Source organism: Apus apus, chromosome 3, assembly GCF_020740795.1.
Source record: "Apus apus isolate bApuApu2 chromosome 3, bApuApu2.pri.cur, whole genome shotgun sequence".
NCBI classification, from domain to species: Eukaryota; Metazoa; Chordata; class Aves; order Apodiformes; family Apodidae; genus Apus; species Apus apus.
The window spans coordinates 44257961-44389982 of NC_067284.1; the positions used below are offsets into that span (position 1 = coordinate 44257961).

At 45.3% G+C, this 132022-nt stretch overlaps 10 protein-coding genes across 14 annotated transcripts; 6 read left to right on the forward strand and 4 right to left on the reverse strand.

The window, feature by feature from the left end:
* Positions 1-289: 289 nt before the first annotated feature.
* Positions 290-13285, reverse strand: BCL2L11 (BCL2 like 11). The gene is made up of 4 exons (XM_051614812.1): positions 13230-13285; positions 12637-13006; positions 7735-7847; positions 290-3882 (listed from the first exon to the last, which is right to left on the reverse strand). The coding sequence occupies exons 2-4, from the start codon at positions 12995-12997 to the stop codon at positions 3793-3795; spliced, it is 564 nt and encodes a 187-aa protein (XP_051470772.1). The 5' UTR covers positions 12998-13006; positions 13230-13285; the 3' UTR covers positions 290-3792.
* A 7757-nt stretch (positions 13286-21042) lies between these two features.
* On the reverse strand, positions 21043-51128 carry BUB1 (BUB1 mitotic checkpoint serine/threonine kinase). The gene is made up of 41 exons (XM_051614805.1): positions 51085-51128; positions 50718-50800; positions 48772-48886; positions 48002-48130; positions 47639-47755; positions 46482-46600; positions 46198-46299; positions 45070-45196; positions 44073-44274; positions 43275-43419; positions 41469-41654; positions 40941-41005; positions 40580-40667; positions 40185-40254; positions 39411-39630; positions 39097-39187; positions 38702-38815; positions 36166-36225; positions 35940-36084; positions 35370-35566; positions 34540-34580; positions 34182-34288; positions 33075-33127; positions 32774-32964; positions 32184-32344; positions 31505-31839; positions 30644-30696; positions 30000-30137; positions 28911-29000; positions 28142-28232; positions 27674-27755; positions 26837-27017; positions 26186-26264; positions 25469-25677; positions 24861-25001; positions 24145-24260; positions 22635-22796; positions 22283-22440; positions 22013-22190; positions 21667-21773; positions 21043-21239 (listed from the first exon to the last, which is right to left on the reverse strand). Exons 1-41 carry the CDS (start codon positions 51103-51105, stop codon positions 21044-21046), a joined length of 5265 nt encoding a protein of 1754 aa, XP_051470765.1. The 5' UTR covers positions 51106-51128; the 3' UTR covers position 21043.
* A 58-nt stretch (positions 51129-51186) lies between these two features.
* On the forward strand, positions 51187-52182 carry MTLN (mitoregulin). The gene has a single exon (XM_051614817.1). It carries the CDS (start codon positions 51212-51214, stop codon positions 51386-51388), a length of 177 nt encoding a protein of 58 aa, XP_051470777.1. The 5' UTR covers positions 51187-51211; the 3' UTR covers positions 51389-52182.
* Positions 52183-52850: 668 nt separating this feature from the next.
* NPHP1 (nephrocystin 1) lies at positions 52851-72059 on the forward strand. Its single transcript, XM_051614806.1, has 20 exons — positions 52851-52929; positions 53017-53081; positions 55040-55100; positions 55532-55668; positions 56104-56305; positions 56625-56726; positions 57440-57531; positions 57973-58015; positions 58243-58327; positions 58939-59033; positions 59658-59786; positions 60868-60942; positions 61460-61570; positions 63267-63349; positions 64673-64749; positions 65259-65355; positions 65607-65719; positions 69071-69144; positions 69949-69993; positions 71728-72059. The coding sequence occupies exons 1-20, from the start codon at positions 52861-52863 to the stop codon at positions 72004-72006; spliced, it is 2034 nt and encodes a 677-aa protein (XP_051470766.1). The 5' UTR covers positions 52851-52860; the 3' UTR covers positions 72007-72059.
* Positions 72060-73938: 1879 nt separating this feature from the next.
* On the forward strand, positions 73939-76435 carry MALL (mal, T cell differentiation protein like). Of its 2 annotated transcripts, XM_051614815.1 has the most exons (4): positions 73939-74091; positions 75160-75327; positions 75673-75801; positions 76130-76435. In XM_051614815.1, the coding sequence occupies exons 1-4, from the start codon at positions 73990-73992 to the stop codon at positions 76190-76192; spliced, it is 462 nt and encodes a 153-aa protein (XP_051470775.1). In that variant the 5' UTR covers positions 73939-73989; the 3' UTR covers positions 76193-76435. The 2 variants fall into 2 exon arrangements, with proteins under 2 accessions (XP_051470775.1, XP_051470776.1); XM_051614816.1 differs by lacking the exon at positions 75673-75801 and having other exon boundaries at positions 73990-74091.
* A 64-nt stretch (positions 76436-76499) lies between these two features.
* Positions 76500-103927, reverse strand: ASB3 (ankyrin repeat and SOCS box containing 3). 3 transcript variants are annotated; one of them, XM_051614807.1, is made up of 10 exons: positions 103458-103927; positions 89497-89720; positions 88933-89091; positions 87321-87433; positions 86591-86726; positions 85625-85802; positions 84467-84664; positions 81086-81337; positions 78827-78960; positions 76500-77225 (listed from the first exon to the last, which is right to left on the reverse strand). In XM_051614807.1, the coding sequence occupies exons 2-10, from the start codon at positions 89690-89692 to the stop codon at positions 76957-76959; spliced, it is 1635 nt and encodes a 544-aa protein (XP_051470767.1). In that variant the 5' UTR covers positions 89693-89720; positions 103458-103927; the 3' UTR covers positions 76500-76956. The 3 variants fall into 3 exon arrangements, with proteins under 3 accessions (XP_051470767.1, XP_051470768.1, XP_051470769.1); XM_051614808.1 differs by lacking the exon at positions 103458-103927 and adding an exon at positions 103342-103448; XM_051614809.1 differs by lacking the exons at positions 81086-81337; positions 103458-103927 and having other exon boundaries at positions 89497-89959.
* On the forward strand, positions 90244-99977 carry CHAC2 (ChaC glutathione specific gamma-glutamylcyclotransferase 2). Of its 2 annotated transcripts, XM_051614813.1 has the most exons (3): positions 90244-90392; positions 93856-93891; positions 97006-99977. In XM_051614813.1, the coding sequence occupies exons 1-3, from the start codon at positions 90258-90260 to the stop codon at positions 97387-97389; spliced, it is 555 nt and encodes a 184-aa protein (XP_051470773.1). In that variant the 5' UTR covers positions 90244-90257; the 3' UTR covers positions 97390-99977. The 2 variants fall into 2 exon arrangements, with proteins under 2 accessions (XP_051470773.1, XP_051470774.1); XM_051614814.1 differs by lacking the exon at positions 93856-93891.
* A 54-nt stretch (positions 103928-103981) lies between the features above and the next one.
* ERLEC1 (endoplasmic reticulum lectin 1) lies at positions 103982-117763 on the forward strand. Its single transcript, XM_051614811.1, has 14 exons — positions 103982-104193; positions 105235-105339; positions 106253-106333; positions 107224-107301; positions 107449-107512; positions 109509-109549; positions 111039-111262; positions 113569-113698; positions 114828-114989; positions 115664-115723; positions 116209-116333; positions 116742-116819; positions 117010-117085; positions 117466-117763. The coding sequence occupies exons 1-14, from the start codon at positions 104050-104052 to the stop codon at positions 117535-117537; spliced, it is 1440 nt and encodes a 479-aa protein (XP_051470771.1). The 5' UTR covers positions 103982-104049; the 3' UTR covers positions 117538-117763.
* A 4429-nt stretch (positions 117764-122192) lies between these two features.
* Positions 122193-124820, forward strand: LOC127382189 (toll-like receptor 2). Its single transcript, XM_051613448.1, has one exon. It carries the CDS (start codon positions 122193-122195, stop codon positions 124818-124820), a length of 2628 nt encoding a protein of 875 aa, XP_051469408.1.
* A 1895-nt stretch (positions 124821-126715) lies between these two features.
* On the reverse strand, positions 126716-130054 carry GPR75 (G protein-coupled receptor 75). Its single transcript, XM_051613450.1, has one exon. It carries the CDS (start codon positions 130052-130054, stop codon positions 128432-128434), a length of 1623 nt encoding a protein of 540 aa, XP_051469410.1. The 3' UTR covers positions 126716-128431.
* Positions 130055-132022: the final 1968 nt, after the last annotated feature.

The following is a 132022-nucleotide window of genomic DNA, read 5'->3' on the forward strand; positions in this document are numbered from 1 at the left end:
GCAGAGCCCCATAAACGTGGGGAAACTTTAAAAACCCGCCCAAAACCCAAAGCAGTCTGTGTTGGGGTAGCAGAGGTGTCTCTTGTGGGGTTGGAACATCTCAAGGCAGCATCTTCCACATCAGCTTCATTTTAGTGTCCCAGGAACTTCCGAGCACCTCAGCACAGAGGGAAACACCAGGTATGCACCCACATCCTGCATGTGGAGTGATAAATGGGGAGAAGTGGCGATAAAGTAGCAAGTAACCCCCAGGCCAGGAGATCCTTAGGGAAAAACAGCACACGGGCCAAATAGTTGAAAGTTTTTATTCATATAAAACTCATATTAAGAACATAAAAGATTGCATTTTGAAAACAAAACAAAAACAAACGAAAGAACAACAACAACAAAAAGATCTGCAATTATTTACAGCAGTATTGCACAAGTAAAGTGGCAATTACCCTGTCCAAAATTCATCAGTGCAAAACACAAGGAAGCCAGGGAAATTGCAGTAAAAATGCTACATATGCTGGGTCCTGTGAAAGGAGTTTGTGATTCATCAGCAAAGCCCTGTGCACCGGGGTGGATGTACCTGATGGTTGAGCTGGGCCAGGGAAAAAGTGGCTGAGATGGAGGAAAACATAGCTTGAAAAGAGGGGTGGGCAAAAAGCCAAATTCCCACTGATTTTCACTAATGCTGAAGTCTTTGAGGTGCCTAAATCACTACTGGGAAGTGGGGACTTAGGCACTTGGAGAAAAAAAAGCACTAATAAATGTCATTATCCAAAGCACGGTGGTTGCACCGCCAGGAGAAGACAGCGCTTTGGGAGGTGATCCATCACCTATTACAGGGGCAGGGAGGAGAGAAGGAGGGGAAAAAAAACCCCAAACATCTTTACAGGAACTTAAATAAGCGGAAAATAAATATACAACATTTCTACAAGTTACAGCATTATGGAACAGTAGAGTGCATTAATTACACTGGAGGGGGGAAAAAAAGATCTACATTATTTACCAAGTTCAACTCTAAAAAAGTTTAGGAAAAAAGTGATTTTTTTCTTTTTTCTTTTTTTTTTTTACTTATTTATAAGCTGTACAAAACTTACATGATAGAAAGGAAAGGAAATACATTGCACGCAGATATTTGGCTCAGATGATGAAAATAATATGGTGCCCTATTCTAATAAATATTCGGGTATTTACAGTTATGGAAAAGAGAAGCCGTAACACGTCTTGTGATATCGCCCAGGAATAAATCAGGTTTCCCTGCAACCAAGGAAAACGCTTCATCACATCCTTTTGGCAGAACAGAGACCACAGGTTAGGCTTAAAATATGACCCAGAACAGTCAGCCAACAGGCTAAAATGAGCATCATCCCTATTTAAAACCATCATTCTTTTGCTTGGAGATTTTTGGGGCTTCTTTTTCTCCCCTACTCACAGCTCTACAGGGGTCAATTTGGGGGGTTTTGGGAGCTAATTTTCCTATGCCTACCTTTCAGCCAGGAACACCTCCTGTGGAGAAGTCCCAGGCAGATGGTGCCAATACCTCTTTTTATTTTTCCTCTTAAAATTCATATAATTTTTGTCTCCATGGCTGGCTGGCACGGCCCAGCGGGGAGGACGGGGTAAAGTGCTCGGCATTTCTTTGGTGTACTCCAAGGGACACATTCTGGTGGCGTGGTGCTGTGAGACCCAAAAGCTCCATTTCATCCACCCACCACGGATGAAACTCAACCAGGGAAGGGTAAAAAAAAAAGAAAAAAAGAAAAGCAAACTCATTGAGTTTCCCCCTCTGCTACCAAGTTTATATATATTTTTTATTTTATTTTTTCCTTTGAGTTTTATCAAGTCCATGTAAGGTTCCCATGGGAAACCTGAGGCTATGGTGAGCCAAAGCCAAGGGGACAAGGAGCAGGAACCTGCCCCAACCAAGCACACCAGGTATTTTAACCTCTGGCTCTCCACCAGGACAGAAGTTCCTCCTGCCCCCTCTCCAAAACACCTTTTTTCCAAACCATCCCCTGCTCCTGCAGCTGAGGCCAACTGCTGGAACCAATGCCCATCTTGCAGGTCTGAGAAAAACAGTAAAAAGAGATGGAAAAATTTAAAACAAAAGTTAAAAATGGCTCTGCAGCCCACCAGAAGAGTGCAGTAGGAGGCTGGCAGCCCTCTCTACCCTTGCCTCCCTGGTAGGCACAGGCAGCCAGTGCATAGAGGTCAGGTTGTAGTTTGTCCATTGTTAAAAACCCTAATCATCCATGGCACTCAACAGCCTCTCCCTGCATACCTACTGCAGGAAAAACTGCTACGGTGGGCTTGGGTTTGGTTATATCTCTTCCCCCCCATCCCCTCCTCTTTTTTCTTCCTGTGGTGCTCGTGAAATCAGCAACAAACCCATGGCGTCTGGAACAAGGGAAGCTCCAGTAGCAGAAGGAGGAGACGCGTTTGTGCATAGATACAGGGGTGGCCAGAGCAGCTGGATGACCACAAGGGAATCAGAGATGACAGACCTTCTCCTTCCAACGAGCCCTTGGGGCTACTCCGGCAAGGTCTCCAGGTGGATGGGGAGATGCCCTGGGATGGCATCCAGCACCCAGTTGGGTTTTCCCAAGGGAAGGAAGGCAGTTTAGGAGGAGAGGTGGCAGTTGGTGGGGAGTGGATGCCAGGCAAGTCCTTGGGTGGATCCATACCCAGTCGGCATCACCTCTTCCAGCAGCATCCCTGCGCGCCAGCATCCAGAGGCTTCACGCTGCTGGTCCCATCCTGCTCATCCCCCTGCTCCAGGCTGTCCTCGTCTGAACACAGAGAGGATCCCAGAAAAAAAAAAAAAAAAACACAACAAAAAACCATTTAAAAATCCAGCACTTTAAAAACCCCTCCTGGGTTCAACAGCAGTTCCTGAAATCTGGCAGCAGGAGCTGTTGTCTCTGGGTGCAAAGCTGCGCTGTGCTGGAAAAGGGATTTACCTGCCTCTGAGGAAGTCTTATTGCTGAACTACTCAGTCACCAACATTATATATTATATATAATATTATACAATACGTAAGCGTTTTCACACGTTTTATAGAAATAATTTCTTAAAAAAAGGCAACCTGGTGGATTGTTTGTTTTTGTTGTTGTTGTTTGGTTGGTTGTGATATTTTGGACCCTGGGAGTCTGACAACAGTTAAGTCTGGAAATGCAGAGTCTAAAACAAAACAAACCAAAAATATAAAAAAATAATCAGTCAGCAGGTAATAGGCTATTTGCATGACGCAAATGAAGGTGGATTTGTGGGTAGCATTAGGTATTTACAGGCAAAAGAAGTGCTGATTTAAACCCCTCTGCCATCATTGCCATCCTTTTTGGTGGGCAAACGCCCCAGAGGCGAAGGGAGAGGCGAGGGCTGGCGAGTCTCCGCGATGAAAAGGTCCTGCCAGGCAAGCTCAGGTGGCTCTGCCCCTCAGCTGGCTCAGGTTTTCCTATTTTCCCACTGCAGGGTTTATCCCAGGCAAGCCGACAGGTTTCCCGAAATGATGACCAAAAAAAAAAACAAACCGTAGTAATTCCATCGCCGTTGAGTATTTTCTCTGAGACTCTTTTGGAAAAATAAAACATAACTAAAAGAGTTAAGAGAAATGCAGTAAACACCACTCTCGGATCAAATCCTGCATCGGGGAGTCCCAGCAGGTTGGTGTGGGATGTCCAGCTTCATCCAACAGGGGAGGGGCAAGCTGGGAGCCCCGCGTCCATCCATCCATCCATCCATCCACCTTCCCGGGGCTTTCCCAAGGAGTGGCCAAGTCCCAGTGCCTCGGGATGCGCCCAGCACTCACTGCATCCTCCAGATGAGGCGGATGATGTAACGCAGGAGGCGCAGAATGACGACCTGGGGGTTTCCCGCCTGGTGATCCAAGAAACCCTAAAATGAAAAGGGAAAAAAAAAAAAAAAAGATGATAACAACAAAAGAAAAACAGGACAGTGACTTTAATTTCCATCGTGAAGCCCCTGAGCCACCAGCCCCTCATGTGGTGCCACACAGGTATTTCAGAGGAGTGAAATCACACATTTTAACGAAGAACAAAAATAAATCCCACTGTCTTTCATATTTTCCTTCAATAAAAAGCTTTACAATAATCAGAGGGTTGAAGCTGGCCACTCCCAGCCATGTTTGCCTTGAAGGTGGCCACCCCGATGGGGACATCACGTGCCAGTGTCTGCAAGTGGGCACAGGTGATGCTGTTGAAATGTGGCAAAGGGGCAGTAAAATCTGCTAGCAGGGTTAAAAAGGGGGTTAAAAACCACGGGGGAGGAATGCAGAGAGGCAAAAAAAACAGAAAGAAAATTACAATTTAAAACAAAAACCAAAACAAAATACATTTTAAAATAAAATACTTTAAAGTAAAATTTAAACTAAAATAAAAAATACTTGGTCTCTGCACAGGTGACGATGCACAGGTTTTAGTTCAGAACACCCCAGGTGAAACCACTACCTCATTCACAACCCACAGCCAGCCAGACAGGGCAGCGAAACCTCCCTCCCCGGAGCACGGGATCCCAACAGTGCACAACGAAAAGAAAAAGGAACCATCACCAAATTAGTATTTACTTTTAAGCCTTTTTCAGCCTTTGGTCAAAAGAGCAGCCCTGAGGTGCCCCTGCTCCCTCTCTGTACCATCCCCAAGCAGCCCGGCCGGGGCTATATTTAGCGCAGCGCGATCATGCCCGTGCATGCCCCGCGGAGAGAAAGGAGGCTGCTCACACCCGTATGCAAACATCCCTCCCTGCTGCCGGGGTGTCCCACACGCATCCTGCTGTCCCCATGGAGAGACAGTGCTCCAGCATCCCCTGCCCGGCTACCAAAAACCCACAACCACCTTCGAGAAGGATGCAAGAGAAACACCAAATGTAGGTTTCCTTTGACAAAAAGGTGTTGAAAAAACAACAACAAAAAATAATCAGGGAGTTGAAACAAGACATTTTCCACCCCAGCAGGCAGCTTGGGTGCGGGTAGCAAAGCTTGGGGCACAGGATGGTGGCCAAGGGACACAGCTGCTGCGGGCAAACACCTCAGCATGGAGCTGGTCTCTGTGGCTGGAGAGTCTGATGGCACCTCTGCTCCTGGCTGAACAGTCCCGTGCCCACCTCTGCTAATGAGACCCAAAGCTTTGTCAGGGCAAAGCAGGGTGGATGGCAAGTTGCCCAATTTCCCACTGTCTTGCCCAAGAGATGGTCCCCTGCAGGGGGGGTGGGGGGGTGACGTGATAGGGAATGTGTGGCTCCGACCCGTCCGACAGCTCCGACCTGCCCGGCAAGTGCAGTTTTGGCAGGGCTCTTAGTTCCCCATTTCTAACCACCCTGAAAGGGCAAAGCCCAGCGCAGGGTGTCCTGCCTACCCCTCCTGCTGCAGGGCTCCAGCTTCGCAGGGACCACCTTTTCTCCGGAGCCACCAGCCCATCTGCCAAAGGACAGGGCAGGAGGCTTTCCAGGGAATGACACCTGAGCACATCGGGGACCTTAATCTCACAGTAACTGATTAAATGAGCTGAAACGCACTCATTTCTGAGTGCAACAAACAAGAATTGCCCAGATGCTAATTATGCCAGGTACAGAGTGTTTTTAGGGTCACACATGACAGCCTCTGCTCATGTCATCTAGCAAGCAGGACTCAGCCCTCTGACTTTCAGTTCTCAGCAGGCTGGAAGCTTGGCTGTGGTGCTGGGAACCACCTTCTGCAATCCTGCAGTCCATTATGATGCTACCTTCATGCCCACCCCCTCATTAAGTTCACCCTTTCCCATTCTATTAAATTCACCCCAGCGCAACGTTCCACATGGGGCAGGGCTGAGGGAGCCAGTCCCCAGAAGATAATAAAGGGAGTACATTCCTGCTAGTCACAAAGCTCCTCCCAGAAGGTCCTCCAAGGGCTTGCCTATGCTCTGAATTTAAGGCAAAGAGATGAGATGCCGTGGCATCTCGTGCTTCTACCAGCCCTTCTGGATCAGCTTGCCACTGCCAGGCACCTCCATCTTTTGGAACACTGACAGGATTGTCTTAGTCCCTACTTTTCATAAAAAATATGTCCTTTAAAACAAACAAACAAAACAACTAAACAAAAAAGCAACCAAACAAAAAAACAACAGGTATATCACAGCCTGGATGGGGGAGGTTGGAAGATTCATGTTCTGGAGTGGAGATAAAATGCAACATATCTCCAGTTCGTTTCAGGTCAGAAAAGCCAGAGTACTCAGAAAGAAAATGGAACCAATGGAGAAGCCTCCAGCAAGGCTGTGCAGGAGTCGGACCACAGCAGCCTGGCATCTGTTTTAGGAGAGAGCCCCTGTCTCCAGGATCCACTGCACAGCCTGGGTGAGGAAAGAGGCCACAGGAATGACTCACGAGCTGAAGAGGACGGATAAAGATCCAGGCAGGCAGCATTTCGTCACCAACACTGCTGCCCAACGTGCTGCTGACTCCTCTTCCCACCAGAAACCACACGCACCAACATGCAGCGTCCATAACACAGGCAAGTCACTGGCTGAAGACACTCATCTGAAAGCTACTGTTACTTCATTTCTCTGGGTTGATTTGTTTTGGGTTGGTTCTGGGTTTTTTTTAGTGCTGCCTATTTTTTTCTTGCAACACTTTTAAGGTGAGAGAGTTTACCGTGATAAATACATGCGTTTCAAAACACTTCTGGCAGCTTCTTCATAAGAGAAGTAAGTTATCAGCCCAAGTCCATCTCTGTTTCTTATTTGCAACTACACTTCCATGCACATGATCCTCAACAGCAGGGATCTGGGAGCTGGGCCCAGAAACCAGCTGCAATTCACTCCTTGCCCATTTCCCTAAAAACCCCAGTGCGAGCACCTGAATGCAGCCAGGCACCACTTCCAAAGGCACCCCAAGAACACCCCAATGCACCCAAAACTTCCACTCAAGTTCCACAGAATCACAGAACGTTAGAGGTTGGAAGGGACCTCTGCAGATCATCTAGTCCAACCTCCCTGACAGAGCAGGTCAACCCAGAGCAGGCTGCACAGGATGGCATCCAGGCAGGTTTTGAGTGTCTCCAGAGACAAAAATGACACAACCTCCCTGGACAGCCTATCCCAGTGCTCTTTTACCCTCAGAGTATTCAGTTTTTCCTTATGTTTAGGCTGAACCTCTTGTGACCCAGTTTGTGACCATTGCCCCTCATCCTGTCACTGGACACCACTGAAAAGAGTCTGGTCCCATCCTCCTGACACCCTGTAGATATTTACAAGCATTGATGAAATCCCCCCTCAGTCTCCTCCAGGCTGAACAGACCCAGCTCTCTCAGCCTTTCCTCCTATGGCAGATGGTCCAGTCCCCCAATGATCTTAGTGGCTCTACACTGGAATCTCTCCAGTAGCTCCAGCAGAGCTCAGAATTGGACACAGCATTCCAGATGAGGCCTCACCAGGGCAAGAAGTTTCTTCCTCATTGTCAGGTCCCATCCCAATCGAGCCACACACATTTTATCAGCCCTGGGTGCTACAAAAGACACTGCGAACTTTGCACCCAGAAAGCCTCAAGTTGCAGTTTAAAGGTTATTTTTAATTGATTGAATGAGGCTGTGGCAGCAGGTAGCACAGCCCTGGGTCCAGACAAACACCACCACCCGCGCAGCCTTTTCTACATTTGAGTGAATGAAAACGTTCACCGCAGAACTAGTTTCCAGAGATGATTAAGCTTTTCCCTTTTAGAGATCGTGCGTAAAGAAATGGAAAGTAAGAAGAGGAAAGTTACCCTTCTTGGACAATAGGAGGCATTGAACTCGTCTCCGATGCGCCGCAGCTCCTGTGCAATCCAGATTTCAGGCTGTACATCTTCTGCTAGGGAGTGAGACTGCCACCGGGAAGCTGCAGGGAATGAAACCAGAGCATTTCAGACAGGTGAGCAACAAAAATAAAAATTCAAGACTCTGTTAAACTTGGCAAGATTCAAGAGACTACTACTATCTTTTTAAACTATTACTATTAGTACTTTAATTATTACTGTTTTTTTTTTTTCTTAAATAGGAGCATCTCCTCTGGCACATCCAAGCATTGGTCCCCTCTCAAATAGGGAGGAATATCAATCTCCTATTTCTTTTCCTAGCAAAACCTTCTTTTTTCCCCTCATTCTAAATACTTTTCTTGCAGGCATCGCAGCAGCTTCTTTTCTAACCTTAAAAAAAAACCAAACCTGTCTGGAGAGTTTAACTGAATTCTCACATTTCTTCCCCCACCAGTTCCAAAGTGCTCAACAAGAAAAGGAAAACGATGGGTTTTGTCATACTGAGAAGCAAGCCACAATTGGATTTGTACACCCAGAAACCACGTTTCCAGCAAGCTGAAGGACTTTCCATCTGCAGGAGGGAGCTGGGATCTCCCTGCACTGTAGCAGAAAATAAACCCAAAGCAATGCTGGCTTATAAAAAAAAAAGCAAACCCATCAATTATGCTGTACTATACATAGCTATTTTAGTCTCCATTTTAAAAGGTTATTAGACACATGATAAAGCCACCGTGCAATCCCCCAAATACCCAGGGGAGAAAGGAGCAGTCTGTGACCCAGGCAGGACCCCATGCAGTACCTGCACCACCTCTTCCCCCTCCCACAAGTGCAGGATCCAAGCAAGAATCATGGCCTTAAGGAAAAAAAAATAAACAACAACAACAACAAAAAAACCAACCCCAAACAAAATAACCCAAGCCAACTACACACAACCCCAAGAAAAACCAAAACACTGCAGAAAACAAAACAGAGAGTTTTGGCACGGCAGCTTAAAAGGGATCACAAGGGAATAGAAATAGCTTCCAATCTCAAAATATTCAAAGGATTAGTGGGGCAGTAAAAAAAAAAAAAAAAATTTAAAAAAATTAAATAAAAGCCTGGCTCCAACCTGACTGGAAAATACATTTCCGAGCCAAAGCAGCGCTGCTTGGCTCGAGGCTCTGTTTTGTTTTCACGCTGTAGTAGCGCAGAGTAGTACCCGCCGCCCGCCCGGGGACGGCCCCGGAGTATTTATTTTCCTCGCTGGTGAATGAACCGCGGCGCAGCCCTCGCGACACTCCACCCTGGCGCTCCGGGAACGCAAACAGGATTTTAGCTGGGGCGGGGCGACCGTCCGAAACCCCACCGCTGTCACCCAGAGCTGGCCCTGGGCAGCCTTCCCCAGCAAGAAGTGAGCTAGGGAATTTAAACAAAAAAAAAACAACAAAACAAAACAAAGAGGGCGATGCGACAAAAAGATGCAGAGAATGCTGCCAGGGGAAGAGGTACTGCGGCTTTTCCCCCCTCTTCCCCCCTCCTCCATCCTCCTTCCCCTCGCCCCAGCACGGCACCCCAGAGCTCACCCGCTCGAGAGGCGAAGGCTGGGGCTGGTGGCTGAGAGTGAAATCAGGCTGAGGTTTTCAGAAAGGACTTTCTGTGGTGCTGCCGAACAGCAGCGTCAAAAGGGTCCAGTCATAACTGGTCCCAAAACCTGTCAGAGGCACTTTCGGGGGGGAGGGAGGGGGAGGGGGCGCCCAGTCATACCATGAGTGGGCACCCAATGATGCCGGCGAGATGGCTGCCGTGGGGATGGGGATAAAGCCAGAGGCACCCCCAGGATGTCTGCACCCCACTCTAGCCCACGGGATGCTCCTGCCAGGGACCAGCGCAGCGATGCTGCAGGTCCTGCTTAGGAGCAACAACAACAACAAAGCAACAAAAAAACCCAAAATAACAACCCAAGAAACCACCCAAACCCAACCACAAACTGCACCTCCATCTCCCGGGCTTGGTCACCCAAACCTCCTCAGCTTCAGACGAACCATGCACAAAGCTCAGGGAGAAGACAGCAGCAGCTCCAAAACAAGAGCAACAGAACACCAGCACCAGCGTCTCAGCTGAAGGCTTCCCCCCTGAAACTCACTATCACATGCAGAGGGATTTCCTTCACAAGCCAGGAGAGGTTCACAATGCTTCACTCTCCTCTTCCACAGTGTGGGAAAACACCGGGATTAAAATAGCACCAGGAAAAACCCATTTACAGAGCACCTGCTCCAAATACATCCCAAAAACACATGTGCAAACTCTGCACTCCCACGCCTTTAGACAGAGCTGCTCCTCGAACAAAAAACCCAAGCAAAGCAAATCAGCTCCTGTAAATGGCCAAAAAGTTAAAATATTAGTCCCAGATTCACACAGCTTCACCAAAGGCTAGGTTTCTTGTCTGGGGTGACTTTATGATGAGCAATCACATGGCACACGATCCCCACGCATCATGACCTCATCTCTGCTCCTCTCCTACTCATCCCCAAAAGCATCTTCCTGAATGCTTCCCACCTCCCATCCAAGAACATTCCCTTGCTGTTTTCATCTCATTTACCCCCAAAAAATGGCTTCAGAGGCAGCCAGCTGTACCCCCTCACGTTGTCAGAGATGCACAACACCCCTCAGCATTGCCAAAGCCATCTCTTCATTCCCCAGGGCTGCCTCCACCTTTTCCATCTGGCAGGGGCACCTTCAGGGCTTACTTATTATTTGGGCTATCATCCCTGAAAACTCTAAGTTTTAGAAGATTTAGAAGCCTGAGGGTAAGAGGACGAGTTTGCTTTGCTTGACCAGCCTTGGAAACAGTCCCCACTGCCCAAGGGAGAGGCTGAGAGCACCTATCACACACAAACCCCTCCGAATTACGGGAAACGCCTGTTTATTATTATTATTATTATCATTATAGCTGCTTGCTTATGCTTCCTAGAGAAGCTCTCCAGCCCACAGCCTGTGCCTTACAAACAGACAAAAATCTGTGCAGAGAAGCATAACAACAACAACAACAAATTATACCCTTTGCTTCCTTGCAGAGGGACTGACCAGTTTCCGCGCGGAAAACTTGATGGCATGCATCCAGCGGGACACAGCCGAGGAAGAGGTGTGCAGGGCAAACCCACAGCCCTTTCTCCAGGCAAGCTGCACAGCAAGTCACAGCCTGGGAGCTTGCAGCCCCTGACCAGGGATCAAACAGCTCCATGGATCCACACTCCCAGCTTAATCATGCTTGAGAGTCGCCAAGGGTCCCATTTAAATAACTTGAGTATTTTCCATTTGCTTATAGTTGTTTAGGGTGATGCTCCTAGCAACAGCAGCAGAACAAAGTAAAACCAGTGTCTCAGCAGCTCTCCTCTGGTGATGAAAAAGCAGGAACTCAGAAAAATCCAGGAAAAAGCCAGTTTCTTCCGGGAGCACCAAAAACCTAAAGTCACTCGCTGCTAAAACATCGGCGGCCGCTCTCCCCGCCACGGAGCTCCAGCATCCTTGCCTGTCTGCACCACGTGTGTTTGCACTACACGAGGTTGTGAAACTTGCATTAAGCTGTAATTACTGCAATAATGTCAGAAAATCTTTCCTGAAGGCATATTACAGTAACCCCCTCTGCAGCTGTAACCACAGCTATTAACTAGGGAGGGGACTAAAAGACAACAAAGAAAAAAAAAAGAAAATAAGAAAACACAACAACAAAAAAAGATGTTTTGGTTGTATAAAGTTTGGAGTTAGTGTTTGGTATCCCCCGAAGAGTGTTACCAATGTGGTACCTGCCTCCCTCTCACCTTCCCCCAGTTTTGCCCGGTGGAAGTTAAAAGGTTTCCTCCAATTAAGGGGAATTAATCACGAGAGGGGAAAGGCATGGCGGGATGGCTGGAGCTGCTCCGGCAGGCATGTTTTCCCCACCACTAGAGGCTTCAGCCCAGCCTCACCTGGGAAGCCACATGTAAACACACGCCCACCCACTACCACGCCGCTTTCAAGCACCGATTTCTGGGTTTCGCCAAAAAAACAAGAGTCTGGTGAGCCTGGCACCTCTGACACCATGTGGCTTGTTCAGAAAGAAAACAGGAGGGGAAAGAAAAAAACACACACACAAGCGAGAAGACACTTACCTAGCAGCAGAGCAGAGAGTGCCGAAAAGCCAGCCCTGACTATGAAGCTGGCTTAACTTTGTCCCCTCCTCCCCAAGCAGGGATTGACCCATCCCGGAAAAGATTAAAAGAAATAATAATTTAAAAAAAAAAAAAAAAAGGGGGCAGGACGAGCGGGTGTTCCCCGGCACCGATCTTCTTGGCAGCCAGCTTGGAAAAACCCCACAGCCCCAAGCTGAGCGGGCAAGTGCCCGGCCCGAGACCAGCCGGGCCGCCCCGCTTCCCGCTGCCAGCCCCGCGTGCGCCCCGCGGCTGCCGCTGGCTCAGGCTCAAGGTCCCGGCGGGGCCTTTCGCAACCCCCGGCAGGTTCGGCGGGCGCAGCGGGGCGCCCGTGGGGCCGGCAGCGGGATGTCCGTGGGGCAGGCAGCGGGGCGCCCGTGGGGCAGGCAGCGGGATGTCCGTGGGGCAGGCAGCGGGGCGCCCGTGGGGCAGGCAGCGGGATGTCCGCGGGGCAGGCAGCGGGGCGCCCGTGGGGCAGGCAGCGGGGCGCCGTCCCGCGGGGCACGGCAGGATGCAGGAGGTGTTCCCGCAGGTGCGCGGCACCGCTGCAAGAAGCTGGATTTTGCGTTTTGTGAAAGAAAAATCCAAACACGGAGCGAGTGGGAAAGGCGGCTGCCGGACAGGGCACGAAGTGGCGGATGACGGGGGCGCAGACAGGCACAGCCCCCCGCCCCATCCCGCGTTTCCCCCGGGAAGAAGCCCTTACCCATGGCGCTAAGGCAGTGGCTGAGGGCCTGGCAGGGCGGGCTGGGGGTCTGCGTGGCCTTGTCGCAGCTGAGGGGCGCGGGGCTGCGCTCGGCGTCGAAGGAGAAGTAGCCGCTGGAGGAGCGCGACAGCAGCGGCGACCTCCGCACGAAGATGAAGAGGGGCGAGCGGGTGGCGAAGGGGCCGGGGCTGGCGGGCGGGCCCCGCGGCGGAGGCCCCGCCGTGGCGGCGGCGGAGGAGCCGGGCAGGGCGGCGGGAGCGCCGGGACGCAGCTGCGCGGCCGGGCCCGGCCCCTCCGCCGGCGGCAGCCGCCCGCCTTCGCCGTCGCGTTGAGTTTTCACCTCAGGGGGCTGCTTGGCCATCGGGGCTGCCTGCGGGGAGAAGGGGGGGGAGCGGGACGGCGTGAGGCGGGGAGCGGCGTGAGAAGCGGAGCCGCCGCCGGCCCCGGCCCGGCCCCTCCCGCCCCCCCGCCCGGCCCCATTGTTCTGCCGAAAGTGCTGAGGCGGCAGCTCCGCGCCCCGCCGCCCCCCCGGGCCCGCCGCCGTCCCGCCCGCCCCCGCCCCGCCCCCGCCGCCCCCCGGCCCCCCGGCTCACGGTGGCTCCCCGCCGGCGGCGGCGGCTGCGGCGGAGCGGGGGCGCCCGGCTGCGGGCTGGCGGCGGGGTGTGTGAGCAGCGGCGGCGGGCCCGGCCCTGCCCCTGCGCCGGCCCCGGCACCGCCTCCGCCGCCGCCACGCCCCGTGTTTACAGCGCGGAGCGACCGCCCCGCCCGGCACCGACAGCCTCACCGGCCGCCTGACGGGCTGGCAGCGCCTGCCCGGCCCGGCGGCTGACCGAGCGGCTGACCCGCGGACCGACCGACCCACCGACCGACGGACCGACCGAGCGGCCCCCGCTGCCCCTCGCCCCACGCCGCGCCGGTGCGACCGGCCCCCGCCCGCCCTGCCCCCGCGCCTGCGCCGGGCGCTCGCACCCGCACACAGCCCTGGCAGCGTGCGCTCACACCTTCACCCGCACCCACCTTGCACTCACGTCTTTACACAGCCCCTTCACGCTGGGCACTCACCCTTGCACACCGCGCCCACCCTGTGTGCACGCACACACGCCTGCTCTGCACAGGCACACCTTACGCACACCTGTGCACGCCTCGTCGCACACCCATGGCACTGTGCGCTCACACCTGCACACCATGTGCTGTGTGCACTCCCCTTCCGTCCGTGTCCTTGCTCTGCACACGCAAGCGTTGCACACACCTCGCACGCACACTGCTCCCCTGCACACGCACTCCCCGTGTGCCGCACACCCCTTGCACTGTGCACACACGTGTGCAACCCCTCCCCACCAACCCCAGCACCCTCTGCTCCCCATCCTGGCCCCCATCCTCGGGCAGGAGGGGGGCCAGCATCCCCAGCAATCAGTGTTGCCCAGTTTTACTGTGGAAATAATAATTTAAAAAAAAAGAAAAAAAAAAAAGAAGAAAAGAAAAACCCAAACCTGACCCCAGCAGCCTCTTTGCGATACGTTTTGCATGAACAATCACAATATTATTCTGCGGTGACTAACTCAAACCTGCACCCTGGCAGCCGGGAGCTGCCAACCACAGCTTCCTCTGGCCCCATCGCCCGTGCTGAGGAGCACAGCCGGGTGTCCCGCCAGCAGCCAGGGGGACCCACGGACCTCCCAGGAGCTGTGGGGGGAGGCCTGGGGGAAGCTTGGAGCTGCTGGTGGCTCCTTGGCCGGGGCTGGAGCACGGGGGACGTGGCTGGGGATGGGGCACCCTCAATCGGTTTGCAGATGACATCAAGTTGGGTGGGAGCGTGGATCTGCCTGAGGGTAGAAAAGCTCTGCAGAGGGATCTGGACAGGCTGGATCCATGGGCTGAGGCCAATTGTATGAGGTTCAACAAGGCCAAGTGCTGGGTCCTGCACTCGCATCACAACAACCCCCTGCAACGCCACAGGCTTGGGGAAGAGTAGCTGGAAAGTGCCTGGATGGAAAGGACCTGTGGGTGATGGTTGGCAGCAGCTGAATATGAGCTAGCGTGTGCCCAGGTGGCCAAGGAGGCCAACAGCATCCCAGCTTGTATCAGCAATAGCATGGCCAGCAGGACCAGGGCAGGGATTGTCCCCCTGTGGTCAGTACAGGTGAGGCTGCACTTTGAATCCTGGGGTCAGTTTTGGGCACCTCACGACAAGAAGGATGCTGAGGGGCTGGAGCATGCCCAGAGACGGGCAACAGGGTGCAGATCTTACGAGGAACAGCTGAGGGAACTGGGGGTGTTCAGCCTGGAGAAAAGGAGGCTGAGGGGGAGACCTTCTCGCTCTTCTGCAGCTCCCTGAAAGGAGGTTGGAACTAGTGGGGGTTGGTCTCTTCTCCCAAATAACAAACTGTAGAACCAGAGAAAATGACCTCAGGCTGTGCCAGGGGAGGTTTAGATTGAGTATTGGGAACAATTTCTTCCCCAAAATGGTTGTCAGGTCCTGGCACAGGCTGCCTAAGGCAGTGGTAGAGTTCTCATCCCTGGAGAGATTTAAGAGCTGTGTAGATGCGGTGCTGAGGGACACAGTTTTAGTGGCAGCCTTGGCAGTGCTGGGTTGATGGTTGATCTCAAAGGTCTTTTCCAACCAAAACAATTCCATGACTCTATGGCCAAGGCAGCACAGGGAGATGACCAGGACCATGCAGCTCCATCACCTGCCTTCTTCTGCTGGTCCGCTGTGCTGGTAGATGGCATGGGACAGGGGATGAGGCTCCAAAAGGGGGACGATGCAGGGGGAGCACCCCGGGACACCCCAGCACAACACAGGGATGGGCACTAGGGCATCCTTGGAGCAGAAGCTGCTGGAGGACAAACCCCACCCCGGTGCTGAGGAGAAGGACCCGGAGGGCTGAGCTGTGCTGTGCCAGCCGACATCTTGGCCAGCAGCCCACAGTGCCTTGGGACATCTTGTCCCCCAGCTGCCACCGTGAGGGTGTGCCTTTATCAGCTGAGGCTGGGGCTCCTCTGTGGGGCCACCGAGGCCACCGCCACCAAGGCAGGCTGCAGGGGATGGCCCCGCTGCCAACCTTCAGGGACCCAGCTCCATCCCTTCCGGCCTCAGTGGGGCTCATTAGCCCTATGCCTCCGTCTCGCTGCTGACGAGGTCATGTGTGGATGATAAATGTTCTCCTGGTTTTCAGGGTGACCTTGTGTTCTGTGATGGATGCCGCTCCGTCCGCTGGCACCTCTTTGCTGCTGATGGGAACTGGGGAGGTGTTGAGGCTGCAATGTCTCTGGATGGATGGCAAAACTGGTTCAGAGACAGATAGGAAGGTGGCCCTACTCCCAAAATCTTGCCCCAGGGTTGTAAACCATCCCTTGCAGGAGATGCCAGGGCAGAAATCCCCTTTTCCAGCTCCAAAAGCAGACCAGCATGTGGCTAACGTGATGGTCCAAAGTGCTGATCCTGCCTATTGCTGGAACATCCCTGCCGCCCTCCTGCTCCATTGGCTGCCTTTCCATTCCCATTGTGCCACTCCAATGGGATGGGAAGGAAAAGTGACCAAGCTCTTCCTCAGGGATCCGGGACCCTCCCGAGGCTTTGCCCCTCTCTGGTGCATCATGGAGCATCACAGGAGCTCCCAGTGCTGTAGGAGAGCAAGGGGTGGTCTCTCTCAGAGGGCTGTAGGGTGGGGGGGCACGGGGCCAGCAGGCAGGTGCTGTGTCTATTTTCTCCTTGTTCGTTTTGGTTTCTGTGTGGGTGGCTCATGTGAGCAGAAAGGTGATGGAGAATGCACTGCATGAGAACAGCCTGTCCCTGCAGATACCTCAATTTAAGCCTCACAATTTTGGTGCCTTTGCAGGGCCTGAATGTGCCCGCATTTTTTTTGAGAACCACCAGCTTCACCCCCTTTTTCTCCGAGCACATTTTTCCCCCATGAATCACAGCACCAGCCTCCTGGAACAAATACGTTTCAACTCTATCCTCGTTTCTATTGTTGTGAACCATCTAAGAGGTATTTGCACTGAAGCCACATCCCCAAGGTCATCTAATTTTTAACATTTGTTGGTGGAGACAAATGAAAATAGGTGGAGTTTGCAGACCCTCCTCTCTCTTGGTTCCCGCAGCATCCACCCCCCAGCCCCTTGGGGATGAAGGGTCAGGAATGCCACATCTCAGCCCTTGCTAATGGCCAATTAGCAAAGCTCCTGTTGGACCCACCAGCGTTGGTGTCACCAAGATGCCACCATAGGATGCCTTCTTGTCTCCCAGATGGAAATGAGGGAAGAATTCGAGGTGAAGTGGAGAGGGATGAATAAGGAGGGTGGTGGGGATCCCACAGCATCCTGGGCAGCATCTCCCACCTCTGAACTGTCCCAGCATGGAAATGTGTGGGGAGGAGGGATGGTGGAAAAGGCATGTTGGGGGAGGAAGGACCCCTGAAGCTGTCAGCACAGCCCCAAGAAGCTGAACCCCCACCCCGTTTTGCAGCGAAAAAACACCCCCAAAACACCCCCTGACAAGCAGCTGCTCACCACCCCCCTTTTTCACTACACAACACACCAACGGAAAAAAAGACAACTTCTTCTTCTCCAACCCATTGTGATAAATGTTACTTCACTCGGCGCTGGGAGATAAAATCAGGTTTTGCCTTAAAGCCGAGGCTTGATCTGAGCCGGATTTGGAGCCTGACCTTTACCGCGGGGCCGTGCTCTCTGCCGGGAGCAGAGGCAGCCCCCGAGGTGCCTCCAGGGCGGTGCCGGGGAGGAAGAGGGCGGAGGAAGAGGAGGAGGTTTGGGCAGTGGAGGGAAGGCTGGAGAGGCTGGGGGACGGACGGGCTGCCTGGTGGAGCGGGACGGGCCGGGCAGGCGGCACACGTGGGTGACAGCAGCCTGCACCGGGGCAGGCAGCTGGGCGCAGATGTGGTGAGAGCAGCCATAGGACGTGCACCGAGCTGCCACCGGGCTCAGCCACCTGCGGGTGACATCAGTGGCACAGAAAAGCTCCGAACCCTCCCCACCCCACCCCACCCCTGCGCCCGCCCAAAGGACGATTCTGGAAGTGACCGGGCACCCAAGGTCCATATCCCCAGTGTTGGGCAGGGACCAAGCCGTGGTCCTCCATGTCCCAGGTGAGCACTGACCCATCAAATTAAAAAAAACCAACAGCACAAAAAAACCCCAAACCCCCACAAAATAGAGGTGTTACTCCTCCACCAGCTTGTTCTGTGGCCCTAGTGGCTACTATGAGCATGCAAAGGTTGTATATGTATAAAGAAGTGGATTTTAAAAATACATACAAGTTTCTCATAGAAACATCTAAACCATCATTATGAGGTATGTCATTATTCTTCACCCCTGCACAAGGGTGATGGTAACATGGTGAGGAGCCAGGGGATGGTGCCTCAGCCTCTTTTGAAGGCAGCAGTGGCTGAGAACAGTCATGTTGTGACTCAAGTGGTCCCTGGGCTGTGGCAGCCCCTGTGGACTGTTGCTTTGAGTCACTCCTAGCCCAAGTTAATTTGTTACCTGGTTAATGGGTATTTCAAGCTGGGTGAAGTTATTTCTTGCTCCTAGTGGGGCTGAGTGACATTGACAATGCCTTGGGTGACATTAATGCCTCACCTAAAGGAACTGGGATTGCTCCTTCATTAGTATGCATCTAATGTGTGAGGTGCCTGTAACTTTTTTAAAAAGTTTGAGGTTATTAACACTTTAAACTCTGGCATTAAGAATTTGTTAGTAGGGAGATGTTAGCAGCAGCAAGGTCTTGCCACCAACAAGTGATAGAGGACCAAGACCCCAGGTTGCCACTGAGACACTACACATTGGCAAAGGGTGAAAAATGAGTAAACTTGGGTTTTCTGCAGAAGAAAAAGCCAGCCACCCACACGTCAGGAAATCTCTCCTCTCCGTGTGGGTGGTGGAGGCCCCAAGATGAGTTATCTCTAAAGGCCGAGTCTGGGGATACCTAGAGATCTTCATCAGTGTGGATTCAGTGTGCGCCGAGGAGGAAATATCAGCAGCGCCAGCTGGGTTTCTGTGCTGCTGTTGGTTTGTCAAAGCCCTTTTTTAGCAGCTCGTTTGAAAATTGGGTAGAAAATAGGAGCCTCCACCCCTTCAGGTCATCCTTTTCCCACGGCTGTTGTGGCACTTGGTCACTCCTGTAAGGGAAAAACTCCATCGTGCTCATAATGCAGAGTCATACAATGCTTCAAAAAGTGCTCCACACTTTTTACAGCATCATATGACTCTGCATTATGAGAGGAATTGAATATATATATTTTTACTATATATGTGTATATATATATATAAACTTGAGCTTGACAGATTTTTTTGCCTGGACAGAAAACAGCTAGCACAAGTTCAGCTCATAAGAAAACCAGAGGCAAAAAAATAATAATAAAAATAAAATAAATAAAAAGCAACTCCAGCACTGACTGTTTATATTTCCACCAGCTTACAAGGAGGTTTCTCCAGCTGATCCCCTTCAAGGAGCAACTTGCTACAGCTGGTCAACCAGCTGCTTTGTTTCAGACCTGAAGGCTTTTGCCAGATGCTTGGCTAACAAGCAGGCTGAGTTGAGGGATAATCCCAGAGGTATTTGAGGAGTTAGGGTGGGAAAAGGAGCCCCAGGTGCAGGGAGATGCTCCCTGCTGAAGGAAGGAAATATCCCGTGTTGCTGAATTATACAGAAAAGGTTTTCCCAAAGTGAAATTGTAGGAGGGGGGAGAGGCAGCTGTGGAACCTGGGTGCACATCCTTGCATCCCTGAGTATCCAGGGCTGTATTGTCTGGCCTAGGGCTTGGCTCATCTCCTGGATGGTTTTCAAACTGACCAATTTAAGCAGAGAAAAAAATTACCCCTGAAATACAGCAAGAGGCAGGGAGATTTGTTAAAGGCTGTTGTTTGTCTCCCTCCTGTGGATAGATGCACAAATAAAATTAATGCCCTCACCTCTCCCCCAGTGCTCTGCTGGTAAAACAACTTTTTTATAATCCTGTGAAACTGAGAAGAAACTAGGGTGCTGCACAAAAGCAACTGTGAGCAGGCTCAGGCTAACCACATCCCACTGGCTGCCAGCACCTCTGGAGGCTCTTGGAAGCGTGCCACCCCCTTCTCATGAGATTAAATCCACACACACATTACTTGGATGCAGTTTGAGAGGAAGATTTGCAGGCAGCCAAGTCCCAATGCCATATTTTTTCATGCTGCACCCATGTTGAGCACTCAATTCTCCATGCAGGGGTTCTGGCTCTCCTCTTCCCTGTACACCATCTTTTTACAAGTCACCCCAGGTCTTATAACTCCTGGTTACAGCTCCCCATTTTATCCACAGTTGGGAAGATGGTCCTCAGCAAGAGGAGCATCTCTGTGCTGGGTTTATCCCGGCAATCCTGGCTCCAGCGCTGCCAGCCATCCATGATTCACCCTCCATAAGGCACCAAGGCAGAGCACTACCAAAGCTTTGCTGCCAGATTTCTTTGGACTTTGTGTAATTTAGACAATTCAAGTTATTTTGACATTTAACATCTGAGGAAATAGCTATAAAGCCAAGCCAACCTCATGCAAACTCTAGTGAGCAACTTGTGTAGGCAGCAACAGCTCAGCATGTTGGTGTATGGCCACTGTAACTGAGAAATGTAAAAAGAGAGAAGGAATGGGGGGCACTTTTACAGGAATGTTTTCCTGGCAGTTTCCTCAGAGTGTTGTCACAATATTTTGCCACAGTAAAGGAAAACAAAATCTCACAACGAACAGAAAAGAACCTTCTCAATTGCCTCTTGGTTGTCCCCACTTCTAATAATTGTGTTGTGGCTGGCCAGACATGAATTTAAAGGCAGCAAGTGTGATTTCAGCCCTATCTAATCTAAATCCAGCCTGCAAACCTCAGTTTCTTTCAACCTAGAAGCTCCTGAGAGACAGGGCAGAGCAGGAAGTCTGTGAATGTAGGAGCCCCAAACCTCCAAGAATTGCAGTATCAGCACTTGGAGCCCTGTTGCTCAACCCTGCACATGCCACTGACTCAAAACAGCATTTGCTCTAATTAATTATCTGCAGAGACACCTGGGGAAAATCTGTCCTCCTCATACCTATTGATCTTTTCCCTCTTCACGTGTAGAAAGCAACATGAATTCACACTGTTGTTGCCCACGTTATATGCTTTGTCACTTCCAGTTGCAACCTTCACTTCTCTCAAGCAGAGATGCTGGAGTCTCAGGCTGGAATTACATTGCTGTTGCCAACAACTCACTCCTTCCTTGAGCAGACAAGTTAAATTGACAGGTAATTTTACTATATTTTTTTTCCCTGAAAGCACAGAAAGATGCAAGTTATCATTCTCACCGTTAAGCCCAAAAACATTTATTTTTAAAACTAGTAATTACAAAAAATCTCACGCCAGCCCTTGGTAACTGTGCAAACCCAAGGCTTATTTTCGTGACCGTTTGTGTTCTATGAGCAGCACCACGAGTCTGTTCCGAAGGAGCTTTATTTCCTTTGCATATGACTTGCAGAATAAGTCCTTCAGCTTTTTGCGCAGAGCTCCTAGGGAAGGCAGGCTGTGGCAGCCAGGGATGTTCAGCATGCTCTCGAAGAACTCCTTCCACAGGTCAGCATTGGCAAGTCTGCAAAGGAACATAAACACATCCAAAAATGCCTACATTCGAGCTGTTAAAATACCATTTCCTGTATTTATCCCATTCCCACCCATTACAGGCAACTGCAGACACGGCTGTACCACAGTGCTGTTTCCATCATGGCATGCTGCTTGGGGAGCAAGAGGGATTCTTCCTCCTTAGCTGTTGCTTCCTCCTGCCAGGCAGCAAACAGCCAAGAACAACATGGCACCCACCATGGCCACTGCCAAAGGCCCCCTGTGCTTCAGCTAGTGAATTCTGAATCAGTTCACACGCACTGAACCCACAGTTTCTAAGGCACCAAGACGTGCAAGCAGCACTAAAAGCTTTGACAGAAACTAACCTCAAAGAAACCTGGTACTAATGACACATCTTTCTTAGACAAGGAAAGGTTTAGAACAGACTGGACACCAACCTTCTGAAGGCTCCCTCAGGCTTCCAGACACCATTTTCATTCTTCACTTGCATGTAGGTACCAAAGAGCATGCAGTAGATGGTTGCTGCAATGCCAAAGTAGTCTGTCTAAAAGTATAAACAGTTTTCATATTAAAAATGTATTGAAATTAAGCTAAAAATTAGCTGAAAAACAATCTGTGGAGGCACTAGGGCAACCTCCGTAAGAAGAGGGTTCAGGATGGCATTTTTAAAACAAGCTGAAGCCACAACTCTACTGCAAAACTCCAACATCTCTGCACTGCATTATTGAGAGCAGCTGCAAGCAATAAGCTCTGAATGTTCAGGCTGTCAATCCAGTCTCCTACCTGGTAGTTCCAAGGTTTCTGCGTCAGCATTTCAATACACTGAAATCCAGATGTTTCACACTTGGCAGTAAACGCTGTTCCTTCAGGAAACAGTTTCATGTCTATACTCTGGCCCAAATCAATGAGTGTCAAGCCATGGAAGAGACCATCTATGTCACATGTATCATTGTCCAGAAACCTTCAATCATGACATGAAGATACCATGTAAGTACTAAGGCTATGAGATATCATGAGACACTGGCATCTCAGGCAGCAAAGAGAAACACTTGCCTCTCTCCAAGTATGAAATTGTCAGGCTTAATGTCCCCATGAATGATTTTGCAGCTGTGGAGCTCTTCCACCATATAAAGAATTTTTACAGCAAAGTAGATGACAAGTGCTTGAGGCATCACCTTCTCAGGAAGCTTTTTGTAAATGTTTATGGCATTCTGTAAACAGAAAGGTAGCAAAGAACCATCAGCTACAGAGACACAACTTGACAGAGATCACAGGTCCATGTCTATAAACACAAAACATGTTCACAATGAAGGTCCATAAAGTGGAGAGTAGAGGAGACATCTGAATATTGTAACATAACAGCACTCTAAAAAGAATAGAGATGTTCCAAGCTGATCACGCTTACCAACAACGTTCCGTAGTTGTGGAGCTCACCAACCAAAATGCTTCCATTTTGAAAGAAATGAGCAGAATAAAAGTGGATGAAGAGGTGGCGTATGCTTGGATCAAGCCTTTCTGCTAGTTGTGTTGCTATATAAAACTCCCAAGGATTGGCAGGCTTCTGGACCTGAAATCAGAAAACTGATTTAGTACGAAAATCTATTAGCATCAAAGCAGAAGTTCTTCTCAGGTTGGGATTTTTTATTTTTTTTATTTTTTTTTTTAAATTTTACAACAGACCAGGCATTTTTCCTCTTGACCAAGCAGAATACTTCTATCTACTGCAATTAACCTCAGTGTCAATACACTCAGTGATTAATCCTCTTGAACCAAGACTTCAATTACATGCCACAATACCATTCTAGCTGCTATGTTCTTTTGTGCTATTTAATATGTCAAGTCTTTCCGCAACATTCATGCTCCTGCTGGCAACAGACATTTTGTGTAAGAGCAAAGGGTTCTGAAGTCAAACCAGAAAACCCTTGAGATTCCTTCCCCTTCTATTTTCCCTGCTATACTGAATACCTGGTTCAAAAAAAACAAGCCTTAAATCACCATCACATACTAGAAAGCTCTTAACTAACGTGCTACGCTAAAAAGGTTTTTGCTGAAATAATAAATGTTGATGAAGAGATCCACAAAAATCTTCCAAAGGTAGGAAAAAAGACCCAATGTGGAGGCTAAGGGGGTGTGTGTACGTCAGCTCCAGCCCGTAACCAGGTTTCAGCCAGCCTGTAGTAACTGTACACGTGCCCTGGCAGCAGATGCAGTGTTGCGTGACCTTGTACAACCCTCCCAGGCTAGAGCTGACCTCACAGTTGCACAGACTTTCCCTTTGGCAGCAGTTCTGATGTAAACACACGCTATCATCTGTTGCTCATTCCTGCCCTGGAGCAGCCTGGAAGAAGACAGGGCAGAGCAGAGAGGGAGCTGCTCAATCTGCACTTGCCATCCGGACAAGTGTGTTTATTAATAAAACTGTACCAGAGAGGTGTCACCCAACAAAGTCGACATAAGCACCAGCTGCCACCAAAGAGGCTGGCTGCACAAAGGGGAAAAATGCTTGTGGAAGGCTAGGGGGCATGTATCTGGAACAAAGAGTGGCCCTTTCTGTGCCATCTGGTAAAAAAACCTATCATCAATCCAGACATTTTCATTTGCTGTAGACCAAGAGCACTTGCACAAATAGCTGCCTTTGCTCTGCTGAGAGAAATAGCCTGGCTCTATTTCCAACTTCTTAGGGTGCTTGTGACTATTTTATAATGACAAGGTGGAGAGGCAAGAGGATAAATAACTTCCCATGCAGAATGAATCAGACATCACGGTGCTCAAAGGGAACAAGGCTTTGAGGACAGACCAATATGCTTTACCTCATATTTATAAACAAAACTCAGCAAAATCCATCAAGGAGGGGTACCATTACTGTAAGACTCACAAGTTTTCCAGCAGAGCTATTCCAAATCCGCACTGCTCACCTTGAATGTTACTTTCTGGTTGTTTCTAGGGTTATTTGCATCCAGAATGGAAGCCTGATAGACTTGGGCAAAAGCTCCCTCTCCAACCAAGCAGTCCACATGGAATGAACTGGAACCTTTAAGAGATTAACAACTTGTAAGTCCTGCTTGCAAACCTCATGGAAGAGGCATCTTTACCCAGGAGGAAAGAAATAGAGAAAAAAGCATCAGCCTATGTAAGATATTGCTTTAACCCCAGTGCCAGTCCTTCTCTAAAGGTTTGCTCTTGCTAGTCTGCCTTTCCATAAAAGAAAAGAGTGCTGTGAAGTCCCATATACTAAAAATAAGTGTTTCTATTTTAGTGTGACTCCCTGGAAGTAATCAAATTCCAAAGTGCATTTCTTAAAAAGTAAACACTAACATTTAAGTCATACAAATATGTTGCAATTACTGTACAGATTTTGTTGACACAGGACTGTTGCTGTTCTACACGAAGTTTGAGAGCTGAGCCACAGATTACTAGGAAAGGAAAAGTAGGAAAGTTACCTAGTCAGAATGCCTAAGCAAAAATGCTTGGGCTACAGAAGACAAACCCACAAAGCAGGTCTAGTTTCAGCTCTGAGGTTTAGATAATCTGGATAGATGCACAAGTAAATGGGAATTAGAAAAATACTCCTGAGGTTCTCAGAAAAACTTCAATAAACACTTTAGAGTTAAATGTTTGAAGTAGCTCTTACCCAGCAGGAGTTCAGCCTTCGGTCTGATGGGTGGAAGAAGAGATTTCCATTCAAAATAGTTAGCACAGGTGTGGAGTGGTTTAGGAAGCTCCAATAGGAATTTGCAAATCAGTTCCTTATCCCAGGGGTTCTCAACAAGAGCTTCATGGAAAGAAGAAAAATATTTCAGCTATAAGAAAATGTAGTTTCAAAGAGCTGACACATCCTTATACTTGAATGAGTGCCACTGATTTAAATAAAAAATATTCCTTAAAAAAAAAAAAAAGATGGACAAGTATTCCTCAGTTTTAACCATGCAGCTGCTATGTCTTCCCTGCCAAAACTGCCCAGAAAGGCAGATGTTTCTGAAGTATTTGAGCCTCAACTAGGAAAGAACTCTTAGGTACTCCTGAGTACTCCTGTACTTCAGATCTTAGGCATCACATAACACAGGCACAACCCATGCTTGTTCTTCCTTACATCACTTGTATGCACACAGAAACCTCCTTGCAGGAGCCACTAGACACTGCAGTGACCACCTTCACACTGAAACAAAGCTCTGCTGCAAGAACATGACACCACTCTGGTCTTGGACTTGACAGAAGAAAATTGTAGGCTGTGCTCTGTACCTGCAGCTTTAACATTCCGAGCTGTCCTGTCCTGCCCCATTCCAGACAGCTTTTCATGGGAAATTTTGTCTGTACCAACAGATGAGGAATACTTGGCTCTGCTCGTGGCAGTCTGCTCATGTAATCTTTGAGAAGCAGCTGTAGCAATTCCTTGAATTCCATTTCCTTGTTTCAAGACATTTCCTTGAGGCTCTCCTTGTTCTGCAGGGCTATATATTCAAAACAAAATATTATTAACTGACAGCAATGCCATTGCATTTTTGCATATTCAGTAAATGAAAAGGTGTCAAATGTGCCCACTCTTGTGACCTTGGCCATAACCAACACTAAGATGACTAAAATGGACATTTCTTAAAAAATAAGAAATTTGGTCATATTATGCTACCCACAGTCTGATAACCTTCAAGTTCATCAGCCAACAAGTTCAGCCAATATTGAGAAGAAAGCTGTAGTTTTACATACACAGCCATTGAAGCTTTTTGGACAGTTAAATTTAATCTACATGTGTCAGAAAACTTAAATCACAGGAGCATTTTAGAGCATTATCACCATACCCAGCTCCATTCAACTCCACAAAGTGCCAAGATGAATGCTAAGCAGAGCCAGTCTGACACAGATACAGCAGCTATAGAGTCCTTGGAAAACTTGAATGCCAGCTCTGGTGTAAACCTGCTGAGCACTCCCAAGCCCTGAAAATCTCAGCAAGTCACAACCTACCTTAGCTTCTTGGTTTTTATCTGCTTGTGCAGGTCTTCAGAAAACTCCAATTCCATTTGTGGCAACTCATCCCCACAGGCTGAACAAAGGGAGAAGCAACAAGAGCAGGTGTTTATTTTCCACGAAGGCAAGCACAGGTAGAGTATTCTTACCCAGACAAGAAAATTCAGGCACAGTGCAGCTGTAAAAGCTGCTAAGGTGTCACAAGAGCTAGAAGTGAACATGCCTATTTTAAAATACATAAGGAAAGACAATAGCTTGGTTTCTTTAGGGAGCATATTGCAAGACTAAAAAGGGGCAGATAAGCACAAAGATGCTCCCAGAAGAAGGTGCTGGGACTTGAGTCAATTTTAGACTATTTTCAACTGCTGGGAACAATAGCTCAGAAAATCAGTTTGACAGCAGTCAAAGCCTCTGTTGTGCCTTGCCACCTTCTCTTATTCTCCCTATTAAAAATTCTTGGACAGCTTCTGTGAAGGGCCAGCCTGTGTTCCTAGCTGCCGTTCTGCAAGGAGTTTGTGTTGGAAAGCAGCAGCAGTAGGAGCCATACCTCTGTGGCATTTGGCAAGGCCTAGGAGGTCAGCAGGGCACAGAAACAGGACTGTGCAGAACCCTGTTAGCTGCTCTCAACCTGCAGCATGCATGATTTACCTCTGTCCTCCAAAGCTTGTCGTGAAGGTGCAGACAGGTAATTAAAAGGTGTGGACACAAGCTGGGCAGCTCGTGCAAAGTCTCTCGTGTTGTTTGGACTGGGAGCTAATGTTTTATTACTGCTTGGTACATTCCACACGGTGTAATCTTCCCTCAAGAACTCTGGTGTCCCTTTTTCTTCCTAGACAAGAAAAAAATAAAGATTTGAAACTAAGTCATCAGAACTATTCCACCAGAGCTGCACTGTAGCCTACCAGCAGCCTCTGCAGTCAGTTTCAATAATGCTGAGTCCACTTACAATATTAGAACAATAAAGGAATGGTAATATCAGCTAAACAACAGATTTACGTATGTTTTGTATCAGTCCTAAATGTTGGCAATAGTCAATATTGCAGCAAACACTAAACTACAAAAAATTGATGCAAGAGCCTGAAAAAGCCTCTCCAGTTATTTAGTGATTGTCTGTTTCAAAGTGGCCTGAAGTTTTATGCATCTCCTTGGCTATGAAAACTCTTAGGTGGTTATTAGAACGTAGGTGTCTCTTGCTCACTGTCCTTCCTCCCCCAAACAGATGGCAAATCTACATATCAACTGCAGCTGGGTTTTTCTAGAGATCTCTGCTATGAATCTCTAGAAGTTTTGTGAAAATTAACAACTGAAAAAGTTCATCCTGTTGGCAGGAAATGTGAAAGTGTATCCAGCCTTCAGCCAGGTGCCATTCATCAGAGTGCTGCAGGACTGGGATAGAACAAAGGTAAATACAACCACCTCTGACATCCCCTGTAGTTATGTAATCCATTTACAAGGGTAATTCTTGCAATAAGACCAAACACTCACTTCTGTTCCTGCTGTACGGTCAGTCAAGGGACGTTCTCCAATGGTTCTGGGCTCCTCGGCCTTGTTTTTATGCTGTGGGATCCTGAAAAACAGGTAGCTTAGAATGGCTTTTCCCCAGAAACCTTCCCAGGCAAACTGACCATAACAAAGACTGTTGTTTTTTAATTTATTTTTTTAAGAATGCCATTTGCAAATACTTAGAGAAGTTGCAGTAGCTCAAAGAAACAAGCTATCCACAGTTAACCAGAAAATTAAGCATCTTAAGCACACTGTCCAAACAGGAAAGTTGCACGATTCCACAGAGAAGCAACTACAGCTTTCTCCTGCTTCTACACAGCTGCTGGTGACTGTATTCAAGCCAATCCTGATATTGCAAGTACAGTCACAGCAAAATTATATGGAATAGAATCAATCCCATCTGTAATTCTTAATAATCTGAATTGAGCCGTTACTTCTTTTCCTCCTTACCTGCTGTTCTCTTTTTCATTCTCATCTTCAAAGATAGAAAATGCAGGTGTGAGAGGTGCAGCAGTGTTAGCTCTCAGACTTCCATCAGGCTCTTAAAAATAAGATAACCAATATTATTTTCACAGAATGAATCCTGTGTAAACAGTCATATTGTCACCCCTCACGAGGCAACTGATGGTCATGGCTGCCTCCAGCTAGACCAGGAGCACTCTCAGAATTCCCACTGAATTAATCTCTCCTGTAAGCTCTTGGAAATGGGGAAGACTTCTCCTGCTCAAACCCAAGACTGGCCAGGAGTACAGAAGCCTTCTTGGCTGCACGTGACCAGTTGTGAAACAACTCCGTGCTCACTCTTGTAAGCCACTGCTACCACCTGCATTTCAGACAATTTTAACTCTTATGGTAAGATGGCAATTCAGATACGAACACCCAGTCTGCAAAATGTTTTAGAAAAAATCTTTACTCATAGCAAATACCAGCTGTGTCATTTTCAAATTTAGGCTTTAAATACCACAGAAGTCTCTACAGAGAAGTAACACATATGAATAGGCTTGTTAACAGTAAAGTGCTTCTGCTGGACTCAGACTGTGCATCAAAATTTAGAACCTGTCAGTAAATTAAAGTAATTATCAGGATAGAAGTGGCTTCTTCACTACACCTAACTTATCTAACCAACAACTGTTTATCTCAAAATGGTGAGGACTGGTGGGAGGGGCAAGTGAGATAAAAGACTGAAATAGCATGGACTGAAAAAATAAGTAGTGCTTACCACTTTTTCTGCAAAAGGCTTCAAATTGTTCCTCACTTTCATCAAGAGGTTCAGGCAAGATGGGTGTTTGAAACATATCCATGAGAAATCCTCAAAAGAAACAAAACCCACATGAATATCATCCCCAGTAAAAGAAAATAAATTTTCAGAGGTTCTCCTACTGTGCAATAGTCAAATCAAACGCCAATTATTATAATTTGTCACATGCCAATAACCAATTATTCCTTCATCTTGCATTTAAACACTCCAGACAACAGAACAAGCACAGGAAGATCCAACTTGGGCAACACATACTTATTGGTGCCATGGCCTGCCCCCTCCTCCATGGCATTTCAGGTTCTTCTAAAGGAGCAAGCTCTCCTTTATCTTCTTAGATATTTGGAAAATTAATGAGTACCACTAGCTTTTTTGGGCTTTGTTGTTGTTTTTCTTTTTACAAATACATATTCAGCTGCAGCAGTTTGCTACACGTCAGTGGTTAATGGGCTTACTGTCAAAACAGAAGACCACAGAAGAAGAGTACAAAAGGGATAAAACAGCATCAGGATATTATTACTCCACATCTGACACCCAAAACTGAGTTGCAATTTCCCTTCTAGGATTTTGAAAAAGCAATATTTAGAATTGACTAGGTCTTTTAAACAATCAAAGACCTTCTGCCTAAGCCACATTTGTTTGAGCTTTGGGGGAAGCTCAACATCAACCACAGTTGACTTAGTAACTTCGTAATGTTCTTCCACATTGTAGGTCATCACCCCAGAAGCACAAGATCCTGATAGTACTGACAAGAGCCACTCAGAGGACATGCTACCCAAAAGAAGCCTGGTAGATGCATCACTAGTGGCTTATCCAGGGGTTTACAGGCTGTGGCTGCTAGGATGTTATTAAAATATCTATTTCTGGTCAAAAGCTTTGGGTCAACCAGATAAGGGCAAAACAAGAAAACCAATATAACTTTACTGTCATCTTTGATGGAATGATGCACATGCCCATCACCAGACAGCCTCCTTGGATATTCAGCTCCACTAAAATTACCTGGCAAGATCCCATCAGCTCCAGTGAAAGGAGCAGATTATTCCAGATGCTTACCCAGCGCTTCCTTCGTGTGAACTGTAGGTGAAGGCTGCACTTTGAATGGTGTTGCCTGCATTGCTCCACCCAGCGAGGTGTTTGGGGTAGCTTGAGAAGCATTTCCAGAGACAAAGGAAGAATTTCCAACTCTAGATGCTAGAAACAAGAACAGTGAGATAATTTCTGAGGCAGACTGGGACTGTTTATTAACATTTCAGAAGCTAGCAAAGTGTTAGCAAGAGAAGTAAACAAGATAAAGAGCAGCACGACAACCCACAATTTTGGGAGAGCAGACTTTGGCTTGTTCAGAGCTCTGCCTGGCAGGTTCCCAAGGCAGACTGCCCTGGAGGGCAAGAGGGAGAGGACTTCATCTTCAATTCACAGGAACGATCCATTCTGACACAAAGTCAAGCAGGCAGGAAGCCAGCAAGCACAAACAGCAAACTCCTGACTAAACTCCAACAACAAGGATTACACAGAAGGTGGAAACAGGGACTAGCTCTACTGAAGGAATATAGAGACATTGCCCAAACATGCTGGGATGCCGCTAGGAAAGTCAAAAAGCTCAGCTAGGGTTGGGACTAGTAGCCACATGCCATTGATGCCCAGCCAGTAACAGTCATATCAATAGCACTGCTCTGTATCAAAACTTGGCTTATTACCTTCTTTCACGTCTGCAGCCATTGTTAGTCCAGTGGACCTCTTGTTAGGGTGCCTTCAAAGAAGAGATTGAGAACATGAGCTTGAAATAAAAGCTATTACTTAAAATCCAGCTTCACTCCAGGTCTTAGCAGTACTGCACTCTAAGCAGCAAGGAGTGCCTTTCCCAGTCTAGAACAAAGAACACATCCCAGACAGCCAGAAATGCGTGATTTTATTTCCCCCAACCCCATTAATGGCCTTTTTTAGTCACACAAATGGAGTAAGTCACAGATCATTTAGAGTATTGAGATTGCCCCCCCCTTGAAAGTTTCTCATATGGTTGCTATAGGTATAAAACCTGGAAGGCAGCAGAGTCCTTTAAAAAGGTTAAAAATTAAATACTGTAACCAAATACTCTTCTTGGATACAGTTTGCCTCCAAGTAACTTCAAGTAACTGTCATGGCAAAGCCTCCCAGTTTGGTTTCCTATATTAGCCAAGTCACACAAGCAGGAGGGCAGGGGAGAAATTCAAGCGCTTTTTTTCTTCTCTGGAGACCTTCACAGCTAAGATATAAGGTGTGGGGTCTACGTGAACTGAGCACATCCTGTTGTTTATTTCAGGCATGGCAGGAACAATAGCACTGGATAATTACTTCAGTTACACACTGAATTTCCTCTTAGTTATTACAATGAAAACCCAGGATTAGAAGAATTACAAACTGAAACGAGGACTCTAAGTTATGTTAACTTTGATCTGTGTCTAGGCATTGCTTTCCACAAGCTACTTTCAGATTTTTTCAGAAGAAAGAGAATTTTTTAGTTAATTCTCAGCTGAAGTGCATACTGAAGACTGCACAATTTGCAGCCTGTCTATACGTACTGTTCTCCAGTGCTCCAATTAAGAGATGAGTCTGGCTGTGCCTGCTCCTGAGCTGAAACATTACTGAATGGAGGGCGTAATAAACTCTTCTGAAGTTCTCCAGGCTCTCGATGAGTTTTCAAAGCATCGTTCTTGGATGTTGCTTCCCACAGGGAGGTTGATGTCAGATGGTGGCCAACAGGTTTGGCTGACTGCAGGGTAAGGGCAGTGGGTGATAAAGGACTTGACTGAGGCTGGTCTGACAGCAGAGTACGGGTGTTCTGCAGGGCTGAACTTTCACAAGATGCCATCCAGTTCTGCTGTAGAGCTGCACTGGGCCCCACGTGTGGATGCACCTTTAGAGATGGGAAATGTTCTTTAATGTTCAAAAATCCCCACACAAGTATAGCCATTGCCATTTCCCCTTTTATTTCTGTGTAATTAGAACAGCCTTCCATGCATAAGAAAACTTTCATATGCAATTAAAATTAAATCGCAAGGAAGAAAAAATGAACTTTTGGGTTCGACAATTAAAATACATTTCCTCAAGTATTTAAAACTATGCTGGGTATCTATACCAGTCAGGTACTGCAGCCCTGACGTCCACATTTGGTTAAACATCTCCCCTGGTTAAAACACTGTTAAATTTGGTGAGATAAGCTCACAAAGACTGCTCCTACTGACTATAACACACACTTACCATTGTCTCACTGGGTTCAGCTGATGTCGTAGATGCTGGTTCTAGTCTAGTTTCCTCCAAGCTTTTGGTGAGGTGGGTGAGTTGCTCCAGCTTCTGTTGCAGGGCCTGCAGTTCAAGCACAGCTGACTCTTTTTTCCTCATGGTGTCTTTCTCTTCTTCTTCTAAGGATTAAACAATGGTATTAAGTGAAACAGTTAATCTGCAACCAAATTCGTTTCTCAGCACAGACCTTACAAGCTGCTTGCATTTAAAACATAGATATATTAGTCAGTTTTGGCTTTGCTTCTCCAAGACTTAAGTTGCCTGTGTGAACGCCCACCTACTTTTTCTCCAAGAAGTGATCATTCAGCACACAAAGCTATTACTGCTACTTACAAACTTTGCCTTGAGACCATCTCAGCTACAACTGGGACGTAGCTCACGCTTCCAAGCACACCCCACCCTGATTCTGCATGGGGATGCTAACTTGGGCATTGAGAAAGTTTTCAGGCTTCAGTAGAGAGGTTGAAAAGAAAGGAATGCAGCCAAGTACTAGTTTTCCAAGAATATGAGGATGTTTATGGAAGAGCTAGATGGAGAGAGAAGAATACCCCATTCTTGCTGTCTTCTGAGGCGCTCATATTTCTTGAAGTATCTCTTGGCTCTCAGCTCTTCAAATGAAAGTTCAGAGCCTTCACAGACAAGTAGGTTTTTATCATACATTGCAACCTGCTCACATTCCACAACAACAGATGATGACTTAGGAAGAACTTCAGATTTGGAGATGTATGTAACATACTTGCTGTGAGGAAAGAGAAGAAAAACTCAATTCAAGTTAATTAGATTTATTCCAGGAGCATGTTAATTTTCCCACAGTGTGACTTAAAAAACCAAACAATCTCCAACACTTACACTTCTTCTCTTCCACCAGTAGAACAGGACTGAGCACCAGCAGAATCGGGACCCTAAAGCAGGGCAGGGGAAATAAAAAAGGAAAAAGTTCCAGTATTACAGTTAACCATTCATTTTTTTACCAGACTAGCTGCCAGGAAGCCCATAATATTTAATTCTGATTGAAGAGATGATAATTCAGACCACAAGCATGGCAAGAACAGATCATCAAGAGAGCTCTACAAGTGCTCAGAGCCTGAGGAAGCTCATTCTGAAGACTTAGCTGTACACGTCTGCTGTAATCTCTGAGAGATTTTGGAAAATGAACAAGATCCCAGAGAACCACAAGAGACAGAAGCAGTTTTGGAAAGTGCAGTCCAGAAGGACACTGGAATTGGTAGTGTCTGTTTTCCAAAAAAACAGGAATGTAAATTCTAGAACACCTGGGTTTATTAAGAATAGATTGGATGGCCCCACCCAGTTTCTTACTTTGAACAAGATATCCAAGCTCAGGGCTAAGGAACAGGCAGCAGACGTTGTAAGTTTTAAGCTTTACTCCACCATACAAGACAACTTTCAGTGTTTGCAGTCAATACCAAACTGAAAGTCATAGGCACTTTAGAGAAGGGCACCAAGCTGAGAAAGCTTACATCAGTTTCCTACCCACAGCCCTTCAGCCTTTAATTTCACCCCCCATTCACCTTTCATCTGACTGTGCCAGAAAGGCTGTGAGGAACTGTGAAGAGATTCACCAAATCTCAACAGAACAAGAGTGCTGCATCCTGGTACTTAGCTGAAATGAGTTACAGGTAGTATCATTTCTGGTTTTGATGTTTTATTGTAGGGAAGGGGGTTCCTCTAAAGAATGCTAACCAGCTGTGTGGCTTACTCTCTCTGCCTGTGGTTCTGGAAACACATCAAGTGACTAAAAAGCGTGTCTCAGTTCTTCCCAACCGAGACAGTTCTATGAAGATATGTTCTTATGCTGTAAGCATCACGAGTAACACTTTCTGAGATACACCAGATAAGAGTTGGTATATTTTACCCCTCCTGCTCCGTCAAGCTCATAAATCTAAGTTCTCTGTGAGGGCTCCCCCCACACTGTCTAAATCACCTATTACCATTTACCTGATTTTTGCATGCGTGTGCCGGGTCATTAAGGTTTGAAACACTTTTTCGAGGAGCCATTTGATTTGCAGCATGTGAAGTTTGAAGTGGTTTTGTAACAGCAGCGCCTGGCACAGACAATAATGGTTTGCATTAATGAGCAGCAATAATTTCCTCATTTATTAATTTCTATTAACTTTAAACATTGGAAAAGTAGTACTTAATTTGTCATATACTCCCCTTAAGAATTTCAAATATGGCCAGGAAAACATAAATTAGTTTCTATGGGAAGCTTATTTTCTTCAGTTACAAAACTCACTGGATGAGGAAGATTCATCTAATTGAGCTATGGCTCACAGGCAAATATCTCTAGTCTCACCTGGCAAAGGAGGATTCTGAGCATCATACTTCTGCAGCCAGCTAAATTGCAAGAAATGTCAGTTATTATCTTTAAGTCACCTCTCCCTCATTCCTCCCCACCTCCCAGGACCCCTTGATTTCCCTGTGCAGTCATCATACTGTGAAACACAACACTAAAGAACTCAGGGTAGTTACAGGAGACTTATTACTGAGGACAAGAAACTGGATATATGTATTAATGTCAACACATCTCCAAGGGGAACTAAAACCAATCCAGCTCAGCAACTGGGCATCTGATCTCGCTGCAGTTCCAGCTACGGACACCAACCAAAATCAAAGAGGGTGCAAGTGAAGCTGCAGCTGGAGCATGCATTGAAACGGCAGTGGCAACAGAAACACAGGCAGCTACAGCCAATTAATAAACTCTGGAAAGAATACGAATATCACTAACTTGAAAAGCCAGGTGTCACTAGCATGGCCAGCTTGCTTGAGTTTGCAAGAAAGCTCACACAAGGCCAGGCTACACGTCTTTATTGTTAGGATCTACTTAACATAGACTAGACAAGAAATTAATCAATTAAGGAACTTTATTTTGGGACCCTACTTCACTGAAGACACTCTGGTCCCGTTTTTCTCACTACACCCTCCAAAACACCCTATAAATATTGAACAGCAAAGAAGTATTATTAAGCTTATACCCACTTTCAACAAAATCAATTATTTCTACAAGTATTTTTAAACAAAAATAATCCCTCTGCTACAGCACAACCTACATGCATGCAAGAAAAAAAAAATTTAACTGTATGCTATCTAGAATAGCTCAACAAGTAAAAGACAGATCAGAATTACCAGTACAGCTGCTGCAAGTTCTCCTGTGGCTGTGCCTGGTTGTGAAGAGCCTTTTGAAGGACAGCTCCAGCACCCTGCACGTTGCCTTCCTTTACCAGCTGCTGAGCCCAAGCAGCATAGAAGTTGGATGCCTTCGAACCAATTCCCTGTCCATAGAGGTACTCAAAATACTGGCAAGGAGAACTGATGAACTCTGCCTGTATAAGATAAGGATGCGAAAGCCATAAGAGCTTTCAAAAACATTCAAGGAAGTGGCGGGTAAAAACAAACAGTAGCAATTTCTCAGTGGCCATCATAGGATGGTAACTAAAAATGAAAGCAGCCTGAAGATACCTCTAGTAACCTAAACAACTCCATAACACAGCTTTAAAAACCCCCATACTTATCCTTCAGCAACACTGAACAGTTTTCAGAGCTCCCTGGGAGAGAAATGCATCCGAACTCCAGGCCACATTCCCAAGGGCTCCTTTTCCTCCCACAGCTCTTCCCAGCCACGGAGCCACATACAGGATGGGGGGGACACCTTTAACGCTTTAGGAGAGCTTAGCTCCCAGAGAAGCGCATACCTACCAGCTTGATACAGTAGCTAACAAATCTTGGGTCTTGGTGGTACCTCTTGTCGCCCAGGAACCCCTTCACAAGCTGCTCCAGGAGACCAGGCCAACGGTTCTGCTTCTCTTGAAGGGGCAGGCATCCTTCCACCCACCGCGCGTACCTGGAACAGGCAGGCGGGCGGGTCACGGCCCCGCCCTGCCCCCGCGGGCCCGCCCGCCCCCCCGGCCCGCGCCGCGCTCACCTGTCCCACGGCTCCAGCGGGTCCGTCCCCTGGTAGCTCCGGATCTGCGCCTCGTAGCTCCTGAAAGGCCAAGGGCAGGACAGCCTGAGCCGCGAGCGGGGAGGCCCCGGCGGAGAGACAGAGAGGCCGGGTCCCTCTGGGGCGCCCGCCTCCCGCGCAGCTCAAGGGCGCCATGGCGAGGCCTGCCGCCCCCGCACCGGGCGGCACCGGGCGGCACCGGGCGGCACCTGCCCCGCGCAGCCCCCAGGCCCCGTCCCGCCCCAGGCCCCCGCTCACCGCACGGCCCCCTCCATCTTCCGCCCGCCCGCCCCAACGGCCGCCGCCGCGTTCAAACCCGCCGCGCCGCCTTCCCATTGGCCGCCGCGCCCGGCCAGCGGGCCCCGCCTCCCGTATCACCCCATTGGTTGTGCGCGCTCCCAGCCCCGCCTCCCTTATCACCCCATTGGGTAGTTGCGAGCGGCCACGCCCTGGGGGCGGGGCGGCCGCTGCTCCCGGCGCGCTGTGCTCCTTCCCGCCACCCCGGGCCGGGGGGAGCGGGACCCGCGGGTGGCACAGCACGGCCTGGGGGACGCTGGCCCGGTAAGGGAGGAGGGTGGGAAGTTAAAAAAAAAAAAAATCAGGCTATAAACTAATAGCTATTACTTGGCACAGCTCAAGGTTGCAGAGGGCAGGTCTAAGGCGCCGTGCTCCCCCGCTCGGAGGTGGGTGTGGGGAGCAGGAATGGCTCAGGCTGTGCTCGGGAGTGCAATTAAACGTGCAGATTGCAAGGAGCCGACAGCCTCAGCGTTGCCGCCGTTCGGCACTAACTGGAGGGCGGTGTGCCTGTTGAATTCGGTAAAACAAATAGCCCCCAAAGGTGAAAGTAGGATACAACACGCCCCCCCCCCAATCATTAAGTAATTGTTCAGCCTGCTGAATTTAATGTAGCAAAGAGCCGTTTAATCCATTTTACACTGCTCCATACATGTATACAAAAGTGCTATAATACAAGATTCCAGTTACAAGCAGTAGGTATTTCATAACATACTGAATACAGCACTATGAGGCAGCTGGGGAGCCTCTGCTTTCCCACAAGAGCAAGTTCCAGTCTCAACATTTACATCAGTCTTCACACAAGATTAAGCTTCTCTGCACAACGAGGCCGTTTCCAGCGTCAGCCGCCCCTTCCCTGTGTCATCTGGCTTGTGAGAGGCCAAAGGCAGGATCAGATCCTCCTGTGCCACTCACTCACTACCCTGGGTCACCTTGTCACGCCACGCTCTCCGACATCAGGTTACTGGGTACAGGAGCAGCAGGGGACAAGTTCAAGATCTCTTCAAAGGAAGGGCCTTCATCCTCAAGGGGTATCTCTGCCTCAAACATACGCTGGAGCAGAGCATCAACCGTCCTGTACCCTGTAGGTGGCCAAGAATAGTCACTGTGAGCATCTATTCCTGTTCCTCAGAAGTTAGGAGGTAGCTACCTCGAGGTGACTCTTACCTCAAAGGTAAAAAAACAAATGCCATAAATTATGTTCCCTGGTGTTTTACCCCATGCACTTTTAAGCACTGTGAGTGCTTGTAAAGGCTAAGAGCATTATTTTAGTATTTTAAGCACTTCTGTTCCTGCATGTCCTCAGCAGCCATGCTGAGAAGCGTAAGACTGAGGAACCAGCAAGAAAGCCATGGAAAAAAGCTGGCACTAAGCTAAAGGAAAGGAGGATATAGTCACCCCGTGATCCAAGCCAGGAGGGTTGCAGAGTGCATACAGGAAGGAGAAAAGCAGAAACTGGGCTTCCTGGCACCAGCAGGACCATGGCAGTGTCTTCAGAGACTGGCTATTGAAGCAAAGCATACACAGGAGGGCCGAGGTAGAAGAGAGGAAATGAAGTTGCTAGAGAAGTAAAAAAGCAACAGGAAACATTAGAATGTCCACAGTTCTCTAAAAATCACCAGCTGGGTTTTAGCTGCTTTTATAGCCCAAAGGAAGCAGAAGTGCGTGGGAGCTTCCCCAGAGAGGGCTACCACCAGGGGCAGCTCAGAGCCTTGGTCTCACCCAGAGCACTGCAGGGCTGCACTTACGTTTGGAGGCAATTTTAAACACCAGCCCTTTTGAGGGGGGCTTTGTTCCCCCTTCTGCCTCAAGGCTATGTGCAGTGCTCTCCATGTTATCCAGCAGCTGCTCATCCCGGAGCTCGTCCCTACAAAAGAAGGGCCCAAAGTTACCCCAGGAGGGGAACATCCCACCCCAGGGGCCCAGCTGTACCCAGCAACAATTAATTCTCTAGGGCAGGAGAAGCACCAGTCATGGTGTTAAGTCTTCATCATCTCCCCCATCCTCTTGGAAACAGCCCCAGGCTGGAAGAGCTCAGAGAGGCCAGCATGAGTAGCCTTCTCCTAACATCTAGACTAAGCCAACTCGGTCATGACAGATCAGCAATAACTTTGTGACAAGAAGAGGAGTCTCAGCTCACACTTCGGGATAGAGGGTAGCTTTTTCAGCCCTCATCAGATGTACCAAGCAAGCCACATCCTGCATAACCCTTTTGGGGGCTTACTCTTGAACTCCCATTCCCAGCTCCTGGATTTTCTGTTCGATGGCCGTTTCTACTTCACTCTTCTCTAGAGAGTACTCCACAAAGAAAGCTTCCAAAATGAACGACACAAAGATACTGAAAGAAACGATGAACAGAATTACAAGACAGCTTTTCCTGCTGCCTTCCTACTCTTTGCTTTTGGGCATCAACTACTGAGTTGGAATTCCCGGGCTTGTTTCCCAGCACTCCTTCCCCTCCTCTGCTGGAGCAGCACTCAGTGGAGGCAAGAATAGGTGCAGCAAATACCTCTATGACACATGTTCCTTAGAGTCACTCTGTGTGACCATCAGTACCACCTCAGCCCGAGGCAGAGCCCTTCTTCCTTCCAGAATGGAGGAAAACAACCCAGAACTTACTTGACAATGATTATCACCATCACAATATGAAAGGCAATGAAATAGAGCTTCGCAGGCTGAGCAGTCACATTGGCAAATCCATTAGCAAAGAGTAAGATGGGAGTTAAGGACAAGAGAGCTAAAAGAGGACATCTTGCTGTAGAGCAGTGCTAAGGGAGGAACCAGATCATACTGCCCAGCACTGACCTTCTCAACAAAGCCCTCTGCAGGAACCCATGCCTGGTGTCCAGCACTACATGCATGGGTGCATGCAACCCAAGGGGAATAGCATGACAGGTCCAAACTAGAGCTTGGTGATCCACCACAAAGGATATCATGCCACTGATTGACTACAGTCAGCTCCATCAGGACAATGAAGGATGATGCAAAGTTGTTGAAGTTGTTCTTGCAGTATTTTCCACGGGCAAACAGAGAATCCTTGAGGGATGGGTTCCCACATTCCAGGGCGTGAGGAGCATTAGAGTTTGCAGGGAAGAACTGGATTTTCCCATGGAATAACTCCATGCCAACGATGGCAAATACACAGTACACAACCTGGGAAGAGAAACCCCATTGCCTGCTTCTCCAGTGATCAGCAAGCTCCATGGCAAGTTTAGAGCTCCAGCACATTTTCCAGTTTTTACAAACATGGCAAGCTGCTGAGGAGCAGCATAGAGAGTCCAGGAGATCCAACCCACAAGGGCAACTACCAGGCAGAAATACTAAGCCAAGAATCATAGCTCAAATACATGGAAATAAAATATTCTCAAATTATGAGGCCAATTTGTATTTAGGAAATAATTTGAGAAACCAGTCTCATGCAGCTTCTTGCTCAAACCAGAGTTTGATTCTTACAGTGTGAAGCCCAGACCATCCTCACTGCCCCATGGAGCAAAGAAGGATGTGCTGACATGGCAACTAGCAGGATCCCAACCCCTCTGCACACGTTTGCATGTGCAATGACCAAGGATGAAATGGACACTTACGATTTCAAAGGCCAGCCATCCAGAGATTTGCATTTATCCTCTTGGAAACAGCATGAGCATGACACTTAAGACACATTCCTGCAAAACTGGAGTGCTTTGAGCTAGGATATCAGGATTTCTTACCAGAGTCAGCCCACCAAATGTCAACATTGTTGGCACGATGTTTATCAGTGTGTTCATGATGACCCGGAACCTACAGCAAATGATTCACGACAACACCTGCTGTGGAGAGGCTCTTTTAAAGCCCATGGTTGCTTATCCTCACACCCCATCCAGCACATGCTTCCCACATGCCCTTACTTAAAAGCAGGTCTGCAGAGAGGCTGCAGCAGCTGGGCTCATCCCAGGCATGCTGGGACAAGGCAGTGGGATGCTTTGTTGAGTGGCCACAGTCAACATGGCCACTGCAGGCATGCAGAACAACTGTCAAAGCAGGCATGTAGAATAACTCAAAGCACTGTTTCAGCCAGCCTCTGACAACACTTGCCCCCAGAACCATACCCCACTTTCTTTGTTACCTTTGAATGCTGTCAACAATCCTTATTAGCCTGAGGACCCTTAAGATGAAGACAATGTCCAGGATCTGCTGGCTGTTGTACTTTGTGGCTGAGAAAGGAAAAAAAAAAATTTGTTATGAAAAATAAGGAGGGAAGCTTAGAAATAAAGCATGTTATTTATTATGATTACGTCCTTCTAAATACTGTTTATAACAGGAAGTTATTAAAAAATAAAAATAAAAAAGACTGGGTTAGTTCTTAGAAACCCTATAGGAAATTCACTGTCTTGTCAAAAAAACTCTCAAGCCCAAGGTGATGGCAAAAGACAACTCAAGACCACCGAGTTTCCCAGATGCATGCAGACTGCTCAAGCTGCACTTACTCGATTTCAGGGTGGTATTGAGTATCGTTGCAGTCAGGGCAGCAAAGATGATGAGGGTATCAAACCTAGCACGAGGGAAGGCAGCGCTGTTAGTCTGGTGGGCAGCTGAGACTGGATGCTTCAGCTGCTGCCCAACACAAACAAGCAGTGACCCCTCTTCCTCATGTCTGTGCCAGACAGCTCCATGTCAGCTCAGACTCTTTGCTGGGTGGGAAGGCTTTAATTAGCAAAACACTTTCCCCTGCACAGTCACTATCTTCATATGTAAGAGAGTCAATTTTGACCAAGATAAGAGAGCAGGGCAGAGAACAGTAGTCTCAATCAGAGCCAGGTTAGGCCAGGGAAGAGAACAGTGTACTCTGACACATTCAATCATTTTAATTACGCCCTGGCACAGGAGTTCAGCAGCAGAGTTCAGCAGCCCATCTCTCCCAGAGACCTTCAGTTCTTGAGGAGCATTCAGCTCCTGTGTTCAAAGATCTCATGGCACATCACACCACCCTTACCACAAACATTCATCCCACTCACCAGTTCCAGAACTGATTTTTGCCAAAGAACGCCCTTGGTTCGTAAGTGTACACTTTCAGGAGTATCTCAATTATATACAAAGCAAGGAAGACCCACTCTGCATAAGAAATATAAGGGGTTTCCTCATCCAGAGCAATGAAGATGGCATTTATCAGAATGATCACATCGTAAGTCCAAACAAATCCCCTGCAAGCAGAAAAAGAGAAATCAATTTGCCACTCCTAAGAAAATAAAAAGTTACATTAATTTCAGGAGTTCTTCACCTCCCCTCTCAAACGTTTCCCCTCAAGAAACTCTTTAACCATCAACTCTTGCCAAATCTGAGAGTTAAGAGAAGTTCCTGCAGAGCTCAGCTTTGCCCTCAAAGTCCAACACAAAGCAGAACACAAGCCTTCAAGGCACACTATTGCCAATGCTCTCAGGACTAAACAAACTCCTAGAGACTGACTGCAGCTGAGTTTCCAACAAGTCAAGCAACAGTTCTCAAGCAGGACTGGACCAGTAAAACAGCAGAGTATAGAGGACTGAGAGGTGGGCTGGTACATCAGACAGGTGTGCTGGAGTCAGAGGGACACGGGCCAGCTGGGGAATCAGGCAGAGAGGAATCCCATCATCTTCAAAGGGGAAGGCAAAGTCCTGGTCCTTGGGAGGAATAACCTCAGGCACCAGTGCAGGATGGGGTCAGCCATCTGAAAAGTGGGAATGCAGAGGATCTGAGGGGGTCTTCGTTGAAAAGATGAGGCAGCAATGCACCCTGGTGGCAGAGGCGGTCAACAGCATCGCCGGCTACATGAGGAGGAGTGATGTGAAGATCTCAAGGGAAGCAATTTTCCCCACCCCCACCTACTCCATACTGGTGAGGCCACATTTGGAGCACTCTGTCCGCCACTGGGCTCCCCAGTGCAAGAGAGACATGACCTTACTAGAGCCAGAGCAGCAAAAGGTCACACAACCAATTAAAGGACGGGATAGTCTGACATGACATGCTGAGAGAGCTGGGGCCTGCCCAGCATGAGAGAGAAGTGTCAGGGGATCCCAGTATGTACAGATACCTGGTGGGAAGGTGGAGAGAAAACAGAGCCAGACTCTTCTCAGTGGTATCCAGTGACAGCACAAGAGGCAAGGGGCACAAGTTGAAATACAGGATTTTCCATTTAAACAAATAAGTTTGTTTTTTCTTAAAACAAAGGTGGTCAAACATTAGTACAAGTTGCAGGGAGGTTATGGAGTCTCCATCCTTGGAGATACGCAAAACCCAACCGGACATAGCCCTGTAGCCTACTCTAGCTGACCCCGCTTTGAGCGAGGGGGTTACATGAGACCATCTCTAGATGTTCCTTCCAAACTCAGTGAATTCACAATTCTGGAAAGACTCAGATGTGAAACAGAGCACTAGTAGCTCTGAGTACTAACTTAGTGAGAGCTGATGGAATACCACAATGCAGCTTTGCAGCAGAGACAGCTGAGGTAAGACCACTTTTAAGTGAAGCATTTGGTCTGGTGATGCAAAGAGGGCCATATAGCTCTTCTTGCTTTCAGTAAGAACTATTCACATGCAGCACTTTTAGAAGACCTGAACAAGTGGGACTAGAAGAGGTATGGACTTGCCAAGAGCCAAGTCCAGTTTCTCCTCACCACTGAAGGTAGGTTAAGAGCAGAGCTGGTGCACAGAACACTTTTAAAACCAGAACGCCCATTGTTTGCCTACATGCAGTTTGCAGCAGGACACCCAGAGGAGCACATGCTTGCACCACCACTGCTCTGCAGCCCTTTGGCTGTGAGGGGCTGCCAGGTCCATCAGCTTACCTGTGCCTGACCATGCTGCGCAGGAAGCGGCTCGCTGCTGACTGGTAGACACCAGGCAGCCACTGCCCCAGTGGATGGCTGCGTATTTTCAGGGTAATCACCTGGATGTTGAGGAGGTCTGCCAGCTGTACAAAGGACTTCTTGTCTGCAGCAGGGGAAAGCACTGCACATCAGTCTGCTGTTAGTAAAAAGGCAAGGCCTGGCAAATGCAAATGAGCTGCAGCAATCTGGGCTCTGTATCAGTTCACAGCAGCAGGCAACACAGACACTCAGTGTGGCTTCCACCACAATGGGCTGAACTCAGTAACTCAAACAGCTCCTCTGCCCCAAGCCTGGGGGTTGGCTAAAGCCACAGGCCAGAAACCAACACAAACCTTTAATGATCAGGATGGGCTCGGTCTAGCATGAGGAGACTGACCCATCTCTCCTGATATCTCATCTCCAGCAGGAGCAGAATGAGAGGCTCCACAGGACTCCTCCACATTGCTTAGAGGAATCTGGTAACAAGAGAGGTTTTCTTTCTGTGCTGAGGAGGTCCCAGTCTCCATGGTGAGCTTAGCCTGATGTCAAATGGCCATGAAGAGCTGCCCACAGCATATATGACACAGGCTACAGCACAGGCACAAAGAATAGCCTTTCAGAACTTAAGTAATCTGGAGGGAAGCAGAAAGAGGGGCCTGGAGTCCCTCTGAGTCGATTACAGACTACAAGTCTCGAAGCCAAAACCCTTGAAGCATCAGGCTTCTGATCCTGAGATCCTACCCAATCCCTTGAGCCTAGCAGTGCCCCACTGCTCACCGATGAAACCCTTCTGCTCATCATCTGAGATGTGTAGCAGCAGCTCTCGGTGGGAGTTGCTGATATCAGGAGCCACCAGCTTGACCAGCTGCTTCCACCGGGCTTCTCTGACCACAAACTGTGCTCCTTCCTCTTCCTTCAGGAGGTTGAATGCCTCTACCATCTTGCGGCGCTTCATGTAAGCAAGTTTGCGGATCTCATTCTAGAGAGAGAATCATGATTCAGGCAGTTTCAGTCACCCTTCCACTTCCTTTTCTTAAAAAAAAAAACAAACAACCCAACAATCTTATTGTCATGGCACAAAGCTGCAAGAAGAGACTCAGAGGAATACACTTGGGAGTGACAAAGTAGAGCACAGTCAGCAGGGGTGATGTGAAATGCTTTTTAAGAGGCAACCCCAGGCTCTGCACAGCACTCTGGAAGGACCAATAGATCACTTGCTGCTGGGAGATGCATTGAAATATTAGAAAACCCAAAATGATAAGTGTCTAACAGGAAGAATATGGCGAAGATCACAGGATCTGCATGTGTCTGCACGTGCTTCCCATCTGTCAGTGAATGCTGCCAAGATGAGGGGTAGAGATCCTCTTCTGCACACACCTCATACTCTCGGGAGACCAGCCTCTGGGAAGACTTAGCAGACTGCTTACTGAGCAAGAGCCAATCCCCTCATGGAAGCAGCCAGGAATTTGCAGCTCTCACCCTTTGATCACAAATAACAAACTGCATGTACTCCGTTTGGGTAGAAGAAACAAGAGTCTCTGTTTACTTAGACCTCCCTTTCCATCTCCATTGCTTTAAAAGCACATACTGTGGCAGAAAAAGCAAGCGTGCTGGGAGCTTACAGCTGAAAAGAGTTTCTGGCATGAAGATGTCATTTCTGAGCTCCTCACTTTCCAGAAGCAGAAGCCTTCTAAGAGAAAGCCAGGTATTTCCTTACAAGGTTACACAGAACAGCAGGCAGTCAGTGATCACAATTTACCCCTCCAAACCTTACCTTCAGGTGTTTTTTGTAGTTATTGTACACAACAGCCAGGAAGAGCGACATGAAGATGTAAGTGTTGACGATGACAAAGGCAATGAAGAACAGGGCATACCATGAGCTGAAGTCAAATGCTGGCATCCTAGAGAAGGGGAGAGAGATTGCTCCTTGCTAAGCAGACAGAGAAAAATAAGAGAAAACACAAGAAAACAGTCTTCCAGATGGATTTCAAAGTACTGTTTTGCTTTAGATAAAACCAAAGCTAAAAACTCTCCTTGAGTTCAGTGACAGAACAGTTTTCTTCCATTAGGTTTTCAACCTAGTTTATGAGGCCCTGACTGAAGAGATGCAGGAGAGAAAGCACAGAGATTAAGTTTCTGTCAGTGTGGCTAAGTTTAAGTACAGAGTCTGGGGTGAGGTCTCAGTCACAAGCTGGTTACTGGCTTCACACTCTCCCTGCACTCAGACCTCTCCTTCCACTTGCTCCAGGAGGACTAGCAGCATTTCTGTCTAAATGCCTGGGGTCCCTGCAGCATCCCAGCTCTGTCCAGCACATCTCCAGCACACAAATGAGCATGCCATTCCTCTCTGCCCCTCTCTTTGATGGCACCTTCCCAGTACAAACTGGTGGGAACCAGTTAGAACCAATGAGGCCAGAAAGCCCAGCTCTCACCTAAATCTAACACAGTTGTGCAAATGAAATTCTACATAGAAAGCCTTGCAAATGTTACAACAGAAAAAGGCAAAGGATCACTAGAGCACACCCTTCCTTTTCAGGAAAGGGTTTTAATCAAAGACAGTGTATGTGTTTGCCCCTCTGGTTTAAGCCTTCGTCAGCTACTGGGTCACTTGGAAAGCAGCATTTACAATGCATCTTTTCCAGAAGTCTTCCTAACCTCAGATTCTGGCTCAGATCCATTTATAAAACAGATGGCTGAGAATTCACAGAATACCACAACAAGGTATTTCAGAGCAGCAACAGGGCTTTGACTTTTCCAGCCTGCAGGGGTTCGTGAACTCTCAGCCATCTGTTTTCTAATACCTTGTTGTGCAGAACACAGTCCTGCTCTGACCAGACATCCTGCTGCTAGGAGCAGGACAGCAGCGTTCACAACAGAAAGCCTGCAAGCTCAGCAGACATACATGACATCCGGGCTGTTTGCTGTTGTCACCAGCACGTAGAGGTCAAACACAATTTCTAGGTAGTTTTTGAAATATGGCAAGCCTTCTGCTGTCTGGAGATTCCTAGGAGGAAAAGGACAGCCTGAAGTTAACCAAAAAGAGATCACACGTCCCACCACAGGAACTGCGTGTATCAGCAGTGTTTGTATTCATTAGTAATCATTTGGAGCTGCCAGATTCCCTCCTTCCTGGAAGTAACACACCCACTCTTCCCACCCAGCCCTGAGCAAAACAAGTATTCACACCTCTCACCAAACAGCTTCAAGGCCATGAGGGAGAACATGAGAAGGCTAAACATGAAGAAGAGGAAGACGTAGGTGATCTCTGGCAGTGTGTTGCGGATGCTGCGGAAGGCTCTCCGAATCTACCAGGGAGAAGGGAAGTGTTTAGAGGCAAAGTGGTAGCTGTTTTCCCTCTCACCATCACATCTGGAACAAACAACTGCACAGGGACAGGCAAGCAAAGCAGAACACACTTTTGTCACCTGGGTCAGAATGTCTCCTGCTGGATGCTGTTCTGCTAAAAACTGTGAAAGAATATCAGGCCTTTCCTCCTCCTTCCCTAGAAGAGATGCTAGAAGGGAGACTATCTACATTGCATCATAAACTCAGCTAGCCAAGGGACAGAGGGCCCTGTGGCACCGAGATGCTCTTGCTGCAGGGGACTGGTCATGGACAGAAGCCCAACACTCCAGGCTGCAAAGCCCCCATCCTGCACTTGAGAGTTGAACTGCTCCCTCCTTCAGGCCTCCACAGCAGTCTATTCATTTATAAGTCAGGACCAGAAAGGTCTTGAGCAGCAGGGCAAAGATCTCCCTGTGACAGGAGGGATCAGAGTCCAAATCACCCATCTGGACTACAAGTTCAGTTTCTGAGAACAGCATGACACTTGTTTGTTTGCTTGGGAGCCTTCCAGAAATTAGTAACCTGGCCCCTGACCCAAGGAGAAAGAGTTCTCGTCTGCAGTGCTGCTCACATTCACACCTCCTGAAGACAGGATCTACCTCTGCTTGCACACAGAAGCTGGACCAAGCACAGCCCATGAGCTGAACTCACATCTGCCTTCTCCATGCAGTCTTAAACTTCATTAAGCATCATCTTCCCTAAAGCATCACAGCAGCGTGGTGGGTGAGCAGCTCTGGCTCCAGCCCCCAGCACGCTCAGGGCTCTGCACAGCAGTAACCCAGCCCATCAGTACAGGGAGCCCAAGAAGCACCAGTGCAGATACACTCTTTTCTCCCTTTCAAGCCACCTCTGAGAGAAGCCTTCACTCACAGGAATCCAGATTCTGCCATTTTTGCCCAAAAACCTTTCTACTAAATCCCATGGATCTCAGAAAGCAGCAGGCTGTCCATAAATAGAACCCTACTCCAAGGGTACACCCCATATGACCTCTTCCTCACCTGGCGACTCTCTGCGAAGTTGATCAGGAAGATGGGCCTCCCAATTCTTGACCATCGAATGCTCTTTATGTTGTATATCCTGAGGGCCCCACATATGGCCAAGTCTGTTAGGGATAACTGTAGAAGAAAGAAGGAAAACTCCCAGAAGTAATGTTGGAAGTGTGTCTAGATGGTGACAATAGGGGTTAACTGATGCAGAGTTGCACACATCGTTGAGAACCAGCCAAGCTGTTGGTTGACTCAGCCATGGCTCTTGTAGAGACCCTGTACATCAGGCCTGTGTTACCAGGAAAGCGACTGGAGGAAAGAGCCATGTTCACGTTGGCCACTTCAATCTCAGAAGCTCCTCTAGGCCTAACTCACCAGGATTGCCACCATGATGCAGATGTTCTTGGTGTCCTTCCAAAACACATTGCGAGGGGTGACTTTTGCAAAATGTGTCAGTCGGCCAAGGAATACCAGAAGGCACAAGACCTCGACCAGAGATGTGACCTGCAGAGAGAGAAGGGGTCCAAGTCAGGGCAACTAAGAGCCAGGCCAGTCCTCTTTGTGAAGATGAGGGGCTGAGGCAACGGAAAACCAGGCAGAGTCAATATGAAAGTTTTTCCAGTGGTTTCTGGCTGTTTTACAGGCTCATCTATCTGGCACTGAGCAACAGTTTCAGGCCTCCTTTTGTGCAATTCCCTGCCACAGGCAGGTTAAAGGCAGTAAATTGGTGTTTGCTTAGGAATCCAGGAGTACATCTCTCACAAACACACTAGTGCAGAACAAATAAAGGCTGCTGAAAAATCAGTCCCAAGGACAACACTCCACTTCTGCTCTGAGACATGAGGACAGCACTTGGGTCACACAGAAGGCTGGAATTGCTCTCAGAGATGCAGAAAAGCAACATGACTCTGTCTGTGGTCACACCAGCCATTGCTGAGAGCCATGATGGGTCCTATTGTCCCCACCTACCTCCTAGGCCCTTTTTTTTTTTTGCCCCCATTTCAGTAGATGAAAGATAACAAAAGAAAGATCAGTAGCAATTACCTTTTGACATCTCGACAACTTGTTTCAAGCTAGAAACCCTCACTTGCTCTGCCAAGCAACCCAGTGATAGTTATGTTGCTGCTTCTACACTGCACACTCACCAGGAAGGGGAGTGGATACACAGCAGGTTCTTCAAACATTGCAAGGGACAAATTAAGAAAGATGAAGAAGTAGGTGGCTGTTCGCATGATCCAGTGGTTGTAGAGGTAATAAAGCCTGCAGAAAGAAGGTATCAGTGCCATAAATAAACTTTATTATAAATAAACATAACCAAACTTCAGTGCACGTACCTATGATCTTACCAAATGCACCTTGGGAGAACAGCACATGCTGTGCCAAACAGTCATGGGGGAAGGGTAACAGCAACACTATTTTTGCCAGCCAGGGATTTGATACTTTGTTTCCCAGCCCCTCCTTACACTCTCATAACTGATGGACGCTATAGTCCCTTTCAAGGAGTAAAAAAAAAAACAACCAACAAACCAAAACCCAGGAAGGTGCACTACAGGCATTCTTCAGTTAAGACTGCAACATACACATTTGATAAAGCTGCTTCCTTTTTGTAATTATCTTGTTCCTTAATTAGAGTGCAAGCTTCTGCTAAGATCAGGTATCCACAAGACACACAAACTAGGTCTGATTAGTTATCTAACACCTTTTCTTTGCGGGTTAAAAAGCAAAGAGGTAAGAAAAGCCACCAGAGAGAAGCATGAGTCGCACAGTGAACAGTTTTAGCTGTGTTGGTTTGGTTTTTTTTAAATATAAACAGCTCAAGCAGTATTCTGCCCCTTGCAGCAGCAAAACCTCTGGTGAATACTAGTAGTAACTCCAAACACATCCAGCTCTAGGCTTTCACAAGAGGTCTCACACAACTGCATACAACAGTGGAGAGATGTGGAGCAAATCCATGAGGTATAAAAATAATAATAAAATAAAGAAAATAAGAATAAAAAGCTGGCAGCATTGCCAGTCAACTCAGCTGCCCAGTAACCACCTGCACAAAGCCCACAGTCTGAGCCTGAGGGAAGTCACCTCCCTGACTGAAGCTACTCAGCCTCAAAAGGGGGAAGAGTCACCATTGCGAAGAAAACATTATTGATCTGGGGAATTTCACTTAACTTATTGCCAATTAACATCAGCTTTTAATTACCCCTGCCCCTAGTAGCTACCACCCTTGCTGAAGTACACCTGAGCAGAGGTGCTATGTACTCCTTTGATTAGCTGAAGCTTTGCTGAGCAGCAGGTTGGATGAAACTTCCCAAAACCTTCATTCCCACAGAGTGGGAATTTTTTCACTCTTGAAAAAATACTTTTTTGTTGTTTGGTTTTTTTTTCCTTTAGCAAAAAACAAGTTTTCATTTCCTTTCCTGTCCTCAACATACAGATGTGCTGAGCTTCATTCAGTCCATGCTTTTCAGCTCTTTGCATCCCACCCACCACACCTTCTCAGTGCCCAGCTGGTGAACCTGAGCTCCCCAGCCTTTGCTGGCTGTTGTTCTTTGGACACAGGTAGAATCATGGAATTGTTTGGGTTGGAAAAGATTATCAAAGCCAACCGTTAACCCAGCACTGCCAAGGCCACTAAACCATGTCCCTCAGCACCACATCTACACAGCTCTCAAGTCCTTCCAGAGATGGGGACTCCACCACTGCCCTGGGCAGCCTGTGCCAGGACCTGACAACCCTTTGGGGGAAGAAACTGTTCCAAATATTCAATCTAAACCTCCCCTGGCACAATTTGAGGCCATTTTCCCTGGTTCCATCGCTTGTTTGGGAGAAGAGAAACCCCCCTCACTCCAACCTCCTTTCAGGCAGTTGTAGAGAATGAAAAAGCTTCCCCTCAGCCTCCTTTTCTCCAGGCTCGAACACCCCCAGCTCCCTCAGCTGCTCCTTGTGAGACTTGTGCTCCAAACCCTTCAGAACCTTGAGTTGCAGTTGGTTCTCCCCATCCCAGCTCCACACACTGCCCGTAAGCCCAGCACAGACCCCTGCTCTAAAGCAACAGCACAGGCGTCCAACAGAGACACCTCACCACAGCCTTCCTTACCTGACCGCCTCCGGGGAGGTCTTGAAAGGAATATTTCTGTTGTGCTGCGCATCGGAGACAAACGCTGCTGCCAACAACAGATCCTGCGGAAAGGCAAAAAACACAGGCAGGTGGCGGAGCCTGAACTAAACGTTACGTGGATGCCCAGAGGAGGTCCCTTTCACCCCGGGGAATGCTAGAGAAGGAGGCGGTACGAGGGATGCTGCAGATCCAAACACCCGCATCCCTCTTCTGCTGGCAAGGGCCCATCGCTGTCTCATCCCCATCCCAGCCCGGGACGTGCTGGGGCAGCCTCATCCCCCCCGGGGGACTCCCCCCCCCCCTCCCCGGCGGGACACCACCGGACCGGACCGGACCGCTCCGTTACTTGGGAGGCTGCCTCCGCCATGGCGCGGGCAGACGCGGCCCCGCCCCGGCCCCGCCGCCTTTAACGGGCCCGCCCCCGCCGCGGCGGAAGCGGGAGGCGGCGCCGAGCCTGGGCCCGGGCGGCGGGGATGGTGCTGGAGGCTCTGCGGCCGCGGGCCGTGCGCTGGGCGCTGCTGCTCGCCTTCGGGGCCGGCGTGCTGGTGGGCTGGCAGGGGGGACGCGCCCGGCGCCGCTTCCTGCGCTGGCGCCAGCGCTGGCTGCAGAGCCGGCTGGAAGCCGCCCAGAAGCAGCTGGAGGCGGCCTGAGGCGGGGAGGAGCCCGCGGTGGGTCCCGCCGGGTCCGCGGCTGGACCTCCTTCCTGGGGGTCTGCTGCGGGGGTGCCGTCCGGCGGGCTGGCCTCGGGGGGACGCGGAGCCGCTTTGGGAAAGGGCTGGTGGAATCCAAGCGCTTGCCGGGAAAAGGCCAAGCACGTCCCGGGGGCGCCGGGGCCGCTCTCCTGCCCTGCAGAAAACGGGATCGGAACTGCGTCGGACGGACCTAAGGAAGTGCCGAGGAGGTGGCAACGCGAACACCGCGTGTATTTCTGCGCGTCCCTGTTGTCCTTCCTGGAATCCTGCGGCCGGGGGGCGCGGCCCTGCCCCTGCCCGGCAGCGCTGCCGGCAAGCTAAACCGGCAGAAGTCACGACGTGACTGTTCCTGGGTGTGTTTGTTTCGCTTATTAGCAAAAAGCCGTACCTTTCGGGCGCTGGTAATGACTGGTGAATCTCATTAGGAGAGCGTGCCGTGGGGAAGAAGCCTGTGGGGACAATTAAGTGGTGAAACGGCTGCATGCATGAGCAGGTTAAGGAAAGGATGGTTGTGCCTTGGACTCTTGGGACAAGGAACTGTGGCGACGGGTGTAGCACGTTCCTTCTTCCCCTCCCACCACGAGAAAATGTATTTCCCTGAGTCTGAGAGAAGGGGGTGGCCCTACATCGACTGCCCTGGAGGATTTGCTTCAGACTGTACAGCCTGCTGGTTTTCAACTGTTATTACTGAACTGTGACAGCTTTGGGGGGGGGGGGGTAATAATTAAAAAAAAAAGCTGATTTGTAGCCAAGCAAGTAGTCCTGTGGCTTTTTGGTAGAAGCGCGATTTGGCAGTTCCCTCAGCGCCAGCGGGGGGCTGAGCAGCACTGGGCACCGCTGCTCCGCACAGCTGGCGCTCACAGCCGCGTGCGGTTCGAGCCACATCTGCTTTCTCCAGGCTCTGCCGGCTTCACCGCTGGGGCGCTGGTACCTCCTCGTGGTGCAGCTTCTGCTGTTCTTCCCCTGCCGCCCGGCAGGCTGCTGGGCACGGGGTTCTGCAGGCGGCTGCCGAGGTCTTGTCCGTGCCCAGGTGCCGTATTTTGATGGGGCAAGGGAAGCGATCCCCGGGAAGTGAGAAGGTGGTGCCCGCGCACGCTTCCCAGCCGGCAGCTGAGTTAGCAGAGCCGAGCGGGTCTCCCTGCGGGAGGGCGGGCACAGGGGTCCCCGGGGAGGGGTGGCTGCAGGCCGGCCGCCCCGGGCCAGGCCCTGCCGCTGCGGGGCCCAGCCTGCGTGAGGCCCACCCGGCTGCGGCCAGCAGCCCGGGACAGCGCCCGGCGGGTGCCGGCCCGTGTCCCTGCCGGGGCCGGCGTTCCCGGGCGGCGGGGCCGCGCTGCCCCTGCCGCTCCCTCGGCGCCTACAGCTCCCGGCGTGCCGCGCGCCCCGGAAGTGACGACATCGGCCCCCGCCGCCGCGCCCGTTGCCTAGCAACCATGTCGGTGCGGCGGGCGCGGAGCCCCCTGCAGCGGGTGCAGCGGCGGAGCCGGGAGCTGCAGGCCCAGGTGCTGGGGTGGACGGGCCGGCCCTGACCCGGGGCGGGGCGGTGGGCGGTGGGGTGGGCCTCTGACGGCTGCCATCGTGTGTTGCAGGTGGAGGCGCTGCAGGCGGAGAGCGCGGCCCCGGCCCCCGGGCAGCGGCAGAGCCTTTCGCTGAGGTGAGAAGGGGTGGCGGCTTCCGAGGTGTCGGGGGCTGAGGTGCCTTTCGGTGGGAACGGGCACCTGGCAGGTGCTAAGCTGCCGTTTAGGCACGTATTGGTGTTTGTCAGAGAGCTGGGTGAAGGGCTGAGTATCTAAACTGACGTATTTCGGTAAGCAACAGGTATGTCAGCAATAAGAGGAAGACAAGGGTAACTGCAGACCCGCTCTAGAAGGAAACGGGGGATCTGGCCATGCAGGACACAGGGAAGGCTGAGGTACTCAATGACTACTTTGTCTCAGTCTGCACTGGCAGTGGTCACACCATCAAAGTTAGAGAAAGCAAGGGCATGGACTATGAAAAGGAAGATTTCCCCACTGTAGGAGAAGAGCAGGTTCACGACCATCTGAAGGACCTGAAGGTGCACAATTTCATGGGACCTGGTAGGATTCATCCACAACTCCTGAAGGAACTAGCCAATGAAGTTGCAAAGCCTCTGTCCATCCTATTTGAAAAGTCTTAGTAGTCTGGAGAAATTCCCACTGACTGAAAAAGGGGAAAAAGGAAGACCCAGGGAAATGCAGAGCAGTCAGTCTCACCTCTGTGCCTGGCAAGATCATGGAGCAGATCCTCCTGAAGGCTCTGCTAAGGCACGTGAAAAGCAAAGGGGTGACTGGTGACAGCCAGGATGGCTTCACCATGGGCAAATCCTGCCTGACTAGTTTGGTGGCCTTCTACAGTGGGGTCACTGCATTGGTGGACAAAGGCAGAGCAACGAATCTTATCTACCTGGACCTATGCAAAGCTTTTGACACTGTCCTGACAACATCCTGGATTCCATGGATGGACCACTCACAACTATTTGGATGGTCCCACTCAAAAAGTAGTGATCAACAGCTCAATGTCCAGATGCAGATCTGTGACAAGTGGTGTTCCCCAAGGGTTGGTACTAGGACCAGTGCTGTTTAACATCTTTGTCAGCGACATGGACAGTGGCACTGAGAGCACCCTCAGCAAGTTTGCTGACGACACCAAAGTGTGTGGTGAGGTTGACAATCTGGAGGGAAGGGATGCCGTCCAGAGGGACCTTGACAGGCTTGAGAGGTGGGCTCATGCACACTGCATGAAGTTCAACAAGGCTGAGTGCAAGGTTCTGCACCTGGATCAGGGCAATCCCACACACAGATATAGGCTGGGTGGAGAATGGATGAAAACAGTCTGGAGGAGAAGGACATGGGATGATGTTGGATGGAAAGCTCAACATGGGCTGACAATGTGTGCTTGCAGCCCAGAAAGCTGACATTGTCCTGGGCTGCATCAAAAGAAATGTGGCCAGCAGGTTAAGGGAGCTGATTCTCCCCCTTTACTCAGCTCTCATGAGATCCTGCTTGGATACTGTGTTCAGTTCTGGAGCCCCCAACACAGGAAGGACATGGAGCTCCTGGAGAAAGTCCAGAGGAGGGCCACAAAGATGGTCAAGGGGCTGGAGCACCACTCCACAAAGACAGGCTGAGAGAGGTGGTGCTATTCAGCTTGGAGAAAAGAAGGCTCCAGGGAGACCTCACAGTGGCCTTCCAGTACCTGAAGGGGGCCTACAGGAAAGCTGGGGAGGAAATTTTTACAAGGGCTTGTATTGAGAGGACAAGAGGTAATGGATCAAACCTGGAAGAGGGAAGATTAACGTTAGACATTAGGAAGAAATTATTTAGTGTGAGGGAGGTGAGACAATGGAACAGGTTGCCTAGGGAATTTGTGGAAACCCCATCCCTGGAAGTGTTCAAGGCCAGGTTAGATGGGGCTCTGAGCAACCTGATCTAGTGGGAGGTGTCCCTGCCCATGCAGAAGGGTTGGAACGAGATGATCTTTAAGGTCCCTTCCAACTCATACCATTCTATGATGCTATGATTCTCTGATTTGGGACACCCCTCTGTCAGAATTTTCAGATAATGCCATCTGCCTGTCTTGCTTTCCATGCAGATGTATGGAGCTGAAGAAATTGGTGGATGAGAATACGAATGCTCTTCATTATTTGAAAAAAGTAAGTGTGGGAACCAATTTGTTAATGGTTTTCTCCAAAATGCATCACAGTGTTTAGAGAACAACAGCCCCCTTTGACTTTAGGTGCCTCTAGAGCAATGCCTTGCACTGTGCAACCTGTAGCTGGGCTCTCTGAAGTCCATTTATATGTTATTTAACATCCTATTATTAATGCTTGAGTGTGTACAAGTTCTGTGCTTAAAATATTTATCAGCCCAGTATGTTATGATGCCTTGTACTGGGAGCAGAGAATGCTAATTTGAAATGTCACACAAAATTTCCTCATGGCAGAGAAAAAGGGCAAGGAAGATATTTCCGAACATGGAGTAACAGCAGCTTGGGAAGGTGAAAGCTTGTAAGACATGTCTGGAAAACTAACTCTATATGAGAACTTTGCTTCATGGAGCATTTTGTTCTTTTCTTCTTTATCAGGCTGATGAGCCTGCACCTGTGGGGAATTATAACCAAAGGAAAGAAGAAGAAGAAAAGCTACTACATAAACTCTCTCAGCAACTGCAGAAACTTGTTCTTACCTTGGATCAGGACAAGGTGGCTATGAATTACGGAGCGTAAGTAGCTTAAATAAATAAAATCTGCACTTTTATAGAATCCTACATGTACAGCTGGAAAGGACTGTGAAAAATTGTTAGCTCATGCCCTTTTTTATTTTAACATACAGTTAAAAAAGAAGTGCTGAAGAGCCAACTCTCATGGGGCTTGTTTTCTTGATGCAGCCATGAACAACATGCTGGAATTTCCTGAGGGTGTTGGTTAATGGCTGAAATAGGATGTGGTTGTTGAGAGGGGAGGATGCAATGGGGTCTGTGTGCTTAGAGAGGAAACACTGTTGGGATTTTGGAATTTTTTCAGTTTAGGAGTGAAACCCGGGAATGAAAGTTCTGTATCTGGATAATGTCCTTGCAGAGAAGCCTGTATTGCAAGCCTTTACAGCAATTCCCAGATGTTTTGTTAAAAATTTTAAAAATGTTATTTATTTTGGGTAGGAGTGGGGAAAGCCAGGAAGATCTTCAAACAGAAGACGAAAATGGAGAAGAGGATGAGAGTGAAGATGAAGAAAGTAGTGAGGAGGAAGACAGTGAAGAAACAGATGATGATGAGGATGAATTGTTGAATGATCCAAATGTTAAAGAATGTGTTGCAGTTGGAAACTTCAGTGCACAGCAGGAAGGGGATCTTGCATTTACGGTAAATATGTCTCTCTCAAAGGTTTTTGGCTGCAGATCATTCTGTATAAAGCAATCCCTAATTAAAACCTGTGCTGCTGGTATTCAGCTGGTTCCTCTCGGGACTCGGGGAGAAGTGGCTTTTCCTGGTGTACATTTGGCTTGGCAGAGTCCCGTGTCCTTTTGCCACCTTCTGCGGTGGCAGGGTGTGTCGCAGCAGTCTGTGACCTCTGTTGGCGCAAAAATAAAGCTTTTGTGTCGTCGGTTTGTTTTTAATGTGCTGGAGCTATTTTGAAATACTGAATTGTCTTTTGTCCCTGTCTCTCCTTCTAATGGCAAAGAAAGGTGAAGTCCTACGTATTCATGAGAAGAAGGTGGATGGCTGGTGGGTAGCTGAAAATTCCAGAGGGGAGAGAGGCCTCGTTCCTAGAACCTACCTTGCGGTTAGTGCGCTGCAGCTTCCTGTTCTGGTCTCACCTTTGTTATCTTGTATATACTGATGATGATTGAGCTGCATAAAATTGATCCCCATGCTTACATGGGGACAGATGTGACAGGTAAGTGCAGAGGAGTTTCTTGAATATGAAAGTTATAATCTTTGTCACTAAAAGTCAATCCTGAAGACTCCAGGCTGCCATGGGAAATTCAGTCATTTCGTGATGTACATAAAATGTGAGTTCTGCAGCATGAAACTTTAAAAAATTGATTTTAAAGCTTTATAACTTTTTTTTTTTCTTAATTTTCAGAGGTGCTTACACATGCCAACTTATGTACTTATGCACATAGATATCCAGTGGGGAATTGTGGTGAACATTTAAATGTGTGTACACTGTTTGGACTGAGTGATCAGGTGGAACAGAGCTTTTCTCAATGTAACTAAAGAACATGCTGAGTAGCTAGCTTTTTATTTCATTATGCCAGAGTATATCTCTTTTTAAACATTCCACTTTGTAAATGCATTCCCTCACTTGTAGGAATACTCTAGTCCCTGTAGCTGCAGAACTTGGGGGCAGTGTTCTGCACTTACAGTGCTCTGTTGCGATACATCACAGAAAATCTCCTAAACTATTAACATGTGCTATGGCTGGATCAAGTATTTTTCAGAACAGACCTGTGAAGAAATCAAGCACTTTGCTGTTTTGAATCTGAATTGCAGGTCCGTCGTGAAGACGGCGAAAGCCAAGAGCGAAGTGGAGAACACATCGAAGTGGTAGATGAAACAGCAGATGGAACTGAAATTAAACAAAGGTAAATGCAGTGATGTGAAAGCAAAGAAGTATAAAATTATTCTTCCTCCTCTATAAATCCAGCAGTACATTTCTTACAGTGAGAATATGTTGCAAAGGTGGTTTGTTCTTTGCATTTTTCTTTTTGCTACAGCAGTCACTTTTTTGTCCACTTTGCAGACACACGTTAACTTGAGAGGGTTGGGGAGTTTTTCTTTTGGTTTCCTTTTTTTTAAGCCCCTCATAAAATCAAAGAATGACTGGGTCATGTGTCAAGCTGTGTTCCAGCTTATGAGACAGTCTAGCAATAAGTCTTAGTGACTGGAAATATGTCATTGTTAGTATCTCAGATAGGATATGGTTATCAAGCTGCTGCTATTTGAAAACAAACCAATATGTAGGGTTTAAATTTTTGCCCACACAAGGATGATATATTATAAAAATTACATTATTTTTCTTCCAGATCAGATTCTCACTGGAGTGCTGCAAGAAGAGCCATTGCAGAGGTAGGTGTATTTCTTTCATAGCAACTTCACCTACTGTAGTGTTAATTATTTTGTAGACAAGGTTTGTCATTTACCAAACACCGTTTCTTCTATTACAGGTGATTATTTTTAAAGTAACATTTCTGTTTTGTTTTTTTGTAGCAAGAAATGCTACAAATTAGGATAGAAATAGCTGTAAAATAGCAGGAATACTAATATCCATTTTTCTTTCTTTTCTTTTTTAATAGAATGACACAGTAGAGGTACTGGCAACCACAGGAGCAGTTCCTGCAGGATGCCGCCTATCCACACTTTTCCAGCTCTTAGAAGAAGGTAAGGTTTTTTCCTCAAAATTGCAGTGCAGGATTCTCAAGTGTCTGTGATGAGTTTCTTATCCTGGTTATTGGCCTATTGGACTTAAATCAGTCTTGCTTAATTATATTTGTTAATTTGTACAGGCTGTATTTGACCATTGATCAAATAGTGTATAAAAGGTGTTCTTTTTCTTCTGCAATTAATTTTTGTCGTGTGAAAACCTGGCCACATGAAGGCAATGACAGATTGTCTAATGATTTCAAAGATTTTTCTCTTCCTGTTGACATTGCAGAAAATTATTATTTTTTTCATCTTCTCTTTTTCCTGGAAATTTTTTTGAGTCTCTTCACCAAGACTATTTTCTTAGTCTTTTTGTTTAAAACTCTTTCAAGTCAGAAGCTCTTTTTGTTAATTAAATTACTGTGCTTCTGGAATGAAATACTGCAGAACAATCAAAAATAGTAAAAGTATCCTTTTTAAACGTGCCTGTAGAAGATACCTCCTTAGTTTTGTTTGGACCAGTCAACATTCAAATGGACTTCAGCCACATCTGAATTTTGGGTGTTGTTCATTTTGTGGCAATAAGGATAAAAAAACCTTAAGAACTGAAAAAATTACTCTTGTTGTAGGCAATCAATTTCGAGCCAGTTACTTCTTGAAGCCTGAACTTACTCCTTCCCAGTTGGCTTTCAAAGACTTGGTGTGGAACTCTGAAAAAAATACTGTGAGTATAACTGCTAAGAAAGATATGATGCTTTTGGTTTGAGAGAAGTGATGAGATCTGTAGATGTGAATTGCCAGCAGTATGTCACACTGGTGGGTACTCTTTGCTGTGAAACAGAGGATGGATTTTCATATCAACCTAAGACAGTAGATGTTTTCACATCCTTCCCTCTAACAGGCAAAGAATGGGTACAAGTTTTCATTTTGGGTATCTTACAAGAGTCATGTTGCATCTTAAATGTGTGGGCTCCTTCCCTGTCTGGGATGAAGTAGATCTGCATGGGTGACTGGTCTGAATTTTTAAACCATGAACTTCTGCAAGGCACTGTGAAATCACCAGCTCCCATTTGTCTTATTTCATTTCAGCTGGTGATTATGTCTTGATTTGCACCATTTTTAGAATATTTGGCTCTTCTCAAACTAAAATATTTGCAGGGGTCTCCTCAGAAGAGAGCTAAAGGCTTATGAGGAAGGTTTGCTGCTGCTGCTAGTATTACAGAAGCTTTGTGGGTAGAATAATTCAGTCTAGCAAACACTTCACTCAACCACCTCAGTAACTGAACACAAACTGGTGCCATGTGCAGGAGGAGCCTGTAGATTTACTTCTTCTTTTTCTGCATTTCAGATCTATCCTAGGCCGACTCGAGTGTCCCTGATTGTAACGTTATGTAGCTGTAAAATGATTCCTCTCCCTGGGGTCAGCATCCAGGTTCTCAGTAGACACGTTCGATTCTGTCTGTTCGACGGCAATCGGGTAAGTTGTTTGGCTGTCAAAAAAAGTCTTAAAGAGGTGTGGATTTTTCAGGATCTTTCATGCTCTGGTTCCTCTGGTAGCCAGCTCCTCCAATTGCCTCACTAGAAGAGAAAGACACACACATACCATCTGCCTCCCAAGCTGCTTAGCTTACTCTCCCATTCACCTGGCTTGGCACTGGCCTGGCATCACACAGTGACGTACATACCCTTGCTCTCACTTAGTGATACCACAGACACTTGGGCCCCCAGTGGCTTGGCTAGCTGCTGGCACCTACACATGCACGTGTTCAGAACAGAGAGCCCATTCATCCAGAAAAATAGTTATAAATAGAGTTTAATAAGAAAACAGGGTGGACCAGGCTGATCAGGTGCCCAGGCATGCATCCGAACCCTTCTATTTTCCCACCCTTGTTACTCCACAAAGCATCTTGATCCCTCCCTTTTTCTGCCTTTGGTTTCTCCCCTGACCATCCCATAGTAAGTCGTGCAGTCCCAAAACACCCTTCCCCTGCAGGCCAGTGTCTCCTGTTGACTCAAGGTGCTGGGAGTCACACCCAGCCCCTGGGGCTGTCCTGGGTAGCCCTGGGAGGGGTTGGGGTGGGAGCTCTGTTTCTCCAAGTCCCTAATTTCGGTTCCCCACCTGCCATTGTGCCTTTTTACTCCTTTATGCTTGTAGAGACTAGCCTTTTCTGGTCTGATCTATCTCCTCTGATGGGCCTGGGAATAGCTGGGTTATATTCAGATTCCCCTACATGCTATAGATCCTCTGTGCTTCTTTGTGCATTATGTGTAGAGCAGTTTTACATAACAGAACCATCTGACAGTTTTCTTCTGCTACACTGAACCGTCTTGGGAGCAAAGGGACTATTACTGAAGCAAAGAGTGTTGGAAAGTGCCCTGTGGCTTCAGAGAAAACTTCCTCTCTAGTCCTTTAAACTGAAACCATTCAATGAAGTGGAATTTTATCTTATTGCATGCAGAGTGTTGGATTAGTCTGAGATAATATTGCATTTTCTGACAGCTGCATAGCTTTCCAGAAGACCTTGTCTTACTTTTTTTCACCACTTACAACATTTCAGGTGCTGAGTAACATTCACACAGTGAGAGCTACATGGCAACATAAAAATCCTCAAACATGGACCTTTTCTCCAAGAGTAGGTATCATGCTCAGGGAGTGATATAACCAGTAACAATCTATTTACAGCATCTGATACTTCTGCTATTTGTTTTGAAATTAAATGTATTGCAACCAAAATGAAGATGCAGAAAAGACTTGCCGAAGTGCATGAATTCAAACTAAACCAAGTGCTTCAGCAAAAGCACTTTGAGGAAAAGAGCTGGGGGGAAAGAAAAGCATTGGGAGGGACTGGTGATCTAGCCTGTGGCACTGCATAACTTTGAAGCAAGGGAATTCCATGGTTTTTGACATGTAAAGTTCTTTAATAGCTTATTATCACACACACAAAATGTACCCTGGTATCATGGTGGTGTTTCATGGCAAGATAAAAGAATAAGGGGAGTAAGGTTTCAAGTGAAACTGATTCCCTACTTAACATTCTAAATGCAATGACATTGGGTTTGAGATCTTATGTGAATGACTTATGTGTTCGATGGCCTTCAAAAATCAAGGGGTACATTAACTTCCTTTTTTTTTATCCCTCTCTGTATTAGGTAATGGGCATTTTACCCAGCTTGCTTGATGGTGACTGTTTTGTAAGATCCAACTCTCTGTCTTCAGACATTGGTATATTATTTGAACTTGGCATCACTTATATTCGCCATGTAAGTGCATGTAGCTGCAGTATAAATCACTCCAAGCACAGGTGTATAAAGTGAACCAGCTGTCCCTGGTTGATGGGAAGTTGCAGTGTCCCAGCAGGAAACTGAGAGATACAAAAGGAAATTTAGATGAACTTTTCCTAGCTTACTACAAAACTCTCTTCCTTTTGGCTTCTGAGAGGAAGGAGAGAGATGTTGGGTTTTGGAACTTTCAGTTCTAGTCAATATTAAGAGTGTGAGATATTTCTGACATTAATGTACCTTTACATACACTGAAATAATTTCTCTTAGTCTGCCAAAGGTCTTGTGTAATGTCGTTGTAAATGACCAGTTCTCTCTTCACTCCTGCATTGTTTTTCTGTCTTTGTGATTCATTTCAGACTACCATGCTATGTATTTTGAAATGAAAATTTTAATTGTTTAAATAGTATGGACACTGGTTTCTAGCTGTGATTGATACAGATATATCCTGCCCATCCATGATACGCTTCTGAAAAGTAACTGGGTAGTGATGCAATAGATGGTACAGCCCATAAGAACTACCGTAATAGAAGGCAGGTGCATGCAGGAGTGTAAGAAACACTAATATTTGGAGAATACAGAGGCTTTTTGGAACAGGTCACTGTTCAAAAGATCTCAGCCATTCTGTCTACCAAACTGACTCCATCTTGCTGCCTCTTTCTGAACACTTAGACTTCCATTATGGACACAGTCTTCCTCAGGGTAATCCTGGCAATCAAGTAAATCATGGATGAAAGATGGAAAGTGTGGTAACCACAAGGGTTATAAAGCAGGGTGTTAAATGGTGGGCAAGAGAATTCTGAAAAGATGGGCAGAGGAGTTGCAGAGGGGGGTATTGCTGTATTTTCTCTTTCACTGACACCTGCATGATCTGAGGGTGCAAGAGGTCATACCTGTGGAGATGTGGAGGAGAGACAGGCTGGTAGTGTGGAGGGGCTGCAGAACTGTTGTGTGGGGAGATCAGTGGAGTGGACATCTATAGGGACCTGGACTATGTGACTTGGTGATGAATAGCATGTTGGTAAGTGATGGTTCACAGAGACCTACAGGGGCATAATGGCCCTCCTTATGCTAATTTGAGTAGGCAAGATTATGCAAAGTTGTCTGCCCGTGTTTACAGAATAAGTTTAAATGAAAACAAGTGTTTACAAATTCCTGCCTGTTATTCCTGCTTTTGCAGTCTGGAAACGGATGGGCTGGCACACAGGATCAGCTCTGTTTCCCAGGCACTGTCTCTGGCACTATGAATAAGGCCTTCCAATGTGCAGGGTCAGGCTTGGAAACTTGACTCAGGAATCAGATGGGTAGATCCTCTGAGTAAATTTTTTTCCCCTCCTTCTTTCTGTCCTGCATTCTTTGGAGTATCAGTGCAGGCTTGGGGGTTTTTACCTTTGTATCTGTGAATTTCTTCTTCTTCAGGAACTTAATATACTTAGGATTCCCTGAAATGTGTGTCTCTTGGCTTAATAAATCCTTGTCTGTTGAGTATGTTCATGGATGATCAGCTTCAGCATATGTGTGTGTTATTTGGAAAACATTTTCAAACGCTTGCAAATGCAACATATGTTTGCTTACTACAAATCTGCAGTTTTTTACATTTTTATAGGATTATTCTAAATAATTGTTTGTAATTCAGGTACTCATTCAAGTTGTTTACATTTCTCTTTTTTTTTCCTAGTCAACAGGTGAAAGAGGAGAGCTAAGCTGTGGCTGGGCATTTCTGAAGCTTTTTACTTCTAATGGAATGCCTGTTCCCTCCAAGTAAGCTAGTTATGTTTTCCTTCTCTCTCTCTCTCTCTTTGTAGCTGTATGTCTATAAACTTATTTTAGGCTAGGAGTAGAGCTTGTGTTTCATACTTACACGCTGATGGGGGCAGGTGTAATCCAGACTCATGTGCAGGGTGTACTGGGTCTTTCAGGGAGAATGGTCCTGCTTCCACACCCCAAGTATGTTCTACTACGTTTGTGTGGGAAAAGTGCTCCCTGCACCCAACATTCAGGTTTGAAATGTTGCAAGTTAGTGTGTATTTAAAAATATTCTTTGGTGAAATTTTAAAACTATGGAATGTTAGTGGGGAGTTCTGTAGAGTTATATATTTATACAAAATAGAGTAATTACCTAAATTGAAGGTGACAATGTCCTTTTTAATTCTGACCTCTTCTTTACGTGTGTTTTGCTGTAAAACTCTTTCCCATTTAAAATTTAGGAGATCAGTTTCTAAGTCTTGGAAGCAGGTTAAGTTCTTTTGAATGATGTCTCCATTCATTTGGAGAGTGTGAAGAAGCTTGTATTTTGCAGATGATTTATGACTAGTTCATGGGTTCAACAATCTTAAATAATAAAATGTACATATTCTATTAAATGTAGGAAACTATTCCAATAATTTACAGAAATTATTCATTGTAGAGCAAATTTGCCATACTGTTTTTTTACCAAGTATAGATAGATAGATAGATAGATAGATAGATAGATAGATAGATAGATAGATAGATAGATATAGGTATTCTGAGTATGTTTGGAGTATAGGGCAAAAAAGAATACCCACAGAAGACACCTACTGATCTAGAATTCTCTAAATCTCTTCTAAATCTGACCTCTAACATTGTTTTTCTGTTTAATTAAGTTAAATGTATCTACAGAATGAAATTACATGTTTACTTCAACAGTGACTGACTTACTCTTGACAGATCTGGGACTACATTATTCTTCAGTGTTTTAAATCTTCCATATATAAAATCTGCTACATAAGCAATGACTCCTGAAAAACATTTTAGTGAAACAACTGTTGAATTTCATATAAGAAAAACACTGGAGTCATCTGGAAAAGAATAAATGTTGCTAATGTCTTTGAAAATAATTAACTAGTTTCCCACTGTATTACAGGTTTCAAATTTATTATTTTTGGTTTGATGACTCAATGAGGTGTTGTCATTTCATATAAAATACTAGTCAGAACCTCAAGCACAGTGTCAGTTTTTTATTTGAAATAGTGTGTTTCTTTCTTCCCTTATCAGAGAGCAGTTGTGCTGCTCTGACATATCCTTACACTGTTTGATTTTAACTGTGCTGCTCTTCTTTCACAGGATGCATGAGCTGCTATTACACGGGGGTACTCCCTATGAGAGAGGCGTTGAGGTTGGCCCATCAATATCAAGAAGAGGTGTGGTTTCTCCTAAACATTATATGAATGAAATGATACAACAAATGCTGTACCTATTTTAAAACACTCAGTGCTCAGCCAGGGCTCTGCAGTCACCACAGCCTGGGTTTGTCTCATATGTTCTCATTTTGCAGAAGAGAGAGTTGATTGTCAGGGCTGGTGGGATTCAGAACTATCTTCCAGTGCTCATGTTTCTGTCATTTCCTGTGTCTGCAGGTTGAGGGCTTATTCTGAGAAACTTACTTGGCTGTATTTTACTTACCTCTGCATTACTCTAGGCTTATTGTGAGTCCACCATCCTAGAGAGAGATAATAGCTCATGTTGGACTAAATGTTGATACAGCTGATATATTTTCAGATGTTCAGTTCCTTCTGGTTAGACCAGCCTTAAACCATTACAATTTTAGCAAAACACCTCTTGCCAAATTTAAATGTCCATTCTTGTAATGTAATTCTCAGTGTTCTTTCAAACTGACAGATTTCACAGCTGATATTTATTTCTTAAACAGGCAGTGGTGTTTTTCATCAGTTTATAGCACTCAAGAAACAGCCAATGCTTGTGGTGAAACTGAGGTCATTAAGTGCGCAGTCAAAAGACATCCTGAAGTAAGTATGTACCTGTGCTACCATGAAATGAGAAAGTATTTGGCAGCCTAGAATGGTTCCAGAAGTGTTCCCCTTCCCTGAAACACTGGCTATGGAAAAATATGTGGGTGTGTCACCTGCATGTTGTACTTGAGCTCTGTTTGACACTCTAGAGCTGTTTTGTTGAAAACTCCTGAGCTTTGGTGAACAATGCTTTATAGGGGCAGTTTTGAATAAAATTCTTAACTGCATGTTGTTTATTTTCCCAATAGTTTGCTACCAGAAACATTAATTGGCAGCATGTGCTACATCCATCTCCTGATATTTTATCGACAAATACTTGGTGATGCACTCCTGAAAGACAGGATAAGCATCCAAAGCACAGGTAAGAATTGCTGTTGTGGAGAAGAAGCCAGTAATGGAGAGTGTGTTGGAGAAAGGTCAGGTTCCCAGAGAGAAGGACTCTCTCCAGAGCCTCCAATTTGTAAGTGAAAGCAGGGGCCTGCAGGAGCAACTCACTGATACAGAGTAATGGTAGAATTTTGTCCCCTAGTGTTGCTGTCACTGACCAACTATCTGTCGTGGTTTGGGCCTAGGCTGACAACAATGAACCAGCCATGTGGCCGTTCACTCCCCACACACACACATGCACACTGGGATGGGGAGGCCAAAGGCCAGCTAGAAACTTGTGGGTCAAGACAGGGAGGGTGCCCTCACTTGTTATGGTCTCGGGCAAAACAGACTCAACTTGAGAAAAAATAATAATAATTTAATTGAACACTAATCAAATGCACACAGGACACAGACAACACAAAAAAGCAGGGCTTGCATATGTTACCCCACCCCTCCCTTCTTCCCGGGCCCAAATCACTTTGTTCCTGGTTTCTCTCCCTCCTTCCCCCCAGTGGCACAGGGGGACAGGGGATGGGGTGTAGAGTCAGTTAATGGGCTGGTGGTTCCTGCTGCTCCTTCCACCTTGGGGAGAAGGATTCCTTACAGTACTCCCCTATTTCCCTGTGGGGTCCCTCCCATGGGTGAGAGTACTTCACAAACCTCTCCAACATGAGTGCTTCCCACAAGGTACAGTCCCTCAGGAGCAAGCTGCCACAGGGCTTCCCACAGAGTCACGGGCTGCTTCAGGAACAGTCACCTCCCCTGGGTGGGGAGGTGGGTCATCCACGGCTGCAGATCCAAGTCCATGGGCTGCAGGTCCACATTTTGCCCCTCCTGGCACTTTCAGGGGATGCTCCACTGTGTTTCTCTATGGGGCACAGGGGGGCAGCCTGCCATCTCGCCATGGGCTGCAGGGGAACTTCTGCTTGGGCACCTCCTTCCACCCTGGCACTGCTTTCACCTCTCCAGCTCAGCAGTTCTTCCCTGCTCTCTCTGCACTCAGGGTCTTCTATCAGTTCTTTCATGTTAATCACAGAGGCACATCTGTTGGCCCTCTCTAATGGCTTGGCCTTGGCCACCTGAACCGGGGGAGCTTTTAGTAGCTTCTTATGGGGGCCACCCCTGGGCCCCCTTCCCCGCTACCCAGACCATGCCAGAACCAAACCAGCACACCATCCCACGGGGTTAGGAAGTTATGCTCCCTGTGTAGAGGATTTCAGTGTTTGAACTTGCAGTCTGCAGGTGTTGTGGGGACAAACAGGAATCTGTTGTCCCTTTGAATAAAAAGAGAACACCCTTTTCCTGTGAATGCCACCACTTGGTGTGTTTACATTTCAAACCAGTCATATTTCGACAGTGTGACATCGGTTCACATCCAGGATGCAAAACCCGCAAGGAATACCTTTGTTTTCTGTGGAGTACGAGAGGAGTGTTTTCAGTAAAATCCTCATTTTTAAAAAGCCTATGTGGATAGGCAAAGGGTTATTTTTAAATATATAAAAATAAATAACAAGCAAATGTAGGTAAAGGATTATTTGGAAGAAGTGTTTCCTCTTCGCCACCCACTCAATGAGAGATTAGACATGCACACAGGTTTACTCATTCATTTATATTGTATGTGTGTTCTCTGAGTGAGAGAAGAGATTAGGCAGATGGTTTTGTCATTAAGGCTAAGTCAGCCTCTTTTTTTTTTTCTTTTTTTTTTTTTAATTCTTATTTACTCACTGGCTAATGCAGCAGGGAGACACAGAAATGGAAGAGTTCTGGTTTTAGAACTCAGTATCTTGCTATTCTGTATCTTATTTCTTCCACCTTTCCTTTGACAGAACTGTCATAGTTTAGTCTTCCCTATTTTAAAATCAATTTGAAATATGCAAAAATTCCATTTCTTAACCTGCACAATAGGTTCATTTATGTTATTTTCTTATGTGTTCTCCAGTCTCTTCTCTAGACTGAATTATGTATGAACTGTTCCTATGGCGAATAAATTTGCCTGTGCACTTACTAACATTTTACACTTAGCCCTACTTAGGCATCTGAATTTAAAGTTCATCTTTCAAAGGTACTCAGAACTTAATTCCTTTCCTGGTTTTCTTGAACTTTAATATACATTCTCAGTATACTGATTTCAGCATCTGACAGTCCAACCCTTTCATAAATTCATACCTTATTTAATAAACTTATCATAGAAAAACAGAAAATACTTAATTTTTAAAGGCCAGTTGAGAACTGCTACACTTTCTTGACTTGATCTCTATAATATAGGACAACAGATCAGGCTTCTGACCTCTTCTAGAGCTACTTACATCCACTTAGATTCAGACTTCATCAGAAATTATTTAAAGGCTTTATTTCAGCATTTCAGAGGTTGTTTTTTACTGGTGGGGAAAAAAAAAAAAAAAGATTTCTCAAATTTAAAAAATCAACTCTCACTTTAGAAATAGGCAAGTTAAAATGCCTACTACATTTCACAAAAGCAATCTGTTCTGGCTTGCTTCCATGAAATGTTTTGTTATTAGTAAATGGTTAGTGTTTACTAAACTTCCCATCAACTTCAAAATTAAGAAACAACACTGTACATGAAATATTTAAAATCACAAGAGGAAGAAGCCACTTTGACCCAGAATTCCTCTCTCTGTCACTTGTAGCACCCTTGTAATCTTACCCGCAATAATCTCATGAACACAAGTAAGGACAGAACTGCTGCGCCACTGGGGTTCAAGATTTGCTGTGCTTTGTAACAGAGCTTTGATTCCTGTCAGTTGTGGGGAGGCAGCTCTGCCCTGCCAGGGTTTGATACAGCTCAACTTAAGAGACCCAACCATTACTTGGTAGCCAACCTGAAAGGCACACAGCAGACTCTGCAGCTTGATGCTATGCCCCACTTGGTAACTTTACTATGCTGCATGTTATCTTAAAATCACGCAGAGCACAAGCCAGATCAAGGGAGAATGAAGGTGTGTTTATTCATAACATCCAAATCGGGCAGAGCCATTTCAGATGTTTATAACAAAGACAGGTGCAGAAATGAGGAAAACCACCTCAGTCTGCCCTTAGGTTTGCTCAGTAAGGTCTCTTGCTTGCTGGCTTCTAATAAACCAGCAATTGTTTTTTGTGTCTCTCTCCTCACTTGGGTCTCTCAGCCACCTAGAGTTTGCTCCTGTCAGAGAATGCAGTTGTTTTAGCTTTTCTACCTTCCCTGCTGCTCTGAACAACTATGACAGCAAATTTTCCCTTTGAAATATTCTGAAGGGAGGGATGGGCTAAATACCTTGATGTGCTGATACCTTGAAAACCATCCTGTTTCTTCCTTAGCCTTGGATGTGTTTGTTTTCTGTTTCAGATTTAATCTGTAATCCTATTTTAGCAACTTTCCCTCAACTCTTGGATGAACCAGACCTGATGGATGCACTCCGGGTATGTTATCTGCATAGTGTTCAATTCCTGATGTGTCAGGATTTCCAGGTAACTGGCAAAATTTGAGCCTTTTTTACCCTGTGAAAAGATAAATGGAAAAGCCGAGCTGCAGAAAAGCTATAGTAATTTCCAGTACATGCAGATCTCTTGTGTCTTAGTGCCTTCAAAACTCCAAGAGAATGCTTGAGTATGTTCAGAAGGGATGCAAAGGCATGAATTGGCTTGTTTGAACACTACTAAGCCATGCAGTCACAGCAAGAGAGAACTCAGCTGGATTAACTCTGAATGTTTGTCTGGCTTCTAGGACAGTGCTGCCTTTGTGACAGGTAGGAGCTGCCTGAGCTTCTGCCTGGCAGGACAGCACTCACTGCATTTACACTGCACTCCCTCGTAGGTGTCCTAGTACCAGACAAGAACAGTGGACGTATTTGTGCCCAAAGGACATGAGTGTTAGAAGCTGTCAGCCCTTGGGGTTCAGCTGTATTTCTCCATGCTTGTAGGGTGGAAAAAAATCAGCCTTGGTGGTGATTGATTTGTCTGAAAAGTGGATTCTCTTGATTTAATTTATATGGCTCTGATGGTTTCACATCTCCAGATCCTCACATCTGTAAAATCTGATGGAATGGCTGTTTGCTTAAATCAACTAAACTGGCACAAGGGGGGAATGGGGAGTGTGAAGAAAGTGGGACTGCAACAGGAACTTCAGTTACTGTGGGACTGCAGAGAGAGATTTTTGCAGCTAAAAATGGAATTGCTTTACATCTCCACAGTCTCAGTCTGATTTTATATTTAATTTCATTTTAGAGTGCTTGGGCAGATAGAGAAAGAAAGCTGAAGAGATCTGAGAAGGTAATAAATTACAGGTTTTTCTTTGACATATATTCAGTCTCATTTGAACTAGAAGCTATCTGTCAGTTTACTATACATTAATGTAGAAAATGTAGATACGCTAAATTAGCAGTTCTTAACTCTTCTTCCTTGTATTTGTAACAGTAAAGTAGGAGATGAAGGAATATGAAATTAACTTGTAACTTCTTGTCTCATTGTTTGTATATAGCCGTTAGTGGGGAAGCTATTACAGGTTCATACCCTAAGCAGGGCTCCCTTTCATGGTGTGCTTCAAGTATCTGACTGGTAAAAGCTTTCCACTGGTACAAAAGGGGCTATGTCCACAAAGTAATCATTCCTTCTCCAACCTCTGAGCTCTTGTCCTTCCACAGTCAGCCTGGAAAAAGGCCCCCACATTCCACAAATCTCCTTCCCTCAGACAATTGTAATCTCACAGCTGGAGAAAAGCTGAATTGGCCATGTCACCAGGCTTACCTGTACCTTATCCTACCTCCTGTCCTCTGGATAAAGAGAAGCTGCAGGTAACTGAAGGAGAAAGGCATTTGCTTTTGATTGAAGGATCACCTGAGAGCAGCAGCAGGATATTTCATTCCTTGTGCACACTGAGTGGATACACAAGGAGATCTCCCCAGTTATGCAAACAAACCAAACAGCTCGAGTCAGAAACACTTTTTCAAGGCCATTCATCCAAAAGGAAAGCTGATCAGCTCAAAGAATTAGTAACTCCTCAGTATCCCAGAACCAGCCAGTTTTACCTGATTTGTCATGTGCCACTCCCATGGTAGGATTGTTGCCTGGCAATTTTTACTCCTTCTTGCATGGTTACATGACGCTTAGCTGCTGAATCTCCTGCTGAGGTGTGAACTGTTCAATGCCAATCACAGTGGTCATGTTTCTGGAACATTTCTGGAAGAGTCCCTGGGATCAGTGAGTTTTTCAGTAGGCAGTGCTCTGTGTGTCCTTGCATGAAGGGATTTTCCAGTGTGTGTGGAGCATGAGGTACGCAAGTCTTGTCTAGTTAAGTAAGTCAGGATCTTTCAGTTTTTGATAATTGACCAGGCTGATTCTTCATCTCTGGCTTTTAAACTGGTCTTTACAGGGGAGGGCATAATTCTCACCACACACAAAATGTCCTGTCCTGTGTGAAATAACAGTAGTTACAGTGTGGCCTTACCTCCTGCTAAGAGCCACGTGCTGTGAGGAGTGTGGGATTGTTGCAGCTCTCAGCCGGGGACAGCAGAGAAACAAGTGGAGTTTGGGCTTCCGAGGCAGGCAGGATGTGGCACTTCCCTGGCAGCTGTAGCAAAAGGTCTCAGGCTGTGCTTGCAGAGGCTGTGGGGAGCAGCTGTCACACACCAGTGTTTTTAGGAAGGAATATAAATACCCCATGGCTAAGGGATCTCCGTGACCATTGTATGTTACCGCTTTGTGGTAATGGTGGCGGGTTTGGCTGCACAAACTGCACTTCATGGTCTGGAAAAGTAGGTGGGTTAGAAAACTAATTAATTGATCTATAGTTTATATAGTGTAGTTCTGGTGGTGAGTTTAAAGCTCATCTGAGCTAACTGATGCTTGCTTAGGAAGATCAGATCTTTTCCTCTTGCTATCCTGGAAAGTCAGGGTTAGTTGACTGTTCTCTGGTCTGTTTTTTTTCCTGTGTACAATACTTCTGTAGAAGTGCTTGGCAACACCATGTACTTGCACTGAAATATTTTCAAATACTCTTCTCTGCAGAGAGATCAAGAATTTCTGAAATCTCTGTTTGTCCTGGTGTACCACGACTCCGTCTTCCCTCTCCTCCGGTCCACCCTCCTCCCTGACTACAGGTGGGCTGAGGAAGAGTCGGAAGCATCTCGCTGGAAGGTGATTGCTCACTTTCTGAAAGAGAGCCGAGAGAATGACGGTGCGCTTCAGTATCTGCTGTCATCAGAAAACACTCACAAAGCCTTTGATATTGCAGAGCTAGCTTACGATTTCTTAGGAGAAGTGAGGAAAAACAATCCTGAAATATGAATGGTTTACAGAAGAACAATTCAGGCTATGTGAAGAATGGGGTAGCAATATAAATAAACTCTTACAAAAAAGAAACTGTGTACTGTCTGAATTGTAATGAGTATTTTAACATATTTCACATTTTGAGAGACTAAAATTATTTTCTCAGTTTAACTAATGGGAATCGTATTTTAAATTTCTCCTTTTGCAGTGTTAGACAAGGCTGTGGTTGTCTGTTGCTACATGTACCTGTTGTAGCCATGTCAAATGCCATAATTTGCCTAAGCTGAGCAAAAGCTGAGGCAGCACTTTTCTCCTCTCCTGCAGCTTCCGATGAATTTCCAGTTTTGTTTTAATCAGGGTGAATAAAAGACTTTTTGTCACGGTACCCCAGTAGGCTGGTAGCAAGCAAGGAAAACAGCAATGATCTTTAAGAATGCTGCTGAGCAAGGTCAGCCAGGTTAGGGAAAAAAAACATCTCTTGTCCAATCAGTGGCTAGCAGTTTCTCTGTATTTAGACTGTTTTACTGTTTTTCTTTCCCACTCAGGAAAAGGTTTGGTTATTCATAGGAATGTGCCTGACCCACCTAATACAAATATACACGGGTGAGAATTCAGGGCATGCTGGTTCCCCTGTGCATGGCCACACGTAGGGTAGCTCCCTCGGTGCTGACTTTCAGGCTAATGAGCTGTGGCGTGATTCCTCTGGTGGACCAGGATGTTAAAGGCTTCTTTTCCCTGACCAGTTTGTAACCACAGGCCGTATGTGCTGCCTGCTCCCAGCGGGAAGCAATTAATCTGATTTATCATTTGTGCTGTAGTATCTGGATGCTTTTTGCACGTTGATGGGTACATTGCCAGCACGTCTGATGAGGTAGGAGGACACTGAGTCACATGGGGATTAAATCTGAGTCAGGCACTAGTTTTTATCTGGTTTAAAATGTTTTAAAACAAGATCTTTCAAAGGTCACAGTGCATGGAGCCTGAAGCCAGCTCCTGCTGACAGCATTTGTAAACGAGCTTCCAGAAATGCCACAAAGCAGTTTCCCCTAGCCTAGGGGAGGGTCCTGACAATAACAAATATCATGGATTTGATTGTTGCTCTGTATTGCACAAGAGCTTGGCATAGAAGCCACATTTCTAGGATATCAGTTGGCTCTCCTAACAGAGAGATGATTCCTTACCAGGGCATCATCCTCCTCCTGCTGACGAGTATTACCTGCATTCCAGAGGACCAGATGACCTCAGTAGGCCACAAGCAGAGATGTCCCCTTCAGCCTTTCATTCCACCAGTTATCATCGAGTTATGGGGTGAGGGAGAGTCTTCTGGAAAAAACAGCATGTGCTTGTTGAATCCAAGGTGCATCTGCTGGGAGGCAAAAATCAAAAGTGTCCCAGCAGCTGTCCCAGTAGCTGTCCTTCAGACCCTTCTGGGCACTCAGAAGCACATGGGCAAACCCTCCTGTCTTTTACCAGTGCATTCAAAAAAGTCTGTAAAAAGCGTTTGGCTTTAAGTGTTTGAAGGCTGGATGTGGCCAGTGGGTGTGGGGAGTCTTATGTGAACACGGAGTAGAAACCTGAACAGAAAGGGGAGGAGTCAACAGCACTGGAAGCAAAAATACTTCATGCTTGAAAGCGTGCCAAGGACAAAAAATTAATTGTAGGAAACACTTCGACCCCAGTGTGATGTGAGTTGTTCTTTTTTTTTGCTTTCCCCTCTCATTACAGACCATGAAGTGATTTGTGTGCTGATGGAAGGGCTGGGGTCCCATGATCTCCCATCCCAGCCCTGGCAGCAGGGTGTGTGAAGCCAGTGGCAATGCCTGGTGGGAGTGCTGCCCCGGGCTCCTGCAGCCAGAGGAAGCGGTGCGGTGCCAGCCTGGGCTGGTTTCCCTGATTACGTCCTTGCGGGTGTGTCAGGTAAAACCCCGCACGGGAGCAGCGCGGCGCAGGCAAATGCGAGCGGAGCGGAGACGGAGCAGTCGTGGTGTCAGCTGAGGAGAGATGGCCTCGGTGTCCCCCCCTGCAGCCTCCTCGCAGCCTACCCTGCCCTCCGGACTCGCCGTCTTCAAAACCGTCCCCTACGCCTTCATGTTGCCGGAGATAGTGAGTATGCCGAGCTTCGCTGCGTGAGAGCACCCCAGAATGGCTCCAGAGATCTGGGAACAGCCCCCCAGATGATCCTGAAGACAGCTGTACTGGGAAACAATGCCTCTTCTTTTAGCTTATCCTAAATTCAGATAGGTGGTCTTCGCGGTGTGTGTTTTTTGGAACAGCCTGAGGACAGGATATACTCCAGCTCCATCCCAGAGCCTGTGTGAGTCTCCCCCTGCCATAGGGCTGGAAGAGGCTGAAGAGCTGCCAGCGCCTTTGGGGCAGAAGCAGCTCTAGTTATTGCATAGAAATTGCTTGAAAATCAAAGGAATTTATTTCTCTGTATTCTTTCTGAGGGCTTGAAAGCAATTGGGTGTCTTGTAAGCTGTGACCTTCCACGAATCTTTCAAGTCCTTCTGGGTCCAGAGGGCACCTGGTGGGACTGGCTGAGATAACTGCTGGTGTACTTTGGTCCATGACACAGCACTGGCAGCCCACGCCACGGGAGCAATCGCCGTGTCTGGGCTTTGCCGGGAGCTGTCTGTGCCAGAGGGCTCAGCTCCCCACTGCCAGCCTGCAGGAGTTCCTCCCTCTGGAGCTGATGCAGATAACCCCGCGTGCTCTTCATGCACAGTAAATCTTGTAGGTGGATCCCGAGTGAGCAGCTTACTCTGGGCTGGTGCGAGGTGTCAGGAGGAGACTTCCTCATGCCATGATTTTAAGCCCAGATTAACAAGTGGGCAGGGCTGGGCTGACACAGCCATTTGCCTTTCCCAGAAAAAAGGACATTTTTTGGCTTCTCCACCAAAGCCTGTGGAGCAAGATATTTATTTCCATTGAACACGGCAGCAAGCATTTCCCTTTCGTAAGAATTTCCAAGAGCATTCAAGAAAACTTATGCCAGTTTGCAGTACTGCTCTGGTGCCAGGATGCTCCAGGAGGCTGGTCCACACTGCCCAAAGATGCAGGGCTTCCCGTAGCTTCTGGGGCTGGCCTGGGAGGGAAGCAGGGACTCAGGGAGGAGAAGGGGCTTTTACCCATCCCGTGCTCAGTGGAGGTGCCCGTGTTTTTCCCTGGCAGGTCTGTGGGACGTGGGTGTGGATCCTTGTTGCTGCTACCTCTGTCTCCTTCCCACTGCTGCAGGGATGGGTGATGTACGTGTCCCTCAGCTCCTGCCTCATCTCCCTGCTGCTCCTCTTAAGCTACATCTTCGGCTTTCACAAAAACAGTGAGAACTGGAAAGTGCTGGTAAGGAGGGGCTGGGACACTGACAGATGTTGGCAGCAGCAGTGTGGCACAAGACCACTGTGGCTAGTGATGGGTTAGCTGGCCAGTGGTCAGCTCTTCTGCAAACAACTGGCCCTATCCTCATTTTGCCTTGACTGGAAGTGCCAAGGGAATCTGTGCTATGCTGTGGGTGCTGCGTGGGCACAGGGGAGGGTTTGGCAGAGCACAGGGGCTTGGTCCCAGCCCTTGTCTGGGCGTATGTCCCATTCAAGCACTCAGATGTGTGAAGGATGGACCTCGTCCTCAGGGTGAATCTGAGGACAGTCCCAGGCAGGCTTTGATCCCAACCCCTCCCCTGTTCTGCAGGACAGTTTGTACCATGGTGCCACGGCCATTCTATACATGAGTGCTGCTGTCTTGCAAGCCAATGCAACCATCCGCTCCGAGTCTGAACTCGACTCACCCCTTTACTACCAGCTCAACAGCGCTGCATCGGTGAGTCGCTCCACAAAACCCCAGGCAGGGCACAGCACCTGTAGTTCCCCTCAGGAGCAAATACTAAAGCCACACCAGAGCCATCCCAAGTCCAGCAGTGTTACACTGGTCAAGAGATTCAGCTTCTCATCTCTGTTGTGTTGTGCAGCCAGTGTGGGCTTCTTGGGGTTCAGCAGCTCATGGCCGGCCTTATGTGGTTGCTTCCTGGGAAAGAAACATGAGGGGCTTTGCCTCTTCAAGGCTGGAGAGAGCTCTAGGCTTGGAGGCAAGAGCACCAAGGTTATACTCCCACAGCTGACTCCAGCTTTTGCTCTTCTTCCTCATGCAGTTCTTCGCCTTCATCACGACCTTCCTGTACATCCTCCACGCCTTCAGCAACTACTACCAGTGAGCCCAGCAGCACTGGCTTCACCTCTGCAGGATGAGGGCGTTCCCAGTGCCAGGGATGCAGCTGTCTTCCACTAAGGTGTCCCTGCCCTGGCCCTGTCACCTACCTGATGGGGACAGCAGATGGTTTTTCACTTCACTGAAGGGAGGATATTTGTACAGCAGTGCTGTGTCGGTGTGCCTGTGGGACATTTCATGCCTTGCCCATGGGCTATGCAAGGGGAAGGACTGGGTGCAGGCTCTGAGACAGCCTCCCATCCTGATAATCCATCAAATACAGATGACCAAGGAAAAAAATAAGAAAATCACTCTTCCTTCAGCAAACAATTTCCTTTCTTGTATTATTTTCCTATCTCTGGTTCAGCTAGAACACTCCCCAACACATAAATTCATAACAATAATACAATATTGTGTTACTTGACTTTCAGATATTTTTTTTTTGTATATACAGTACTTAGAATAAAGCATCTATTAACATTGTCTGACCAAATAGGTTTTGACCAGTATATAAGCTATGTTCATTGAACATGCTAATTTTACTCTGTAAGAGCTAAAGATTTCCCTTCAAAAACCAGGAAGTGTTCACAGACTCAGAAAGCTACAACAAACTTAGAAGTTCTATGATTTACTTGTTTCAATGAACTCACAGCGTAAAACTACAGCATGAAAATACTTATTACTGCAGTTATTTACAGTGTTTCTTCCCCCGTGTCTGCTAATCACCACTCCAAAACCTGCAGCCCTAGAGGTCAGTCACTGGCAGCACAGTCACCTCGCATCGCTGTTACCGGCGTCCCTCCTCGCTGCATCTTCAGCTCTTGAGTGGCAGGTAGAGGGAGCTCCCTCCTCTCTCTGCCCCAGATAATCCTCCGCTTCTGGCAGAGCGTTGACTCGCAGCACATCTAAGTAGAGAAGGTAGTCCTGGAGACAAGCTGGCAATGGCAATTCCCGGATAAACCGGTCCGATCGCAGGCGTTCACTCCTTAAAATGGACCGGATCTCAAGACGACAAAGATGAGACAGGGAAGGAATACAGGCTGGAAAAGTAAAAAGTCAAATGCTGAAAAAGGACACCATGGGATTCCATCTCTTGCACATGGCTACCTGGTTTAGCTGGATCCCATCTGAACCCCCCCAGTCTCTGGCAGATTGAAGGGCTGTTGCCTGCCAGAAGCAGCATTTTCAGAATTGCTCTATAGCAGCTAGAAAAGTTAACTTAAACTTCTAGAACAAGTGTCAAAGCAAAATTTTATCCTCCTTAATTGAAAAGTTTCATCTAACCAGCCTACAAAAGATACCTGCTTGGGGAGAGAGAGGCTCATGCCACCTTACAAGAAATGAAAAATTACAAGTATATAAAATCTAGAAGTATATCAGCAACACTGACTCAAGGGAAGACACTTTTAGGATAAGTATTAAATGATAGCATGACTCAGCTGGCATACAATGCCAAATGTTCTAACATGTTCTTAAATGACTTGACTTTGGGCAGCCACTGTGTCAAAAAGATAACCAAACATGTCTGTAAATGCGCAGCTTTCACATTACAGATGAAATTATCCTCATCTAGAACTCTGGTGCCTCCAGACTTCCATAGAGTGGCTTCTGCATTAACTTTTTCACAAGGAATCTGAAAAAGTAAAAACTTTCAAACTTCCTCCACCTGCTTTTTCTCGTTGGCTTTCCCTACTGGATGCTATTACAAGACACACATTCTCACTAATAGCAAAGGAAACAAAGAACGTCAGCTAAATTTCCCCAAAGAAACCCTCCTTTTTCTTTTTTCAGTCCAAAAAGATATCCTAACTAGCTTCAAATATGCCAAAGGAAGTATTATTTAACAACATTATCACTTAGACATTTAAAAAATTATTACAGACCTTTTTAAAGAAGAATTTGCTTTGAAATGAGTCACTAACAAAGACATCTGGGCTCAATTTTTTAGTAACATAATGAATATGAACACAGAATATGATCTGTATATTAAAGCTGCTTTTCTGTAAAGTGAATACAGTAAGCACTAGTTTTCCTGGACAATCAATTATTGAATCTTTTCGGCTGACCACATTTTGATTACAAGAGTGACAATGAACAGCTAGATTTGTAGGTATTTAATATGATGACTTACATGGTTTGTATTTTAATTACTGCCACATGATTACAGAACAGGATAGACATTTCACTGGAAATACAAATAAAATTTAAAAAAATATATAAAAATCAGTGGGATTTTGTCTAAAAAATGTAACCAAGTATTATTGATCATCTTCCCTTAAATCTTCCAAGAGGCTGAACAAATCACTTCAGGAATGCACAGCACTAATTTACAGTTGCTACCCATATTTTAAAGCACATGCATTAATTGGAAGTGGACAAACCAGACTAAACTGAAAATACTGCCTTGAAACATGCTCACTCTGAATTGAACAATGTCATGAGTAAAATTTACTCATATACGTTTTGCTTGTTTTTTTGTTTAGGGTAGGTGCTATTTCTGCCCTTCATTTTCTGGTCAAGCAACGTCCATCAACCGCTGAACCTTCTTTGCCATTGCACAGTAGCACACAGTGCTGCTTCCCACTTCCCACCCGGAAGCTGGCATACACAGAGATGCTTTCTCCCTAATTGTATTGCTTACCAAAATGGCTCTTGGGAGTCCAAGAGAACTTCTCTTTGTATTCTGAAAGGTCTTGCTCTACAGCTGGAGGAAGTCTCTTCCAGTTTGTGAACTCCAGGATGAAATTAAGGGCACCGTCATGCACAGAGAAAATCCTGCGTAACAAAACTCCGGTGAAATGTAATTTTACACAATAGCATAAATATAACAATGGAAACAACACAAAGAAAGCTTTACTATTTTCTAACAAATCCTTAACCACCTACACCCTAAGCCTAGAAACAGAAAACCATTAAAGAGAAATCCAAAGTATTTCTGACAGCACAAGCCTTTATTAATGTAATTTTATCTTTCTCAATTTCTTTTTAAGTTAGAATGAAAAATACCTGCTCTCAAATTTAAATGCCTCAGTAACAGGCAGCATTTTTAATAAGGGGTAAATTGCTTTTAATAAGCAATTTTAATAAGGGGTCAAGACACAGGAGCATTAACATCCCTTTTGGGGAAAAAAACCCACTCATTCATTCACCTGTTTACCAAAACAAACAAAAGCAAACCCTCAAAACTTGCAAGCATTTCAAAGTCTCTTCTACCAGAGGTCACACTTGTATGTATTCAGAAATCAGTAGCATTTATAATTCAAATCTTCAGCATGTGAAGAACTTTTAACAATAGCTTAATTGAATAAAGGGTGTAAGGAGGTTTAAGTACCAGCAGGTAAACCAACTGGTTTAGAATTACACTTGATGTTGATGAAGAGCCATGGAATTTCAGAACAGTTTCTCAGCTGGATGTGTACAACCCTGAATTTTCATCTGAATGGAAATCTAATGCTCTGAACACACAAAAATACCAGCCTAAAATTTTTTAATATACTTGCTTTTTACAAGAGAATAATGTAAATAGTTATTTTACGTCCTTTCTAGTTTTTATTATTTCGTTTTTCATATTTGACTGAACTTTCACACATTGACTGAAAACCACATAGGAGAGATCTGATTGTCTCACTATCTTTAAGAGAATGGTGATTTTACATCTCCCATTTGTAATTAAAGTTGCCAGTGCTCTAAGTTGACCAATTTATGATTTTACAATTGCTTTGTGCAAGGACCCAGAGACCATAAATTAATCACATGCATAAACGTTATTTGCTATCTACTATCCTCCTGTTATCTTCCAGGATGGAATAGTTAATATTGACATTAAACTTACAAAAACATTAATTTTGTAGATTATGGTGTGGTAAGTGTTATTCAGAAAAGTGAGTATTACACAAAGGAAGCAACTGGTGTACAAGTATTTGTGGGTTATGTTACAAAATATCAAAAAGCATCACGTTTTTTTACATGGACAGTGAGATCTGTTCACTCACTGAATTGCAATCTAGTCATGTGTTACTTTTGCAATCACTAAGTCTTCTATGAATAAATATGATCTACAGAAGCACAGATACACCACACTTAAAAATGCTCCTCTAATTACTGTTCAGAAAGCCAGTATTAACATGATTAGCTATGATTAAGAGAATCTCACTAAGCCATACATAAATGCATTTAAAACTGCCAATGATATCTTAACCATGGTATCATAACAGTATCTGAAATATAAATATTTAAGTAAACCTTAAGACTCCTACTCCTTTCATACAGTTAAGTATGCATGTATTGAGTTTATACATCTCACATAATGCTGTTAACAGCTGAGACATTTGGTAGTAAAGTCTAAGTGTCATCTGCACAGACATGGAAAAAAACAGAAGAGAAGAGAAATACTTCGTAACTTTAAATACAAGTTTATTCTGTGTGCCTAATTAAGTATAAAACATCTCCAAGCTGTTATTTTTATGTGGAAGAATTTAAAACAAACCACAACACAACAAAAACTCAGAATTGATTTTTTGGCCATATTTTGTTTAACACATTTCCTCTTCTCCTAAACTTGGCCCAGCTTCACCTTACATTTATTTCCCATCCCTCCTGATTTCTTTATTTGACATTCTTCTTACCCCTACTGCACTACACACACACAAGCTGCAACTAAATCTGGGGACCTTTCTCCAGGGTAGCAATAGAGCAATCTCCATTCTGTCTTTCTTCCTAAAATAAATGTTTTACCGAATCCAATCATATTTTATTTCAGACTATTTTATTTCATCATTCCTGACCATGGCAACTGATTCTCCAGTTCTGTCCTCTGAAAATACACGGCAAATAACATCAGCAACAGCTTTGCAGATTAGCATACAATATTTAAGTAAACCAGGTAACATTATCTGCTTACCAGATTCTGTGCATTAAATTCACTGCATTAAACCCAGCCAAGAGCAGGTAAGGCAGCCATTCCTTGTAATACTCCTGTGCTTTAATGGTGTATTTTATGAACTCAAACAACTGGTCCTCAGCAGGCAGTGAACAGCCCAGCTTCAAGAAGCGTTGAAACAAGGCAAACTTTTCATGGAACAGGCAATATCCCAAATTAATCCCAAGTAAGGTGATCCCATATTTCAGGAAAATATCAATGAAATAAAAACGTCTATGAACAGCACAGAAGGAACAGAACATCCTGTTAGTTTTTCCCCAAAAAGCATCTATAACATTTCACTTACAAATTTCTTCTACCAAAAATCCCCCCAGCTGTATTTGAAGGAAGCTCTGCAACCTACTGCACTACTGTAAAAATTTTTTAATTATTTGACTAAAATGATTTTATCATTAAACTCGGCCTTGGTGAGGCTGCACCTCGAGTACTGTGTGCAGTTTTGGGCACTGCAGTATAGGAGGGACACTGAGGTGTGGGAGAAGGTGCAGAGGAGGGCAGCTAGGCTGATTAGGGATCTGGAGAACTGGTCTTATGAGGCTGAGGGAGCTGGAGCTGTTCAGCCTGGAGAAGAGGAGGCTGAGGGGAGACCTCATTGCCCTCCACAACTACCTGAAAGGAGGTTGCAGTGAGGCGGGTGTTGGCCTCTTCTCCCTCGTGACTAGCGATAGGACAAGAGAAAATGGGGTCAGGTTGCACCAGAGGAGGTTCAGGCTGGATATTAGGGAAAATCCCTTCACAGAAAGAGTGGTGAGGCATTGGAACAGGTTGCCCAGGTAGGTGGTGGAGGCACCATCCCTGGAGGTTTTCAAAAAAATAGGTAGATGTGGTGCTTCAGGAGATGGTTTATTGGTTAGGGCTTCTGGGTGGACAGTTGGACTTCATGATCTTGAAGGTCTTTTCCAACCTTGATGATTCTATGATTTTCAACTGTAACATGGTGATATGATAATGAATAAGATAATAACTGATAATTAGTGTATTTCTTTTTAGTTAGTAATTAGATTGCACATTACTTCATAGAAGTGGTTTTGAAGCGGTGAGATGTTACCTGCCTCATTTATAGCAGAGTTTAGTAATTACTATCCCTGACTAATTATTTATTATATGCTTAGAACAGAAGGGAAAAAACAACGTACAAGGATTTTTAAAGCACTTTCTAGGAGTCTGTGATTAAAATTAATAATAACAAACCCTAGGTGCTGCTTCACTGCACACTTTATGAGTAATTTCTGGAGATAAGGGAAAGCACGCTCTGCCTTGTACCCCCATGTGTGATTTTCCAAGTGCTGTTTTGAATCTGGATGAGGATCCTGCTTCCCGCAATTAAAAATCCCCTGCAGCCTGACCAGAGACACAAGGGGCTTTAACAGGCACCATCACTGGTACGTACAGTCACTACTGAAAAAAAAATAATTCTATCTGTGATTTCCCTCCTTGAGATAAGCCCTTTCAGTCCAAGTAGGACAAACTCAACCAGAATATTACAGCAGGATTTTCATTTCAGGAACATTATGAATGACGGGAAAGTTGTTTGTTACAATTAAGGCACTGTGGTCTGATACTGATATATTTGTTGAAGTGTTTAAAATTTTTCCTAAGCCAACTGTAAGAAGGAGTGATTCTATTAATTAATGCAACAAGTAACAACTTCACAAATACATATATTCAAACACAGCCAGCAAAGAACATTCCAGCAAAGTTCGCTCTTCCAAAAGCTTTAACCAGGTGAAAAAAACACCAAACAGTACATCCCCCTCAAGACCACCATTTTTAATTATAACCAGCTTTCTCATTAAAAAATAATTTCTCAGATAGCCTCTACCCATCTCAATTGTTTATAGGATTCAGGGCACCAAAGAACATCCTCTAAAGGTCAGCATTTTGGCTAGAAACATTTGCTCATGACAAACTTCTGGAATCTAAGAACAGTTAAAATATTGCATATTTGAATTGTTCTTCCTTAAATAAAAGAAATCAGAGCAGGTCCCATATGGAAGACAAGAGGCAAGAATGAGAAACTGAAATAATCTCAACTGTAAGCCAACCCCAAAAGCTATGTTTTTGCATCTGCTACATAAACTGCTTTTTAATGGGGGTGAACTAAATTCACTACTACCAAAACCTCATTATTTTAAATGTCAGCACTTAAGCAATAAATTCTGATCCATGTACATGAAATATTCTGTCCGAATCTGAGCTTTAAGAATATTTAAATGATTTTATTAAAGGTACTTCCCTTAATGCAGCACACTAGCCACATAATATTACTTTGCATTAATATTCCCAAGAAGAAGAGTCTACAAAGGGTGAACTAACTAGAATTCTGGGAAAACATTACATGATAGACAGCAACCAGCTAAGAAAAAAAAAAGGGGTTTCAAACTTTCTCTACCACATGACATGTCTCTGTTGTTCTAAAGCATAAAGCAGTTGCAGGTAATTGCTCTCAAGCCTCAACTAAAATATAAAACTCAATGACATTACAGGTCTACACAAATCTCAGAACAGTCAAGAGGTGACTGAGATTTAATTATTTTGATTTAAGCTGTGCCATTATTCAATCATTTGAATGTTATTTTACATATTGAATTTGTTTGGGAAGAGCATAAGGTGAGCCTGGGGACAGCAACATCTAGATATTTTATAGTAACAGCCCAACTCCTCCACAAATTAATTTCCCACAGAAAAAGGAAGAAGACATTTCTGTACTAAAGGAAAAGAAATCAATAATAAGGACATGAAGAGCTGCTCATTGGTGTACCTTGTATATGTATACTTACAATAAGGCTTTTCTACCTTATTAATTTTCTTCCAAGATTAGAGCCTTTGCACTATGAAGCAAGCATTCTTTTCTTTCCTGTTGAATACCAGGGGTCATGATCTAAAAGACTGCATCATTCTGTTTCCCAATTCTCCTTACACTGATTAAATCTGCTTGTCTTACACATGAGACTGGCATGCAGAAAAGGAAAACACTATTTCCCAACAACTCATCCTTACTGAAATGGATCTGGCTACTTAAGAGCCCTTTTGATCCAGTTACAGCATCAAGTCATGTTCCCAGAGGACAGACATGTTGATAAGGCCTTCTGAAAGCATGGAAACTGCAATTATGTTCTACAAGACTCTTCTTCAAATAGCTGAGCTTCCCATCAGAGATCCCAGCGAGGTTCCTCAGCTGGTGCACACAATCCAAACCCCAGGCACTATGTGGATAGTTACAGCTGAACTCCAGCAGCTCAAGAACTGAGGAAGGAGGGCAGGAAAACTGCACATTTAAAAAATGTTAAATAAAGGCCATTATAATTACTAACTTTTTCAAAATGTAAGAGGTGTACTTACTCTTTGTGGAAGACCATACACATGGGTGATCTGCAGTCAAAGTTAAGGCACTCCTGAGCATCTGGACTGTAGCCTTCTTTAAGTAACATTTCCAAACATTCTTTATTACCACCATATACTGCTGAATACACAGGGCTCACTTTATCTTTGCTTTTGTCACAAATCCGATCAGTAATTGGTATTAGCAGCTGCAACAGCCTGCAAGTATTTAAAAACAGTGTTTATTTTGTGATCTTATGCAATAATTAGAGTTAAACGTATGGTCATTTTTCACATGGTGATTACAACAAAAGAAGATAATCCTATCCGTGTTTTGACTACTGAGTTTGCATAAAAGAACGTCTATCATTTCATACAAAGACCCATAACAAATATTGTGCTTTGGCAAGGATTTAGGCTGACGATAAGTATTTTAATCCAAACCAGACACAGTTATTTCCTATTATCCAACAATCCTTTTTACAGCAATAGATTACCACTGCACATTAAATCCAGACTTCTACTGCAAAATAAGTTAATACTTACTTCTGTTCAACAACACTCAATGAGCTAATAAAACAGAAAAGGCATTCTGTTTCATAGCTCACACCTCCAGTCCAAATCCTTTCCAGCTAACATGGATCAGCAACATACACCAGTTCCTTTGCTACTAGAACTTAGTGGTGCTGCTCAGAGGTTGCCAGTTACATATAGTTGCAAAAGCTATAAAGGCAGCATTTGACTTAAAGACATTTCTAGTACTGACACCTTTGCAAACCCATCTTCTGTTTCTGAGAAAATGAACAGAACAGCTTCCTCAGTATCTACTACAGTCTGCTCCTGTTCAAGTAATGTATAAAGCATATATTATTGTTGGTTTTATTAAAAAATGTGAAAGTCATATAGCTATTGAGGGAATTGATACCTGGTTCAGCACTGTGGAAAACCCTCTAAACTCTTCAAGATGTGGATCAGACCCAAGTTAGAGGCTGAACACCTCTGGCTGGTCACTTTACTGGAACTACTAACACACATTTCAAATACGAAAATAATCAGGAATTCTAAACTATGAGCCAGCTTGAGAACTTGTTTTTCTTCCTTTTTGAGCGGAACCTCCTCTTTGTCTATTAGATTTTTGTTACCAGAATCTTCTGTCTGAGTATCTTTTCAGTCACCTACTTTTTACGGCCCATTTCAGCAGCTGCATGAATAGGCAACTGCCAGTTTTCCTCGTTGCAGTAGAGGTTTGGATCTGCCCCATTGGCTAGCAGCAGTTCCACACACTCAGTGTGGCCCTCCTGCACAGCAATCAGCAGGGGAGTAGCTCTGTCCTTGGCTTGAGAGTTTACATCTGCACCTGACAAAAAAAACCAAAAAAGCCAGTGCTTTACATCATCCCTACATCACCAAACATACAACAAATTGAAAGTAATCAGTAATTGTTCTTACAGCGTGACTTCATAACACAGTAGGTCTTCCATAGCAATAAGAAAACATTTACTAGTTTGTTGCTATTTTTAAAGTCAGTGCTTTGTCAAAAACCAGCACAAGATAAATAGGCTGGAGCAAAAGCAATGGGTTAGACAATCATTTGTTTTCAATTATTGTTAGAGATTCTCTGCCAGAAATAGGGAGATCAGTTAGTGTGATTTCTCTGGTCAGGTCATGGATCCCCTAGGCTTAAGAGCTAAGCAATTAATTTTGCTTGTAAGGACATATGCTCTTAGACATATAAAACTTGTCTATGTGAACGAAACTGGTGCTGTCACTTTCTGAGTGGAGAGAGCTCAGAGGAAGTTATCTTCCCTTATCCTGAACAATCTCCTATTACAAGAGCAATGTCATAAAAACTAGCCCATTAATGTAGCACTATTGAGGGGTTCTAGAAGATCCTGGCAATTCTTAATCTTCTCATTAAACTTTTTTGATTTATTATTTTCTACCATCACTTGCTGAAAACTACATCAAATTACAAACACAAGATTTAAGCAATTAAGATGGCTTTGCATACCCATCTGCAACTAAAATTACATTCAAAAGACTAAAATCTGAAGGTATGAAGTGCAAAAGTAGAATTAAATGGTATGTGGTGACAGGCTGATGCAAGTTTGAAAACAATGAAGCTAAATGAATAATCACTATTACCATGAGATATAAGCAGTCTTAAACTCTCCAGCTTTCCATACTGAGCAGCAACAAACAAAGGTGTAATTCCAAAGTCATCCTTACATTCCTTGCTTGCCCCTTTCTCCAGGAGTATTTTCATTATCTCAGTGCATCCCTGAAATAAATTTTTTTATTCTTAAGCAACAACAAAAAAATTGGACAATTGAAAGAATCTATTTTGCCCAGACCTTCCAAACAGAAATAAGGAAAATAAGGCAATATAGAAAATATCCTAAATATGTACTGAAAAATTAGTGGCAAAAAAATAAGACAAGTTTAATCTATTTTTTCACATTTATTTACTTACATAACAGATACAAATGGAAATTCAATTAGCTTATTAGAACCATTAAGCTAACATATTTCTAACCTTCCAAACATACCCATTCTATTATTTTATTATTCTATTCTGTAAATAGGTTGTACATCTCACTGGTGATAAGATACTAAACACAACTCTTTCTCAAAAATCCTGTACAATATGTGAGCTTGTAAATACATGCAATATTTGGAATACTTAGTTATTGATTCCCAAAATCAACATCTTGTGTAGATTCAGATACACACTTTAGTGTGTTGCAAGCCCTTCAGCATTTAGACTGCTAGGGTAGGTTAGGAAAAATTACTGCACAAAAAGGCAAAGAATAGATAAATTATCACTCAGAGTACACCAGTTACAGAGAAATTAGATGACATACTTGCAGGTTACCTGAAAAGAAGCTTGGTGCAAAGAATTCCATCCAGAGAAAGTATGAGGTCCTTTAACATTTGCTCCATGTTGGAGCAGAAACTTTACAATATCTGCATGTCCATTCTGAACAGCTTCAAACAGAATATTAAAAAAAAAAATAAAGAGTAGAAAAAAACCCAATTCTTATTAACTGGACTGAAAGAACTGATTGAAAAGCTCAAGAAGTCTCACCACTAACTTCCCAACACAGTAACTGTAATGGTTTTAAACTTGCCTTATATGCTTACTTGCCCTTCACATTTACACCTCCAAAATGGAATTGGAGAATGGAAATTCATTTCCAAAAATTGTAGTTAGACTTGTTGAAATTCCACCTACGCTGTGCTAACATAACACAAGAGCAAGTTTCTCTCCTCCCTCTTTCCCGTGGAGCACGGAGACAATTCTGCAGCAGGCACCTAACTGCTTGACAGCTGCAATGGCCTCCCAAACTTGTGAAACTCTATCTTACAACAAATTCCCCCCAAAACTGCTCTAAACATCTATATAAAATTAATGTATAATACGTACATTTAATTTATGCTAACGCTTTCATTGACAAAGTCTCCTTTAGCATCCTGATTCATCCTCAAGTTTCTGTCACTGACAATTCTATGACGGCACATTTCCTGTGTAACCATAAAAGCTTAATATGATAATAAATGACCTGCTACTACTGAGCTGCTACTGAGTGAGTAATTTTTAGAGTATTAGTGCAGGGCTTCAGCACAGCAGTGCCTCTGGCTTGTAGTACCCAATGTCCAACACAGAGCTGTGCCGTAACCGCATCACATAATCTGAACTAACCTGACCATAAACTTTTCCCTTTTTAAACATTTAAAAATCTCTTGGATATGCAGCCCCACGTCCATTCCTTGGTCCTGTCTAATCTATGTAAGCACTTATACGCAGTGTTAATTACCATTATCCATGGTGATTTCCCCACAAGTGCTGCCTGTCACCAGCTGTTTAAAGCAAATGAACTATTTAGTTGTCTACAAATAAAATGTGAAGAGACTTATAAACAAAGGTTATGTGGCAGCCATGATATTTGCCTGTGCATGGAGGTGAGTAAAACAACAAGCATATATATATAACCAGATTATTTAAACTCTGAGGAGTCACTATAGCAGAAGTTTTAAACAGTTAATCATCTCAAACATAAAACATAGAAAAAAAACCCTAAAATAACGGGCCTTAATTGTTAAACTAGGAATTGCAAAAAGAAGAAGAGGTCTTTCCACATAAGAAGTAGGGAGGAACTAAAAAACCAAACAAACTTGAAAAACGCTCACACAGCTGTAATCCTATACCTCCTAGACCTTTTCTGTGCTAGCAAGAAACAAAAGGCAATGGAAAAAAACCAACAAAACTAGTTTTACAATTTTGTTTTAAAACACAGTCTGAAGCAGATTTATCCATTAAAGTAATCTCCAGACCCACTCCACCTCTGAGTCTAAAGCCTGGTATTTGGGCTAAAAAAATATGAAACATGGGAGAGGCAGCGAGCGAACACTGGTGAGTTTAAACTCAGTGAATAAGCTTTTCCCCCTCCTCGGCCGTTCTGAGGTTTCAAGCAAGCTCGTGTCACCTAGGAACAGTGTGGTGGTGGCTTCAGTGTTGACTTCATTGGGGTCAGCCCCAGCTTCCAGAAGAACACGAACACTGTCCAAAGACCCGTGGCATGCTGACAGGTGCAGCGGGCAGTTCCCCTCGAACGTCTTTGAATTGATGTAGTCCTCAGATGGAGCTGCAAATGAGAACAATGGGGGGGCGAGGGGGAGAAAGGTATATTTAGCAATTAATTACAAAACACAGTTATTTTCTTAAAGTAGCTGTATCATTTGAGATCTGGGGTCTGCAGCATGTCCACGAGCATGCTGTTACCCACTCCTCCAAACAGCAGCATCAAAGTTACTGCGGGCCCTCCACAGGGACTTGTCTTGGACCGGGGGAAGGCAAAATAAAACCAAATCTCATTTGCAGACTACAACATGCCAATTTCTCTTTCCCATAGCAAGGCAGTATCTACGAAACCAGACAAAAACGTTCAAATCAAGTAAGAACAGAGCAAGAGAGATCTATTTGACCTGTATTTCATACCGCAGGGGAACGTGGCAGCAAATCAGGCTGTTTCGCATCGGGCTTTCCTTACCTGCACGAACAAGCACCCTCAGACACGCACTCGAATTGCGAGCTGCGGCTTCATGGATTGGCATCCAGCCCCTGTTATCCGCAACATCCACGCTGTACCCCTGCTTAATCAGTTTCCTCAGCATCTTAACATTCCCTTCTCTGGCAGCAAGCCCCACAGCAGAGCATCGATCGGAGTAGGCCTCTGAGAAATCCATCCTCGCCTGTGGCAAGCCGGGGGAGGAACTGGGGAGAGTGCGACAAAATAAAGGAGAGATGCCTGTTAGCACAGAGTATGGGGGGGTTGTTTTGTCTTTTTGTGGAGGTTTTGGGCTGGGTTACGGTGTTTTTTTTTTGGGGGGGGAAAGGCGTTCGTTTGTGTGCGGGGTTTCGGGGGGTAACAGCTCCGAGGGCCGGGGCTCTCCTTCCCGGGGCCGGCCGGCAGAGCCCACCGCCGGGCCGGCACAGCCGCTGCCACGGCCCCGCCGAGGCTGGGCAGGGCCCCCGCTCCAGCAGCCGCTGGCACCGGAGGGGCGGCCCCGCGGCTCCCGCAGCAGCCGCCCCGGGCCCGCCGTGCCGCCCCGTGCCGTGCCGCCCCGTGCCGTGCCGCCCCGTGCCGTGCCGCCCCGTGCCGTGCCGCCCCGTGCCGTGCCGCCCCGTGCCGTGCCGCCCCGTGCCGTGCCGCCCCGTGCCGTGCCGCCCCGTGCCGTGCCGCCCCGTGCCGTGCCGCCCCGTGCCGTGCCGCCCCGCCGGCAGTGCGCAGGCCCGGCCGGCCAGTCAGCCATGTGGGTGTTCGGCTACGGGTCCCTCATCTGGAAGGTGGATTTCCCGTACGAGGAGAAAATGGTGGGGCGCATCCAGGGCTACAGCCGCCGCTTCTGGCAGGGCAGCACCGACCACCGCGGCGTGCCGGGCAAGGTGAGGCCGGGGCGGGCGGGCATGGCGGGCCGGGCCGGGCCGCGGCCCCTCACCGCGGCGGCGGGGCGGGCCTCGGCCCTTCCTTGGCTGCTGGGGCCTCGGCCGGGGCCGGAGGGAACCGGCCCCTCGGCTGCCCCTCAACACCGCTCCCTCCCTGTCTCTTTTCCGCTTGGCTCATGAGGGTTGTTCCAGCTAAGTGCGGAGGTGCGGCGTTTCTGCTTCTAACCTGTGTCATTGTGGCAAGTAATTGCCCGCAGTTCAAGAATTCATTTTCTTCTGTGCTATCCATTAAAAAAAAAAAGCCCAAACAAAACAACAAGCCCACCAAACAGCATAATGAGCCTAGAACTGGAGAAAGGCTGGTAACAAAAATAACCACCGGCCCATTTTAATAGCTCAGAAATAACCGAGTTTGTTATTACAGACATTCATCTAAACAACTACGGGCAAAGACCTCAGTGTGGGTGCCAGGCTGTGAGGAGAAAGGCTAGTTAGCAAGTTAGGGCCAGAAGCATTGATCTGAGTAACTTCTCTCACTGGTTTTCAGCTTTTTTTCACTTACAAATAAAAACCTCATGGAGGAGGAAGTATTTCCTATGTGGATGAAACCAAAACAAAAGCAACCAAGAAAAATAATCTAACATTCCAGAAGTGAGCATTCCCAATTTCATGCAAACATGTACTTTTAAGCCACTGGAGAGAGAATAATAGTATTCTCTGCTTTGAAAGCCTGCACCACCCTGCCAGTGTATAATTCTAAACAGCTCAATGAGTATTAAAGAAAGAGTAGGATACAGAAGCACCCAGCAAGTTAAGAGTAATGACTTTGATGTCGCAGGACTGTTGTTGACAGCTCACAATTTAGTCACTATAAATGCAAACTGATCATAATTGTATAGAAACTGATGCTTGTTCTCTAACAGCAGAGACAGCTCTCTAACATTTCCCTACTTTGAATGCTAGTTTTGTCTAATGAAACCACGTTTTCCTCCTAACCTGGTAATTCCACTGCAAAACTGGAATATGGCTTTAAAAGAGCTCTTCCAGAAAAGCCATAAGGATTCTTTTTAAAAATAAAACACATCATGCTACATGTAGTGTGGAAGAAATTCTCACCTGATTCTAAACATCACTAGTTAAAACACAATAAAATAACTTACAGGGTACTTGAAGATAATACTAAACCCCCTCACATTCAGTTTCCTGCAAGGGAAATCACCGTGCTGCAGGCACTAGCGTGAGTTAGGCACCTAGTATTTTAAAAACACCAAGGTTTACTGCAAACAAACTAGGCAGGCTGGGCAGGCACGTTTTCCTGGTTGGAGCAGAGCTGGGCAAACACAGCTGTCAAACCTTCCAAACTCAAGCCCCAAAATGCTTTCCCATGTTGCTTTCAAAATTGAGTGCAAAGCCTTGCTCTGTCACCCAGCTTACACGCTGTCACACACACAATTCCTGTCTCCAAACCTGCCACCACCTCATCTGGCTGGAGAGATGGAGCAAGCCCGGTGTCTGCTGCTGTGAGGTCTCCAGCTAGCCTTTGCTTTCTCACTGGGAATACTAAATTTCTCAACTACCTATTATCATCCCTCTGCAAAGATCATGTTGGGAAATTTCTGTTCTTCTCTTAAATTTGGATGATTTGAAAAGCACGTACAAAAGTTGTTAGGGTGGGGCATAAAAGAGTATGATCCCATCAGCCTCCTCTACCTAAGAAACCAGACCAAAAAAATTTAAAAATAATACTTAAAAAACCCCTAATCAGTCAGATAAAGTCTTACTCTTGGGGCTTCAGAAAGGAATAAAGACCACACTGGCCTGTTTTTCTTCCTTTTTGCAAGTATCCTTGGCGACTCCACTGCATTAGCTTCTACTGGGCTAGCTGAAATTCGGGGAACTGCTCACAGGGAGTGTCTTTGTGCTGATAGCAGAACACTTCCCGAACAGCCACACCAAGTGGCATTTGTATTTCTGCCCCAGTCAAGATTATACTCATAACCATCATATGCAGGCATACAGAGCCTTAAAATAACAACAAAAAACCACACACAAGCCTGTGCTTTTGTTCTATTTCTATGCTTGTTCGGACAGACTGAGGGAGAAGGTAATTATTTATGTAAACTGGTTAATGCATTTTATTTTTTTATATAAAACACTTAGCATTAACAAAATACACTTTCTCTCAGCATTAACAAGGTAATGCCTTTTGGTATTGCTGCAGTCTATGAGTTGTTACTCCTACTTGTAAGACAGAAAGGCTTTGTCAGTCATCAGAGATTAACATAATTCTGTGGCTGAGCTACAAGTGAAACCGATCCTTCAGTATTAATACCTTTTAAAGAAGAGCAATTAAATAGCAGCCAACAAGTTAAACAAAACTCTTCTGAAAACACTTCTTGCTCCAACATTCCAGGATCAGTACAAGAAAAAACAAACAGAGCACTTTGAGGTACAGTGGCTGCAAGCTTTGACTACAACACTCGGTCGACCTTGAACTTGCACTTTGAACTGCTCAGCTCCTACTGTAGTAAGACTGCTAACTAGTTATAAATTGATAAATTTATAGCTTACAGGGTGTTAAATTGGAAAAAGTTTTGTTAGCTTAAGAATGCAAAAGAATAACCATTACTTGAAAAACACAGTTTACACATTAGCTGTGTTAGCTAAAATTTTCAGAGGATTATTCTGAATAGTACATTAAAGCAGCTTGAATTTGACCAGGCAGTAACAGTATACCCTGAAAAAAGTGATGCTGGCTTAGAAAGACCTGAATAAGTAACAATAATGTTCTTATAAATGTTGAATTCAAATTTCTTAATGCAAGCTTCAGAAAAAAATGGCATCAGAAACACAAACCTGCATGATTCCTATAAACCTTCTCAAACATTAAAGTCTGGGAGGTTGGTTTTGCATGGAACCCAGTTAGTGCAAACAAAGCCAGAATTGGCAATTGTTTAGTTCTATGCAAGCTAGAGTACTGTGTTACATTATATTCCATGCCTGTGTATAAACTTGAACACATGTGAGAAGGTTCACCTCATTGTCACTATGGAGAGAAAAAAATGACATTGTGTTGTGAAGAAGCAACACAACTGAGGAAGGTGCACTGAGGACAGTTTTACATTAATGAATTATTGTCACCATGTTAAACAGGAATCAAATTGAGTCTGGACGGCACATAAAAAGCAAAGACATTCAAAACCTCCTTTTCTGACAGCCTTTATTGTCTATGTTGCATAGACTTTCCACTCAGAATTTAACATTTGGTTTATCTAATACAGATCAAAAGCTATTATCAGAAAATATTTATACTGAAACTCCAAGAATCAGACCATATTGAGATTGTCCTGGAGGAGTTTGTTGACCCTTGCATTACTTTTCATAGGGGTTTTTTGTTTTGCTAATGAATCAGGATAAAAGCCTGTAAGGGATTTTTAAATTTGTTTTATTATTTTTTTTTTAGCCTGGAAGAGTTGTGACTCTTGTTGAAGATCCTGAGGTATAGTACTCCTATCTCTGTAGGTACGGAATGTCATGTTGCATTCCCAGCCTGTGTAGTAAGTCTTGATTAATTTTTGCTTCTCTACGAGGAAACACCTGAGTTATCTTTAGTGCAATTAAAGCTATCTCAAAATTTATTGAAAGCTATCTCAAAATTTCTTGGAGTCACATCACACCAGTTACTTTGATTGTTTGAAATCAATCAATCAATCTAAACCAAGAAATAGGGAATAGTTTGGATCTGTTATTACCAAAGATATATTTTAAAGTTTTCCCAAAGTCACTTCAGCTATCCTGTTATAAGATGCAGAATTTTACTTTCAGGGTATGTGTAGTGCTGCCAATACACCAATCATAGACCTCTGATGTTGTGTCAGAACAATAATCTTGCCTTCCCAAAATAAAGACTGAAACAAATCAAGATTACATGGCAGAGATAAAAAAGCAGATGCCACAACTGTGCATTTGGTTTCTCTATAATATTGTGAAATTATCTCCTGTTCAGAGAAAATGGTCCAAGTCTGCCATTCTTGCTTATCTTTGACCTTTTCTCTGCACATCACTTAGAAAGTGCAAGGGAATTGTTTGCACAGGGAGTTCCCAGGCTGAGGAGAGAGGGGAGGTGAAACCAGGCTTAGGCTTATAGGCAGGTAGGCAGATGAAGGTTCTTCTGCTTTTAAAAGTACCTACACTTAAATTTGACCTATTAAATAATAAAGACACTATCTTTATGAGTACCTGCCATTTTTTTAGGGCTCTTACCCCCCAGATAGCTCTCTGTGGACTGCTCACCAGGTAGTATGAAAGCCCTGAGCTGGGCCAGCAAAGCCCAAGGGAGGCTATTGCAGCACATACCTGGGATGCCATTGCTTCCCACTTTCTGCTGACCCTCTGGACCCCTCCAACATCCAGCATTATTCTCTATTATGGTACCTTGCTGGGGACAACTACAATGATCCTGGCCATCCAGCTTCACACTACTCCAGGAGAGGAAATCCCTGCAGGTAGTAATGCCTCCAGAGGGACAGGAGGGAAGGAAGGATGGCATGGAAGCAGAGGGAGAGCAAGGGCACAGGACACCAGACCAAAAGACATGGAGGATGTGTATTAGTTAAGTGTAAGTTAGTTTTTATTTACAGCTGCTTCTTTAGACAGTGATGATATTGCTGTCTTACTGATCTATCTTCCTGCAATAGTAGCCACAAAGAGAGGTAAGTTCAGCTGTAATAAAAAATTTCAACTGTTTTTTGCAGTTAGCAAAATGAGCAAAATGCAATGCACTCTCTCTCATTGTGATTTTCTGTACCTTTCTAGTAAGGGGTTTTTTTCACATTACTGTACTGCTGGGTACCATTATGTTACACAGATGCCCATATAGACAAAAAATGCTTCTGTATGTTGTCACTCAGTTCATATTTTTAAGGTAACGTATTTGTTACCATAGAAACTTTTTTCCCCTTAGCAAACCAGTTTTGTTTGGTTGGGGTTTTTTTCCCCATTTCCTCCAGAATGTGGTGTGGCCAGATTATCACCCTTTACACATAAATATCAAATGATATGGCAAATAATTTGCTTTAATTTCAGTAAGTTATTGGCAGTTTAACACAGTAACCTTATTTTGAAGATATCTTACCAGACTACAGCAAGCAGTTATTCCCATGCACACACACACATCAAACACCACGGTGACAACAGCAGTAGCACTTTCAGTGGCAGTGCCAGCTCTCAGCTCTGTGCTAGCTCATGTGTCCTCTTTCACTAGTGATACACATAGCGCAGCTTGAAAACATCTAGTTTAGAGAGTTATTCCATCTGAATTTCTTTGCCAGTTAAGAGAAAACCACACAAGAAAAATCATCACGCTCCTTGTCAGATTTCTGGACTATAATTGTCCATCATCTGTAATAGGAATTCCCTGTACTGAAAACTAAATTAATTAACTAGACACAGCAAATCAAATCCATCTACAAAGGATGCCATAACAAATTACTTCTGATTTTTTTAAATAAAATGTCTTTGACCAGCATATGGTCTGCGAAGTTCAGCGCTCATTACTTAACATCACTACCCCAGTATCATCTGATGCTATGGCTAAATATTAAGATCCAGCTTTAGGGGAGAAAAAACACAAACCAACCCAAAACTTAAATGTTTTGTCATAGTTTCTGCAGCACTGATACATATACCTAGTTAACTGCAAGAAGAACCCACATTTGAAGTTATCAGTAGACAAAACATGCTACAATTTATTTTAAAACAACACTTCTAAGAAACACTTTGTAGCCTCTAGTGGATAACAGACGATCATAATTTTTCTATGCTACTTCAAAATGAAACAAAAATGTGCAGATTTATCCCCATGCAGATCTCACTGATCTGTTTAAATAAAACTTGGTAGAAGAGTATAACTAATTCACACTACCACAGTTAAATACTTGTTCAGAGATGTTATCTGCGAAGAGGATGAATAAATACACAGATTCTCAAAGATGGCACTGAAATTTATCCTAACACTGTTTGCTAGGTGCTGGAGATGCCCCAGATAAATTGTGCAGAAATGTTCACCTCTCAGCTTTTTTTTTTCTCTTGATTCAGTTTCAGTACAGTAACTTTACCACACTCATCCCTGCAAGTATGTGCAAGAGATGTAGGTGACACTTGGGTCCTTAGAAGTTAAACTGCAACCAAACAGAGAAAGGACCTGATAAAAATTCCTTTTAATTTGGCACTACTTCAGATTTTAATTTTCAGATACAAATTTTGTGCAGTCAGAAAGATAATTTGTATCCTTCTTGCCAGTTCTTTAATAGCCCTTGCCAAGGCTATTTACTACTTAAAATTTAATTGCTTTGTAAGAAAGGGCTCAGCGTTAGCAAGGAAGTGGATGATCAATCTGCATAATTACCATTTTGAAAAATTCCTAAATAAAGCAGCCCTTTTAGTTGGGGACTCTTTCTACAAACAGTGCAAAAAGTATCTATAAAAAGACTGAAAATGGAAGAAAATTCATTTACTTAAAAGTGAGTTTTACCTAAATACAGTAAAAATCTATTAATTTTTGAGTATCCTTTTAAACAGTGCATGGATTTTGTTTCCTTATGTCCTTCAACAGGGCTGTGTATGGGGTGTTGCCTACAGATTGCCAGCTGGACAAGAAGGTGAAGTAAAGGCATACCTGGACTTTAGAGAGAAAGGAGGCTACAGGACTACCACTGTCATCTTCTATCCCAAAGACTCATCAGTAAAACCATTTGATGTCTTGTTATACATTGGAACTTGCGATAACCCCAACTACCTGGGTCCAGCACCTCTAGAAGAAATTGCTCAACAGATTTTTAATGCTGTTGGTCCTAGTGGAAGAAACACAGAGTATCTGTTTGAACTTGCTAATTCTATTAGGAATCTTGTACCAGAAGATGTGGATGAGCATCTCTTCTCCTTAGAGAAACTAGTAAAGGAACTCTTGGAAAAGCATCAAGACCTGAATTGTCTATAAAATAACTTATTTCTTTTAGTGATCTTGCTCCATCTTCAGAGGAGTGCTGTCATTGCACAATGGGTATGATGACTTGGAGACATGTTTCTCTCTACTACGCTATCTTGCTCCTTTTAATATTGCATTCACAATAGCCGTTGGTCATTAAAGCATACTGTTATATAAACAATTCTTTCAGGATATATAGACTGGGGAGTGGGGGAAGTGTTTTAGGTTTGAATTTGGTAAATTAATTTTTTTATCAAAAAATTACATCTTTATGAAATCTCAGGTGAACCACTTAAGCATCTCTTTGTTCGAAGATTATTACTATTATTTCAGGTTTAAAATAGATCACTAGAATATTTTAAAATCTGCATTAATTTAAGTGATAGTTCTTTCTGATTCGAGACCACAGGCGTGGAGCTCAGTGCAGTTGAAGACATAAACGTTGAGTGGTAATTGTAAACTGCATAGTAAATGCATAGTAGAACATTCTTATAATCAACATTCAACTTCACAGAAATTAAGTTATTCCACTAAATTAGTCACATTACACTCTATATATTAGCTTATCCTTAAATGCAGAGGACAAAACATTTAATTGTAAAAGAAATAATTAATTCCCTTGGCTTATTATGTCAAGCCCCCAAAAACCAAAGTATAGGATACTTTGACACAAACAAGCCATAATGTATCAGTGCCTCATTTTGCTTAAGATTAATATAAAGAACCAAGCCAAAATGTTAAATTCACCTGAGAGTATGACCTGAAGCCACAATGCAGCTAGAATGTTCAGAAACTCTCATCTTTGTTATCTGCCTTTAAATGCTGTTGTAACCCTATCTCTTAAAAAATTCATCAATCTCTGAGGACAGATTTTAAGCTAGTAAACTTTTTCAACCAAGGGATCCAACTCTGGCAGGGGGATTAGACTAGGTGATCTTTCGAGGTTCCTTTCAACCCCTAACATTCTGTGATTTTGTGACAAAAGGCAATTAAGGACGGAATCCTCATTTCAGTAAACTAAAGTGTGTTGTAAAGATATCCAAACAAAGATAATTAGAAAGCCACCAGTTTAGGCTAGTGGGCTTACCTCATACAAAACCTAAGCAGAGTTTCCGTCCCAACAAGAACTCGTCTTGCTTCTCAAAAATCTTAAGTTATTTTTGTTAACTTTTAGCAAAGTATATTTTTGTATGCTAATAGAGGAAAGGTCCTATTTTGAACACCATGTAATGTCACATTTCCTCATACAGATAATGTGTTTGGTAGTAGTGTGGAAGCCTATATCCTGCATCAGTAATTGCAAAATGTTTCTACTATACAGTTCCTCCCTTTTTTCTTCTTGTAATTTTCCTATTTTGTATTTGTGATTGCTTGAAAGTATGAGGGTTATCAAAATAATGAGCTGCTGTTATTTTGCTTGGCTACCTACAAAAGCCAACAAGAACATAAATGAATGTTAATAGAAGACACCTGAGAAAGGCAGCTAGATGAGTTGAAAATAGGGTATTAAAATGCAAACCTAAATTGGAAAGAATTAGACTACTTAAAATATTTAACCAAGCTGTATTTTTTTACAGACCAGATTATATTAGTGTGCCTCTGGCATCTCTCAAGCTTTGATTCATTGAGGGGAAATAAAAAAAGTATATTAGTTTTTAGAAGCTACTGTTTACTTTTAATAGCTGAATACCACTATTTTAAGAGTGCATGATAGGGTACCACTTGATGGACTACTCTAAACTGCAGAAGCAAATCCTCTGATCCTATTAGCAAAATAGGCATATGTACTGAGGCCCCATTCTTCCATTAGTACACCAGGTACTTGCAAACTGATGGACAGTCCTTCAAAGTTTTTGACCCTCCACTGCACTGTATGGGTTTAAGATTGATGTAACTGGGCAGCAAAGCAACCCCAACAGATTCAGCTGCACAGTGGGAGCAGAGCAGAATCAAAATAGGACCAGAACTTCCAGGTGATGACAGTCAGTCATGCCTGAACCTGGAGTTTGAGTGACTTTGCTTGCCAAAGCTGGACAGTGATAACTGTCACCCAAATCACCATTAATGAGCATGGTCCATTACAGGTGCATTTATTCACCTTGACTCAAAGAGTAACTCTTAAGGGTTATTGGATACTTAAATCATATATAACCCTTTTATTTAAAGTTATTTGAAGAATATTTAGATGTTGAAAAGAATATTGCCCTCAAGAAAACCCCAACAACAACAGCACTTCCTTGTGCTTACTTCAGATTCAAGCAAGTAAAGTTAAAATATGTACAATGGCATGTCCACTCTATGTATTTTTAAAAATTCTTTCCTCACAGTCTTATCCTTGCTCCTTAAAACAGGGCAGGGGATGCTTACACTCACTAATGATCAAAAAACAGCAGTGATTATTCCCTCTTTAAAACTCTTTATTTATGCACTGTGTTGCAGTATTGTGATTATGTATGGCTCTACATTTTGTATCTTTAACTATATTCAGGACATCCTTGGTTCATTTGCTTTGCAGATTCATAAAGCTTGCAATAATATCTGTAATGATACATACCAGTTTGTGCATATAACTTCAGTACAATAAAAATTCATGACATTTACTAATGGTGTCAGATAAAGAAATTTCCAGAAGTGTTATGTTGATTTTAAATGTATCCATATCAGGACAGACATCAACATGTGTCTTAATTGCATCTTGTTATACAAAGCTGTTAGATCTAATGATGGAAAACAATAGACAGGAGTGAGCTACTATTACACAGTCTTAAACTGTGTTGACTTTAGGAATTAATTAAAGCACTGAAAATACATATTTATTCTTGCTGTATGGGATTTGAGCCACCACTCTACCTACAGCTCCAGCCACCAACAAAAGCTCAGTATGCTTTCAGACTTGTTACTCAAAACACAAAAAAGTAACATACACTTTTAAAATGCTATAAATGCTTATTTTATTTTATTTTTTTCCTACTGCTTTAAACTAAATATAAAATTGTGACAAATTATAGAGATTTTAGATATGGTTTCATTATACACCCATACACAAAACACTAAGGTACCTCAACTTTTTTTCCAAATGGCATTTGAGGAAATGGTAGTCACCCGTGTTGTCAGATTTCACTCTCTGGGATCTACAGACTCAAATCACCAAGCAGTCAGCAGGCACCTCTGTTCTTCCACACATGAAGGAAGCAGTACAAAATCATGTGTAATGACAGTCTGCCTTGGTGTGACTGCACAGTAAAATTTCTGGGGCCTTTTGTAGGAAAAGGAATATGCCCAGCAGTTGGTCAAGTTGCACTCTCCCTATGATGCTGAAAGGAATTCTCTTTGAGCAGAACACAAACTGAGATATCCGTAAATTATTCTGGAATCTCTCAAATAAAAGTCCTATGTTGATTTTAGTTACAGGGGAAAAAAAAATGCAAGCTTTGTACTGACTGTAATAAGACAGTTTGATTTGATTGTGCTATAATGTGAATTAAAATAAAAAAAGCAGAGACTAAAAAGTAGCTTATGTAATACCCAATACTCCTTAGTATGATCAATTATCCATTTGATAGCAAGTCATTAAAAAATGCAATCAACTTCTGTGAACACGTGAAACTATAACCTGAAAATGCAACATTTTACTTTTTTTCGGTCTAGCTTTTGATAATAAACACACTTCATACCCATTTTGACTGATACTGCCAAAATTAATGTGTCATCTGACACAATCACAAGTCTGCAAACAGATTTGCATTTCTTAACACCAAAAAACTTGTGGACAAGGGAAATAAAAGCATTCTGTAATTACCAGATTCTTTGTAGGATCTCCAATAAAAAATTCCATCTGTCCTTCTTCAATCATTTCTGTGCTCTGTAGTTCCCATAGATGAGCAAACAACAAAGATCAGATGGGACTGGCCTAATCTGTTCTAATTTGGAAAATAGGCTGGGCCACTCAGGTATGGGTGTATATATCTATATATGTATGTGGACACATAGAGTGAACCCTTAGAGTTCTTTTATTATACACAAACCTACATTTTCTTTTATTCACTCGTTGTATTTAACAGCTTTGTGCATAAACTACCAAAGTTTGGAGGGTCACAGATCTTTTCAAAACAACATGAAGATGCCATGCCCTCACTACACAAAAAGGGGAATTGTTAAGGGTTTCCATACTTTTCTAGCACTACATCTTTATCCCCACTTTCATGCTCTGAAATTTCTTCTTTCATAGGGGTACATAAGGACCAAACTTTTCCTAGACTAGGCTGCTTTCTAGAAACTAAAACGTTACAAAAATCCTTTACAAAGATAACTAAAGTGCAGTTTAGTTGCCTAGAAGAACACAATATTTGTTAATTCTTAAAATCAGTTTACCACTGATTTACCACAGTAAACCAATTTTCACCACAAATGCAAGAATAACATCTTGCCATACTGCAATTCTTTTACAACTGACAAAAAAAGGAAAACATACAGTCTTAACCGAAGCTCTACAAGTCTGAACATTTCAGACCATTTTGTGAAGAAGCGTAAGAAAAAAGGTACTCGTTTGGTCAAAATATGGATAGCTGACTCCTTACAAGCAGAAAAAAAATCCTAAACATTATTAACACCATTTACCCTTAAAAGCTAAAGCAATACATTTACAAAATTGATTGCAGCATCCACCATCAGTATTATATCACTATTTTACATCATTATTTCCTGAAGCTCATCATGTCACCAGTATAACTCTGATTTGTGTTCCTTCTTTCTGGCCTCCATCCGGATACAAGCTTTACTCAAAATAAGAAGCTGAGGATGTTGGAAAACCACAATACTAAAGCTCCCCCATCAGATCTATTTCTGCAAGCCTGTTCGTGTAACAAAACCAGCCCTTAGGATTTTCCACCCTGTTCAGCCAAGCTCTGACCAGTAGAGGGGATGCAAACAGTCGTCAGGATAGCAAGCCCCCAGCACAGCCCTGTATCTCGGCTTTCTACCATGCAAGTACATAATTGTAAGATTAGAAAGAGACAATATTTCAAATAATTATTCTTCTCTAACAGTCTTCTGCAAAAGCTGGACATTAAGTACACATTCACTTTGACTACTGACTACAGTACAGCCCCAATTATTCTAACTTTGTACTCCCTCAGCATTCATACAGTCAAACCATTTCCTTGCTCCTATGCCTTTTTACTCCAGCAGATACCCTTCAGTTGCTCCCCGCCTTCATCTCAAACACGTCTTGCCTGTATCTTTCTGGCTTTCTGCAACTTAGGTCTCCTCTGCAGCTATTCATTCTCCCAGCACTTTCCTTTCATCGTGTGTGTACTTCACCTGGAAAAAGAATTATTCTCCCAGCACAGCTACATCTGCTTCGGTACCAGTTCAACAGGAAAAAAATTACACTCTCAAACAAGAAAACTACGGTAAAAAAATCTCCAAAGTCTTGACTAGACCTGAGCCATTTAGTAAAGTTTTAAGCTATCTCACTTAGGCTATTACAAACCATCTACTTCAACAGTTCAGACTTAGCCAGTTTTGCCCAATGTCAATGTGAAAGCAACACACAAACACACGCACCAGTCTGCTGGTAAAACAGCAACAAAAAGAGGCCCGAAACAAAAGGTCTTAGACCAAACCACCTGAACTGATGACGCAGCATCCAGAGTTCCCTTCCTCCATCCCCACTGGAATTTTTCCCGGTATCATCTGCTTCCTTGGCTTTTATATACTTCTCCCACTAAACATTTCAGTGCCCACTGAAAGCAGGGTTCATTAAGGTTTAATAAGAACCACTACACGCTGCAAAAACACTCCTGCTGTCCTCGTACATCGCCCCATCGCTAGCTGCACAGCAGACAGTAAACAGACCTGCTTCTCTTCTTCCTCCAGAGCCTCCGTTCCAGTTGTGTCTCGACTTACAACTGGGGACAAAAGAGCTCAATTTGATTTACTGCAATATTAAATGGTATTCCTTACTTTTTTGTGTCTCCCGGTCTTAGAAGTCTTACTGGCACTACTCTGTTAGTAAAAACTTGGAAGGAAAAAAAAAAAAAAAAAGAGGAAAGCACAAGACAGGCTAGGCACGGAGGTACCTCAGCACTCCTGCTGCACGCTCTGCTGATGCAAAACCCACACGGATGCTGGCCCTGCTGCAACAACGCGCTCTTTTTGGGATGACTTCCACGGGCTTCGGTCCAGAGGAGCTGCGGAAGAAGCGGGAACGGCCGAGGCGCTGCTCCTCGTTACCACCCGGCAGGCGACATTCAGGAAAGAGCAGCTACAACGACCGAGGTCGGCAGTTTGCCGAAAAGCCAAACTACGGCGTTTTTAATTCACTCCCAGACCCGGCGCGATGGCGGCCGCCCCCCCCCGAGCGGCTCTCCCCCCGCTCCGCCAGCACCCCCGGGGCAGCGGGGGGTGGGTGTGTGGGGGGGTGGGTGCTCCCAGCCCTCCCCGACCCCCCCGGCCCAATCCGTGAGGCAGGACGGCGGGTTCACCGCACCGGGACGGAAGCTCCAACCCCGAAACGCGGGTTTCAGCCCGGCAGCGCTGCCTCCCCGCCCGCCTCGCTCCCTCCCTCCCCGCCGCTGCCCCGGATGTCGATGGCCGCCCCGCCCCGGCGGAAGGAGACGTGGCGGCGGTGCTGCTGCCGCTGCCCGCCCTGCCCCGCAGCCGCCGGCCGGGATGGGGGGCTGCCGGCCCCGGGCGCTGCTCTGCGGGCTGCTGGCCGCCCTGCTGGCGGAGGCGGCGGGCGGCGGCCGCGCCCTGCCCCAGCTCAGCGACGACATCCCCTTCAGGGTGAACTGGCCCGGCACCGAGTTCAGCCTGGTGGGGAGACCGGGGCGGGGGAAGTGTCTGGGTGTGTGTGTGTGTGTCTGTGTGTGTGTGTGTCTGTGTGTGTCTGTGTGTGTGTGTCTGTGTGTGTGTGTGTGTGTGTGTCTGTGTGTGTGTGTCTGTGTGTGTGTCTGTGTGAGGGAGGGAGGGGGAGCGGGAGGAGAGAGTGAGATGTAGGTGTGTGGGGGGGGAGTGTGAAGGGAGGGGGCTGTGGGTTGAGCGGGTGAGGGGTGGGCAGTGTGTGAGAGTGTGAGTGTGTGAGAGGTCCCTCGCCCCTTCGGAGTCTCCCTCCCTCGGGCAGCTGGACGGATCTGGCTGTTGACAGGTAGCCGGGCTGCCCAGAGAAGCTGCGGCTGCCCCGTCCCTGGAAGCGTTCATAGATCGAGCTGGACGAGGCTTGAATCAGCCCGGTCTAGCGGGAGGGGTCCCTGCCTGGGCAGGGGGGCTGGGACGAGGTGATCCGTAAGGTCCCTGCCAGCCCAGCCCGTGCCGTAGGGCGGGGAGCTCTGGCGGTGGGAGCGGGGGGGTCCGGGCCTCGCGGCCCCTCGCGCGCGGCGGTTGGTTTGGAAGCCCTCGCGCCCCAGGCACCGCCCGCTGGGCTCGCGGCGCGCCCGGCCTGGGGCAGGCGCTGCGTGTCAGGAGGCAGGGACAGGGACAGGGACAGGGACAGGGGGGCGGCCTGGCAGCTGCCAGCATCCCGGGGGATCCGTCCTGAAAGGCAGCGTGGGAACGGCTGGCTGCTGTGTGTGTGTGTGCGTTTAGCGAAGGTCTTCCGTAAGAGCCAGCAATACGTGTGCGAGGTGAGTGGAGGAGAGCAGCAGTGGGGCTGGAGGGAGCAGAATTGAAGCAAAGAAGGAAGCAAGCGAGTGCTAGGAAGCTTAGACACCGCAGGCCAGCCTTGTGGGAGAATTGAGACCCAGGAAATACACTGGAGCACCTGCCGTTAACTGAACCGCTTACAAATTCAGGAATATTTCTAGCAAGCAGCATTAAAAAAAACACCTGACTAATCCATAGGTTGTCTGTTTTCTTTAGCCTACAACTGGTGTCCTGTACAAAGAGGATAACTACATTATCATGACCACAGTGGATAAAGAAAAATATAAATGTATACTTCCACTGGTAGCTAGTGGCAATGAGGTAAGTTCAGTCAACTCTTTTTTGTAATTATAAACTGCAGACAGTTTTTACAGTTTCTTTTACAAAAGTCTTTATGGTATGTGTTCAGTTACCTTTTTTTTTTTTTTTCCAAAATTAAGACTTTTTTTTTTTCCTATGAAAGGAAAATAATCTGTAGAACACAACTTCACAGTTTATAGGAAATGCCTTCACTCTGTAGTACCTACTAGCTCTATGCTAAGTGGGGCCAGTCTGAGGAATTTTGAAGTTCTTATTTGGCAACAAGCGATTGTTATAATGTTCAGTTTATTGCTAGGTCTATTACTGATTGGGAAATTCTTGTATTTTGAGTAATACTGTCCTTCTCTAGGCCAGTAAAGGCTGTTAACAATGCTGTTGTAACTGCTGTATCTGAAAATGCCATTCCAGTAGTGCTACCACCAGTAATATAAGCTTCATTCTCATCTGTTCTTTAAGTAAAAAAGACATCTGAATGTGTAAAAATTATGTAGAAATAACTTCCACAGTATTACATATCCTTTTTAAATCTTTTTTAATTATGTACAAGCTGAGTGATGTTTCAGTTATACTGCACCACTACAGCATCAGCACTGACTAACACATGCAGACTGTTGATGCTGTTTTTCTGTTCACACCCCAAGCTGCCACTCTGAGAGTTCCTACTCTCTTGCTACCTGTGTATTTTTTAAACCACAAAAACTTTTCTGTTTTGACTACTTTATTTGTGACTTTCAGTTGCCCCTTCTTACTAAACTAAATTATCTTTTTCTTCTAATCACCACATAGTTCCTTCAGGGCAGGAGTTAATGAGGTTTTGTATCTTTTAATTCTCAATAAGATTTTTTTTTAACTGTTGCAAATTAATACCAAACTTTTTTTTTTTTTAATATAATGAAATATCCTTCTGTTCTAGGAAGAAGAAAAGGACTATAAAGGTCCTACTCCAGGAGAACTGCTGGAACCTCTTTTTAAGCAAAGTAGCTGTTCATATAGAGTACGTTACTTCCATGTTGATAATTTAAATACTAATCAAATATGTAATTCTGTCCATCTCAAGTTTTAAGTGTAGTAAACTGTTTGGATAAATATGTCTCAGACTGCAGGTTCTAATTCAGTCTAAACAAAGTTCTTTACAACCTTACGACTGTATCTTAATATCGCCAGTAAAATTCTATATAATTGAACATCTCAGGATTCCAATACATTGAGCTGCTGCAGTAGAATTTAAAAACGTAGATTTAAAAGATTTACTTCCAGGAGCCAAGCCACAATGTTTGGTGGTCTCATGAAAAGCATTTCTCAGAAAGTGTTAGAAGACCAAAGCATACTGCTAGATATTCTGATTTCCAATTTTTCACCTGTCATCCCAATTCAAAGACTTGGATCTTACTTGCATTACAAGGACGGGCCTAACACCCAGCCAGTTGGTCCTAAGCCCCAGAGAGGGCAAAAGTGGCCAGGGATTGTACCTACACAACAGCCCACACGAGTCCTTCGGGAAGGCAGAGTGAGTCAAGCACAGGCAGTGAACGGGCCTGTATCTGTGGCAGGTGCCAAACCAGCCTGTGCTGAGTCACTACAGCTCAGCCCCAGTGATTTGAGGGCAACTTTAGTCTTTACATCTTATCTTATTTTTCCCTGTGTTTTATCTGTGTGAAATTTAAGGAGGCTTTCCCCTTTGTGTTTATTTGGAATGTCATCAAAATGCTTGGGGAACGCTGCGTCTATGCTGTTGTTTTTGAGGATGCCCAAGCCCGCCTGCTTGGGCTGTGTTTCATTGTTGCAAAGCCAAAATTTAGGTGGTTTTTTGGGGGGGGAGGGGAATGGGGGTAAGGTATCTAAACATTTTAATTTTTTTTTTTAACATATACTTTTTTTTTTAAGATTGAATCTTACTGGACTTACGAGGTCTGCCATGGAAAACACATCCGTCAGTATCACGAGGAGAAGGAAACGGGACAGGTGGGCTTCCTACAATTCAGTACTCCCAACCCCTTTTTCTACTGGCATGTATGTGCTTAATTCCTGCAGAAGACTAGAATTCCTGCACTCTTGAAAAAGTATGGAAAATGGTAACTGAGATTTTGTTTTAATTTTCCTTGATTGTAGAAAATTAACATCCAAGAATACTATCTGGGGAATATGATGATGAAGAACCCATTATCAGAACCAGGTTTGTCTTAAATTATGTTATTTTCCTGATGCTAATTTAATTTTTTGCTTTTTAATTATTACTGTCTGAGAAATAGGATGTAGAAAACTGATTCCCAGTGTGAGAGAATTTTGTAATTATTTTTTACAAGTTATATTATTTTCAATAAATCTCTATTCAGCACCTTACCTTGCATCCATCCTGTCAACTGCCATGCTGTCTAATTGAGTAGAGTGATTAATCTGCCATAATTAATTCGTGTCAGCAGAAGAAAATACTTAGTATAATAAATAGAGACAATCTATGCCAGACCAAACTTTTTTGACAGTGTAGCCTGTTGCCACTCTCTGGGTGGAAAGAAGAATCTTTCAAACTGTGAGCAGAGGGCAGTGTGTAGCACATCTTGGCCTCTGCTATTCTATGATAAAATGTAGTCTGCAAACCCAAACACTTCCACCCTTTGCAGGTAGATTTGATCCTTAGAGCTGTTTGAGTGTCATCTTTGGGGATCCTGGCACAAATCTTCAGAAATACTGAAGTATTTAAAACAAGACTTGGGTGGAAGTTAGGTACTAAACTCAGACTGCAACTTAGAATTTCTAACTAATTTTCTGAGCACTGATTTTTTTTTTTTTTTTGCCATAAGTTATTGTAGATGCTGGAAACTTTGTGGTTGGACCTGCCAGATCTGCTTCCCTGGGTGGGCACTTTGGCAGTATATTGTTCCAAAGAACCCAAAAAATCCAGAGACCAAGAGTTAATTCATTAGAGCTGATAGAAACAGTAGAAAAAACAGTTGTAGTTGTTTGGTTGGGGTTTTTTTGTTGTTTGTGGGGTTTTTTTGTTTGGTTGTTTTTTTTGTGTTTGGTTTGGGGTTTTTTGTGTTGCTTTTTTTTCTATGTTTTTTTTTTATTTTAGGCTAGTATATAAAAGGTGAGCACCACCATTTTTCCTCTTTCTAAAAGTGATTAATTTGAACATCTCGGTCTTGGAGGGGATGTAGTGCTGTTAATCCCCTTCTTTTGAATTCTTACCCTCAGCTAAGTATCTTGGTCCTGAAAAGGAACATGGTTTCAGAAACCCTGTTGTTTGGCATTTCCTTATCAGTGAGTTACAGCCCTTGTCTGTTTGGGCATTAATCCTGTGCAGAGAGGCCCAGCATCCCAAGGTGCTGCTGTACAGAAGACAAAATGTTTAATTTGAGTTAACAGTCCTTTTGTGGGGCTAAATGCTGAAGTGAACATGTGATGATACTTCAGGTCATCACAACTGAGTCTTTTAGGATGCCACCCCTCTGTCCTTTCACCTTGGGTGGCAAACTTTATTCTTTCTGTGCTTCCTGTTCAGCAATTCATGCTAATTCTCTTTAAAAAATCACATCGGTGCCTTCTAAAACTGTTGTTAGCTGAATCCACAAGTGTTATACAGTAAACTTGGAACAGCTGAATGCGTGACAGCAAAGCGGGGTGGCCTTTTGCTCACCTAGTGCTGAACAGAGTCCAGACTGTCTTTGGCAGCAGTTTGGAAGGTGAGGGACAGCTCCTGGCCCTGCCAGCCTGCAGCCCCTGCCCCGTGACAGGTCCACTCTCACAATGCAGCCTGGCCTCGGTGTGCCCTCTGGGGCTGGCTACTGGGTGCCCTGCAGTACTTGCCTGTTTACCATCCCAGCTGTAATTCACTTCAAAACGAGTAGTCAGCCACCCCTGGAAGAACTGCAGTAGTGACGTGTTCTTCTGCCCTAACTGGCTTCCCTGTGGTGTTTGGTTTGGCCTGTCCTACTCCAAATTGTTTTAAGATTATGATAACTCCTCTTTTGTTTTGTTTGCTCTGGACCCCAGATCACTGTTTATTTCCTTTCTTTCCTCTTTTGCACCTGCAAGTTCATGAACTTGACTCTTGGCACTGTGCACACAAAGTACTAGCAAATACACAAAACATACAAAGTTCTCTGTATATAATTTAATTTTATTTCAAGCTTACAGACGTTATGCTTACCTTATTCTTAATTATTCCCTAGATCAAGAAGAGAAGGAAAATCCAAAAGAGAGTGCAAAAGAGGCAAGTGAAAAATACCTGGTTTTAACTTTTGCCATCAGTAGTGGAGGCAATTTATGTATGATAAGATGATGTAATTAGCTCCCTACCAAAATGAGCATCAAGAAATGAAACTCTAAACCTGAGCTGTACTCTTCTTGGTCTTGATTATCAGTCCCAATTCGGAAAGCTTATTTAGTTTAGCTAGATACATTTCTTGCCCTTCTACTTTTTAAAGTTATGCTAATCTTAAACTTAAATGAGATTAATTATATGCTTGTCTTCTATGAAGACAACACACGTAACCATGAAGTCACTTTATGGTCTAGCGACAGTTAATTTTCCAGGTACCCCAGAGAACCCAATTCCCTAAATAACATTTGCATCCATTTTGGGCAGGGAAAAATGCTTAACAAAATCCCACAGCACAAAATCCCTCAAAGATTTCTCAGCTAACTTGATGGCCCATCCCATAAAACTCTGATTCCCTTTTCTGTTTGAGAAATTTTCCATTGTTTAGGCCCCAAAACTCAATTCAGAGTTACTAACCTTATAGCAAAATAATGGAAGCCCCTGAACCGTGTTTGGAATAAGCAATAGCAGAGTTGGCCTGTGGACAGATGTGCACCTACCTTATTCCCACTTTTCCTCTATTTTAATTCTGAAATGAAATGTGCAGACCACAGACTGCACCACTGCCTTTTAGCACAGAGCCTGGTTTGTTGTGCACTAAAAACCTTTAGTAGCTCAAGAAACACAGGTAGAAAAAGGTCTGATTTTTGGGTTCCAGCATGGCTTTTGCACAAACACAACTACTGGTAGCCAGGAGCTTGAGCTGCTTCCAGGATAAAAGCCAGGAGAGGGACTTTAACCAGTCTGGAGAATTAATTTCTTAAATTGGAAGCTGGTTGAAACATAGGAAGGAGCAAGTCTGAAGAGAGCTTACGTAAAGTATGTACAAAAATGGGATTTTGTATATATCATTAACTTTGTCAGCCATTGTAACAGGTGGCATGAGTACTCTGGAAAAGGAGCACCCCAGGCTGGGAGCACAAGGAGGTGTAGTGCAGGGATTGGGTGACTTGGTGGGGGTGTTTTTAAGTTCCTGATGGCCTGCCACTGAAGTAACATGTCTGGCCAGAGCTGAGCTGTGTCTGGCAGAGCCATTCACGTCCCCCTATCTCGCAGACTGCAGGGTGAATGCAGCTGGCTCAGTGGTCTTCCAGCCCACAGCACCCAGCTGCCAGGCTTGCTCAGAACTGAAACATTAGGCAGTCTGGGTAGAGAAGCCAGCTGCTTTTCTAGTCCCAGTTTGCATGGCTCAGTGCATTTGCACAGTGCTGTCCTGGAGGTAGTAAACCAGAACGAGTTTGGATATTGCAGAAATACCAAGTAACTACACAGGGGCTAGTTTCAGTCCAGCAGTGCTGGCTCTGCACAGTGTAATATTTTTTGTTTCAGAAGAGTCAAAGGGGCTTTACTGTGATTCTTAACTTTTACTTTTTTCACCTAGATACCTACAAAAAATATAGAGGGTCAGATGACTCCATACTATCCTGTAGAAATGGGAAATGGCACACCTTGTAGCTTGAGACAAAACCTACCCAGGTCGAGTACAGTGATGTACATCTGCCATCCAGAAGCTAAACATGAGATTCTTTCAGTAGCAGAAGTTACAACCTGTGAATATGAAGTGGTTATACTGACACCTCTGTTGTGCAGCCATCCTAAATACAGGTACAGTACTCAAATGCTGGCTCAAATTGCCATCAGTTCCGTGCGTGGGTGTGTTTCTCTAAGTCCTGTATCCAGCTGTGGTTTCTGGTGCAGAGCTGTGACACCTGTAGGTAGTTCCTTTGGCAAGTGCAGTTTTGCCAAGTCTGAAGTTTTCCTGTTAAGTTGCACAATATTTGCATTTTGTAAGTCTCTAGCAATTGATACAGATGAGGGCATTAAGGCTGCAGGCAGAGTGAGAACATCCTGTCTCCTCTAGTTTTATGATCTTAGGGGATTATCTTCATGTTACTCAAAGACTGCAGATGGCACACGTGCATTGTGTGTGCGTACAGACTTCAGCTTCTCTGATCTCAGAAAACAAGAGTATGGTCTTCAGCTTTAACCTTAACAGCTACTTTAGTAGTACTCCCAATTTAAGGAGCTCCTATCTATCTCTGTCCTCCTTTATTGCCTTACCTTCTGCTGCAGAAGTCATTTGCATATGAAGAATTCACAATTTCAGTGTTACCTTCAAAACACCAAGTTTAGGATATTTTTTTCCCCCTCCTCCCTGAATTGTATCACAGATCTAAGGGATACCCAGTCTCAGTAGCACAGATTTTTGACCTTTCACGGGGTGTAAACAGAATTGCCAGGTGAATATAACCATACAACTCAGAGGGGAAGTAATTGACAGGAGTTCTGAATTTCCCTTGTATGCATACATCACAACAAATGAGCATTGAATCCCTGTTCTGAAATAGGCAACAAGTCTATAGGACAAAATCCTCAATCATGCAGTTTATAAACACTTGCCAGTTGGAGTAAATAAGTTACACTCTTGTTAAAGATTTAGTATCAATTAGAGATTTTCTCATGTGGATGGGTTTGGTAATATTATGTTATCTGTTGCACTTATCTATTGCACCATTATCTGTTTACTATAGAGTCTTTTAAGCCTCTGTATCAATAGAAAAATAGAAAGTGCCCAGGCAAATTGTTCCATCATTTGCTAAGAATACAATCTTGAGCTGCTATCTCCTTCCAAAGGGAAGGCATGGAAGCTTCCTGGCCACTAGCAGGAACTACTTAAAATAAGCACACAAGATCTTTGTTCTCCCACTTGCATCATCTTAGTAAATAAAGGTAGGTGGAGATAGCAGATGGAAACGCTGCTCAGTGTCAGCAGAGGTAACAACAAACAAACTTAATCTAAGCTGAGTGCACTTTTCCTGTTGTGTGTTCCTGAAGCAGCACTGAGGATTGCACCCATTTTCTTACCCAATAATAGCGAAAGTATATCCATTAGTGCTAGCTGTTCTTCTTATTTGGGTACAATGTGACTTTTTAAAATTTGGTGGGGATTTGGAACAGGGAGGAAGGCAGTGAAAAGTAGTATTTGTCTACTCTAAGTACTAGTTTTAATATTGTTTAAGTAAAATGCAGCTACAACTTGGCTTCTTTGGTACAGGGCTGATTTAATCGCAAGTGCAGGGACTATTTAGGAGATGTCTTCAGATTCTTGTAACTACAGTGGTGATGATAATACAGCTACTGCCTTGTGTTACCTACTCTTCCTAAGAGGACACGACAAAAAGCCACCCTGCTGAAGTATCTGCACATTTATTTTGTAAAAAAATCTTCCTCTAAAGAGGAGCTTTTCGGTGAAACGAGCAATGAGAACTGAACAAATGCTGCATTTGTCAGTATGAGTTTCGTGTTGATGTGCACTTTACTGTTTTCTGTTAAGGCTTACATGGTGTTTTAATGAAGTCTTCATTTGTGTAAACTAAGGAGAAAGCTATGTTACTCCCCTTCACCTTTTTGCTTTTATTTTCCTGAAATAAGCTGCTTTTTGCAGACATAGCTCATGAAGAGAGTGATAAAGAAATAATGGCGTATATCAGTACGAAAAGCCATACATGCCAGATAACAGAATAATGTATTATTAATTGTATAGGAACTGCATCAGTCACATTTAACCTTTGCCATTTCCCAGCTTCTGAGAGAGTTTTGTGGAGCTACATTGATGCTACCTCCACGGTGCCCATCTAATGTAGTTTGCTTTTGAATATTCAACTTCTCCCTTTCAATGAGGAGGGGTGAGATTGCATTGCCAGTTATCCAGCAGCCTTAGGAGTGGGACTACACTGGGCAAAGAGCACGTTTATATGACTTGTAAGAACAGGGTAGCTTTGACTGAGATGGTGCAAGTGCAAGAAGATAAAAACATGCTCAGCCCAGCTCAGTCAGAAACATATAGCAATAAAGAAAGAAGTCTTTACTTTAAGGTGTAATAAATTATGTATTGCTGATTGTTTGGGCAGGTTCAGGGCTTCTCCTGTGAACGACATCTTCTGCCAGTCTCTGCCAGGATCCCCACTTAAACCCCATAATCTGGAGCAGCTGGAGAAACAGCAAGAAATGATGAAGGTGCCTTTTAGAAGGGTTAAGGAGGTAGGATTTGTTTCATTTTAAATAGAAAAATATTTATTTTTCCACATAACAAAGACAACTTTTGGTTCCTTGGAATAAGTTCTCTTACCCAACTTTGTTTGATCATCTCAGTCTTTCAAATGGTCTTTAAGTTTGTTGAAGTTGTCTGTAGAAGAGTGGCTGGAAAGCTGTCCAGCAGAAAAGGAGCTGAGGGTTCTGATTGATAGGCAGCTGAATATGAGCCAGCAGTGTGCCCAGGTGGCCAAGAAGGCCAATGGTGTCCTGGCCTGTAATAGAAATAGTGGCAAGCAGGACCAGGAAGGTGACTGTCCCTCTGTACTGGGCACTGGTGAGACCACACCTCAAATACTGTGTCCAGTTTTGGGCACCTCAATATAAGAAGGACATTGAGGTGCTGCAACATGTCTGAAGAAGGGCAATGAAACTGGTGAAGGGTCTTGAGAACAAGTCTTAGGAGGAGCAGCTGAAGGAGCTGGGTCAGTTTAGTCTGAAGAAAAGGAGGCTGAGGAGAGACCTCATCACCCTCTACAGCTACCTCAAAGGAGGTTGTAAAGAGGTAGGTGCTGGTTTCTTCTTACAAGTAACTGGTGATAGAACAAGAGGAAATGGCCTCAAGCTGCATCGGGGGAGGTTTAGACTAGACATTAGGAAGAACTTTTTCACTGAAAGGGTTGTCAGACATTGGAACATGCTGCCCGTGGAGGTGGTTGAGTCACTGTCCCTGCATGTGTTTAAAAGTCGTCTAGGTGTGGCGCTTGGGGACATGGCTTAATGCTGGTCTTGGTAGATTACAGTTAATGGTTGGACTCGATGATCTTGAAGGTGTTTTGCAACCTAAGTGATTCTGTAATTTACCTTAATCTGGGAAGAAAACAAAGCAAGTGAGTTTGGGCTACTAATATAAAACTTTTGGAGCCTTCATAGCCTACAGGTTACAAATTTGTTAAGTCTTGGACTTCCAATCTTTTTTTCAGCTATTCTGAAGACAGAGAAAACAATGACAAAATGTTTTCATACTTTTTCCCACAGCTTATGTCACTTAGTATTAAGTAACTTCATGTAATTCATAAGAGTGCACAGGAACATATGAAATCTAAATGGGTCTATTTGCATATACTTTTAATTTCAGGAAGAAATGCAGTCAACAAAGGAAGAGAAATTTTCTTCCATTCATAAGCCTCTTGCTGTTGGAAGCCATCAGCTATTAACTGTGGGAACCACCCACATCTCCAAACTGACTGATGACCAACTTATAAAGGAATTTCTTAGTGGTTCCTACTGCTTCCATGGGGTGAGGAATAAAACTATGCTGAATAAAAACCCTACTCCTTAATTGCATGTACTTGTTTATGCATTTGTTTAGTTTTTCCATGAACTCGGATAGCTGTGTTCTCATAATTGCCTTTCCCTGCATTGCTATAGGGAGGGCTTGTATACCAAATTCTGGGCCAGAAAGGGATCTTTAACCTTTCTGTTGAAATTCAATTTATTTGAGCAGACAGTGAAATGAAAGTAGATCATGAGAATTGTTCAGTGATAATTTTGCTAATGAGAACAACAACAACAACAATTTTTTAAAACTTATTGAGAGAACAGCCAGCAGAGGAAGGACAGCTGAAGTTCTCCTTGCCTTTGAAAGAGGAAAACTTTTTTTTAAAAGATGGATAGGGGGTATATGGATAGTTTAAGAAGTTTAGCCCTATGCAGCTCTTCCAAGAGTCTATGTAAAAAATTAGATCCCCTCTGCTTAAACTCGTCGTGGAACAGATAGAATCCCCTTGCCTGTATCTCTTAGTCTAATAAGAGGTTTTCCCTTAACACAAACCTTGAATGAACGTACATGACCAATGGGTATGGAGTATTACAGCTAAAATAGCCAGTGGGTGAGGGGCTGGAGGGAAACGGATGTGGTCCTTTTTGGGGTGGTTTGTTTTGTGTTAATGCTGAGATTTTACCTCCCCCTAGGGTGTTGGTTGGTGGAAGTACGAATTCTGCTACGGCAAATACGTTCATCAGTATCACGAGGTACGTTTAAACACTTCAGTGTTCTGCCACTAGATGGCTGTGGGGGAAAAAGGTTAAGAATCTGATTTGGAAAAAAAAACACAAAACCAAAAACAAACAACCAAAAAAAAACCCACACAAAAAAAACAAAACCAGAAAAAACCAGCATCCTTTACTTGGCTGATGAACATCTTGGTTGTAAGAAGTTGGACTTCAGAGAATAAATCCTCCCTGAGCTGCCCAGATTGATGTAGTGACAATGTCAGGCAGAGCACAGTGATAATCAAAGCTGAAAAAACATGGTGAAACACTTCCATCAGCTCACACAGCTTGGGTGGCTCTTCTGAAGAGGCTGGAGTAGGAGATCAGTCACAGTCCCAAATGCAAGATGATGTTATGCTGACAGCAGCAGTCTTGCTCTAGAATTGATATTCTATTCATCATTAAAATATCCTCACTGCTAATCATGTCATACAAGGTGTAGTTACCAGCTTTTCCTTTTTTAGGATAAGGAAAGTGGCAAGACTTCTGTGGTTGTGGGTACCTGGAGCAGGGAGGAGCACATTGAATGGTCCAGGAAGAATGCTGCGAGAACCTTTTACCTTCGAGAAGACGGCACGCAGACCGTCCGGTACGGGCACCACCACCAGCTCTGCCACTCCAGCTCTCTCTTCCCAAACTGGGCTCATACTTGAGATGGAGAGGAATAAATGCCAGGGCCCACTCCTGCAGTGCCTGACTAGTCAGTTTACAAATAGATATGACAAACTGCTAAGATCAGGGTGTGTAGATTTATTTATTTTTCCCCCCTAATCGACAGACAACATCAGAAAAGGTAGTTGAGCCCTTTGCACAGGGTGTAGGGAGAATCTTGCAGTAGTGAACAACTATTTGCAGTAACTGAAATGCAGCACATTACTACTTTGTTTTGTATATTGGAGGTCAGTATTTGAAGAATGATGAGATTGTGTGTCACACAAGCTAGATGCTTGCTTAAGAACTGTTTCATGTTACCCAACTTTCCCATCTTTTGTGGCAGGATGGTGTCTCATTTCTATGGAAATGGAGACATTTGCGACCTAACAGACAAGCCAAGGCAGGTGACTGTGAAATTGAAGTAAGTGAACTTTTTTACTTGATTTTAGTGTCTCTACTCCCTGTGCCAGAGAGGAAAGGCTCTTGCCTTCAGAAAGCATGGGAACTGATGGCTTTTAGCTTAGTAAAACCTCTGGACACACTCAGGAAAGAAATGTTTTAGTCTTGTGCTTATGATATGCTTAACACTGCAACGTTTCTCTTCTTTTCAGATGTAAAGAATCGGATTCCCCCCATGCTGTGACCATATACATGTTAGAGCCTCACTCTTGCCAATACATCCTTGGGGTATGTAAAGATGTGCTCGAATCACCTCAGATCAGGTGCTACCTCATAGAGGACATCTGTTTAAAATATCCCCTTTCTTTGAGTGACTCTTCACAACAGATTTAGCCCAAATATGGAGCTGCTCACCAAGTATGGCTTTTTGTTTGATTGCATTTGCTTAGATAAAGGTGGGTCATGCCTAATTACACTGGTCACACTGCTAATATGCTATAGAGGTCATCCCCAAAAGCAAAAAGCACTCAGTAAATTTACAAAGTGACAGCTGAGTACTGTGCCTCTTGCAGTCTTGTCATTAGTCTCAGCCTCTGTTGCAGTCTCTTGTGAAAGCTTATCAGTTATTTCAATTTCATAGTCTTTAATGTTTTGCTCTCGTGTTCCAGGTGGAGTCTCCAGTCATCTGCAAAATTCTGGATACAGCAGATGAACACGGGCTTCTTTCCGTGCCCAGCTAAAGTCCAGCACAGCCTGTGACACAAGCCATACCTGTCAGCAGCCCCACTGGCCTCTGCCACACTCGCAGCCCAGCCACGAAGGGACAACAGTGGAGAGAAGCTTCTAGCCAAGAGGCCTCACCAGCAGAATTCTGTAGGATGAGGGACTCCTGAACCACTCTGTGTATAACTATGTGTATATAAGAGGTTATTGATAAACTTCTAATGATTAAAATTTTGTCTTGCACTTCCTGGTTGGCTTGTGTATGACACATTCTACAGTCATCGTTGTCATCATTAAGGTCTATATTATCAACTTTAAAAAGGCAAAATAAACAAGGCCTAGCTTCAAGTGAGGAATTCAGCTGCCAACGGAATGAGAAAGTGGGCCGACACTTCTTGCTTTGGAGCCTTCAGCAGCCACTGCAGCACTAACAGTTACTCTACTGCCATAACTTACTGTGTCCCAAGACAAATGTCACCTTGGTATGGTCACCTGGAGCTGTGTCACCACCACAGGGCCCTCCAGAGCTCTGGGTAAGGTTTGTGATGATGTGTGCCAGGAGGGGCACAAGGTGGGCTGTGTTTTGTTCTGCAGCAGTGGGTTATGTACAGTGGTGACAGTAAGCCCACTACGTTTCCTCTTTTCTAAGCCTCTTGTGCAAGATACAGGAATTTCATATTTTTGTCTGAGGCAAATCCACCAGCCATTTGGCATGTGACTAGTTGAATGCTACCCCAGATACCAAGCTGAACTGCTCAACTGGCGCAACAGAACCATCGTTGTCTCAGAGCGTGGAAAACCAAAACAGCAGCGGCAGGATGACGTGGCATTTAAATTTAGAGGCATTGTTCCTGGTCATATCCTTGTTTCTGATGGAATTGTGCAATCCCTTGTGGTCGTTTTATTTTTAATTGAGGGTGCTCTTGGGAAAGGCAGCACAGACACTTGACTTGGCAGTGGTCTGAGTGCCCAGGCCCCAGCCTGGGCATTGCTGAATGTGCCCCAGTGCGGAACACAGGCGTGTGGGCAGGGATGGTGTCAGACTTGGTCAGCATCCAAGGGAAGAGAAACCACACCATGCTAAACCCCTCAGTGGTGATGATTAGATCTAAGGAAAATATAAGAATAGTTACTTTAAAGAATGTAAAGAATTCCACTTGCCTGCAGAGGAGGGAAGTCCCCCAGAGCACCAGGAAAGTACAGCCTCACTGACTAAGCAGCCACAGCACCTCAGTGTGCTGCCAGCACCAACTTGTGCTGTTCCATGAGCAAACCACACTGCCAAGCCCAGGAAAGCTGCACAGGGTGCCCCCTGTTCCTCAGCCTGTGCTTCCCCTGGCGCAGGAAGCAACGTGCTCACAGATGTTCCTTCCCCATGCCCCAGCTACCTGAAGGCACACAAACCCACACAGAGAAAGACAACACTCTTCCACCTTCTCCCATCCCTCCCCAGTCAACACCTGATTTGAGAGACCCCCTGAGGCAGGAGTAAGAGGAGCAGGGAAGACGCATGCCAAAACACAGGGGGTACGCATGAGTTGATAGTGATAGAAATAATGAAGTCTGGCATAATTTTGTTTGACCACCTTTGAGTCTAAAAGAAATGGCAATTGAGAAGAACTTGCTGCTTCAGCCCTCTCCCAAATGAGCCTGGGGGTGCAGGAACTTGTCATACCAAAAGTGGGGAAAAACAAGCCTCTTCTGGTACGTGGAAAGCATGAAGCAGAACTGGGGGGGCTGTAGGTTTCTGTGCTGCTCTGCTCAGATTTATCCCCGAGCCATTAGGCAGGTTTGCTCCTCAGCCTGAGAAGTCCAGTTGTTTCCAAGCACAGCTAAGAAGCAGCAACATTGAACATCACATGAAGGGCACACAGCAAATGTGCAATGATGGTAGTGACATAATCTGCAGTTAGTAAAAGGAAATTACATCAAAGGAAAGTGGATTTGGAAAAGTGAAATATGCTCAAATATAGCAGCTGCCAGATTTCTGACAATAGAGATTCATTTTAGAGCTAATTTTGAATTGTCATATAAACTCAGAAGTTATTAATTAGCTGCCAGAGCAGATCAAAAAGCAGAGGCAATATTTATGCAAGACATCTGCATGGCTGAGAAGAATCAGGGGCTCCTCATGCAAGGTGAGACAGTCCTTAGCTGAAGGGGTGAAACAAGACGATCACTCTCAGATTTTCTCCAGTGGTAAAGAAATGTCGGGTATTATCAGTCTCCCTGTGCAGAAGCAGGCAAGTGCATTTCCTGGTCATAAATACCTTATTTGTACAGCTAATCAGACACAACTTAAAATTTTCACCCAGCACCCAAGTCTCAGCCCACCTCAGTAAGAGAAGCTCCTTTGAGGTCTGGTTGCTTGAGAGCTGGTGCTCATCCTCTCTGGATTTGAGCAGGTCTTACACAGGTTCATCTCTCCTCCCTTAAAAATCACTTTTCTGGCACAAAACAAACCAACCCTATTCCCTGCAGGGAGACAGGAAACAAACAGAAGATGGCCTGTTTTAGGAATAAAATCTCTTTATTCAGTCCTTGTGGGGAACCAATACCCTGCCTTGATCCTGCTCTCAGCCACCTTGTGTGAACTTTCCCTGCTCACTAACTCAGACCTTTCTTGTGTGCTGGTCTTCCTCCACAATTCCCAAAACAAGAGATTACGTTCCAAAAATAAAGGAGAATAAATGAATACACAGAATGTGTGCTGGATCAAACCAATGTTAGAATAATGCCAGCACAGCATGGTGGTAGAATGGTTATTTTTGTACCAAAAAATACCCTCTTGGACTTTGTCATTTCCAAGATAATTTACTGTTACCGCCAGCCGAAGGGATGGGGTTTGATGGGCCGTGTGCTGGGATACAGCCACTCCATCTTCCCAAGGAGGCAACTCCAGGCTGGGTTTCAAGAGCAGCACAGCTGTATTTAGCTGGAGGAAGGGAGATTTCTCAGGGAGAAATGGCTGTCTATGGGGGTCACCCCAGGTTGAAAGCAGGAGCAAGAATCTCTCGTGACATGTCCAAAATGCTCTTCATTTCCTGTCTATTCTAGTAAAGCAAGTCAGGATGTGTCTGAAGAATGGATGACTCCAGGGCAATCCCCAGAACCTGCTGGGGCAGGAATGTGCCTGGTCAGACTAGACAGGGAGCACTAACAGCCTTGGGGTTTTCCAGCCCCCCAGAACTGGAGAGTGGAGTCTCTGAGCTGCCTACAAGAGTTTCCAATCACTGGCAGTTACCAAAGAGTGGAAAAAAAAACCATCACCAGCAGATGACACAGTTCTACACCTTGTGCAATCTGTTGACTTCCCTTCTGTTGGCACCCTGAATTGAACAAGCTGCAAACCAGGAACACGTATTTCAAAGCAGCTCTACAGGGATAAAATCTCCTGTGACTTTTTCTGCCAAGCTGAAGTGTGCAAAAGATACAACTGCTGACGTTGCAGGAGCACTTCCAGCACACAAGACCTCATATTCACATGTAAGAGAGTGTGATACAAAACCTTCCTGCTACAAAAGGCGGCGGCAGGAGGTACAGGTGAGGGAGCAGTGCCGAGGAGAGCAGGTAAAAGGGGGCAAAGAGGGATGGGGAGGGTTGCTGGGAGTAGAAGGGAGCTGTTAGCTGTTCTGCTGCCTTAAATCTGCAACACTTCTAATGCCCCAAGGGCTTGCTTACCCCTGTGGTGCAGCAGCTCCAGGCTCCAGGCAACTCCTGCTCGGTGGGAGGCGTGAGGGATGGATATGGGGTGGTCTGGTTGGGTCCTGCTGGCAGTGGAGAGTCCAGGGGACACAGCTGGGAAGTTGCTTGAGTCCTTCCTTTTCAGTTAAACTTGATGGTCCAAGTCTGGTGGGCAGCAGAGGGGATGATGGTAACACCAGGCTGCTCACTGGAGGGTCTGCACCTGTATTTTCACGTAATGAATACGTGACATGGAGCAGAGGTGTCAGAAAACTAGTGACAGACAGACCCGGGGAGGGAAGGAGAGCATCTGGGCAGGGATGCCAAGTCTCCAAAGAGGAACAATGCACAGGCAGTGATCTCTCCTGGTGTGGGCTGCCACATACAAGCATCTGCAACTGTACTTAAAAAGCAAGCTTACTGGTTTCCTTACTTCTTCCTAAATAAATGGCCCCTGGTAAATTCTTGGCAGAGAGCAAACCACCGAGGGGATGGGATCACAAGAAGATATGTGGTTGCACAATTACATGGAGCTCCCCACTGCTTTACTCTTGAACACTTCCTGAAGTGGCTGAAGAGGTTTCAGAGGGGTCAGACTTACCTGGTTGTTGTGTGCCAGGAAACTTGAGCCACAAGCCGGGGTTACAAGAGTAATGATGCAGATGATGCAATGGGAAGATGCTGTCGCAAAGGCTGCTCACTACTTGCCTGGGGTAGGGGTGAGGAATTAAAAAAGAACACTCAGGCTTTATCTACAATGATCTGAAATGATGAGCACTCTCCTTCACATCATTCTCAGACACCATCTTTTAGCATTGGCTCTTGAAAATAATAAGAAACCAAGATGTATTTTTTAGTGTAGATGAGATTCATAGATACAACTAATGAAACAGTTTCTGCACTTGCAACTAGACTAGAATTTTTTTAAAGGGTACTCATTAACACGGAGCATGTTGTAACCATGGATTTTACATTTTTTTTCTCCAGGATGAGGATCCTTATTGGAAGCCTTCATTTCTACTTAATTTCTTTCTTATTCAGTAGAGCAAGGGGCTTCGTAACTTTGAGAACACCTACAGCCTATGCCCTCCCATTTTATAACTACTCCTATTTAAACCTCTCTTCAGTATCAGAAGCACAGGCTCCAAACACAGCAAAAGCTCTCAACTTCTCACATAACCTAATTGAAAAAATAACCAGGAGAGACTTGGAAGGTTTTGATGCGCTGCAAGTGTTAGACCTTTCTTACAATCAGATTAAGGACATTGAAGCTGGAGTGTTTGAGAGCCTGCTCAGCCTTGTTTCTGTGAATTTATCATTCAATGATAAGAATCTTCTTGTATTGGGTCTCCCACCTCACCTGAAGGTCTTGCCCACTAGCAAAGTCTCAGGGTCTTTGAAGATTTACAAGTATTTTGACGAAAACTCAGAGGTTGCTCTGGAGCCTTCTGCATACACTGAGGAGCTGCCACACTCAGGAGGCCCACCTGTCCTGCAAAAAGTTCATTGGAGGCTCAGGCGAGGAACAGAGAATCTTCTTCGAAGAGGAGAGAGAAATGTCACAGTCTCTCCTCCAACAGCCACGCCGACGCCCAATTTCTGCGGAGCACCAATAAATGGGATACTTGATCTGTCCCACAGCCAACTCTCTGAGGATGAACTGATGCTAAAACTGGATGAGGATCTCTGCCAAGCTCAGCTGGAGAGTATTCTGGAGCTTGACATTAGTCACAGTGACTTGGAAATGGATCTTCTGTCGCTGTTCGCGCTGTTTTTGCCCATGAAAAACGTGTGGTCTATTGATGCCAGTTACAACAAATTAACAATTAACATTCTAGACGCCGAGAGCATCTGCAAGTTCCCATTCAACAAGCTGCTGTTTTTAAATATTAGCAACAATCCCATAAACAGCCTGGATACGCTGTGTCTCCCTTCAAGCATCAAGGTAATTGATTTGTCCTTCACCAACATAAGTCAAATACCCCAAAATTTTGCTAAAAAAATGATTAACTTGGAACACATGTATGTTCAAGGAAATCACTTCATATATACTGTACGTCCAGAAGCCAGTAATGCTGTTCCAAACCTTCCCCCTGGAACTGTACGTATTAATGCCATTTCATTTGTCAGAAATGAAGCTGGTACGCCCATTGAGAGCCTTCCCACGAAAGTGAAACACCTGAAATTGTCCAACTGCTCCATTGTAGAACTGCCAGAGTGGTTTGCTGACACAATGAAAGAATTATTATTTTTGGATGTCAGTAGCAACCAGATTTCTGTGCTTCCTGACTTACCTGCCTCCCTGCAGCACCTCGACCTAAGTAACAGCGACATTAAAGTAATACCCCCCAGTCTTAAATCTGTCTCCAACTTAACAATATTTAATATTCAAAATAACAAAATTGCTGATATACATCCTGAGAATTTCCCATCAGCTTTAACAAAATGTGATATTAGTAAAAACAGGTTGAACATGTTGTCATTAACTGAGGCCTTGGAGAAACTCCAGCATCTCAATGTTTCTGGAAACCTGATCACCAGACTGGAACCCACCAGCCACCTTCCTGCACTTGCTAACCTGGACAGCAGTCGCAACCTGATCTCAGAACTCCCCGATTACTTTGGCAAATCTCTTCCAATGCTGAAATACTTTAATTTATCAGGGAATAAGATCTCCTTTCTGCAGCGTGGCTCCCTCCCAGCTTCTCTGCTCGAGTTAGACATCAGCGACAATGCCATCACTACCATAGTGGAGGACGTTTTTGGCCAGTTAACTAGTTTGAGTGTTCTGAGTGTCCAAGGTAAACATTTTTTTTGTAACTGTGACTTGTACTGGTTTGTGAATGTCTATATCCACAACCCCCAGTTGCAGATAAATGGCAGAGGACATCTCAGGTGCAGCTTCCCACCGGACAGAAGGGGCTCACTGGTGGAGAGCAGCGATCTCACGCTCCTGCGCTGCTCCTTGGGCATCCAGATGGCTATCACAACTTGTGTCACCGTCCTGGTGGTGCTGGTGCTCACGGGCTTGTGCTGGCGCTTCGACGGGCTATGGTATGTGCGGATGGGCTGGTACTGGTGCATGGCCAAGAGAAGGCAGTTAGAAAAGAGGCCAGAAAACAAGCCCTTTGATGCCTTCGTTTCATACAGTGAACAAGATGCAAACTGGACGAAAAATAATCTCCTGGCAAAACTGGAAACCGATGGGTTCAAGATATGTTACCACGAGAGGGATTTCAAGCCAGGGCATCCCATACTTGGCAACATTTTTTACTGCATAGAGAACAGCCATAAAGTCCTTTTTGTTCTCTCTCCCAGTTTTGTAAACAGCTGCTGGTGTCAGTATGAACTATATTTTGCTGAACATCGGGTCCTGAATGAAAACCAGGACTCCCTCATCATGATTGTGCTGGAAGACCTCCCACCCAACAGCGTGCCGCAGAAGTTCAGCAAACTCAGGAAACTGCTGAAAAGAAAAACCTACTTAAAGTGGAGCCCTGAGGAACACAAACAGAAAATGTTCTGGCACCAGCTGGCAGCTGTCCTAAAAACAACCAATGAACCACTTGTGAACACAGAAAATGGATGTGCTCAGGGTATGTATGAGATGGAATGAGATACAGGGAAGTGTAAAGATTGCCCCTGGAAAGTCTGGGTCAAATAAAAGCATTGCTGTGTTTACCTGCTGCAGTGAGGCTGTCTCAGATCAGTCCCAGGAGTGGTTACTAGGTGGGTTTGTAGCACAAGCATTACACGGTCCGATGAAAGAATCTGTCATCCCAAGGGCTGAGGCCCGAGTGCAGAAGAACAGCCTTTTCTTCCTGGGTGCTTGATTTACTTCAGCTATTTCCAGCGTTTCTTAAAATGCTGTGGATGTCACCTGGAAGGAAGAACAGCTGGAGTCAGACTGCATGTCCTAGCTGTCTTTTTGAGGTTACTGCAGTGCAAAGTGATGTCACTCAAAGGCAAGGCTGTGGTTCAGGATAGGAGCACACACCTTACACGCGTAAGAAAAACACACAGCATGACAGCACACAGGTAACAGCTTCTTTCTGTGGTTTACTGAGAAAAGATTAATGGCTACTTAATGTAGCCATGTGAGAGATGCAATTGCAAATCCATGCTGCTACATCATTTGGTTTCAGTAACTGGTGGAAGAGATCAGACTCAAAAAACTTTTATAATTACAGATTAACATATAGAACCAGACAATTAAAAAAAAGCCAGCTGAGCATGTCAGTCTCTACTGCTAAATAATTGGCATGAGCTTTAGTCAAATGCTGTTATCATAAACTTCTGAAGAATAAGGAGTAAAGTTTTATATACTATTATTTAGGCTTAGGAAAGTTTCCCTTGACACAATCACCTGACCCATTTAAAATTAACTCAGTATTACCTCTGCATAGCCCGTGTCATTACTTAGCTCCACTTAATAATTTTATTTATTGTATTTGAAAAAAAGCTCAGCTGATCTGACTTTCACCTTCAAGGAAAATCAACAGACTGTGATGGAAGATAAGCACCAGGTGAGAACAGGTCATTTAGTGTGGCACCATCTGGACTCGCTCGTATGATGAGCAAACCCCAAATACTTACCTGCAGCGGAGCACAGACCCAGGAGCAGAGAATGTCCATGTAAAGCACAATGGACAGGACATTTTAAAACACATACTCTGAAAAGGAGTGAGCTCTGCTGTGACAAAATAAGACCAGTACCATCCTATTTGATGCAAAAAGTGGAAAGATTTAAAAAAAAAAAAAAAGGATGAAAATGAGCAAATACAGCATCTCTTCTGCAATGTATTCTGAAAAGGGAAATATCCAGCTGGAGCAGTACCTGGTTACCACCCTCTCCATGCTGCTTCCTAGTAGAAAGGAAAAGCCCCACTTTGCAGCAAGATTCAGGGATGGCTTTTGTAATGAATGGAAGCATTTTTCTAATACTAAATATAAACCCATTTTAAATAGGAATTGACAACAACCTGTTGTCAGCATTTATCAGTGCATAATAAATGAAATTTTAAAGTCAATTTGCCAGTACTGATTAAACTTCTGGGTACTGTACTTGGTGTATCCATGAAGCACAGTGTTTGCACACCTCGTATTGCTCTCTGCAGCCCTCCTGTGCTTCCTCATGGGAGAAGGTGAAGGGATAATGGTGCAGGGAAGCCCAACCCTCAGAGTTCATAAATCCCTTTACAAAGTGCTTTGAAGGGACTTCAGTTCTTTTGTCTTAATATCACATAAAGGCAACAAAACCTCCTCCTGCCCTCATGCTGTCCCGTTCTTGCTTTACTCCCACGTGAATACTCAATGCAAATTCCTTTTATGTATAAGGTGTGAGGGATTTAATCTTCTGTCATGTACAGTTTGAGACAAAAGGACAGGATCCCACATATTTCTACCCTCCAAATGAGTATGCTTTGTATTAAAGAGACATGCAAAGACAGAAAAACCAAACAAGGTAGATCTTTTAGTTATCTTTTATAAATACTTTAGAAAGAACCATGTTATTTTTTTATAGAGAAAAATACCTGGGCAGAGAGAAAAGACTCATGGAAGTTTCAATATTACATTTGTATTAGAAAGTTGTTCACATCCATTTTATTGCAAGAATGCAGACTTAAATTATTCAAAATTAATGAAAATTCAGTGTTAAACAAAGAACAGTGTTCATGATGTAATAAAGTCTTCCAGGAAAATCTTGGAAATAGTTTAGTTAACAAACAGCCTAGACAAACAACAACTCACACAAAGTAATGATGTGAATGGTTTTTGCTTCTAAAATAACAACTCACCTTTCCATCACTGTAATTTTGCTAAAAATGTGGCATTTTCCTATAACGAGGCACCAAAAGTCTGTGGCATGATTATTTCAGAGATACTAAGGCTCTGCTGAAGTCCATAGAAGTTGAAAGGTAATTGCTTTTTGTAATTTTGAGAAGATCTGGCCACTGAATGTGCTAATTGTCAGGAATTATAAATGCCTCCAAATTACTCCATTTCATAAGGAATTCCCACAACATGTAACAGAAAACAAATGGTCAGATTTATAAAAAAAGACTTCTGTTATTTGTTCACCAACAGATAAACTTCATAAGTAGACAGGTTATTAATCTTTAAATCAAACTGACGTCAGACTTCTTAAGAAAACCTCAAAAACTTGTAGTCATCTTGTTATGTGGTTATTCTCTTTTTTAAAAAGGTAATAGCTGTCAGTTCTGCCGGTCAGGAACACCACAGCCACATCTCCCCAGTTTCCCCTTTTATACAAGTCATAGACAAAACCACAAGTAACTTTACTCTTTGCATAACCGTTTATCAATTAGAAAACTGCAGAAGTGGCTGCATTACTAGTAGTGTATCAGTACTATTCTATTGCAATATTCATCTTGGTCCTGAAGTAAGTCTATAGTTGTGTATTGCAAAGTTCCTTCTATCTGATGTAAAGTACTTCTCCAAATATATATTATTTTGGAATACATAAAGTCACTGATCTTTGAAATAAAGATACAGCAGAAATTAATACATACACAATCCAGAGGTTTATTACAGTGCCACAACACTTCTCAAAAGTCCCTCCCTAGTGGTCATACAACACTGCTTGTAAAATGCCTTGTCCTGCTGGAGGAAGCCAAGACTGAAATCCTAAACTTCAGCTGAAGTTCACGGACGTTTTGCCATGTACCTCAACAGAACCAGGATTTCACCCTGTGAACAGAAAGGACCTTCATGATTAGACACTTGCTACAACAAAATATCACCCGCTCTTCCAACCTTCTGCAATAAGAAGAGTTTAAACTTTTAAGTGTCATAACACCAAGCAGCCTCCTAATTCTTCCTTCTTGAACATACGGCAAGTTGAGAGGTAATACTTCTGGTGCAGTCTCAAGTAATTCTGAGATATTCTGCCTTGTGATGAGAAGTTATAAAGCTTACTTTTTTATACTTGGCCAGTGGTAAATTTTAGTAACAAAACACCCTCATGTAACCATTCCAAATACAAATCTAAAATACCACCCTTTTTGACTTGCCTCAAAAATTCAAGAAAGCATCGTGGAAGTAATATCCTAGCACGGGCTTCAAAAGCAAACAGCTAGATATTAACAGTAGTGGCATTTTCCTTAACTGGCAGTAGTAGTACAGCAACACTGCATTGCTGTGTTCAGAGTAACCGTTAAGAACAGGAAAGATGGGGACCCACTGGATCAGTGCCCTCCCCTCAGGTTACACCAAGGGCACTGGGATCTGCTTTGCTGAAGCACTGTCGTGGTCCCGCAGCACGTCGCTGGTGGTGTGATAGTGCATGGCAAGGTAGGATTTGGCAAATCCAAAGGCTGCGTTGCCTGGCTGCAAGCTGTTGGGGGTGCTCACTTCCTGGGAAGGGCTGCTGTTATAGATACTGTAGTAGGGTTCGATTCGGGTGTTCATGGGGGTTGAGCTGCTCTGTGCATAGTGCTGATGCCCGACAGAAGCCTTGGGACTCAGCACACTTTCCTTGGAGTGACTAGGACCACAGGCTTGGTCCACAAACTTTTTCTGAGGTTTTGGAGACAACATGTATGCTGAGTTGGTCTCGTGGTGGGATGACTTGTTCCTGTTGACTTCCAGGCTGCCTTTGCCCATAGCCCGAAGCCTTGTCTTCTGCTTGCAGCAGAAAAAGACAAGGGCTACATACTGCAGGCACCAGAGGACTCGTCTCCGAAGTCCGGCACTATTACGGGAATATATAAAAGGATTTAATCCGGATTTGAAAAAAATTAGGGTAAAGCCACACAGCTCGAACTGGTAGAGAACAAAGCCACTGCTGCTGGACAGCATGTCCTGCACCAGAGAGATGCCCAGGGGTAAGCAGCAAACCAAGACGGAGAGCACGATGACCACGCACGTCACCACCGCCCGGGAGTCTTTGGCTGTGGACAGGTTGACGGCTGACCCCAGCTGGAGCCGGCAGGCCGTGGCGGCTGGTGGCTGCCCAAGGTGCTTGGTGTAGCCATGCGTCTGGGCGTGCTGCGACTTGCTGTAGCCCTGGTTCCTGTACAAGGCGGGCATGGCGCTCTGGACACCCTCGCCGGCCCTGGTGGCTGGTGGCCCCACGAAGGTGTGGGGTCTGGAGGCACCCACTGCCCCCACCGGTGGGCACTTCCTCACTCGGGCGTTCCTCCGCAGGGCCTGGGCGATCATGATGTAGGAGACAGACACCACGGCCACGCAGCAGATGAAGTCCGTGACGTAGAGGTAGAGGATGATCTTCCCCTCGCCGCCGGCGAAGCTGGACATGGGCAGGCAGAGGCGGGAGCCACGGGTCCTCAGGGTGGCCAGGGTGGCCAGGGTGAAGCTGGTGGCCCACAGCAGCAGGGTGAGGAGCAGGGTGCAGGGGAAGGAGGCGGCGCGGTGCGGCTGCTTCCCCAGCACCATGCGCAGCCGGTGCAGGGCGATGACTGCCACCGTTTTAAGGGACATGATGATGAAGCCGGAGCTGGTGAGGTGGAAGGTGAAGCAGAAAGCGCCTGGGACACCTCGGGCTGAGTCGAAGAAGAGGACGAAGGCGAACATGGGGGCAGCCACCCCACAGATGAAGAGATCGCAGAAGGAGAGGTTAAGTATCATGAAGTCGAAGTTGGTCCTGAATTTCCTGAGGGCCGGGTCGAAGAAGGACAGGAGGACAATGAGGTTGCCATAGGAGCCCAGGCAGAAGACCAGGGCCAGCAGGGAGGCGCAGGCCGCCACGGTGGCTGCGTGGGTCCCCTCCCGCGGGTCGGCCGCGCTGCCGTTCCGGCCCAGCGGCAGCAGCGAGGCCCCGGGGGGCTCCCCCTGGCCCCCCGCCGGCAGCCGCCCCGATGCGTTCATCCCCGCACGCCGCCTCCGCGCGGCTGCGGCCCAGGCGGGCGCGGCCCGCCCCGCCGCCGCCGCCGCTCCCTCAGGGCTGCCCCCGGCACGGCGCCGCCTCCCCCCCGCCGCCGCGCCCCGGGGCTCCCCGCCGCCGCATCGCCGCTGCTCCCCGGGCTGCCCCGGCGCGGCGCGGCGCGGCACGGCCCGCCCCTCCGCCACCGCCCCCCGCAGCGGCCGGGCCCGGCCCCTTCCTCCGCCGCGGGGCTGCGGGAGAGGCGGGCGGCGGGGACACGGGCCGGGGGGCGCTGCCCCGGGGGGCGCTGCCCCGGGGCGTCCAGCCGGGCTCGGCGCCCGTGCCGGCTGCGGGCAGGAGCTGCTGGGGGCTGGGAAAGGGGCTTGCGGGGCGCAGCCGCCCTGCTCCCCACAGCGCCCCGGGCTGCCGCGGCGGGGCCCGCCCGGCCCGCCGCAGTTACACAAGCCCCCGTTGCAGCTGCACCGAGCGGCTGCTACAGACTTCGGTTCTAACCTGCGAGTTCCTACAGTTTCCTCTCGGCTTCTCCCTGTTAACTTCCGACGTGTCCCACAGCCGATCCAGAAGTGCCATCCAGGGCCCCCACAGCAGCAGCCCCAGCCGAGGGAGCTGGCTGCGTGGCCAAGGAACACGGGCCAGGCTTGGACTTCACGCTTTGGTCAAACCGAGAAGCCAGTCAAGAGAAGAGAGCTTGGGGGTTTGCTGCAAGTCGTATCACAGCCCTGCCCTTACCCAGACACCAAGTCAAGAGCTGGGCATTCAAGGCTTTGAGGTCTCTCACTGTTGACTTAAAACCGACAAAATACCTGCCCCAAGCCAAAACCTGTTGCTCATCAATGTTTAAGGCAGAGTTTGGCTCACTGCATCTTCCCCTGCTTGCACTTTTGCAGTGGGGTAGAGTTGGCCCTTTCTTCGCTTTTCAGTGCTCAGAACAGGATCTAAGACAAAGGAGCTTCTGTATTCCCATAAGGGAGGAAAAATGCCAGTTTTATTTCTTTATTGTTTCTACTACTATCACAAATACAGTAGATGCCAAGTCATGTAGAGTGTTGGATGTCTGAGCACTTAAAGGGATCATTTTGTAATACTTACATATGCTTGATGATGAGGAAATGCTCAGCTCACGTTCTTGAAGTCAGCACAGCTGTCACCTGCAGGTGCCACCACGGGACCTCCCTGTCAGGCACTGGAAATGCAGGTGGGAGAGATGAAAGTCCAGCCACACAAGGCACACATGTGCTATGAAAATACAGCAGACCCAGTACTTCTGACTTAGGCATGGGGGTCTTATGATGCACATTTCTACATATACTCTCTCTCTCTATATATATATATTTATTCTGTATCTTGTCTTAATAATCTTCCCCCACTCCCAGCAATCATGCAGAAGCATAGCGGGGCTCTCTAGAAGAATCCAGGCAGGGATGGCATCTGAAAGCTTGTCAGTGCTACCTGCTCATTTACTTTTCAATGTATTTCTTTCTAAAACTGAGTGATTTTTTCAACCCACCCATGACTCTCAGCCACAGCCCAGCCCATGAGCCTTGCATGCTAAACACACTTCTAGCTGGAAACCAGTCAGGATTTGCTGGGATCTGTGGCAGGAAAATGCCAGCAATGCCTTGCAACCTGGGCACCCAGAGCAGGTGCATTTGGTCTTGGGTTTGTTCTTTAACTACTTGCATATACAAGGGAGAAGGTCCAAAACCCAAAAATATAATCTCCACAGCTTTCTGTTAATCTATGTTCTCTCTCTCTCAACATGGCTATCACTTTTATTTTCACTCTTACTTGTATTTTTTTTCTTCAGCCACGGTTCATTTGAATTCTCCAGGTGAATCCTGGCCCTATTGAGTACGAGTTGTTTTTTCACTGACAAGCTGGGATCTCCCTCCTTGAAAATGGTAAGGCTTGAGCCCTACAGAACGTCAGCTATTTTACAACAAGGAACATGC

Excerpts from the sequence above, each read along its gene's own strand:
- BCL2L11 (XM_051614812.1), bottom strand. The coding sequence starts at position 12,997 with ATGGCCAAGCAGCCCCCTGAGGTGAAAACTCAACGCGACGGCGAAGGC. Across the intron at positions 7,848-12,636 it reads CCACTGCCTTAGCGCCATGG|CTTCCCGGTGGCAGTCTCAC; the intron begins GTAAGGGCTTCT and ends CATTCCCTGCAG. Across the intron at positions 3,883-7,734 it reads CCTCCTATTGTCCAAGAAGG|GGTTTCTTGGATCACCAGGC; the intron begins GTAACTTTCCTC and ends TTTTCATTTTAG.
- BUB1 (XM_051614805.1), bottom strand. The coding sequence starts at position 51,105 with ATGGCGGAGGCAGCCTCCCAA. Across the intron at positions 34,581-35,369 it reads AACTTGCAGCAGCTGTACTG|CTGGCTGCAGAAGTATGATG; the intron begins GTAATTCTGATC and ends CTTGCAATTTAG. Across the intron at positions 21,240-21,666 it reads CCTGAGGGAGCCTTCAGAAG|ACTTGCCAATGCTGACCTGT; the intron begins GTTGGTGTCCAG and ends GTTCCTTTGCAG.
- MTLN (XM_051614817.1), top strand. The coding sequence starts at position 51,212 with ATGGTGCTGGAGGCTCTGCGGCCGCGGGCCGTGCGCTGGGCGCTGCTG.
- NPHP1 (XM_051614806.1), top strand. The coding sequence starts at position 52,861 with ATGTCGGTGCGGCGGGCGCGGAGCCCCCTGCAGCGGGTGCAGCGGCGG. Across the intron at positions 56,306-56,624 it reads AAGGGGATCTTGCATTTACG|AAAGGTGAAGTCCTACGTAT; the intron begins GTAAATATGTCT and ends CTAATGGCAAAG. Across the intron at positions 69,994-71,727 it reads AGCTGAAGAGATCTGAGAAG|AGAGATCAAGAATTTCTGAA; the intron begins GTAATAAATTAC and ends TCTTCTCTGCAG.
- MALL (XM_051614815.1), top strand. The coding sequence starts at position 73,990 with ATGGCCTCGGTGTCCCCCCCTGCAGCCTCCTCGCAGCCTACCCTGCCC. Across the intron at positions 74,092-75,159 it reads CCTTCATGTTGCCGGAGATA|GTCTGTGGGACGTGGGTGTG; the intron begins GTGAGTATGCCG and ends TTTCCCTGGCAG. Across the intron at positions 75,328-75,672 it reads GTGAGAACTGGAAAGTGCTG|GACAGTTTGTACCATGGTGC; the intron begins GTAAGGAGGGGC and ends CCTGTTCTGCAG.
- ASB3 (XM_051614807.1), bottom strand. The coding sequence starts at position 89,692 with ATGGATTTCTCAGAGGCCTACTCCGATCGATGCTCTGCTGTGGGGCTT. Across the intron at positions 85,803-86,590 it reads AAGACTGCTTATATCTCATG|GTGCAGATGTAAACTCTCAA; the intron begins GTAATAGTGATT and ends TTTTTTTGTCAG. Across the intron at positions 77,226-78,826 it reads GACTCCCAAGAGCCATTTTG|CCTGTATTCCTTCCCTGTCT; the intron begins GTAAGCAATACA and ends TTACTTTTCCAG.
- CHAC2 (XM_051614813.1), top strand. The coding sequence starts at position 90,258 with ATGTGGGTGTTCGGCTACGGGTCCCTCATCTGGAAGGTGGATTTCCCG. Across the intron at positions 90,393-93,855 it reads ACCGCGGCGTGCCGGGCAAG|CCTGGAAGAGTTGTGACTCT; the intron begins GTGAGGCCGGGG and ends TTTTTTTTTTAG. Across the intron at positions 93,892-97,005 it reads CTCTTGTTGAAGATCCTGAG|GGCTGTGTATGGGGTGTTGC; the intron begins GTATAGTACTCC and ends GTCCTTCAACAG.
- ERLEC1 (XM_051614811.1), top strand. The coding sequence starts at position 104,050 with ATGGGGGGCTGCCGGCCCCGGGCGCTGCTCTGCGGGCTGCTGGCCGCC. Across the intron at positions 104,194-105,234 it reads CCGGCACCGAGTTCAGCCTG|CCTACAACTGGTGTCCTGTA; the intron begins GTGGGGAGACCG and ends TGTTTTCTTTAG. Across the intron at positions 107,513-109,508 it reads GAACCCATTATCAGAACCAG|ATCAAGAAGAGAAGGAAAAT; the intron begins GTTTGTCTTAAA and ends ATTATTCCCTAG.
- LOC127382189 (XM_051613448.1), top strand. The coding sequence starts at position 122,193 with ATGAGGATCCTTATTGGAAGCCTTCATTTCTACTTAATTTCTTTCTTA.
- GPR75 (XM_051613450.1), bottom strand. The coding sequence starts at position 130,054 with ATGAACGCATCGGGGCGGCTGCCGGCGGGGGGCCAGGGGGAGCCCCCC.